The sequence below is a fragment of the Cyprinus carpio genome, chromosome A9 (assembly GCF_018340385.1).
Source record: "Cyprinus carpio isolate SPL01 chromosome A9, ASM1834038v1, whole genome shotgun sequence".
Taxonomy (NCBI): domain Eukaryota; kingdom Metazoa; phylum Chordata; class Actinopteri; order Cypriniformes; family Cyprinidae; genus Cyprinus; species Cyprinus carpio.
Window position 1 is genome coordinate 24609498 of NC_056580.1, and position 144179 is coordinate 24753676.

A 144179-nucleotide genomic window follows, 5' to 3' on the forward strand; every position below is an offset into this window, starting at 1 on the left:
CGAATTTGATTTCAAGGAAAATTCTACCCTTAATATTTATGTAGATGCCATTCTAATTTGTCCATATTTTAAGTCAAGCATTATGGCTTAGCCTACACAATGTGCAAAAACATAAACTCCAATTTTATTTATTATTTTTTTAACGTTTCTGTAGTGCCCTAATCAACACAGACAGATGTTGATTAGAGGTCTGCCTTTAAATTAACACCTCCTTATGTCCACAACTCTATGTACTATTTGACTTATTCAAGCAGCGCTTTTGTCTCGGTTAAAGTCGTTTACGGCAGCAATAAGTCAACAGTCTCGTGTTTGAGGGCGCAACAGGAGACTGGAGTGATGGAGGAGGAGGTGGGCTGCTTTATGTCCCCAGCCCACCTCCTCTTATTCCTCCTCCTCCAGCTGCTTCCAGTCTCTTTCTGTCAGCAGGAGCTGGAGGAGAGATCAGTTCACCAGCGCGCTCCTGAAGTGAGGAACCCGACGACCATTTCCAGGAGAGAAATTATTTTTTTCCCACCTTCCATTTGAGCGAGAATATAAAAAATATGAGCTTTCGTTCTCTGTTCATCTGATGCAATACTTCAGTATGGTGAAGTTAGTTTGAGGAAGTTTGTTTTGGGGAGCTTTTACGCGCAAGAGGCTCGAGCTCTCCAGAAGATCTCCGCATGCCCTTGGTGAATTATAAATAGCTTGATCTCTCAACTGTGTTTTTATCACCAATAATATGTTTCCCTGCGAGATGCTCATCTGCGTCCTGGCCATCGCCTGTCTCCTGGAGATCCCTCGAGGCACCGCGGGCGCGTCCTGCGAGCCCATCCGCATCCCCATGTGCAGGACCATGCCGTGGAACATGACCAAGATGCCCAACCACCTCCATCACAGCACGCAGGCCAACGCCGTGCTCGCCATCGAGCAGTTTGAGGAGCTCCTGGGCACTCAGTGCAGCCCGGACCTGCTGTTCTTCCTGTGCGCCATGTACGCGCCCATATGCACCATCGACTTCCAGCACGACCCCATCAAGCCCTGCAAGTCCGTGTGCGAGCGAGCCAAGCGCGGCTGCGAGCCGGTCATGAAGAAGTACAATCATACGTGGCCGGAGAGTCTGGCCTGCGAGGAGCTGCCCGTCTACGACCGAGGAGTCTGCATCTCACCCGAGGCGATAGTCAAGGCGGAGGGGCCAGGTTATTCATGCATTTTTCGTTATTTACTGTTAAATAATAAATAGGGAGAATTCAGGTAAATTGGGACTCTTTTGATAGTCAAATCAGTGTCAAAAAGTGACCCAATTTATGCAAATATAGCCTACTGTATTTATCAAATTTTTCTTATGTATTATAGATAGATACGTATTTTATTGTAGTCTATGCATATAGTGTGTAATAGATTTATATGTAAAGTGTGAGATAATTTTTAATATTATCATTGTCATCATTAACATTATATGGCATTAATTCAGGTAGATAATTAGACTTTTGATAATCTCAGTATCGAACAGTGGAACATTTTTTCTTACATGTATACACTGAAGTGATTAATTTTATATTATATTATATTATAATGAAAGTTGTCTTATGGGGCACTTTTGACAGTCATCTCAGTTTTCAAATATATAGCTAATTTGTATTCATACACTTTAGTTGTAACTTATATCATGTATATAGTGTTTACTTTATTATTATTTTTTTTTTTCTAATATCTGCAATCATTATCATCAATGGAATTTTGTTAAAATAATCCTGTTAAAATAATCCTAAAACATTTCTTCCCTAAAGATAATCCTTACTATCAAGACCCTTCAAAATGTAACCCTGGTGAGATCATTTTTGATTACTTTGTGAATTATTTGTTTAACATAGCAACATTTAAAGAGGGTATTTCTGGAATGCATAGATGAAATGCAGTTTGAACATGAAACTCTCTGGTTCTGGTTCTTGTGCAGAAGGAAATCCAGACTTCCCAATGGATTCACATAATACCAACTGCAAAAGAGAGAATGGTATGCTATTTGAGTATTAATATTTTTTTGTTTTATATTTATTATGTTTTTTTTTTTAGTTTTGTTAATGTGCATAATTCTTAAATATTATGTAATGTGCAGATATGTTATACATACATGGTATTTATGCAAAAATATAAAAATATTTATTTAAACATAACTTTACTGATTTATTATAGCTGTACCTAAAATTTCTGAAAATAAAATCCTTTGCTTTTTTTAGATCGGTGCAAATGCAAGCCTGTGAAACTTAGTAAAAAGACATATTCAAAGAACAATTACAATTATGGTAAGGCCTGAATGTTATTTTACAATTTACCTTGTGCAGACGACAGTGTTTTTGTATGTCTTACACATTCTCTTTTCTAAACAGCAGGTTAAAACTCAGGCTAATTTTTGTAATCCTTAAAACAGGACACGCTTTCATTGTTTCTCTTTGCAGTCATCAGGGCAAGAGTGAAAGAGATCAAGACTAGAAATCATGACCTGAGCGCTATCGTGGAAGTCAAAGACATCTTGAAGTCTTCTCTGGTCAACATCCCTCGAGACACTGTCACTCTTTATTATAATTCTGGGTGTCTGTGTCCTCCGCTAGCAGCTAATGAGGAATATATCATCATGGGTTATGAAAATGAGGAAAGGTCCAGGTAACGCCTGATTTATGTGATGAGGATATTCGTGGATTATATTCCTGTCCTTATAAATCATTTCTCTCACAGACTGCTGCTCATTGACGGATCCATTGCACAGAAGTGGAAAGAAAAAGTGGGACGGAAAGTGAAGGTATAAAAATAGCATTCACTACATTACAGTGGCCCCACAAAGTATTTAGATACTTTAGTCTTAAAATATCTAAATGTTACTTAAAATACCTAAATGTCAATGCATTAGATGCAAAATATCAAATCAAGCAGCAGCTGCAAACAAATGATGCTTTGATACTTTTATGAGTCAGTTTTGCTCAGTGACATTTAATCAATGGGTCTTAAGATGATTTTTCATGGAAGTATAAATTCAGTTCTCCTTAATTTCACACAGGTGCCATATAGCTAGCTAGATAGATAGATAGATAGATAGATAGATAGATAGATAGATAGATAGATAGATATAATATCTAGCAAGAAAATGTTTTTCTTCTGCAAACTTGCCATTGAATAAAGTCATACATTTCTGTGTTTTATGGCTTTGACCTGCTGACATAAAATCTAACACTGTAGAGCCTTTAAATGAGCATATGGAAAGAGGCCCCTGATGCAGAGGGCAATGGGAAGTGACTAATGTTTTTCCTGTGTGTGCCAGGACTGGGACAGGAATTTGCATAAGGAGAAAAGAGTAAACTCAGATAAGAGCAAAACAAGACGGAGACACTAACTGTCCTTAGAAAAACCACAAGGACAAGCCCAAGGAGGAGAAGAGGTTCAAAAAACTGAAAAATTGCACTATTGTACTTTTTTTTTTTTTTTTTTTCATTTTTGGCTGAGACTGTTTTTTAGTTGTTTGCTTTGTTTTATTGTCGTTATATATTCTCATAAACAAAATGTTGCCTTTGCACAAAGAAAATGTTGGTTTGACATTGCTGTGTATCCTTGCTGGGAAAGGGTGGTGTGAGTGTCGGGCAGCGTTTGTCCATCAAAGTGAGAAGGAATGAACGGGAGGGAGGAGTATTTTTCTAGCAGCGTGGAGGTAGAGAGCCACGGAGATGCCAGTGTGCTTTGACATGACGCAGCGCTCCATTGAGCTCTCTGTGTACAAATTCAACAAAAGCGCTCTCATCACAGACTGAATTTTCCCCTCAGGAGGTTTAAACATTCTTCTGAAGAACAATGAACAGCGCGGGGAGAGAGAGAGGATCCTTTGGCAGAAGCACAGTGATGTCAAGATGATCCAAGACTAGGAGTGTGTAACATTATTGTGACGAAAACAAGCTGTTGGGCTTTCTGAATGGTGTTCATTTAAAAAAGAAAAAAAGAAAAAAAGCTTCTTACATGATAATTTCTGTAGTTCTGTTCTCTTGTAGATATGCTTGATCTTAAATGTCATTCCTAGGAAGAAGTTGCATTTGTAAGTGTCATGCAGTTGAACTGGCTATTATTGTACAAACTGTACATAATGCTTCAGAATCCACCGTGAGACCATTATCAGTCTATAACTCGGTTTACATCTAGCTGATGACACAACCATGTTTGTATGTTAATGACATCAATTTCACAAATAGACATTTTGTCTTCCAAGACAAACAAGAATATTTCTGTACTTTCGGTTCAAGTAAAGATGTTTAATCTTATTCCACTCAGTGTGACGTGTATTTATTTTTATTTACACAGAAGTGGCATACTTAGAAGCAAGATGCATTCACTTGAGAAGCAAAATGGCTTAAGATCAAAACTGAAAATTTGCTTAAAATTGCAATGGATCCTCTGCAGTGAATGGGTGCCGTCAGAATGAGAGTCCAAACAGCTTATAAAAACATCATGATAATCAAAAACCAAAAAACTCAAGTCTATTAATTAATATATTGTGAAGCAGAAAGCTGCGTTTGTAATAAATTAATCCATCATTAAGACATTTTTAACTTAAATCTGTTGCTTCTGGCTAAAATACGAGTCCTCTATCTATAATATTGCTTTCTCCAGTGAAAAAGACTCATCTGAAACAGTAGAGAAATATGCACAGGTCAAGCAGTGTTTACAAGCAAAAAAATCCAAAACAGTTCTAAACAAATATGTTGGTGGATTTTGATGTGAGGGCAAAACAGGAAATAGATTTTTTTTTCATTGGATGAAATGTTATGGTTTGTAGACAGTTTACAGTTAAAACGCCTTGATGGACTTCTTACAAACACGTAGCTTTTCACTTCACGACACATTGATTCATGGACTGGAGTTACGTGGATTTGTGTGATGTTTTTATCAGCTGTTTGGACTGACGGCACCCATTCACTGCAGAGGATCCACTGGTGAGCAAGTGATGTAATGCTAAATTTCTCCAAATCTGTTGCAATGAAGAAATAAACTCATCTACATCTTGGATGGCCTGAGGGTGAGTACATTTCATAAAATTTTCATTTTTGGATGAACCATTCCTTTAAGTCTCATCTTTGTAATATTTATCAAAATAGTTTTTTTTTTTTCTTAAAACAAGAAAAAAAAAATCTGCTAATGGGTAAGAAAAATAATCTTGCTTTCCCATTGAATTACATTTATTTTTCTTACAAATTAGCAGATGTTTTTCGTGTTTTAGGCATAAACTAATTTTGATACATTTATCAGAAAACAAGACTTGATATAAGTCATTTTTGCTTCTCAAGAAAATGTATTTTGATTTAACAGTTTAAATATTTTTACTAGAAAAGACAAAAATAGTAAGAATATCATGTTTTGCAGTTCACCCACACTGCTCTGAAATCAAAAGTGACCATATTTACTTAACTTTAAGTCTAAATTATATAATTCCTGCAACACCAAATTTAGGAATGACAAACAATAATGACTGTTTTCAAGCAGGTTTCCTGACCTGAAAATTGCCCTCATCTTCCTTTGGCTACTGGACACTGGATAGAGAGCAATCCAAACTAGCATGCTGTTTTGTGAAGCATTCCTGCTGTCAGGAAAAGAGAGAGTCTCTGTTTGTACTTCTCAATATCGCAGGTCAGTACTGGGCCTGGCACTACAGTAATCTACAGTAATAGAGTCATACAGAGTTACTCTTTGTAAACAACCTGCTTTAGAGAGCTGTTGCAATGACAGCTGTAGACCCCATGTCCACCATTAGGCACAGACTGCAATACAAGAGCATGTTTAGTGCACACAAATTCTGCACTAACACATAAGAGAGTTTTAAAGTAACATGAAACCTTTGACATGAATGTTCCGTCTTATTGTTTATGAATCATTAGTGCATGTTGTTCCAAATAAAACATGTATATGTAGTCTTTACCATGTTAAAACCATAAAAAAACATATTCTTTTCTTGAAACTATATAAACGTTACTGAAATAAAATAAAATATAAAACCCTTAAACTTATTTTATTTCAGCTAGTTGCCAAGTCTACATTTCTCATTTTTGTTTAGTTTAGCTTGAAGTACTAAATAAACAAAAAATAAAAGTTAATAATTAATTAGAAAAAACTGACAAAAAACAGATTTCCTAAGACTTTGGCTAAAATTAAAGTGAAGATAGAACAAAAAATATTAACCAAAAGTACAAAAGGATATCAGTGATGCCAAAAAAACGGAATATTTCACACTTCAATTTACCCTCCATTCTGTTATACATATTTTCTAAATGCATGTTATTGATCCTATTGCCAATGATTAATCCATGCAAACTTTAAAATCCCTTAATATCCTATCCTATGTATAATTATATTATTAGTTGCATTTTATTGCTTACAAACAGCATTGCTCTTCTTTTCCTGCCATTCATGACTTTATCAGAACGGACCTGTGAACAGAGCCATCTATTCAATAAGTGCTGACCCATGTTATGTCATGCTGTCAGTTCCAACGGATGTTGTTGAAAAAGTACTCTGTGACAAATTTATGTATCTGAAGGGCTGGCGTAATCACAGGCATGGGGTTTATGGGAGAATTAACATGAAATGGATTGTTTATTGCGACATAAATTGACCAGCCTGTCTTGGCCTGGGGATCTTATTGTAAGAGCCGGGGCTAATAAATGTCTTCACAATCAGTCTGTCCTGCAGCCCTCATATTTTAACCTGTTGAAATTATGCGACATGTGGGAGCCATCAAACAACATAGCGGCAATGTAAATCTCCTGTTTCCGTTTCTCTAGAGCTGCCGGAGGAGGGGGGCACGTCTCTGCTCATTCAGCATCTGGCCCTGCATCAAACCAATGGCAGCCTCCCCAAAACATATCACTGACTTCACAAAACAGACCTGTAATGACTACCAGAGGAGCACTTCAGTGAGGCCTAACTACAGTTTCTCCATAGAAAATCAGCTTACGCTCCATCACCGGACTGGTTTGACATCCATTATGCATTAGAAGGGAACGAATGGCAGGCGATGCAATGATGTGTTCATTTTATGATGCTGAGCAGAAATGTTCCCTCTAAACTGATGTTTGATGTTTCTTCCATGCTGACAGAAAGATGTGAAAGCAGACAAAAATATGCAGATAATCAAGTTCTAAATAGATGTTTGGATTTTAAATTCCATAGAATTGCATTTTCATTCAATCTCAGTATGTAACTGAAGCTGTGAGAAGTCTTATGTGAAAACATGCATCACTTAAGGCCTAAAACTGCACTATTTAAGTAAAAGCAAACACTAGCTAATTTCATGGGTCCGATGTGTCTGTAAGCAATACACAACATAACGTAAGTGCACAATTTTAGTGTGCATTCAAGGGACCAAGTTTTCACATCTTCATTTGTGTAACTGATGTCAGGTATTGTTACTCAAGGGGGCAATAGAGCTACCTTCAAATATTTGAGCCATTAAAAATAAAGTGAAACAAAAAATAAACTTGCATTGAATTGTGGTCAAAATCATACTTCCATTTGCTTTCATGTACATCTTGGCCATATTCCCCCAAAGATATTGTTAAAAAAATCTTAAAATATTATACAAACATTAAAGAAATACATACTCTAAATATTATATATATATATATATATATATATATATATATATATATATATATATATATATATATATATATACATACATATATCACATTAATATCCAAAATATGTATGTATGTGTATATATTTATATGTATATGTATGTATGTATTTAGAAAATATTTACATGTATATATATATATTTATATTATATATGTATGTATGTAATATATTTTAATATATATATATACATACATATACATGTGTGTGTATTTATATATATAATAAATATATATATACATACATACTATTATGTAAACAAAACATGATAATATATATATATATATATATATATATATATATATATATATACATACATATATATATACATATATATATGCTTAATGTATTGTATGCTTAATGTGTACACATTAATAGAGAGGCGAAGGGAAGGAAAAGATGTGGTAGAAAAATGTGTACAAGCAATAGGGATAACCGCACCCTGGAGAGGATTGTGAAACAAAACCCATTCAAAAATGTGGGGGAGATTCACAAAGAGTGGACTGCAGCTGGAGTCAGTGCTTCAAGAACCACTACACAAAGAGGTATACAAGACATGGGTTTCAGCTGTCGCATTCCTTGTGTCAAGCCACTCTTGAACAACAGACAGCGTCAGAAGCATCTCGCTTCAAAAAGGACTGGACTGCTGCTGAGTGGTCCAAAGGTTATGTTCTCTGATGAAAGTAAATTTTGCATTTCCTTTGGAAATCAGGGTCCCAGAACCTGGAGGAAGAGAGGAGAGGCACACAATCCATGTTGCTTGAGGTCCAGTGTAATGTTTTCCACAGTCAGTGATGGTTTGCGGTGCCATGTCATCTGCTGGTGTTGGTCCACTGTGTTTTCTGAGGTCCAAGGTCAACGCAACCGTATACCAGGAAGTTTTAGAGCACTTCATGCTTCCTACTGCTGACCAACTTTATGGAGATGCAGATTTCATTTTCCAACAGGACTTGGCACCTGCACACAGTGCCAAAGCTACCAGTACTTGGTTTAAGGACCATGGTATCCCTGTTCTTAATTGGCCAGCAAACTTGACTGACCTTAACCCCAAAGAAAATCTATGGGGTATTGTGAAGAGGAAGATGTGATATGCCAGACCCAAGAATGCAGAAGAGCTGAAGGCCACTATCAGAGCAACCTGGGCTCTCATAACACCTGAGCAGTGCCACATACTGATCGACTCCATACCATGCCGCATTGCTGCAGTAATTCAGGCAAAAGGAGCCCCAACTAAGTATTGAGTGCTGAACATGCTCATACTTTTCATGTTCATACTTTTCAGTTGGCCAAGATTTCTAAAAATTCTTTCTTGGTCTTAAGTAATATTCTAATTTTCTGAGATACTGAATTTGGGATTTTCCTTAGTTGTCAGTTATAATCATCAAAATTAAAAGAAATAAACATTTGAAATATATCAGTCTGTGTGTAATGAATGAATATGATATACAAGTTTCACTTTTTGAATGGAATTAGTGAAATAAATCAACTTTTTGATGATATTCTGATTATATGACCAGCACCCGTATAGTAATAAAGTGTAATAGACTATAAAGTTTAAATATAAAGCATATATATGTGTATGTGTGTGTGTGTGTGTGTGTGTGTGTGTGTGTGTGTGTGTGTGTGTGTGTGTGTGTGTGTGTGTGTTTATATACAGTATATATATATAATTCTAATATAAACAGTAAATAATGAATAAAATATATTATTATATTTTAATATTATTATATTCAATTATATTTAATATAAGAATATGTACATATAACAATAACTTATAATTGACTGTAAAGTGTAAAATATAGACATATGTAACAATCTTGTAACAAAAGTTTTCGCTACAAAACTCTCCAAAAGTCTTTAGTTGGCACAGCACACACTGCTTGGTCTGGTGCTCAGAAGAGTACCAATAAAAATATGATTTGCTCAGCAAGAACAAAAATGAGAAAACTGCTGAGCAGAACAACTCTAACCTTATTTGATTTGGGCGATGCTATCCAGAACCGCTGACAATTAGAACTGTCCCTGGACCCTTGACAGGACCTCATTGCACTCCTGAACGCTGAGAAAGTATCAAAGACTTACTGACCTTCATAACTCACAGCATAAAGAACTGCTGACAAGAGAAACTGTCCTTTTGGGTCTCTTTTTCCCTTTTTAGACATTTCCTGTCACACCGTAGGGTCTGTGTTCATGAATATGAACGGTGATCAGAAACACATGTTGAAATGTTTGTGAAAAATCTGGGAAATGTTTCAGATTTGAGGTGTGCAGTGCAGGCCAAGCTGCAATTACATGCTGATAATATTTCAAGGTCATAGTCATTCATATTTAATGATAATTTTCCATTTAATCTACGTTTTTGGCAATGCAGGAATTAATTACTGCCTTACTAACTAAATAAAGATTTTTATTCTACATTAAACCAAATTGATTGACAAATAAACCCTTTCATTTAATGTGTCATTCTTTAAAACTGAATTATTATTATGATGCCCTCTGATACATCTGGAGTCATATCGCATTTGAGTGATCTTTATTATAATAATATCTGTTAATAGTAAATTATTAATTATTTGTTAATAGTATTATTATTTATGTGTAAAACATTTTAATGAGGAAAAAAGTACAGAGTGCACCTTTAAACTGCTTCTTGATATGAGGTTTTCTTTGGGTTTTTGTTTCTTCATGTTAACAGGGAAAAAGATATTCCAATGCTAATTAAGTTTTGCACGCAAAGGGAATGAAATGGGCATAGCAAAGCCAAGAGTCACTTAGCAATAACTCTTCCCAAACAAGGCAACAGTTATGCTTAATACATAATTTGGGCTTTTACAGGGGAGGAAACCCTTATTTTATATTTAACTCATTTAAGGAATCAGTATCCCCTCTGTATAGCCTAATATAATTAAAGTTGATGGGACAAAACATGTCCCTGCACTCTTACTTGCCATTAGTTGTGAAATGATCAACATTTCCACTTTGAGATGATCACAAGAATGTTATGACTATAACTCCTACTAATACATAAAAAAGCAGAAACATATAGGTATGTATTTTAAAAGAAAAAAAATATTGCTACAGTATGTCCTTACAGAAGGAAGAGGTTAATTTTAAAATTATACCCCCTTTAAAAAGTTCTTACTTTTGGTCAACTCAGCCAGATATTTCTGATGTTTGTTTCCTCCTAAAATATCAGGCAAAAGGCAAAGTCAGCCGTCATCCTAAAGGTCCTCTTATTTCACCTGCTGTACGTTCAGCAACAAAAACAGACACAGATTGGTGAGTTGTATATGTTTTAATTCACATGCTTTTATTTTCTGCCATGAACACTGAGTTCACAAAATGTTCGTATTTGGATTTTTTAAAGAAACTTTTATATAGAGAACTTAGGCTTGTAGCTAAAAAGCTGAGACCATTTTTTGAGTTCAACTTGAGTTGAGTTATATATATGGGTTCTAATATGCTGATTTATTATTAGAATTATCAATGTTGGCAACAGTTGTGCTGCCAACTTTTTTTTTTTGGAAACAGTGTTACTTTTTTCAGGATTCTTTGTTGAATAAAAAGTTAAAAAGAACAGCATTTATTCAAAATATAAATCTTTTCTAACAATATAAATCTTTGCTATCACTTCTTAACAATTGAACACATCCTTGCTGAATAAAAGCTATTTAAGGAATTTAAGGAATAGAAAGTTTATGAAGTTAATGATTTTAAACTTTTGTGTTTTTTTTTTTATTGTTTTTATAGATTTCTATTTAAATAAATGCTCTTCTTTTTACCTTTTTATTCATCAAAAAGTCCTGAAAAAAAAGTATCACAGGTTCCAAAAAAAGATTAAGCACCACAACAGTTTCCAGCACTGATAATAAATCAGCATATTAGAATGTTTTCTGAAGGATCATGTGACACTGAATGACGCTGAAAATTCAGCTTGGTTAAAGGAATAATTCCCCCAAAAATGTTTCTCACAAACACTTAGCTTTTCACATCACAAGATGTCAAATATGGACTGTGTGGATTACTTGTGGATTACTGTGATGTTTTTATCAGCTGTTTAAACTCTCATTCTGACGGCACCCACTCACAGCAGAGGATCCAGTGGTGAGCAAGTGATGTAATGCTACATTTCTGCAAATCTGTTCCAATGAAGAAACAAACTCATCTACATCTTGGATGGCCTGAGGGTGAGTACATTTTCAGCAAATTAAAATGTTTGAAAATTCCATTAACACGGGAAATAAAACTTTGGTTGTCAAGCCATTTTATGGGATATGTAATTTCAGGGTACTCCGATCAGGATTTTTGGAGCCGATCACTGATCGTCGATCACAGGAAGCAGTATCTGCCGATAGAATCACAGATACCAACATTTTAAAGCCTTCTTTTTATCATGTAGAATTATTTATAGTGATGCTCCAATCAGGATTTTTACAGACATTCATTCAGGGCTTTAATTTCATTTTCATCTTTGAAAATGGGGGGAATTCCCCTGATAGGTGACTCTTGTGGGGGGTATTTTTTGAATTTGAGGGGTGGAGGTGTTTTTTTTTTTTTTTTTTTTTTTTTTTTTACATTTTTCAAAAATATATAATTATCTCATATCTAAATGTTTGGCCATGCAGTGCTTTTTTGTTTTTACAGCGGGGCAGTTACACACAGCACAAGCCTGATTTCGTGAGCTGTATGTGAGGCGGTCTTATGTGTGTGTGCTTTGAGTCTCTAAGAGAACGCACGAGTGTTGAACGGTTTAAACACTGGCAAGACTTTAAAAGAAATGCAAATGATAAACTTTAGTTACGCTGCAACACTGTCTCGATAGAGACTGCCGATCAAACTTCCCAAAGCGATTCTTGGCCGATAGCGATCGGTAGCCGATCAATTGGTGCACCCCTAATTTAAATGCAAAGCTAAGAGGATTGTTAGCTGAATTCATGGTAAAATTAGCCAAAACCTCTAAAAAACAAACACACAACAAGATATGGGTTTTGCATGTGTAGAACTTTGTCAGGAATTCCAAAGCTTTGGAAATCTGTGGAACTTTCTGTGGAGTTCTGATTCCATGTGGCTGTTCAGATAACTGACTCTAAGCACTTTCGTATGTGGCTGGAGCTCTGCTGTGTGATCGGCCTCAGTCTGATCACCCTTATTGTGGAGACATGAATAGGTCTATTGCACAACGCAGTGCTGGACTATTTTGTTGAAAACAAGCCCGTCATTTCCAATTAAGCATCAAAAGAAATCTGTGTCGCCGAATAAGCAACACTTACTGTATGTTACCATTTCTATCACGCACCCACAGAGGGCCGTGCAGATATGCGTGAGTCTCCTCTCCAGGTGCGAAGTGGAGGATGATGAGGGTTTGTCTGGACTGTAGAGATCCAGCTCAAATGCATTGCAGATGTGTGATTTAGTCTGCCTAAGTGTTGCTGTTGCAGAACATTAAAACATCTGTACAGCTTGCATTTACAGCTTCTTTTCTTTGCCCTCTGCCACAGAAAAACAACTCTGCCTTTTAATGAGGCCAAAGACAAGTGGAGGCTTCCTGAACCCTGTGTGGACACTTATAGGAGGACGTCAAAACCTAAACAGCTGCTATCTGGTGTGCAAAGACGGCTGGTTAGTCTTAAACAGTTGGTTCATGCAAACATTTTTACTCACAAACTCACATTTTACTCACTCTCATGTTAATTTAAACTGCTATGATTATATGTATTCTTCAGAACACAAAAGGAAACATTTGAAAGCTTTAATTGACACAAGCTTTAAAATGGACACAAAAGCAGCAAAAGCACTTCTTCAAAATGTTTTCTTTTGTGTTCCACGGAAGAAAGACAACAGGTTTGGAACAGCAATAAAAATAAATAAATAAACAATAATAATAATAATAAAATTAAATAAAAAACAATTTTTAGCATATATATATATATATATATATATATATATATATATATATATATATATATATATATATATATATATATATATATAACATTTAATTCTATAGATAAAATATATTTAAATAAAATACATATATTAATTAATTACATATATTCTAATATAAATATGTATTTTTTATTAATTATACATAGAGAGAGATTTTAATTAATTGATTTGTACTGTCATGTTTAAAGACAGAATGCATTATATATAATGCATTCTATATTTATCTATCTATATATATCTATATACTGTATATATATATATATAATTTTTTAAATATACACTATTATATACTTATATATTTAAAGCCTTTTGAGCCTTAAAACCTTCTGAAGTCACATGACAGCTTTGTGTGAGAATTTAGATCAGTATTCACTGATAACCATCTCCTGCAGCTGGCAGATGTCATTTGAGGTCATATATATTGTAATTTTTGGGTGAACCATGACAGTCTGCAGCAGTGGACCAGGTGAGGGGTCGAAGGGATTTGTCATGGTTCCTGCAGCAGTGTTTCTCTTCACACTAGATTCCCTCTGAGCACCACATTCTCCAAGACTCCCACAATTCAGCTATTATGCTTTGTCTTGCATTTTTCCTATTAACGTTGTATACCAATTGATTCATTACCTGTAAACAAACCTGTTCCTCTGAAGGGAAAAGTCAACACTAATTGCTCAAATACAACCTGCCTTGAGGTTTTGAGGGCTGTGTTTGCTTGTAGACGAATCTGTTATGATAAGATCTCTGCAGTGATAAACAGCTGCAAGCTTTCGGATTTGTTTTTCGATTGTTCTGTAAAGCCTATCAGGCAGGACAGACGTACTTTAGAAAACCTGCTTACAAAACCCTAATTATCATGTTTACATTGTCTGGACAAATAGATGCTTTACCGGTTGGGTATCTTATTTACTTATTCATTAACACCAGAGACGTTACACATCTAAAAAAGTTGATTTGACTTAATGGGCTCGGAGTTCTTATTTAATTCAAAGTTGAAAATTCAGCTTTTAACACGTTTTATTATTATTTTGTGTAAAATGTTATTAAAAAAGGGCTAAATTTGGAAAAAAAAATTCAGTGACAAATAAGGATGTCGGGGAATTGTAAAAAAAAAAAAAAAAAAAAAACTCTTGTTGAAAACACAAGCTTTTTGTATTCATGTTAAACAGTTTTGAAAAATATTTATACAATTTTCAACAAATTATTAATTATTTTAACATTTTAATGAGTGGTTAAAGTCAAGTAAAATATTAAATATTAATAAAATATTTTCCTTAGACTTTGAATACTGAATGATGAGTTTTCACAACTTAATTGTTTTCAAGCATTTTAATGTAAAAAATATTTTTATAAACATTGAATTTTTAAATTATGACTATGATTACATTTTTATACTGGCAGAGCTAGCCGTTTTTCCTTTAAAAGGCCTGCATATACTACACAATATAACAGCTGATTTAATAATAATAATAATACATATTTAATAAAATATTTTAAGGTATAAAAAAACTACTTTCAAAGTTGAGGATTATTATTGTTATTGGTATTTTAAAAAGTTATGAAATGTTTGCTTTATTAAAAGCTCCACCTAGATTTTTTTTTACTTTAAATCTTACTAAATTATTAAAATCAATTTTAATTCAGATATTAAAAACATATTTACAATAAAATATTCTCTGTATGACTGTTTTATACATATAATATATTTTTAACATAATACATTAAATAATAATAATAATTCACAAAATATTTTTAAGGAATAACGTGAAACTACTTTCAAAGATGACTATTATTATTATTTTTAAAAAAGGTTATGAAATGGTTTGCTTTATCAAAATCTCTATAAAGCAAGAATTATTTTCTTTAAACCCCACTAAAAATATTACAATTAATTTTAATTCAGACATTAAAATCATTTTTACAATAAAAGATTCTGTGTATGAACGTAATAGATGAAAGATAATGTCATCAACCTGTCTACAGGTTTTTTTCCCCCTATAGTCAGTATGTGCATCTGAATTTAAAGTCATTAGGGAGCTCTGTAGTCATTTTAATTGAGTTGTGCACCTGATGGAGAAAAATCATAACGCGCGTCACATGGGCTTCATAAACCCTTTGCCCCGACTCCACAATGTGTGAGAACATCAACCGCAGCAAAAAAAAAAAAAGAAAGTTTTTAAATTGTATTATTTTGGTGTGCGATTTAATTTAAAAAAGTATAAAACTTTTATCATGGTATAAATTTCAAAACATTTTTATGATTGTCCAAAATGACGTTGGTTTTTAAAAGCATATAGTGTGTTTTTTTTCCGTGAACTCTAGAGTTCCTCTCATAAAAACCACATTGTGGTTACAAGGTGCTGCAACGTGCTGACGCCAGAACTGGGAAAAGCACTGCCAGCCGAGAGAGCCTGTCCAGCGGCCCCAGGTGGGATTTTTCCACCTCCGAATGAAAGAAAATAAATGTGCAGCGATACCGCAGGGTCGCCCAGTTCCCCAGGAATCACCAGGGCAACCGCAGCTCTGGGAACGCTGCCTCACCTGGGCAGAACGTTCACACGCTTCCCATGATTCCTTTCCAGTGTTCTCTAATGGTCAAAATGACCCTGAACAATTACTACTGAACCTTGCTTTAATTTGGGGTGTGCTGCTTTTTTATGGCCTTCTCCCCACCCTGCGTGTTACCCATGATTTCATAAGCACTGGATGGGACCTGGTGGTCAGGAGGGTACACTGGGGTCACATCGCTGAAGGATTTTCTTCCAGGGCCCGTATGCGAGAAGCCAAGGTAAGCAGCGTGTCCTCGTGTCCTCGGGTGTGAGCCCTGTTCCAGCGCACATGCCAGGACACACACTGAGCACTATGAAGGGAGCTCCTGACAGACTGACACAGGGAAGAAAAGGGTTTGATGTGCTGCCACAGTCCCTGGGCATTTCATCCTTCGAACATCTGCTCACGGGGCCGCCGAGCCCTTTGAACCCCTCCTTTCTCTTCTCTCTTGCTAAAATGGAGGAAGTGCAGATGAATTTGGACTGGAGGTGGCAATTCGGCCGCACAGGCCCCGATAGAGATGGAAGAACAAATAGAGAGGTGCAAGAGTTTTCAGGCTGAGGATCAAAACCTAAATAATACCTGGACAAAAATAACTATTAGCGTTCCCATTCATCTCAGTGCAGGACCTGCTTGATGCCATCTTTGCCCACGTTGATTTCACACAGCTTTCACTAGCAGCTGTCTTGAGCTAGGGTTAGGGATACAGGAAGTCCTCTAAACTTCAGAAATCAATCAAGTGAATGCAGAACATCTATAATATAATGAAAAATAGGCATCAAAAATTGAAAATAAAAATTGGTAAAAAGTAAGTTTTTTTGTTTTTAAAATGTTTATGCTCACTAAGGCTGAATTTATTTGATTAAACTTACAGTAAAAACAGTAATATTGTAAATTATTATTACAATTTATGTTTTCTATATAATTATATTTTTAAATGTAATGTATATCTTTGATGGGAAAGCTGAATTTTCAGCAGCTGTTACTCCAGTCTTCAGTGTCACATTATTCTTCAGAAATATTCTTCTACAGTTCAATTATTAATGATTATTAGTACTCAGTTATTCATGTTTTATTACTATAAATTTTAGCGGAAATCATTAAACATTTTTTTCTAAGTATGTTTGATGAATAGAAAAGAACAGCATTCATTTGAAATATAAATGTTAAATTACAAAAATTACATCAACAATTATAAATGTTTTAATGTTTCTGTAGATTAACTTAATGCATCCTTTCTGGAAATATAAAGTTCTTCTTCTACTTCTTCTTCTTCTTCTTCTTCTTCAAAAAAAAAAAATATTATTTTTATTTTTATATATATAGCGTCTATATATGGTAGTATGTCATGGTTTCCTCAAAAATATTAAGCAGCAAAAACTGTTTTCAACATTGATAATAAGGAATGTTTCTTGAGCACCAAATCAGCATATTAGAATGATTTCTGAAGGATTATGTGACACTGAAGACTGGAATAAGGGCCACTGAAATTCAGCTTTGCACCACAGGAATAAATTACATTTTTAAAATATATTCAAATAGAAAATAGTTCTTTTTAAATTGTGAATGGTATTTCACAATATTACTGTTTTAAATGCAGCTATGATGAGCAGAAAGATATGTTAGTTTACACAGGTACTTTTGAATGGCTGTGAGAGGAGAAAGGTGATTTTGGGCTGTGTTATGCTTTAGTAACATGTACCAGCGGATGCCAACTAAATTATGCTAACCAGCTGAAACTTGACCCCTTCGTGTGGGACATTTCAAATACAAATAAACCATTTACATAAATCTATAAAGTGATAAAGGGTCATAAACATTACATTCTTACTAATAACCCTACAAGCTGACCCACTTCACGTACAACCTAAAGTAATCCTTAGAACATTGTGACAGTATTTATCCTGTTTCCTCAGGAAATATTATAGAAATATAGTTAATGTGGGCTTTATAGGCCTTGCCTATAAAATTTCCATATTGTGACAAGTCAAACAAAGTTAGTAACACAATTTTAGAAAGCACTCTTCAGCATAAACAGGAATTGTGTCATGTTTAATAGCTGTTGCTTCTACAAAACTAGTGAATTTCCATCACAATGAATGGCAACATAATTTCACTGGCCTATGAGGACTTGAAGCCAATGATGTTAAATCACCGCCTCCTAGTGGCCACCTGGAGAACATTCACTCACCTTTAATACAGAAATATCAGTAATCAAAGCTAAAAAAAAAAAAAAACGAGACAAACAGTGTATTATACAATGAATCTCATAGAACAAACATAGCTGCTGGAAACTCAAACCAAACATAAAAACAACAGAAAACAAATTCAACTACAGATTTCATCTATAGCCAGTGTAGTTATATGCTTCTTCAATAATTTGGTTTGACAACAAACTCCATGATAGTTTTTAGTTTTGACAGAACTAAAATATTTTCTAGAAGCACATAAAAACAGAATTCTTAAAAAAAAATAATAATAATAATAATAATAATAATTCCCCAAATCCAACTTGAATTAAATTTTACCATACCAAGTAAAATACAATTCCTTTGTATTTAACGAGACCATTTAATCACAGAAATCCAATTCAAATGGAGCAGCTGTGAGAAAATACATCTATTATTACAGTCATAAATACAGTCTGTGTGAGGAAATGAAGACGCTACGTGACCATACATTCATAGATTACAGAAAGTCATAAATAATTGCACTGTGGTGACCTCTTCTGCATCAGTAACACATTGAGAGGTGTTCGTTGAGGCCTGATTCCATCCTCTTAACTAGCTGAGGTGAAGCTGCTCCTTTTTCTACAGTCCCTTTGGCAGTAAACAATACTCAAATCTCTCACGCTCATCAAATTGAGTTCATGAGTGTGCGTTTTCTCCCATCACTCTCACCGTTTCACATTACAACAGCTGCTGAGGATCGCAAGATGTGTCCTATAGTTCATCCTATAGGGAAGTAAACAAAAAAGATGCTGTTGATTCATTTTATTTCCAATTAGGATTCTGGCTTCCAATAATCAGGAAAACAAAATATTGCAAACGGTTTCACAATAATGCTCTTGTTTTTTCACATTAAACTCACAGCACATGCAAAGATCGAGATTGTTGTTGCATTTATTTGTAACCAAGCTGCTCTGAGCTGGATTTACAGTAAAGGCAGCAAATCAATAATATGTTAATGAATATTTACATTTATTTATATTTATTTTATATAAATTTATATTTAATTTTTATCTATATATATATATATATATATATATATATATAGATACATTATATAATAATAGTATGTACATTTAAGGAAATCCACTGTTAAAAAAAAAAAAAACAAAAAAAAAAGTTCAATAAAATGCAAGATATTTCCAAAGTCAACAAGTAAATACCAAAAAAAAAAAAAAAAAAATAGTCATAATAATAACCATTATTAATAAGTTACCAACAAAATTGAGCAGTAAATCAGCATATTAGAATGATTTCTGAAGGATCATGTGACACTGAAAACTGGAGTAGTGATGCTAAAAATTCACCTTTGCCATCCCAGAAATAAATTACATTTTATAAAAATAATAAAACAGAAAACAGTCATTTTAAAATAGCTTTTACTGTCATTTTAATAAATGCTGCCTTGGTAAGCATTAGAGACCTATTGTAACTTACTTTAGGTTTGGAGGACTTCCCCTGTAATGCTAGCTGCTGGAGTCGCTGTCTGAGAATGTCTGCGATGACTGTGGCGTCTCTGCTGTTGATATGCTCTCCTCCTTGATCTCGCTGAAACAGGTTGGGAACATAAAGGTATCGGTTAGAATATGTACAGAAATAACTCGGAGCAATATGATGGCCAGCAGTTGTGTCGTACCCGTGTGGTGCCCAGGTGGGGGTAGAATCGGACACTGGGGTAAGCCTTGATCCCGGCGCTCTGGCAGGTCTGGTGGTGTGCTTGACAGTCCACTTTGCCAGCTCGCACAGTTCCCTTCATCATCTGCGGGAGGAGGAACAGGTGACTGATGCTGCTGAATTATTCATGATCACAGCACCTGCACTGACTGAAGCTAGTCAAAAGCCATGTGTTGCTTTTTTTATTTTTTATTAATACAACTGCACTTTTTAAATTGCATTTTTAATTGCAAATGCACAGCAATAAGAGTGAAAAGTCTAACTGAATCGCTTTTTTTCTTTAATGACAGCAGTTCTGGAGCTGACGTGAACAAAACCTGATGATCATGTTCTCAGCATGATTTGAGAATGAGTCCAACAGTGCCCACCCACTTTTTCAGCAGCCTTGAGTCAGCCACAATCGTTTTTTTTGTAATTTTGACCATATAAAGCATGTAAATGAAACCGCATTCTTCAAGGACCATGATGCTACATAAAAGCAACACAGAACTACAAGACTGTATATGACAACACAAATGAAATTAGATTAAAAATGTAAATAAAAACAAGAACTAGCAGTAGCGAATTCAATTAGAACTAAGAGGAGGACAGATAAGATTACACAGATACACAGGACTACAAAAAGTGCATGTGTGCAAAACAAGTACAAACATGGTTCCAGAGTATTTTTTCTCCCCATTCTTTTTTTTTCCATTGTGATTTTAAAGATGTCTTAGTTGAAGCGCTATAAGCCAAAAACCAAATATTCCAGCTACGAGGTGAATCACAATATTACAAACATTTTCATGAATCAAACAAATGTGAAAACTGGACAAAAAGACATTGTACTTAACATAAAGCACTATATATTCTCTGTTATATATTCTTTTTTTTTTTTTTAGGTAGTGATATTAGGAATGATTATTATGTCATTTTATGAGTAGAAGGGTGCACAAGTGTTATTTTGGTCAGGATTTGCTTGCCACAGTCTCTATAATTGTTAAAATTTATTTGCAGAATCATAGGTATGTAGTTTTTCCACCAGAAAATTCTGCTGTTTAACTCTTTCCCGCCAGCATTTTTGAAGAAAAGTTGCCAGGCGATTTGATGAATAGTTTCACTAAAATTTTGATGGCCTAACAGTATATTTTTTTCTGTATGAATATGCAATACACCAAAATAAAGATTACGAGACTCTACTTTTAAACAAAAAAAATCTGTTTTATTCTAGCTTAAAGCATTCTTTTTTTAATCAACACTTGAATATAGGTAGGTTTCATAAAAATGTATAATTTTGAGCAAAAAGGTGATAATCCTAATATTTATCAAAAACTACATCTGGATAATATTTAGTCATGATTATCAAAGCTAAATCCAGTAAATCGCTTCCGTCAACACCTCCAATCTTGCACAGCCATATACCACTTCCTGGATCATCATTTTACTCTGTAACATTATGCAGTTTTCATTATATGGCTGTCCCTATTGCTGATGATCACATTATTTATCATATGCATCTGTTTACATACGAGATCGCTAGCTTTTCTGATCACTGTTCACATGTTTTGTCTGGAAGGTTTTGTACTCGTTTCAGAAGATGTGTAAATAGTGTCCCCAAGTGTATTACAGTGAAAACACAAAAAAGCTGTAAAAAACTCATTAATGGCGGGGAAGCGTCATCTTCTAAAAGACAAAGATAACTCGTCAGTGGCGGGGAAACAGTTTAACATGATTAATTTATAGCAGACTTTTGCCTCCACAGTACACATCGAAAAACTGCTTGGCAGCATTAAAAAGAAAAGAATGAATGTGATTGGCTGAAAACACTGTATCTTTACTTCCAGCTGTTAAAAAGATCATTTGCATCTATTATTGCATTTTTCCTGAAGGAAACGCCACTGCTTGCAAGGGCAGCAGAAATCTTTGAGAAAAAAGTTAGAAAAACATTGCAAACACCAGCTGATGTCGTCACAAATCGTCCTAATAAAAAAGTCTTACCCTGGCAAGAACTTCCAACTCAGGGGGCGGAATTGCTGGCATGGGCCACACCATGGGGCATAGAAATCCAACACCCAGTGATCCATTGCCTCCCAAAACCTTTCTCTTAAAGTCTCTGGGTGACAGATCCACTGAGGAACGAGGCAGAGAGCTATGGACAGATGAGTCCGATTGGTTAGAGGGTACAAAATGTAAAACAGCTCTGCCTACATAGACAGCATCCAAAATAAATGGAAACAAAATTGACTGATTTGTAACACTGCAGGTGGGGAGACTTTGACATTCGCATGTTGCCAAGTTAATGACGACTCTCAACTCTCAGTTAAAAACTGGCTACCCCATGTTTGAGTGTGGTGTTTTTTATTTTAAGCTTTTAGCCACAAGCTAAAACTACTAAAATCAGTCGAGTCAAGTCTATCGGTGTTGTTTGTGTGAAGGGAGCTAGCTGCATGATCGCAAATACTGCAAAACTATCAGTAAAAATAGTTCAAATTGTGAGAAATATTCCGACTTACCTCAAGGCCCAAGACTTGAGGGAAAAGGCATCCCGTGCCATCCATTGTAGATCCTGTTTAACAATGATAGGGGAGCACTGAAATTTGTCGTACCTGGTGTGTGTAATTGTGTTTGAGTTACAGAATTGTAGGAAACGCACTGTACTGGTAACTGCTCTCTCCGATTATGTTCTGATGGAAACAGGCGGGATCTCTGGGTAAGCGCGCACATCCTCACCCTGCAGAATGAGTTGTGTGTTTCTGGCATTTCGACCGTTCCCACGTGTACAATCCCACTCCGCATCTAGAACAGACACAGCAACAGGGCTGTCACCATCATGGACATTAAGTGTCAAAAAACTGACAATAAAATGATTTGTCTTCTTTTTTTTATCCTCATGTAAAGTGTAAGCTTATACAGAGACACAAAAAGTCATTTATATTCACCCAGACTTGGGAACATTTAAATTGAGTGTGTCTTTAATAGGCTTTGCAAAACAAATAGGGCATATTTAAAAATGATGAGTCACAGGGTTATATTGTTATTATAGTGCCAATGTACTAAACTAAACTAAAAGCTGAATAATATGAATAAAAATGTATAGGAACTTGTATTATTGAAATGTGAGCATTACTATGAGATTTAATCCAAATCATAATAATAAAAAAAAAAATACTATGATGGTAATTACAGCATACCCACATATACATATATATATATATATAAATATATATAATATATATATTTATATATAGATATATCATAAGATATATAGATATATATAAACACATTACATATACATATATATATATGTATGTAAAGATATTGTGTATATATAATATTGTATAGATATATATATATAGAATCATATATAGAATATATTCAAATAACTATAATAATAATGGACTTAATATTATGTTAGTGGGTAGGTAAAGCTGTATTTCATTTGAATATTCGGAATTTAAAACGGTTAAACCTTTGGATAATGATGATCTTTTAGATTTTTTGGCTTTTTTGCATTGCACTTTGTTACATGCACATTTTTCCCAATGTCATTTGTGTTCAACGGCATTTCTAGAATTTTGCAAAATTCGGAATTGAAAAGTTAAATTGAATTTAAAGGGCACAAGGACTCCCCGCATCATTATTAAATCAAACTTTTGTCGAACAGCCAGTTATAACCAAGTTTAAAAGCTGTAATAACAAAGGAAGAAAGGTGAAACCTAAACACTGAGATGGCGTGTCAGTTGACTATATGAGAGCAGATACCCGTGCCATTCTCCTACCACTCTGGCAGCAGAGCCTGGCAGGTGCCACACCACGGAGCGTAGAAAATCCACCATCCACGTCTCTGAAAGCCTTGCGTCTCTTTCACCAGCTCCTGGACTGACTCTGGGGTCAAAGTCACCAACCACAGGGTTCACCGGTCCTGCAGAACACAGCAATCATCTTATAACAGATAATGTGGCGTATACTGTGTGGAATTTGAATGAGGGTAGAATGAAATGTAACTAATCTGTGCCTCACCTCTATAAACTCCAGGATGCCGTCTGAAGAGTGCCATGGCCTTCATACTCATGGATGCTGGACTTGTATGAAGATTACAGTTGTTGGAATATGCATGAATGTTGTGTGAAGAAGAAGTGAAAGACGCAAGAGATGAGAAGCAGCTCTCCACCTGACCATTCACACTCGGGTAAAATCTGCTTATTTATGTCGAATCAAAAAGTCTAAAACTAATGCTAAGTTAAATATAAAACAGTCCAAAGGCCCCAGTGTGAGGCAGGATCTCTTTGTCAGTACAATGCAGAGTATTTATTCTTATTAGTTTTGCTGCAGTAAATGTCACGCTTTACTCGTAGCACATAAGTAAAACAACAAGTCACAAGCGTATCGGTTTGCTATGTTTGCAAAGGTTCAGGAAGCTTTTATGATACTTCTGTAAACAGATCTCTTACCAGTTAACATAAGTATTGCTAATAATAATAATAAATATGAAAATTTTAACAATATGATGAATTGGTGAATGAAATTAATGATAAAAGACAATAATAATTACCGATAATTTATTATTATTACATTAATTTAATTAATTGATAAACTATTATAATCGATTATTATAATCATTATATTATAAAAACAATTATTATTAAGTATTTAGTGCTGCAGAAATGACCCACTTCACCTTTAAAGCGATATGAAGAGAAGAAGAATAACTCACAAATGCTAATGGTTTCCTGTTCACTAAGATAACGATGCTTCTTGTAAACAGATCTGTACACTGGTTACATATAATTACGATAACAGTAAAAAAATAATCAATTAGTTTTAATAATATAGCTTCTTTACCATAATCATTATCAAAAATAGTAATAATTATTTTACTGTTACGAATCATTTATTATAAACATCAGTTATTCATGATTCATTGTGCTGTTAGTGGTGCAGAAATGACACCACTTTTAAGCGATATGAAGAGAAATGTAAGATACTAGTCCCAGATGCTGTGGCTTCCTGTGGGTTTACGAGGTTTTCTATTAACAGATCTGGTAATTAAGACAGGAAGCTAACGAGGATTGAAAGTCCCTATTAAGAACACCACTCAACAGGAAAAACCACATTAAAACTCTAGAGATGCAGAGCACATGATGCCATCAGCTTCAAATTGGAGTCCATCATGGCCAATCAACTGTCAATTCCTGCAACATGTTTGAGACGAGGGGATGAATATCTCAGTACCATAGGGCAGAGCCGTCTAGTGCACGGTACAGTCCAGAGTCCTCAAACTTGAAGCGTCCAAAGATGCTGGATGGAGGCTTTTCTCAGCTCAGGGAGAAGAGCTCGGCATGGTGGACACCACTGTAGAACAGAATAATTACCAATAATGACTTTTAATTTTAATGAAACAAAAATTTGAACACCGGATATTGCAAATGAAAATGAATTTCAAGTAATTTCACAGTGCTTGCCCTCCGCATATCATTTCTTACCCTTCTCAGCCTGAATGAATCAACCATCGGCAGGAAGTTACCATGGCAATGTAGAGTATGTGCTAAGCAGATAATCATTAGTTTTCAAACAGAGGCTTCACACAGAGGTTTAAAAGAGAAGTTTAGATGTAACAACTCCACAAGGAGCAAAGAAATCAACCAGCCAGGGCTCTTCTCATGGCTAAGGGAAGTTCTCCAGGCCTGCAGTGTGGTGACTATGGGCATTCACACTCTCTTTTTGCAAAGGCTGCAAACATTGTACAGGACGTCCTTACCTGGAGATTTAACACCAGAGTAACTGGCATCAGAACTTAGAACCAATACCAAACTAAATTTCATCAATTTAGATGCAAAGTTTACAGGTTGTAGTGTAACTGGCTGATCCAAAGTGTATTTTAACCCTCTGATGCTGGTTTCCTGCAGTGGAGAACTTTAAAAGCCATTTTTTTAGCCATTCAGGGTATGTGAGGGTCAAACCACACTTGGACCTTTACTTAATACACTACAGGCTGTCTGGGTCAGAAAGACATTTATTCAGAAAGGATGCATTAAAATGTGATCAAAAGTGATGTGAAAAGACATTTATAACGTAACCAACAATTCGATATTGAAACTTTCTTAAAAAAAATTTATGCACAGCTTCTATGGCAAAATAGTTAGCAGAACAACTGTTTTCAACAGTGATAAGAAGAAGATACTGTTTCTGAGCAGCAAATCAGCATATTAGAATGATTTCTGAAGTGATCATGTGACACTGAAGTACTGCAAGTAATGATGCTGAAAATTCAGCTTTTGATCCTAGAATAAATTAAGTATGTATTAAAATACGAAAACAGTGTATTGAAATTGTATACTTTTTTTTAAGAGATTACTGTTGTTTTATTGCATTTTGATCGATCAATAAATGCAGCTGCCTTCTTGAACAGGAAAGACAAAAATCTTACCAACCCCAAACTATTTGATATGGTAGCATGGTCTGATTTTTCCGTCTTCATTATGCAATATTTTTTTTTGAACGAGCACAAATTGTTTCTTATGCTTGTTTTGGAAGTAATAAATAAGCATTATAACATATTTAGGTTCAAGATATTCATGCAGATGGTTAAAAAGCACTGTTTTGGTATGTAACTGCAGAATATTTAGTATTACTAAAAGCTCCTCCCAGAATCACCATGGTGAATCTCAAAATCATGAACTTCCAACTCCTTTAAAAAACCGCCACACAGGGCTTCTGTATATATAAGAAGAAGCACACAGCTCTGAACTCTGTGATACAGGTCCCACCTTCCCCACCTGTGCAAAAAAATAAACGCAATTAATCCTAACACAAAAGCACCATATACCCAGAAGTTATATGACCTCTGCCTACTGTGTAAAACAATATTATATAAAGCAAAAGTTCTGTTGTTTTACTTGATCTCATGTTGGCCTCAAAAAAAAGAGCAAAAAAGCAGCATAAAAGTAAAAAAAAAAAACAAAAGTACTGAAACAGTCCCTACCTTCCAAAAGTTGTCTGAAGCCATACGAAAAACTTACAGACTTAAAAACACTTAGAATTTCATAAGTCATATGAACTATTTATAATAATTTATTAGTAATGATAATATAATCTAGCACCTGTATGTGAGAGTCCTTCAGAAGAGGCTTTGAGGTGTTTAATATATCATGTGATGCCAAATCAGTATTGTCCAAAGGAGAACAACTGATGAGCCATCGGTGATTAGCCCAATTTATGCTGTAAATGACAAAGTCAGAAAAAAACAAAAACATACATCATAAAATAAGAAGGATGTTACTTAATGACATTTTATGCCCCGTTATCATATTTTAATCCAGCATGGTCAGTTACTGTGTAAAACAGTGTTACTGCAGGTAGTGCTGGGTGTGGTACAGAACAAGGGCAAACATATTGATGTTCATGATAAAGTCACTGTGGCGGTCTTACTCAAAGCTGCTCTTTGTAAGAATCTTCCAGGTCAGGCAGATGCTGCAAACACTTTGTGCATATACTTTCTTTAGTATCCAAAACTCTTGGATAAACTGCAAGGTTCATCAAAATTAAAGTGAAAAACCATGGCAATGAGATTGGTGACAATTAAAAGAATGCTCACCCCAAAAATTTAAATTTGCTGGGAATATAACCCACCTGAGGATGGGTTTGTTTCTTCATCGAAACAAAGTATGAGGAAAATTAGCTTTACATCACTTGTCACCACTGATCCTCTGCCAGTGAGAGGGTGACAGGATTGAGCCAAACAGATGATTTGCTTGTAAAACAGTGTGTGATTTGTATATTCTTCAACCTGATTCAAATAAGACAACTTTTCACTGGAGGTAAGCAAATTATGGTAGAGGACTTGGATACTAGCCGTAGCCCTAGCCCGACCACACAGCTTTTCGCTTGTTTTTATTCAGCGTTTGACTCTCTCATTCTGGCGGCACGCATTCCCTGCGAGAGATGCATTGGTGGGCAAGTGATGTGATTACTAAATTTCTCCAAATCTGGTGCAATTAAGAAACAAACTCCTTGACATCTAGGATGACCTAAAAGGTTAGTACCTGTACATTTTCAGCAAATGGTTATTTTTTGGAGTGAACTCTTCATTCACAGAAACTAATACAAGTGGACAGGATGCATATTTAAAAGTAAGATCCCCACCAATAAACTGCCGTGCTGGTGAGAGAGGAAGCTGCCAGGGGGAAAGACAGCAGTCGTAGTGCTGAGTGGTGATCTCAAAGCTATCTACACAGATATGCCTGTTTGGAGCAATCCTAATCCACACACCATTGACCAGACCGTCCTGTAGAGGGAGAAACAGGGGAAGGGGAGGTTACAATGTTCATTTCATGCTCTAGAGACAATAACATCTGTTATGAAATGCTTTGTTTACGACACGTGACACTGGAATTGAATTTGGTGAAACATGATCAACTTAATGCTTACCAACAGTCCAGCAAGCTTCCGCCTTGTCTGCGATTAAAGACAATCTGTAAAAAAAAACAAGGGGGGGGGGAACAAGAGGCTAAAGCGATTGGATAAAGCAAGAGTGATTGTGGGTTTGCGTTTCCCAACATTAACCTTGAAGCGATGACGCACCCCCAGTGTCTGTGCAAGAAATTTATCAACCAACCGAGTCTTTCGGCAAACGCCGATCAATCCTACGCTGAAAGCGTTTCCTGAAAAGGAACATTCAGTTTACATACAGTTGTTCAACAATAAGAAAAGGCCAGTTACAATAGAAAATACTTATAACATTTAATGCTCGTTATAAATTTTACAAAAATAGATTGTTGGCATTACTTAAACTTTTATTAAAGTATTGCTTAAACTTTAATGAAAAAATGACAAAAATTGCAAAAAAAATAAAAAAATATATATAGGAATTAATTTACGGTATAATAACATATTTAAGAAATATATATATCTATATAGAATTCATATTTATATAGTACTTATTATTTATAAAATACAAATATAGATGACTTATATGTCTTAAATCTATACATGTATGTGTGTATATTTAAATATAATAATAATAATATACACAGTACACACACATATTATGTAAACACTAAACTTTTATTTTGGATGCAATTAATTGCGAAATAAATTACATTTGACAGCACTAATGTTACAGAAGAATCTAAAATGTTATCGATTACACCAAACAACAGAAAAAAAGGAAAAGTAGGCACAGACAAGTATTTCCCCACAATAAACACCTTTTTTCAATTTAACAGTTTAAGTGAAAAATTGGACTGGAAACAGTAGAATTAATTTATTATTTAGTACAGCTACCTTTTGCTTTTAATACTGACAGCATAAACTCAGAAAAAAATGTTTAATTTCTAGATTTAAAGAAAATGAAATGTAAATGGTCATACTAAAATTAAATACCTTGCCATGGTTCTGTCACTTCTGCTTTTCACAAACTGCATTGCAAGTTCTGGTGAGGCTTGATTTTTTGTCTCTGTAAGCCACAGTATTTCTCTCATTTCTAAGTTTGGCACAATTATATTTAGATTTTAGGATGTCTACAGACATTAAACGCCACATTACCCCTCTGCTCTCACAGACAGGAGCTTCAGCTCAGTCCTAGACTAAAATGCAAATCTGAGCTGTTCCAACTGCAGAATAAACTTGCACTGACTGATCCTAAAAACATGCCAGATGCCTTTGTTTCAATCTTAAAAGATGAACACTGGTGGCCGCATTTTTCTAAGGCATCATTTATAAAAATTACTTAAATGTCTAATTGAACTGGCTTAATCCTGGTTTAGGCCAAGCCCTGTCTATGAAACCAGACTATGTATTATATGCTGATAAAAGCATAATGCTCTCCAATCCCCATTCCTGCTCTGACACGACGAGGCTGGGGTAGCTGTTTTGTGCCCTTACTACGGCACAACATCCATTACTTCACCCGCAGTTCATCAGCCCGTCTGCGATCCGAATCAACCCGTCGCAATTTCCTTACGCCAAACTCCCGCCACTATGGGGGTGCAAATCACACGCTCAGGTCATATACCTACAGACAACGTTTACGATCCCTAGCATGTGCCAAGAGGAATGACCTAAGTAGAAATCGATGAACTAACATGTACGTCGTACGTAGATCTCACCCAACCGTTCGTGCACCAAGACTCTGTGCTGGGACTCGTTCGCCCGTGCGTTGCCTCAGCAGCGTGTTCTGTCGAAAGATAGAATCACAAACCGGGCCAAAGTACCTCGCCGAATTTACTCTGCAATCTGTGGAAAAAGACAACCACCGTGTCACCACATTCCCTCACATGGACACCTACAAAACCAAACAAGTTTAGGGCCTCTATTTTGAATACTACACAGATCAAGCTAGAAGAGGTGATTTGGTGCGGTTTAAAAGCCAACACCCTACTTCAATACATTCTTTTCTACAGTCGTGGCCCCCCCCCACCACCATGGGAAAACTAAACAAAAAAAACAAATCGAAATAATAAAGCATAAAATTTCTCTTTTCTTTAGTAGTAATAAAGCCCATTTTCTCCCTCCCAATTCTCATACCACTAATATTAATTAGATCTCGCCTAAATTCTAATTAAAGCCATGACTTATATAATATAATGTAGTTATCGATCCATAGGCATTGCGCTATATATATAATATATATGTATATATGTGTGTGATAAACTATATCCTCTACCAAGAAACCGTATAACAAAATTATTTTATTATTATCTCATTACTAATTAGTAAAATAAGTGAATATTTTATAAAAGCGCTATCTACTTGTATCAACTTTCGTTGTGAAAATGTCTCACATGTCAAAACATCGAAGATATTTACTTTATGCAAGCGGTTTAGACTCTGTTTGCGATCTTTTGATTTTGGGGTATAAAGTACGACCATGAACTGATTTATTGAGGTGGCCTGAGGGGCACTAGTCGACAACAAATCCAACATTCTAAATGCTTTTCATGTTTTGCGCGGATCCACAGACGATAACCCGAATGATAAAAAACTAAAAGGTGCACTAATCTCGGTATGATTTAAGAGTCATCACCAGACCCAGTTCCCCCTCGGTGCGTAGTGTAGGTAATCTCTTCATTTCCTCGGTCATAAATTCCTGAAAACACCATTGCATGGGTTTTCCCCTCCAGTATAAAGATAAGCCCCACACATCTTCCTGTTTATTTAGTGTTGTATTGTTACACAGAACATGACCACAGAGAACCGAATTCCCCCAAAATCATATCTGTAATAGTTTCCAGCTTTCATTCTTTCCTCCTTGCTGTTCATCCTGCAGGCCCTTCTCGCCATACTTGTCGTATTTTCTGCCTTCACTCAAGTCCTCGTCCCTTCAACACTCGAGAGCCCCACACCGATTGCGCTTCAAGCAAACCTTCTCGTGGGCCCGTCGCGTCATTCTAAAGAGACATGGAAAGCGTGCTCAGAGTGTCACAATGAAGGACACGCATAGCTTCTGGCGCTGCCGCCATACATGAAGCTACTCACTGGGTTTTATCCGGATGCATTTGTGAGAGCAAGCCTTTTTGAAAGCCTGCCGGATCTCACGAGTGCGGCCTCTTTTGAAATGCTAGCAGCTTGTAGTAATCTTCCATCAGAGGAAATGGTTAGGAAAAAGCCATGCTGGCGATGAAAGCAAACAGAACGATGTCCCTAGAGGTTCTCCGGTGAATTCTGGGACTCTCCATCGGTCGAAGGCTGGTGCTCGGGTGCAGGTCTTGAGCGATCCGAGGTGGGAAGAACTGCTCACAGGAGTGTGATGATCAATGGAAACACCTTGTGAGTATGATGACAAGAGAGTGAAAAAAAGAAAGGGAAGAGAGCTTCTCAAACCTGGTGCTATTGTGGGGAAATGAACACGTAGATGTTTACAGAGGGCGGAGCGACTTTCTCAGGCCATCTCTGATTCAAATTAACATCACTCTATTTATATCATCATATCATAAATAGCTTCATCATAATATTATAATATATATTTATATAGCATAAAGGCAGCTCAATTGACGTGGACGTTTACAAACAACTTAAACGTATTTTATATGTAACGTTACACCATACCCGTGCTTAGTTCTCATATGCACAATTATATGAAAACACAGATAACATGTATAATATCTTCTTCGCAAGTGTGCCCTGATGATGTCTGAACATGGTTTAGTAGTTGTGTGTAATGATATCAGCTCCGGTGGTGAACTAATACGAGACTCGTCGGTTTACTAAAACAGCTCAGTGTAGTCTTTGGATCCAAACCTTAATGATTTTAATCCATTCTTCGTTTGGTAGTGAACGTTAAATGTGAGATTGCAGAGTCACAAAACTGTTGGGTTTTCGACTAATATTGCATTCCAGTCATTAAACTTTTGCTCGAAGTCCACAAGCGAAATCGCAGAGATAAATGTAAGTAACATTAGAACATTTATTACGAGGACAGTGGTGTATAATGTCTCACCTATTTTTAAATATTCTTTCTTACTTTCCAGTCCTCATCTAATGCTTGAGCTTCTGAATCACCGGTGCGGTGTCTGCAGCAGCGTGAAGCAAGCGACGAGAGAACATTCAACTCCCGGAAGTTACGTGATTTTTCAAAATAAAAGTGTTAAATATAACTACTTTTGCTTTGGCAAAATGATTTCTGTTTCGAAGCGCCACTGGTGACGCCTTCTGGTGGGAACCGTGTAAATGCAAATGAAAACTGAGCTTAAACACATTTGCCAACCAGTTGCGAATGTTTTAGTTGAAAGTGCAATCTAATTAAATGCAATTAACAAGTCATCTAATATGACCAAGAAGCTCAAATCTAAGAGAACTTTAGTTTTTTCAGTTTTCATTGGTGATTGCCAACTCCCCAATCCCATACCTGCTATTTTTATAGTTTTGATGACTTTGTTATTAGTTTTAAATATAATAAATAAGGAAAAACAGTAATAATTAGGAATTGAAAAGAAGTTCCACTCGTTTGATTTGCAGTAGTTTATTCATATAAATTATCAAATATAGATATTCCTGGATAAACAATTCATTTAACTCAAGGCACTGTCACTGCATACAACTGTGAACAAAATCAAATGTTCTTTACATTTTATGTTGATCAATTTTAAATGGTCATAGGTCATGCTGCATAGTAGCTGTGGGCATTGTAAGGCATATCACAGATTAAAGATCTACCTGTTTACTTCATTTAATTCATTTACTTCAATGAATGCAATCATCTTTCATTTTCTTTGAGATTGAGAAAGAGTATTTCTCCATCAGTACTACACGTACATCACAGTTATGTTTAACAATTAACAGGACAGAGAATGCATGGTACCGTGAGCACCAGTCTGGATGTAAACACTCACAGTTAATGATGTTTGGCAGGCAGCTGGAAACAACCTTTAGGTCGTTTTTAAACAACCACACACTTGTGTAAGTCTGTAGGTGTGAGAGGAGGTCTATAAATGTTACACATTCATAAAACGTAATGAAACCAAAGTATAGGTTGTTCTCTCATTGGGACTGTATGCTCAATCAGCGTAATAGCTCATGAGTCTTCTGCTTCTCTGACCCCTGTGAGTATGCTCCGTGGGTCGTGGTGTAGAAGTTCACATGTGTAGCTTCACCAGCAAACAACAGCTGAAGGGGCTTCCAAAACAAAGAGACCAGAAAATCATTTAGTTATTACCTCAATCACTGCTTGATTTTGTCAAATGCAATCTGCTGATTATCTTTTACACTATGGCAATTTACAGGTCAGGATATGTGGATATCAGTGTTGTATATTGTAAAAAATAAAATGATAAAAAAAAAAACTGAAATAAAATAGAAAAGTTAAAGACAAACTTTTAGAAATGTTGCCTTGGCAGCTAACGGTTATAAATTAGTTGAAAGTACTAAAATTTACTAAAACTTAAACTTATATAACAATCAAAAAAATGAATCTAAATAGAATATATACAAATATAAAATAAAATATTAAATAAAAACTAACAATAAAACTATCAATATTACTAAATACAATATATATAATAAATAATATGTAAAAGAACACTGGCTTATACATACAGTTTGTTTGTAATAAGCATCAGTTCATGAATAACCAAATAGATATCCAATTCTACAAAAGATTCCATTTTGTACTATATAGATCAAATTAAATGCATATAAATATTCAAACAATTAAACTAGTTATTAGGAGGTTATATTACCTTCCTCCCTCTGCCTTTATCTTTAGGAGAGGAAGAGGTGATGCTAATGCCTTGTGTGCTTTCACGCCATCAACACCTTCAGGAATAAATGTGTAGGAGCCCTGGACTGAGAATCAGAGCCCCATCTGGAGACCAGCTTCTTTGAGGACCTCTGGCACTGACCAGCCTTTGAAAGACCTGAGCAAACCTTTAAAAGACCAGAACAAGTTTGTCACATTATTACTGCAATTTGCCTATAACCATATATTTTCGGCCAACACATGCATCTCACTCTTCTTTGCAAAACTGCCCACAGTGGCGTGATCACATAATATTATTAATAATATTGATAATCACAATGTTTGTTTTTACACTGTAGTCTACTCTAAATCTTATTAACCCCTATAATAATGTGATAATGGGTGTTCACTTATTATATATAATGCCTTGCATGGTCAAGGGGGATGAATAATTTTTGATTGCAACTGTGGTGTATGGCCAAATATTGCTAATTAATTGGTCGAGTCTATTAAAACAGCAATATGTGACTAAATTTCGATCAGATGTTTTCCATAACTCACTCAGATATCTCCTATTTTCACTGTCCTGGAATTCTCCATCTACAATGCTTCCCTCCCTGTGATCCAGCCACACAGAGCTGTTGATGACGGGCCAACTGTATCAAAACCGGTGTGATCTTCTTAAACCACGACTTTTTCCAGGCGTCTCCTTCAGACAGAGAGCCTCCATAAACATCTTATCTTCAGGCCCTCTTTCCACACCATCTGAACCCCGGCACAGTCATCGGGCCAGAAACTCTCTCTCAAAAAACAAGAAGATTTTGTTCCACTACCCCGAAAAGCCAAGGTCTCAATTGCAGACAGCTTTTTTTTCGGTAAGGGTGGATCGAACATTGCCGTGGCTTTGTCTTTTGAGGACCCCCATAGAAAACGGTGATAATCACATGGTCTGCCTCAAAGCTCGTGTCCATTGTCACAAACGACCTGAACAGAAATACCTTTGCTCTTCACAATGGCCTGTTTCGGATCAAGTCCCATCGGATGCTCTTGACAGGTGCACTACACTGGATGGTTCCTGAAGGTAGATCTTTCAGGAGAACATCTAAAGAATGCTCGATAGCCACCGGGTCCCAAAGTGTTAAAAAACCCTCCCTCTAAAGCAGTGTAATTGCTAATTTGGGATGCAGACACCTCGTAGAGGCTAGAGCAAGCCTCGTCTGTGCATTCAGTCCTCTTGCACCACTCAAAAACTTGCTGGCCGTCTTTCTGTCTGTCGCCGCTAGAGGATAGGAAATTCACCAAAGGCGTCTTCCAGATAAGCACCAAGAGTTAGTTTTCCTGTGCGTGCGCTCAAGTTCTCATCAAAAGCTTTGCCGGTGACTTGCTGAAGTGCAAACATACCTGAATCTACAGCCGTTTTGGCGACCTGCTTCCCATCTTCTTTGAAAAAAGTAATCTCGGGGGGTTACAGAACGGGGCAGGTCACATGTTTTTTTTGGAACGCAGAGGGGCCCTCTCTTAGCAGGTTCTCCTTCTTTCGCAATCTTGAACAGGGGTTTCCCTTTCTGTCCATGGATCCAGGTTCCATCCACCAACTTACTAGGACGTTCTCTGTGAAGGGATTAGTGGTGTTGCACTTCGACCCTCCAAATTCTTTCCGTCGCCTCAAGAAACCAGGAACATGTGCAAATCACTGCTTCACCAGCGTAGCTGCAGCGGCCCAACCCTGCAAAACATGAACCTACGATTACAACTTTGGCATCTCATGGTCCAGAGTACAAGAGTCCTCATTCGCGCTGGCTTTGTTGGACGGAACAACTCTCACATAAAGACGTACACAGGTGATAAGCGCGTAGGGCACTATGCTCTAAGAGAGGCTCCTTGATGGACCTGTGCTTAGAAACTTGTTGTAAGCCTGACCTTTGTAAGTCCATACAATATCTCATTATTTACAAATCAGGCGATCATGGGACATCCAATGGCAGATGACGAGTTACCTTCGATAGTAGCATACGCAGCATGACGTTCTCTCCGGTCGCACTTTAAAGATTGCATGGAGTGATCAAACGATTTAACCCACACGTTCTTTTTTTGATACTTCTTACCTCATATACATGAGCTGTGGACGACAGTGGACAGTATTTTTAATTTTTTTTGCAATCTGAACTTCAAAATAAATGTTCTGTTAACCATTAAAAATAAAAAATTAAAAAAATAACGCGACATCGATTTTAATTATTTAAGTGACAACTTTGTCCTCCCCCCCCAAACCAAACAACTAACTTACTACAATGAACTAAATACATAAATAAAAATACAAGTAAGATAACTAAGTATTCAAAACGAACAAAATAAATAGATAAAAATACACATATAAATAATATGCATACGTTTCATATTGTTTTTATGTGACTATGTACATTTCGCTGTGCTGTTAATTTCAGTAGTGGTAAAGTTTTTATGCATTGAAACATTATGGTAGTACCTGTTTGAGATTTTACACACATGCAATCTGCCACAGGACACTTCTTTTTTCAATGGAACATTCTAAAACTTAAGCCCATGTAAAGGACACTTGAAAAGAACAATACTTTTTAGCAAGCATACTATTAGTAGTTTTATTATTATTAGTATTATTTGGTGGATAAAATACAGATAACAACGAAAATACTTTTTAGTGAATTACGTACTGATGGCGTTAGATGGCGAGTAGTAAACTAAAGTTATACCTTTTTGGTCACCTGTGCGTCCTGCGGGTAAAGTGAATTTCGCCCTGAATTGCATGAACCGTTTATATATTTTTTATCTACTTCGAAAAAACCTCTAAACAACTATACACATCTCCAAACAGAGAAACCCGAAAACGACTATTAAACAAAAACAAAAAAAAAAAAAAAATTAATAGAAACTAAACACAACACGAAGGACCGCCACAAAACAGGAAAAATACACACCGTCTGTATTTACCTCATGAACGCCATCTGAAAGTTGTGCTGCACGCCATTACAACCTCCACAAAAAGCTTGTGGTTACCACCTGTTTCTAACGTATATTATTTCAATTCAATTCAATTCAATTCAAGTGTATTGTATAGCGCTTTTTATGATACAAATTCATTGCAAAGCAACTTTACCGAAAAGTAAGTTTCTACAATAGGTAGTATTATCTTATCAGTGGTGACTGTCAGTTATGTGTATACTGCAGAAAGTTTTCCGAAAAGATAATTAAAAGCTGTAGAAAAACAGACTATTAACTCTATTGACCAGCACTTATGAAATCGAAACTGTAGAGCAAAAATGTGGTATTTTCTGTATGTTGTCATCTGGGTTAGCATCATCTGCGGTCCTCTGAGGGGTAGCATCATCTCTTCTCAGGTGTTCTGGATCCCGACTGGAGCTTGTGTAAATCCTAGTTACAACTCCCGTGGCAAAACAGAGAAACAAATAGCGACATAATTAGCGTAGCTACTGTGTCCAGCCAAGGTAAAAATTAATTAGTTTAACCCAAGCTAAAGAAATAATAATGCGCCATTTGATCAGATATAACTGCAGTGCACATTAGAGATGCATTCTTTGAATGCTTGGTCCAAAAAGGTGTGTTTTTTAATCTAGATTTAAACAGAGGAGTATGTTTGAACCCCGAACATTTATCTCAGGAAGGCTATTCCAGAGTTTGGAGCCAAATGCGGAAAAAGCTCTACCTCCTTCGTGGACTTTGCTATCCTAGGTACTATCAAAAGTCCAGCGTTTTGTGACCTTAGCGGAGCGTGAATGGATTGTAGCGTGATAGAAAGACTAGTTTAGGTACGCAGGAGCTAAGCCCTTAAGGGCTTATAGTAAGTAATAATATTTTGTAACTGATACGGACTTAATAGGTAGCCAGTGCAGAGACCTGTAAATTGGGAGGAATATGCTTCCTTTTTCTTGACCTGGTAAGGACCGCTAGCACGCTGCATTTGGACTACCTGTAGCTTGTTTATTGAGGATGCAGGACAACCACCTAGAAGTGCATTACAATAGTCCAGTTCTAGATGGGTCATGAATGCAATGAACTAGCTTTCTGCATCAGGAACAGGTAACCCTGTTTTCGTAGCTTGGCAATGTTTCTAAGATGGAAGAATGTGTTTTTTGTAACATGGGGAAATATGATTTTCAAAAGCCAAGTTGCTGTCTAATATAACACCCAGATTTTTTACAGTAGAGGAAGTAACAGTACATCCAGCTAGTTGCCAATTGGAATCTACGAGATTCTGTGTAATGTTTTCTGGTCCAATTCGGTAATATCTCTGTCTTATCTGAATTTAATAGGAGAAAATTATTGGTCATCCAATATCTTTTACATTTTTTAACTCACTCTGTTAGCTTAGATAATTTAGAAGTTTCACCTGGTCTTGTTGAGATATATAGTTGAGTATCATCAGCATAACAGTGGAAACTATTAATCCCGTATTTTCTAATGATATTACAAGGGGCCAACATGTATATTGAAAATAGCAGAGGACCTAGGACAAGATCCTTGTGGCACTCCATATTTTACTGGTGATAAATGAGAGTACTCCCCATTTAAATAAACACAGTGGTAGCGTTCGGACAGGTATGATCTAAACCATCTTAAAGCCTGCCCTTGATACCTGTATAGTTTGGTAATCTATCTATGAGTATTGTCATGATCTATGATGTCGAACGCAGCACTCAAGAAACAAAGTAAACTAGCAATGAGATGCAGCCTTGGTCTGATGCAAGAAGCAAGTCATTTGTAATTTTAACAAGTGCAGTTTCTGTGCTATGATGGGGCCTGAAATTCTTCATAGAGATCATTTTTTTTGCAGGTAGGAGCACAGTTGAGCAGACACAACTTTTTCTAAAATTTTAGACATAAATGGAAGATTTGAAATGGGTCTGTAATTTGCCAGTTCACTAGGATCTAGTTGTAATATAATTATTTATGGCCCCCGATTAGACATATTCATATATTTAGTTCATCAAGGTGGCTAATTCCACCTCTTTTAAATTGACTGCTGTTTTTCAAAGGCTTTTCACAAGTTTGTCACCCCTCCCAGACTAAAATCAGCTTAAACAAGCCTAAATGTAGCTAGTCTCACAGGCCAGTCAGGTTGGTGTAGTTTGCTGCTTTTACAGAAATTTTGGAGACCAGCAAACTAGCCTAGACTGCTTTAAGGGCTTTTTCTCCTCCCAGCTGGATGGTGGTACACTACACATGTGACTTAAACATCTGATAGCTTTCCTAAGTAACTAGGCTGTCCTTATTTGACTATCACTCTCAAACTTTGGTCTCTATGCTATTTAAATAAAAACGTTTTGTAACACGTATAACGTTACTGTTTTGTTAGACTGAGATGCAAATGCTTTGCTTAGGGTCACAAAAAAGCGTTACAGTGCAATATTAAATTTGTGCATAAGTTAATGTATAATATTTGCATTAGCAAAAGAGGAAACAAAAGATTTTCCATACAATGAGTCTTTTTCCTGTTTATTGACTTTTCCATTAGACAGGTGGTGTGCCTCTTATGCAGTAAATGATTAATACCAATTGGAAATTACTCATTAGACAGTATACAGGAGTATCTTTTATAATTAATACTTATTAACCTTACAAACAAACAAACAAACAAAAACTTTTATCTTAGTTGAAATATATTAAAATTTATTGTAGCGCTTAAGCCACTTTTTAGTCAGTGCTTGAAGGTTTCCCCTTGAGGTGCATTAAGAAAAGATTATGTTGGAAGTTTACCATGCAGCTTTAATACAAAATCCTGGTGTAAAAAAGACAGATCTGCAATCCCATTTTCCCATATTGTCCATATATTCTGTTCAAAAATGATACTTTTAAAGTAATTAATTCTGCTTTATATAACATATGGCAATTTCAAATAAATCAATTTGCATTTGCTAAACAATACATTTAAATAAAGTAATTAAACATGAAAACGTGTAAATCTAAAAATGGAAATGATCCTGACTGTAGTGTTTTTGCATCGCAACCACTACTAGCATTCGTACAGTTTAGCATGAGAGGTCTGTTTCGTAGAACACAGGGGATGTATTTGTGCCCATGCCCTAAAACAGGCCCTTTCTTTCTTCAGATTCAGCTGCTTCCAGGACGGCAGGGCATAGAAATCCATCCGAGAAATCCCCATGATCAGTTAAAGTCATCGTTTGAGAGATAGTCCTGCATAGATGATAGAGGTGTGTGTTAGTTTTAACAATAGATAAATGTCACAAAAAAATATGTTCAGGTCACATTTGACCCCAAAAAGGAAAATTAAAGTGTGCTATTAAGATTTTTTTTAATTGTGATATGACTATGTATGTAAATTAGAAAAATTACACAAATATAAATTTTAAATATAAATAAATTCTATATGTATTTAGGCTTTGTGATTCTCCAAAAAGAAAATATATTTATAGTGTGTTTAGTCATTTTAGTTGAAATAAAATGTTACAAATGTAATTGTTTTAAGGAATGTTTCACTGCATTTTTTGCATTGTGTATGTTGGATTTGTGTACGAAGATCAGGAGTTTACTTCTTTTCTTGTGGCGTCGACTCCATCAGGCAGGTCTTCTGTCTGAATGTTCACCAGCTTCTCTGGAGGAAAGGTTTGTGTGACAGGAAGGGGTAGATTACCCCCTTGAGTTGAGCTACTTGAGTTGTTTTGGTTTGAGGTTGGTTGGGTAAGATCCTGTGTACAAGTTGTTAAGCCATTTTCACTTTCACTTGTTACTGAACATTATGTATTTAGAAGCTGCTTTTTGCCCCAAAACTTAAAGAGCATTCAAGTTGTACTATACATTTTCTCAGTTCATGCAACCTGAACCCATGACCTTGACATTGCTAGTGACATGCTACCATTTGAAGAATGAATAACCTACCACAGTAATTTTGATGAGATCAGTTGCATCTCCCAAGCTCTGCTTTAAGCTGCTAATAGGATTTCCCACCCTGAAAGAGAATAAAAAATATTTATCGCCTGTGCCGTAGTGCTTGTGGAAGTTGTCATGCTGAAAGAAGGTAAAACCATGTCATCTACTTACACTCCACTGTTGTGGTTCCCAGGCATGGAACCAGCCTGTAAAAAGTGGGCGGCTCAAACCCTTGCTTCACCACTAGGATAGGTCGTATCCAGGTCACGGCCTGCAGGATGGGACTTCAGATATTCCTGTGCTGGAACCAGTGCTTCATTCTTCTCCTTGTCATTGGCACCTTTTGCCGATCCACAGGTACACCTGACAGAACATATCTATGCTGTGATTTCGGGTGGTCCAGAAAGAATATGAACAATTGCGATGAGAAAACCACCCCGACATTCACCTGATCCCAGATGTCCAGCAAACATCACGTCATCCTCATCCAGGTCATCTTGGTTTAAGGTTGTACTCTCTGTCGCTATAAAGCGACCCGTGCTGGTTGGAGCACTCAACAACCGGGGTGTGATACTGGAGGTTCTCTTCCTGAAGTCTGAGGAAAATAAGAACCAAGAATGGGCTATATAGTATAGTCCTAAAACAAACCTATTTCTTCTGTTGAACACAAAATAAGATATTTTGAAGAATGCTGGTAACCAAACAGTTGCTGGTAGCCATTGACTTTCCTAGTATGAAAAAAAATACTATGGAAGTCAATGGTTTGGTTACTAACATTCTTAAAAATATCTCTTTTGTCTTTGATGAACTAGCCCTTTAAAGCAACTATAAGCCATGCAAACAAACCAACAAGATATGAGGTAAATTACAAACATCACAACCATTTACTATATATTATATTATATTATATTATATTATATTATATTAGATTATATTATTATTATTATATTATATTATATTATATTATATTATATTATATTATATTATATCATTTAACAACCTCAGAGCTCACAACAGGTCTTAGGTTTATAAAGTTTTTGTTAAAAAATCTATTTCCTTATGGAGAAAATTAATGGAATTTTTACTTCCAGAACATGACTGTTGCACTTTATTTGTATAATTTCATTAGTTACAGTATATACAGCATTTCAAAAATATTTATGATTTACTATTTGAGTTAGGATGTGGCATTAGAATGTAGCTGCCCTATGTAGACAACAAGGCAGCCAGAGGTTTTTTTTTTTTGTTTGTTTGTTTTTTTTTTTTTACAGTGTGCAAGTTTTACTGTACCTTTTGCTGCTGGCATACTGAGACTTTCCACCAAGGTTTACCCAGAAGTCAGCTGGTTCCTGACCCTCTGCAATAACATGCTGCTCCCTCTTAGAGATGATGTCAGCCAGCGTTTTGGGCCATCTCTCTCTCATCTCCACTGCAGCCCTGCACAATAATATTTAATGCAAGTAGTTAGGACAGACAGGTAAGAAAATGCAGAAACATCATCTGAAATATGGGCAGATATTGTCAGCATTTGAAATACCAACCTTGCCATACCACAGGTAGCAGCACTTATCTGTGCTGAGCACAAACACATCGTTGGAGTTCAGAGAAGATGAGCGCGGAGGCACCTCAGTGGCACGTGTGTTGAATTCATTTGTTCCATGCGACGTGAAACAGTCTTACTGACGGCTGAGAATGGGAGGAGCCTTCTCTGGAACTTCCTTCCTGTATTCAATCCCCAGTCCAACAAAACAAAGAAGGTGGGTGCATGCACTACAAGGCTAAAAAGGTTAAGTGTGTCATTTCTGCACTACTAGCGGCACCATAAACCCCTACTGCTTCTTGTTTGACAGTCCCACCTAATAGTTTTAAATGGCGCCACACATTTCACACTTTTCTTGTAGCTAACTTTAATTGTCCTTGCAAATTAAACTAAATGAAGGTATGTTTATAGCAAAAATAATATTTTAGCTTGTACTGAAGCAGTACCCTCAAAAGTACACCTTTGTATCTTAACTACTCTTAAAAGGTGCATGTTAGTATTGTTAAGGTACTAATATGCATCCTCCTAATTAGAACCCTCTATGAAGTGACTGAAAAACAAAGTTGTACCTTTGAAGGTACTGCCTCAGTGGCAAGCTGTTGCACTTTTTTCCGGTAGTTTTTGTTTTTAAAGAACCAGAAACAAAATCATTTTTAAAACAGGAAGTGTTTGTGTGTTTTTCGTTTCCGTTGTTATAACCAGGGCAGGACTTAGGGGCGGGGGCCCCTGGGCTTGAGGTTATGTTTTGGGGGCCCTATACCTACACTACAAACATCATTTTGGAGTAACACAAAATACACAAACATATGCTTTGAGGTTCATAAATAGTACAATTAATATGCAACACGTCTAGGCTATAGTCAGAGTTTAAATGTAATATTAAATATTCATTATAATATGATAAACAGGATGTGTTCTCTCAGTTGAGGGATCAAAACCCTGAAATAACTTTGAGAGAAAAAAAAAAAAGCCAGAGATGTTGGCTTATTAATATTAAGAAATGTATGTCATATCTGTGTCCTCTTATGTCAGGTTCTTAGTAAGTTAGCTTAAAAAAAGCCAACTTACTGAAATTCTATTTAAACTTGGTCTGCCTCGGGTTGCTATATCTTTTTTTATAACTGATGCGGCTTACAGTTTTTGTAAACCAGACTATCAAACCCACCTAAAATCCCATAGACGTTCATTGAGGGGTGAAAACTTTTAACAATAAGACTTGTGGTGTATTTAAGCTGTCTATTGTTATAGCAAAGCTTAACAAACTCCCTACTGAAAAAACCCAGCTAAAACCAGCCTAAGCTGATTGACTGCTTAAACTGGCCTCCCAAGCTGGTTTTAAAGTGGTTTTGGCCACTTTTTTAGCAGGTCAGGCTGTCTTAGCTGTGGGTTTTAGCTTTTTTTTTTTTTTTTTTTTTAATGAATCAACTGGTTTTAGCTGGATTAGCACATAAAACATGCTTACAACATGCTAGTAATGTGGTAATCATGCTAGAAACATGTTAACAAGATGTTTGTAACTTGCTAATCATGCTAACAACATGCTAATAACATGCTAATCATGCTAGAAACGTGCAAGTAACTTGCTAATCATGGTAAAAAGACTAATCATGATAGATACATGTTAACGTTACAAAATGCTAGTAACTTGTTTAATCATGCTAACAACATGCTAGTAACTTGTTAACCATGCTAAATAATATGCTAATCGTACTAGAATCATGCTAGCAACATGCTAGTAACTGGCTAATCATGCTAATACATGCGAGAAACTTGCTAATCATGCGAAAAAATGCTAAAAAAATGCTAGTAACTTGCTAATCATGCTAGAAACATGCTAACAAAATGCTAGTAACTTGCTAATCATGCTATCAACATGTTAATAACTTACCAATCATGCTAACAACATGTTTATAACTTGCTAATCATGTTTGAAAAAAGCTAACAACTTGTTAAACATGCTAGAATCATGCTAGTAACATGCTAATCATGTTAGAATCATGACAGTAACATGCTTATCATCCTAGCCACATACTAGTAAACTTGCTAATCATGTTAACAACATGCTAGTAATTTGCTAATCATGTTAACAACATGCTATTAACTTGTTAATCTTGTTAACAACATGCTATTGACGTTTAGATCTTGCATGTGCAGTGGAAATGCGGCTAATAATTTCTGAATTCTGACTGGCATATTACGAACAAATCAAACAAACGTAAACCGGCAAAGGCAGGGCCTCCTACAAGACGGGGCCCATGGGCTGCAGCCCAATTAAGCCCTAAGTCTGGCCGTGGTTATAACGGATGAAATGACCAAGTGCTGCTTATATAGAGAGGAACAGGCTGACAAACTTACCTCATAAACAATCATTTTACCCTTGAAAATGGCCATTAGGTGCAATAGGCTCCTTTCCCATAGGAACGCGGACCTGCACTGGTTCTTACTCCCGTTGTACTTCTGGTCCAGGATCACAGCCTGATATGCAGAGGCTGTCAGCTCCGCTGTGCTTGCATGGCGGCCCCTAAAATGCCATCAGTATTCAGAATTTTAACTGAGAAATGCCTTTTAAATAACAGTTAAATTCCTGACTTTGAATTGGAATTTAAACTGTAGGATGCAGAATTCCAAATTGAATGTAAGAAAGGTGGAATTAAAATTTGAAATTCAAAGAAGTTCATATCATATATTTGTAATTTTTTAACTATAAAAGCAATGTGACACTGAAGACTGGAGTAATGGCTGCTGAAAAATTCAGCTTTTGAAATCACAGAAATTAAATTAAATTTTAAAATATATTAAAATAGATAAGTTATTTTACCATATAATAATATCTCACAACTGTTTTTACTGTATTTTTTTTACTGTATTATTGATCAAATAATGCAGCCTTGGTGAGCAAGACTTATTTCAAAAACATTAAAAGAATCTTTGTAATAGAATTAAATTACAATGTAAAATGATTAAATCAGGATGGAAGAGATACTTACTTGCCACATGTAAAGAATGTAATGTAGTTTTGCTGTTGACTTCATATTTGTAGAGAATGAGGTAACAGTCCCCACCGTAGAAGTGGCCGAGCCACTTCCTCTCAACAGGGGCAAGCTCATTGTCCTCTGTCCTCCATACCTGAGGGATGAACACACTTATGTAATGAGTTATTTTTCACTGAAATGAATGAACAGGCTATTGTCATTTCATCAAAGGTCATTTCACTGACCTCGCCCGGCTTCGCCCCGACCATCATCCACCATTTTCGTCTGTGCAGCCAAGTCAGGGTCTGGCATGCATTGAGGTGGCATCAAACTTAACTTGCTCAACCTTGGCTACAGAAAGCAGAAATTATAACATAGTAGAGTCAGAATCATGGGTTTCTAAGGGGGCATTTATACACAATGCATTCTTGTGTTTTGTCGATGCTATTTTTATTTAATTGTTGTCCTGTGTACAGAGCAATGGATGTCAGTTTTTTCTATTAGAATTTCACCACAGCTGTTTTTAACACAAGAACGCATCCTGTATGAATGCTTCCTTATTCTTATAGATGATCTTTGCATTGTATTTCAGCAGTGTTGGGAAGATGCCAACTAAAATAACAACGCAACTAACATTTTTCAGTAGTGTGTGAATATTAACAACATTTTTTTTTTTAGATTTTTTCTGTTTTAATATTAAAGTATTAGTCATTTGTGTTTTTTGTCTATTTTTAGTTTTAGTGTTATTTTAGTAATGTTGCTTTGGCAACAAGCTGAAATGAAGTGATTTTATGTCATTATAATTATTCATTTTTATTATATTACTATTTATTATTTTATGTTCTTTTAATTAAGCTTTATTTTTATTTGGAGGTTATTTTATTTCAAGTAACAAAAATGTTTATTTAACTACAACTACTTTTCGCAAAAAAAACAAAGAGACTGTAAAGAGATCAGTATAAAAAACTTAAAAAAACTGTAAGAGATCAGTAATCAAAAGCTTTCTTTTACTACTTCTGTCCTCTCTCATATATTGGACTCAAAAGACTGATTGACTGACTAATCTAGTATACCATTTTGTTCGGAAGGTTCATGTAAAGGAACTGATTCAAGAAGTGATTCACTGATTCAAATCCTTGCATGGCAATTTAGGCTGCCATTGCCACTGTTCATGAGTGTGTTTTCAATTATATAAATTAGGATGTATTCTTTTTTTTTCCATCTCCTGGACTCTTGTTTTTACAAGTGCTTTCTTTACATTAGTAAACCATGTTCACCTATTTTTCCTGGACTGTGAGTGGAGCCCAATCCAGCTGTCTGTCCCTTGTCTGTCCACTTCTGAAAGAGTTGCTTGAACACGGATGATTCTGCTCCTTCGCTTACTGTCTCTACATAGGTGGATGCAGGATATCCTTTTGCCTTTATGTAGGCCTAGAACAATAAAACATGAAGTGAGATGATGAAGTGTTTCTTTAGCAAGAATTGATATGTGATTAAATTAAAGGGATACTCCACCCCAAAATTTAAATTTTGTCATTAATCACTTACTCCCATGTCGTTCCTAACCCATAAAAGCTTAGTTCGTCTTCAGAACACAATTTAAGATATTTTGGATGAAAACCTGGAGGCTTGAGACTGTCCCATAGACTGCCAAGTAAATAACAGTGTCAAGGTCCAGAAAAGGTATGAAAGTCGTCATCAGAATACTCCATCTGCCATCAGACCTGCAATCTGGGTTATATGATGCGATGGGAACACTTTTTTTTGCATGCTGTGTATGCTCTTCTGTCTCATCCACGCCACAAGGATGTGCTGTTTCTACATGTATTTAGCTTTGATTTGAAATAAAACAGTGCATCCTTGTGGCGCGGATGACACAAAAGAGCATACGCAGCATATGGTGATATGGAGAGACACATAGAAGACCGCTGACAAAGGAATTTTTGAATAAAGTCGTTATTTTTGTTTTCTTCGCTTACAGAAAGTGTTCCCGTCGCTTCATATAACCCAGATTGCACATCTGATGGCAGATGGAGTATTCTGACGACGACTTTCATGACCTTTTCTGGACCTTGACACTGCTATTTACTTGGCAGTATATGGGACAGTCTCAAGCCTCCAGGTTTTCATCCAAAATATCTTACAGTAAGTTGTGTTCTGAAGACGAACAGAGCTTTTACGGGTTTGGCACGACATGGGGTAAGTCATTAATGACAAAATTTTCATTTTAGGGTGGCATATCCCTTTAAAATTTGGTGCAATATACTTTGCTTAGAAATATTGGGCATTATTTCTTTGATAATTGTATACAAAAGTATTATGTTGCAGAAGTGGCTCTGATGCTATTTGATCCAGAATCTAACCAGATCATTTTTGTCCTCCGAAATAATAACTTAAAGACTTGACTTTTAAGGCCTTGTATGATCAATTATTTGATAATGAATTGTGATTCATTCACACGGGTTTTTTACCTCACAAATACTTGCAAATACACAGTTGGTGAATGAGGCCCCTTGTGAAAAGCACACCTTGATTAGTGCTTCATTGGTGTAAGACTCACCTCTGCTTTCTTCAGAGATTCTGCTCTTTCAGTTTTTGATGCCTTTTTCCCCTTCCAGATAAAGATCTTTATTCCACCTTGATCCAGCAGATAGCAGTCCTGTCACAGGAATCAGATGTCAATTGGAATACTTTCCTCCTTTAAAAGGGGCTGTTTTAGTTTCTCTCCTTTTTTTCAGCTAAGTAATGTTTGTGCAGAAGTGGTGAGTCCTTTTATAGACACTGTCTTTTTGTTTTTGAGAGTGTAATAACAGCCATTTCTCTTTTATATCACAATGAGAATCACACACTCGTTGAGCATTTGTATAGCTATCATGAATACAGCTTGCTTGCTTCCTTTCTGGGTGCCTTTTTTTGGTTCCACTTCTCCATTTCAAATCAACAATTTGTCATTTTCAAGACAAGATTTTTATTTAGTTTAAATATATGTTCATGGTCTTGGCGCACAATTCATTGACAGTTCATGAATGCATGCTAACAGTTTTTTAATTAACTTTAATCAAAATATATCTAAAACAACTTTCTTCTACAGTTAAAGTCACAAACTTCTCTTTCTTGTCAGATTATTTCCGCCAACTATTCAGCTCCATACATATTTAATTTAGCTTTCACAATTTCCTAATCAAGTCATTTCTCTCATCAAACTTACTTTTTATCTTGAACTTGTGTTCAACTACAGAAGCAGTTGGCCAACAGCATTTCATGAAGACTTTTTTATACAATATTCTGTCATATTTGCATCACATCCGCATGACCAGATCAAACTGTGTCATGAGCATGACTGTATTCCTTCTGTCTTATCTTAACAGGAATCCATTATGTAGGCGTAGAAATTATGCTGATCAGCTGATGCTGACTCCCAGCTGTGAAATGCACATGTGTGTAAAGGTGTCATTGGGAGCCTATGCTATAATCATGGCCTTTACACAGAATTGCTTTATACTGCAATGTTTATTTTTGGGTAGCGCTCATGGTTATCATACCTCAGTTTTCAGTAGGTCGTGTGTGAGAGGTTTCACTGCCACCTCCTGCACTACAAGGTTACCCTGAGCATCTGAAATACTTTTCACACAAGATACTTGTTTTAGCTGGAGCACGTCATTTTCAACACATGCTTTAATTTGTAGTTAAAACTATTACTCACTGAAAGAGTTTAATGGCAGTCTTGAGTTTTTCATCCACAATATTATCTGGAATGGCATCTTTGATGTGTTTTTTCTCCCCCAGTGCCTGAATCATTAATTTCATTGCTTCCTCGGAAGATTTCTCATCATCTCCTTCCACTACAGTTACTTGTGCTCTACCACCCCTCTCTCGATCACGAATGTCCTTAGCTAGGTTCATTCCCTATGAAAACAAAAGCCTTAGTGAACTTATGGTGCATATTTTGTAATATGCACCCTTAGCAACAAGAATGTGTTTTTGTCACTGAATAGGGGTATTTTTTGCATTGCAAATCAATTCTAATGGCTTACCCTTAACCTCTCCATTCGGTTACTCTTGGGGCCCATTCCACTGAATGAGCAGGCTCCCCAGGTCCAGCAGGAACACATCACCTTGATTAAAGCTGTTCCAGCTCATTTCCACCTACGTACAGAGGAATTGAACCTCATTATTTACACTTTTTTTTGGGGAACATCAGTTTACAAATAGCTCAATATCCATATTAATCTGGGACAAGACATATAGCCCCAGTTTCACAGGCAACGCTTAAACCTAGTCTCAGACTAAAATGCTTGTCTGTGCTGTTTTAACTGAAATAAACTTGCAATGACATATCTTAAAATATGTCAGTGTTATTTTTTCTAAGGTATGTTTATAAAATATGTCCTAATTGAACTGTGGCCTTAATCCTGGCTTAACCTAAGCCCTGTCTGTGAAACCAGACCCTAGTCTTTAAAGATAAGACCGTAGTTCACCCAATAATGAAAAAATTATGAAAACAATGAAAAATACTTAAAAAGACTTTATTAATCCTCGTTAATGTCAACTATTGTAGTTAACTAATGTTAATAAATGGTACCTTAAGAGTAATCACATCAGGCATTCAAAACCTTATTTAATAGCAATTTATTACATGCATGCATATTATATTAGTATTTATAAAGATCTTATTTTTTTTAATCATTTGGTATATTATTTAAATATTACTTTTTTGCTTACAGTATTCCTTTCTTCATCAACTTGAAATGTGATTTAGATGTTTAAATAACAAATAAATGCATGGCATGCAGAGTAGCTTAACATATGTTTAAAATGAATATGGACTGATGATTTTTAATCAGGCTTATTGTGGGTAGTTGGTTTTTGTGTTGTTGACGTGAATAAATGAGTAGTAAAATGTCTTAGGGGTTTTTACACCTCTGGTCTTGCTATAGTGGGTTGAATTTCTTTATTGTGCCTGGGGCTATTCTTACCTCTCCTGCAACCACATGCTTATTTCCCTTCACATGCAGCAGTCTGCGAATGTTGTATGTGTTTGTCTCCACTTGTTTCATCCCAGATGCGACTCCACCTTTTTTGTATCTGGAACAAAAAGATTAGCATTGTTATCAATTGTAACTCATGTTTACTCACTCAAAGTTGACCACTTCTTGTAAAATGAAATGAAGAAGTCCATTTTTGTAAACTTCCACATTTTTTACTCTTTGTGACTAAGAGACGCATTATAAGGTCATATGCTTCTCACAGCATCTTAAAATAAAGAGCCTCAGTGTTGGAAATTATGATTAAAGGAAAATATGTGCATTGTGAACTCCCCTTGAAATGTTATTTATTCATGTCAACATCAGGGTCATATTTCACCCAAAAAAAGCTAAATATACATATATATACATTATATATATATATATATAATATCTTTAGTAGTATCTTTTTATGCACATTTTTGTTTAGTATTATTTATTTATTTATTAGCAAAGAATCCTAATGGTCCTAAAATATGTGTGACACATATGTGACCTTTACATGTTTTGGTTAATTTGGTTTATAGATTCATACAAGGTGACTCTTAACATCAGTCAGGAGATGGCTTACATGATGCCCTGTTTGAAGTATCCTTGGAAAGTGGCGCTCTCGTGGCCCTGGGTTTCACGATGCTGTACAGCAGCACCCCCTAGGTGTTCATCCATCTGTGTGGTGTATATTGCTGCTGCTCCCTGCTCATCCTGGGAGGTGTCCTTACCCAGCCAATAATGGAGGTCATAGGTGTAGTTGTTGCTGGTCTTGTGAGTCTGAAAATAAAATGTTTTTCTTTAGCGGTTAGTTTTTGTCAGCTTAAATGTGTTTGAGTCGATTAGGACACTAAGTGCTGATACTTACGTAGAGTATTACATAGCTGTCTCCTTCAAAAAACTGTCCATATGTTTTGGGTGGACAAGGCACGAGCTCCATGTTCTGACCAGTAATTTAAAAAGACTGATTAGTGATTTGCTAAAGATGTCAGTATCTCAGATGCTGAATGTACTAATTTAAAGTACAAACCCGATTCCAAAAAAGTTGGGACACTGTACAAATTGTGAATAAAAACAGAATGCAATGATGTGGAAGTTTTAAATTTCAATATTTTATTCAGAATACAACAAATATGACATATCAAATGTTTAAACTGAGAAAATGTATAATTATAAGGGAAAAATAAGTTGATTTTAAATTTCATGGCATCAACACATCTCAAAAAAGTTGGGACAAGGCCATGTTTACCACTGTGTGGCATCCCTCTTCTTTTTATAACAGTCTGCAAACGTCTGGTGACTGAGGAGACAAGTTGCTCAAGTTTAGGAATAGGAATGTTGTCCCATTCTTGTCTAATACAGGCTTCTAGTTGCTCAACTGTCTTAGGTCTTTGTCGCATCTTCTTTATGATGCGCCAAATGTTTTCTATGGGTGAAAGATCTGGACTGCAGGCTGGCCATTTCAGTACCCGGATCCTTCTTCTACGCAGCCATGATGTTCTAATTGATGCAGTATGTGGTCTGGCATTGTCATGTTGTAAAAAAACAAAGAAAATGCAAGGTCTTCCCTGAGAGAGATGACATCTGGATGGGAGCATATGTTGTTCTAGAACTTGGATATACCTTTCACCATTGATGGTGCCTTTCCGGATGTGTAAGCTGCCCATGCCACACGCACTCATGCAACCCCATACCATCAGAGATGCAGGCTTCTGAACTGGAGCACTGATAACAACTTGGGTTGTCCTTGTCCTCTTTAGTCCAGATGACATGGCGTCCCACTTTTCCAAAAAGAACTTCAAATCTTGATTCGTCTGACCACAGAACAGTTTTCCATTTTGCCACAGTCCATTTTAAATGAGCCTTGGCCCAGAGAAAACGCCTGCGCTTCTGGATCATGTTTAGATATGGCTTCTTTTTTGACCTACAGAGTTTTAGCTGGCAACAGCGAATGGCACGGTGGATTGTGTTCACCGACAATGTTTTCTGGAAGTATTCCTGAGCCCATGTTGTGATTTCCATTACAGTAGCATTCCTGTATGTGATGCAGTGCCGTCTAAGGGCCCGAGGATCACGGGCATCCAGTATGGTTTTCTGGCCTTGACCCTTACGCACAGAGATTGTTCCAGATTCTCTGAATCTTTTGATGTTATAATGCACTGTAGATGATGATAACTTCAAACTCTTCGCAATTTTTTTTCTGAGAAACTCCTTTCTGATATTGCTCCACTATTTTTTTTTTCGCCGCAGCATTGGAGGAATTGGTGATCCTCTGCCCATCTTGACTTCTGAGAGACACTGCCACTCTGAGAGGCTCTTTTTTATACCCAATCATGTTGCCAATTGACCTAATAAGTTGCAAATTGGTCCTCCAGCTGTTCCTTATATGTACATTTAACTTTTTCGGCCACTTATGGCTACCTGTCCCAACTTTTTTGGAATGTGTAGCTCTCATGAAATCCAAAATGAGCCAATATTTGGCATGACATTTCAAAATGTCTCACTTTCAACATTTGATTTGTTATCTATATTCTATTGTGAATAAAATATAAGTTTATGAGATTTGTAAATTATTCCATTCCTTTCTTACTCACAATTTGTACAGTGTCCCAACTTTTTTGGAATCGGGTTTGTAGTATCCTTCCTACTTACCTCCACTCTCCACATCTGAAGTCCTGGTGTGGTTTTATCAAGGACTTTGGGAACATCGGTCTTGACATCCTGTGGCATGGTGCCAGCTTACGTCTCAGAAAGTACCTGGAAGAGAGAACAAAGGGAAGGTTGGATAGAAATAACTTGAGTTCAGTGATCCAGATTGTTTTCTTAGAATTACAAAGCACACATGTTGAGTGTATGAACAAATATTTGTATTGCTTTTTACAGACCCAGCTCACCTTCATGTTATCCTAAACCTAAAGGCAGTTATTTTTCTCTAAACGTGGCGTATTTGGTATCACAGTACATAATCTTAGAATTAAATGGAAGATTTCTGGTTCATCATTTTTTTAACTAGTAATGAAATCTGTTCATCCCATGAAGCTATTATATGGCTTCTGAAGACTTGTGTTTTTGTCCTTTTTTTGGACTTTGAAAGCCATGGTCACTATAAATGGTATAAAACTGTGCAGCATAAGACAGAGTGAACTTTTCCCTTAATATATTGTTTAATGATTTCTTTCCTGATAGGCTTCCTTAGTGTTGTTTAAGTGGAAAAGAGGGTGCAGCCTAAATAAGAGTCTGTGCACTTAAGTTCATGCATTAGCAAGCCCAGGCACTAAAGCTAAAGGAAGTGAAAGCCTCATGTCAAATATCTGTTGCAAATGTGTTGTAAAAATACTACGCCGCCATATCCAGAGCAGTTATCATTAAGTGTGGCTGAGATGTCAGGGCGTGATCAAGCCCCACAATCCTTCACTTTATCTACTGCAATGAGCACATAGTTCAAGCGGCATATAAATGTTTGCTTAACCAGTATGTCTGTATTATTTTCCTTAAAACATGATTAATTTACTTGAAAAGGAAAATCATGTAATGTGCCATTTCAGAGAATATGTTTTTCTTTCTTTCTTTCTTTCTTTCTTTCTTTCTTTCTTTCTTTCTTTCTTTCTTTTTCTAAATTGTTTAGTTAGATTTATGCATTTAATCTACAAGGAAAAAAGCTAAGTTCAAGATTTACTAAAAAGGTGCTTAATTGTTATGAAAATAATATAAAAATGTGAACATCTTCCTAAATATAAGCTTTATGTTCTTTATGCAAGATATTTATTTGTTTTTTTATCACTAATTCAAGATATAATATCTGAAAACAAGCCTAAATATATTATACAAGTTTGATTGTCAAATTATTAGATCTTGTGTAATGGGTGTTTAGATATTTTACTAAAAGACAAAATATTTAATATTTTTGCACTGAACGGTACAGAGTTAATTAAATAATTTAACCATAACTTTTATTGCATTACTGATCCACTTTTATAATAATTTATTACATGAATAATCTCTACATTTGCTCACGTAACAATCTATTATGTTCTGAAGGAAGTTGTACATGGTTTATGATGGTCAGGGGACTATAAAAATTTGATTATATTTTGTTAGCTTTGTCTTTGTTGTGTGTAAACCACCCATATGTTTAAATATGCTACAAATTATGTGGCTAGTGAGGAATAGTATCTCTTTTTCAAGACTTGCTTCTCACGTTAAAGTACCAACCACATCCTTTCTATCCTCACATCCACATCGCGGTTACACTGATTTAAGAAACTTGCCATTGCTTGGTTACTATCTATCATTTGTGGTGTTGTTTTTAACAAATTAAGCAGGAAGCTTCCATCAAATCATGTGGGGCCATCGCACCTGACAATAGCTTTTACATGCTACATTATGGTAATTTAATGACATTTTTCAGTCAATGTGAAATGCATTCATCCTTACGCTGTGGTTTATTTAATTTATTTTTATTAATTTTATTAATATGTGGTTTATTAATTTTATTTTAAAAGATCCCCTTGAGATATAATCTCTTCTTCCAGGGAGACCTGGTCAAGATGGCAGCACACAAAGTAAAAAAAAAAAAAAAAAAACGAGTTACTTAAAAGTAGCCAAGCAAAATGTCAGATCATGAAACAGCGATCAAATAATACACACACATACAGTATACACACCCTATTTATATATCTCCATACGCCCTAGAGGATCATTTTCTGTTTGCATATCCCAAATTTATGAGCTTCCTTATCAACATCTTTTTATGTTTGCCTGGTACCTTGCAGCATAGATGTTGATAAGGTGTGATAATAAGGATGACTCAGTCTCTCTTGTTTGATTGGATGGTTGGGTTTTATTAGGTGGTTGTACTGTCTCTAGTGTGAGCAGATTGCGCTGACCCTTAACTCACCAGTTAAGTCACCTTTGTAAGTGCAAAGGTTCATATTTCCTAACTAAATCCTAGAAGTTACGTTGTTAGTGCAATAATGTCTTAACAGCTTCACTCTGCTGTTACAGTTACAATGGCATATCACAAATGATCTGCCCTGCAGAATTACTAGATGCAGTGTGTCAGAGCAAACAGGAAAGTGTGCAGAGTTTTTTATTTAACCACCCTGTGTTTGATCAGGCCTGACAGTGCTGTGTATAGTACATGTCTCATCTCCACCTCCTTCCTAATAACCTTGATTAATATTCTTCCTGTAAACTGTCCACCATGACCAAATCCAACCTTCTGTTTCAGACCAAAGCATACGAGTAGATCAGATTATGAAATGCAAACATATAATGTACAATGCAATATAGAAAAAATAGCATGTTGTCAAGTCATTCAAACATAAAGCAACTAATGGGATGTTTTAGTCACCATTGAGATTCATTCAAAATGAATGACAGCAAGCCAGCTTAAACACCAAACAGATTTAGTTTTTGCTAGACACTGTATACCAACGATATATAGCTAAGCGTATTTTATCCAAGACGAGACAGTCAGAAATTAACTTTCTCATTAGGGAACCATATTTGCTTTAGTAATTGTTTCGGGGGAATATGTTATGTATAAATGTACATATAGGTGTTTTTCACTTATGTCAAACACTTCAAATGAATCAGTTAATTGATTCCATAAATATTCTGGAATATATTTAATGTTAGATAACAGATAAAAGGTGGAACAGGAACACTTTTGTCAACCCTAATTCTGATAGCTGGGGAATTTTTGTCATTTCTACCATTTTTTGCCGCAGATGATAGAAGTGTAATTAATAATAGTGATTCATGTTAAATATTTAGGAATAACCACTGAAATAAAAAGCACTGCTATATTAGGTACTAAATTTACAACTGGGTTTTCCTTTTTTCGTCTTTTACAGGGTCAACTTTTACAGTCTACTTGGCTAATGAATCACTTTAATGAGCATCTTCAATGTTAAAGGTCTTTTTCTGCAATGGAAAGAGCGAGAGTAAGAGGAGCTCACCTGCCACCGGTGGAATCGAGAAGGAAGCAGGCCAAGTAAAGGTTCTGCTGGTTCACATACAATGGTGGAGACTGTGCAACTCACTCTCGCTTTCTCTACTTTACAACCCTTGCACTTTTATCACTCTCTGTGTTCATTCACTCAGGGCCATATATGGGCAAGAGCAGGTGATATGCATACAGGTGTGTCATATCTGTGGTTACAGGCATAAGTCGTTCATCTCCGCCCCCCTCCACAGTAGATTGAGTGATAGAGTGAAACAAATATGTTTGTTTAGCCTCTCCACCCCCAGCCCATCTGGTGCCATGCGTACTTGTCCTTTGCATTTTACTGTAATGTGTTGAAATGACTGTATACTATACACTGACCTCCTATACCTCCTTCTGACCACTGAACTTCTATTCCATTTTATTTGACTCTGATAAAAATGAATTTTTATTTGTTGAAATATTTAATTACCATAAGAATAAAAAATATATGCACTATAGCAGTGCTTCTCAAATGGTTTGGCCCTAATATGCTCTAATCTGGACTGGAATGTATTACTGGTTAACTCTTACATACCAGTCAAAGGTCTGGACACACTTGACTGATTTTATATTTCTCATAATTTTAACACCTTTTTAACTTCTTATGCTGAAATGCTAACCCAGTTAGCAGTAAGTTCATAAAAAGCAACCCAGCATGGGTTGGTAGAGAATCTAGACAAAAAGTGTAGTAACTTAGACATGTAGAAGATACAATAAAAGACTGCATAGACAGCAATTATGGCTGGATAATTCCATTTGTGTTTTCATATTTTTTTTTTATTTTTTACTTTAATAATAATTATAATATATATAACATATAATATATAAAAAAATATTAATATGAAATAATGAGTAGGTGTGTCCAAACTTTTGACTGGTAGTGTATCTTAGTACAAGTCCAAAGTCCATGCATACTTACCGGATGAATCAACTATGCCATAACATGTGGATAAAGGTTTAAAAATAAATAGGTGCAGGTTATGTCGAATGTTTTCTGTTATGAGCTAGTTAAAGCCTCCCTTGGTGAACCTCATCTTATTCCCTCTATGCATTCATGTAGTCTATGGCATCAATGCAGACCATTTTTTTCTGAGGCACCATTGAGCTGGTCGGATCTTTTGAGAGTTAAACAGACCATCAAAAGTGGGTTGGTGATTAGTAGTGAGATGTACAATTCCCACTGTTAGCCTACTACAGTCACCCCTGTTTGTTGTGCTCTGTTTGACCCCTTGCAACCAACAGTAGAGCCTTTGTGAATGACATTGTGAAGGATGCATGAGAAACAGTGCAAACTGAGAATGAAATTGCTCTGGATTTACAAATGATTATGACTTACAAGACCCTCCCTTAACCTGCAACACACAGTCCACCATAAAATGGCACAACAATATATGTGAATTAAATGATTTGAACTCCATCAAAAGTCTCTGAAATCAGTAGTTGTTCTGTTTTTACAGTTCAAAACAATTTATTCCAAAGGAATGTTTCCTACCTTTTTTTAGGCAGTGTGTTTCTGTCCTTTTTTGCAGCAGAGTGTTTGGCTCTGCTCCTATCTTTTCACTTCCAGATTGCCTCTAGGTGAACTTCAGACTCCCAAATGCGGCCGCTCCCATATCCTTCCTCAAACTCATTAACCAGCCGCTGCTGAAAAGCAGTCAGCCACCAGTGCTTCAGTTCTAACTCAACCCCTTCTCTTACATAATCCAGGACACATGTTAATATGGTGTTAGTTCAGCTTCATGAACCTGCTTTTGTGAATGTGCTGCAGATTGTGTTAGGCTCCAGAGGAGGTTGGGCTTCAGCCATTCTATGTCAAATCTAAAAAATGCTGCCTTTACAGGTAAACCAATGTAGGAAGGCATCAAAGCAGATCAAAATTTTTGCATAACATTATGTCTACAAAGATGCCTTCATCTGGTCTTTTCTTTTCTTAAGGGCAGTGGAGATGTAGCCTAAAGGTCTGCTACTCAATATGAGCCCCATGGAATCCAGAAAACTGTTTGATTGGATATTTTTTTTTACTTTGGGTTCAAGTTTTGTTATCTCAGAATAAACTCTGACAGGGTGATCAGGATCAGTCTTGTATCAGCTTCGTTCGTCTTCAGAACACAATTTAAGATATTTTGGATGAAAACCGGGAGGCTTGAGACTGTCCCATAGACTGCCAAATAAATAACAGTGTCAAGGTCCAGGAAAGTATGAGAAGCATCTGCCATCAGTTGTTTAACCGTAATGTTATGAAGCGACGAGAATACTTTTTGTACATGAAGAAAACAAAAATAACGACTTTATTCAACAATTCCTCAACTCTGTGTCTCTCCAAATCAGCGTAGCACCATGACTTTTATTTGATAAAAAATAAAATTAAAATATTATTATTTTAAAATAATAGTGCATTATTTTAATCAATTTATAATGATATTTTATTTTAAAATGTTTAATTTATTCCTACATTGCAAAGCTGAATTTTCATCAGTCATTATTCCAGTCTTCACTGTGCCACATGTTTCTTCAGAAATCATTCTACTATGCTGATGTGCTGCTCAAGAAATATTTCTTATTTTCACAGTTAAAAACAGTTGTGCTGCATAGTATTTTGGTGGAAACCATAGTGCGTTTTTTGTCAGGATTCTTGTAACATTTTAAATGTTGTTACTGTCAGTTTTGATTGATTTGATTCATCCTCACTGAAAAAAAAAAAAAAAGTATTATTTTCTTTAAAACAAGTTGTAACAAACGGACTCAGGGACAGAAGGTTATATTTCAACAGGTTTATTATAAAAGCAGGTTTGTATGTGAAAATGGTGAGAAGCAGGTGAGAGAGTCCGGAGGAACTGTTAAGCAGGGTTTGGATGACTTGGTTGGATAAGGGCTTACTCCGTAAAGCAGGTGGGGTGAGCAGAATGGAGGATCCGTTGCACACACCTCGGGGTAACACTGGAGAGGAGATCTTGGAAGAGGATTCGCTGGAGGCACCCTGGAGAAACACAGGAGTCTAGGAGAATCAGGTTTGACAAAGAGGTAAGTAGCAAGGCTGGTAAGAGAGTCAATACAAGCAGCTAGATACTGGAGGGTTCCGTGTAGTAGCTACGAGATCAGACAATGAAGTGACTGAGGTGTGTGCTTATGTGGTGGTGAGCTGATGAGGTAATCGTGATGAGGTCCGAGGGTGCGTTGTGATTGGCTGGGTGGTGAGCCTGACCGACATGTGACACAAGTCTCACTGAACATATCAGTTGATGTTTTTTTGTTTTTTTTAACCTCTGCAGACATAGATGCTCACAACTGCCTATAATATCCAACTATTCTGTGCAAGAAAGAATAAAAATGTTGTTTGAAGGACTACATGTCAATGTTTCTTATGTATGATAATTCAGCTGGTTTTGTCTAAAACTTTTTCTTTTTTCTTTTTAGATCATGAGACATTATGGGACCTTGGAAGCCAATTTGAAGCCATGGATTGTACCTTCAAAGAAAAACATACTCAAAATGTACTCAATTACTCAAAATGACTTTCAATATAAAAATGTTACAATATCAAAAATATAAAATCAATTTATTCAATAATTTGCATAACTTTTATTTCAACTTTCTAAATGATGGAAATCAAAATATTATTTATTATTTACAGTTTTAAAATGGCTTTGTGCCATCTGAGAACTAAATGCATAGCCCAAATCCATAAAATCACAAGGCAGTTCCTGAAAAGTACAGTTGTAATTCCAGCTTTATTTATATTTAAGACATTTACAGAGCCGTCAAACACACATATTCTATAATCTATGTTGGATGTTATGAACAATTAAAGACCAATAGGCAGGTTACAATGTAAGTATTCAGGTTACAAGTCTATTATCTTAAAAATGTGAAGTCAAAGAAGAATTTGTGAAAGGCAGTACTGGGGCATTACATAGTAATTTCAGTTTTCAGGTATTTGCATCTGGACAGACATTGAAACATACAATATCAGTGTATTGAGAGTTTCTAAAACATAAATGCTTTTACAAATGCACCATTTTAGAGAAAAGTTTACTGCACTGGAATGGCCAAAACCTTTGTAAGAGTGACTCCACACATGTAGCTCAGAAATAGAAAACTTAATGATGCATTTATTTATAAATGACTTCCAGATGGGACTTTAGTAAAAGTAAAGTTTGGTGGCTAAATGTACATGTCATCAAAGCTCAGCAAGTACAACATTTGATTTTTCTTTATATATTTTTGTGTATACAAAAATGAAACTATTGTGACCAGTCTTTATACATTACACAAACAGAAAAAAAGCCTTTTGTTTAATGTTAAACTGTTAAATACATGTAATGTCATCAGAAATGTAAAATACAAACAAATAAATGTATAAATCTCAAAGAATATGCAAACATTCACGCCTCTCTAAAGTTTGCTAAAGATCTCACAGGACATTAGGAAAAGTTCAAGCTATTTTATTTTATTAAATGATCATGCATCAGACCAAAATATTCATTAATACACATCCACTCTGTACTTCAGCACCAACAAGTTCTCTCTCATGAATCTCCAGAAAATGTTGGGTTTTGAACTGTGGTCGTAGCATTCTGGAATAACGGGTTGGTACCCCTGTAAAAGGAGATGAAAAAAACATAATCTGCTTCATGAAAAAACAAGAATACTGAACAGCTTTAGGCAGTTTGGACCGAATATAAAGGGTAGGGGTTTTATGTATAAAGAAAACCGAACTTACAGATGTTTTTTCATGTTTTCTGTCTTTTTCAAATCTCTTCCATTCTCTAAGGTCGCTTGCATACAGAACTCCCTTGATGATGAGGAGAATCAGGAGACCAATCAGGGCCACAGCTGCTATAGATCCTCCTACGATGGCTGCTATGTTTGGACCCTCAGGACATTCTAACCCAAGAAACGTAAAGGTAGAAAGCTTTAACTTTTGCTGTGTCAAGCATGATGCTTTTTGTAACTGGAACATTTTGGAAAATTCTGACATTATTTCCTCACCCTCATGTTGTTGCCAACCTCTATACTGTTATTTAATGAAAATCATCATAAAAAGTCCATATGACTAAGTTTGAAGCTTTTTGTCACTATAAACTATTGTGTTATTGTATGGAAAATACATATAAAGTCAATAAAGATTCTTCAGAAATTCTCCTCCTCACAAAAAATTCCACACAAAAAATAACAGCAGGTTTCAGAATGACATGAACAATGTGAACAATGACAGAACTCAAGAATCTAGTTCATATTTTAGTATTTCAGATGATGTGTCTGGGTTTACCTCTGTCTTTGAGGACATTGACAATGTACTTGTCAAATCCAAGCTGTTCCGTCATTGTAAATAACATCCAGCATCCCTCTTTATCTTTGACTCGACAATCGTGCTTGATCAATTTTTCAACTATTACATGTTGCAGATGTTTACAGTTTTCAACGCAGCTCTTCTCAAACGGACCAGTCCCAAAGGCCAAACATTCAACACAACCTCCTGCAGTAGGTCAAGAATATTTTAGTCCACTTTTAAATCCATATGAAAATATTTAATTTAACATATATCATTTTATTTGTTTATATTATTTATATTACATTTATGTATATTATTTAAATATTGCTATAAGTAACAAATACATTTGCATTAAATATAATTAATAAAAATAGAAATACCCTAAATTTATATAGCTGAGAATATGTGAACTGTTTGTAATGGCTCATTGGAAAACTGTCCTTATGAACTGATTCCCATGATTTCTGTAGCTAAGTTAGTTAGTTGTAGTTAGTAATCCTCTGTTTGGACTTATGAAATGAATGACAAACATTTATTTTGTTATATTAATAATAGTTAAAAATGTCACTTGTTCTGAGGTTTTCTTACCCTGACTCTTGACACGGACGTTGGCAAGTAGGACACACTTTGCAGAGGGCCCATTGTATCCTCTCTGACATTCACACTGGTTACATACACATTTCCCACGTTCATGACAAACAATTCCATCGATCTTGCAATCCTCATCGGATTTTGCACATTGACAAGCTGCACCCTCGTAGCCTTCATTACACTCACATCTACCACATTTGCACTTGCCATGACCTGTTAAATGAAGCCACACTGCACTTAAGAACTTATTTTAAAAAAATAAACTACAAAGCACATGTTAAATATGAGCTTTTCTATACAAATCACCTGCACACTGTTTATTGGCATATTTTTCACAGTGCTCATCGTCGCATTCACAGAATTCCCCATAGAAGTTGTTACCACCCTCTGTAAGATGACACTGACACCGTCCGCACACACAATCTCCTTTGCCTTCGCATTCGGTCCCGTTGTCCTTCTGGCACTGTGCTTTCAATGATGCCACATCCTTTTGGCCTACTTGGCATTCACAGTGCTGTCCTAAGAAACCCGGATCACACCTGTGGACATGGGGAAGTTGCTTATGTCACTACACATATATACATATAGTCCTGCAATAGGTCAAGAATATTTTAATAATTTTTAAACACAGTAAAATCTAAAACATCTCATTAAATATATAGATTTTTATATTAAGATTTAGATTTTATATTATTCTTTTGATACATTTTGATATATCAATAAAATTATAAAGAGAAAAAGAATGATGTTATTTAAATTGTAAATTATTTATGCTGTATTATTATTACCACAATAATTTGTGATGAAAATCTAATGAGATTCAACATTCATTTAAGAAAAACGATACATTTTTTGAATGCAAAATTTTATTCCTCATTTTTAGTTATGTATTTTTAGGCATGACCCAGGCATGTTGTAAGAGTCACCCAGGGAATCTGAAATTTTAAGTCAGTAAAAAATGATGAAAAAGAAAGCAATTAAGAGTCAATTATATTTTTCTGTTACCTGCAGCTGCCACAGACAACTTTACCCTTTTCCTTACAGTGAGGATGAGGTTGATTGATATCATCACATTCACAGTCGCATCGAGTCCGAACGTTCACCTTCAGTTTTTCATTAAAGCCCAAAGGCCCGATGAGGAAGCTCTGACTGTTAATGCATCTGTCTACTGTTACTGTCACATCAAAAATCACCTGAAAGGATTGTGGTAAGAGTACGGTTATTTACTGTGTAAAGTCATATAATATTGCATTTGCGAACTTTGCTAAAATGATAAACCAAGATTTGCATCTGCATTTGCGTAAATGATATTTATGAATATTTGAACTAATCTTACTCACCTCCGTACCAATGTTCACATTATCACATTTCCCCCTGTCACTGGGTTTTTCTCCATCCTTACAGTCTGATGTGTATTTCACAGATATGAACTCTGGGAGGGCTTCATGAGCCATGATCACTTCAGAGGACAAGCTCTGTTCAGACCCCATAGGACATTAATAAGGGTGTTAAACTGAAAAGCTGTCACATTGCAATGTTTTACTTTAAAAAGGTTTGTGCAAAGTGGAAGTAGCACTCACGTTGTATGCATCCACAATTAGATTGACAACATTGCCTGAGTCTTCAGAGAGCACTCCTACTGCAGATTTAGGGATGAGTTTGCTCAGCTCCTGTTAAGGAAGCAAGTCAAGTACATCACAGTACTTCCACTATTAAGAATATTAATGTTGTGTGTAAATAAAATTGAGCAAAATGTGAAGTGTTGTAAATACACCAAATGTAACTACAAAGATAATGATTGTCAAACAGGTTTCCCAAACACTGGCAAACTGCCACTGGCAATGTTTTAAAGTGCCAGAGAGTCAGTTTACACTAGTTTACACTATCCAGGGCACTCAATCTATGATTTTCATTGCTTTTTTCCAGATAATATACTTGCTTATTTTAGCATGTTTTACTTACTGTGTACACAGTTTCCATTTTTTTAGTGACTGCAAAAATTGGTTGAATGTTTTGCTCCTCCAGCTTGCGAGCTACTTGTCCAACAGATGGGTAGTCCTGAAAACACAGATTGTATAGTTTTGATATTTTTACATAATATGATATCAAGGTACTAATAGCATCTAAAACATATACGTTTGTACAACTTTATAGACATAAATGGTAACAAATTCCTTGAGGCTTCAAAATATTGACTTAGTGGAATTCAAATTTTCATTTTTTTTCAATGCATTTGTAAATTAAATGAAATAAAACTTCCTAATTTATTATTATAAATTACATAATTTATCATTTTAACTGTGTACTGTATAATGCCTCTAAAATTGACTAATGCCAAAACGTATTATCATTAATATACTATTATAGTTTAATAATAAACTATACTAATAACAAACTATTATAGTTTAATAATATAGTAATTCAATATTCTGAATTATATTTTATTTATCATTTGAATTTTGTTGTGTTTTTTTTGTCATTTCTTTTTAATTTGTCTTTAATAAGTTTAAGTTGATTTTGTTGTAGTTATTGTAGTACTTTAAACAAAAAACGAGCAATGTTGCCTTGGCAACTAGCAGGAATAAATACTTTTTCTTTTCTTTTTTTCAGTTTATTGTTTATTGTATGTAAAGTACTGAAAATTATTTTTCATGGCTTTAATTTGTTAATGATAATAAGCCGGCCTTTGACATTCTTGTTGTAGTTCAAATGTTTTAAGATAAATATTATAAACATATGGTATTAATAATATTAAGATAAAAAGTATTAAATCGTACCCATAGTGTGCTCTTGCTGTACTTTCTGTCGACCAGCTGACAGGTTTCTCTGTTTGGTTCCAGAATGGCAGCAAGTTTTCCATCCCCTGCCATGTGGAAGCCGTCATCAGTGGCCAACACCAGCAATCGAGTGCTGTTTCCCCACCCGATCTCGTTCTGCATGGGTAACACATTTTGCTTTGTATTTATTTACATGATAAAGAACATCATGCATGAATCAGGCTTCATATAATCTCTTGCCTGTTTTATTTATAGTGTGGATGATGTAACCTGTTAATATATATGTATGTATAATGATTACAAATTTTGTTTTTTTTTTTTTTTTCTATTTGCTTTTTTTTTTTTGTGTGTGTGTGTGTGTGTGTATAATATATTTTTATGTGTGTTGTGTTTTGGTATATGTGAGTTTTCATTTGCACTTATATATTGTTGCTCTTTTGTTAGTTTTGATTGCTTCTATTGTCCTCATTTGTAAGTCGCTTTTGGATAAAAGTGTCTTCTAAATGACTAAATGTAAATGTAAATATGGCAGCCAAATAAATTTCTGCCACTTATGCATATAGTGTGATGTCTCACCACACAGACTGCAGCTTGCATGATGGCATCCAGGCTTCCTTCTGGGGGGTCCAGGTTTCCAGATATATGCTGTTCGGCTACCATAGATTTGAATTTGTCTCCATCTTTTGTTAGCGGAAGCACATGCTGAAAGCCAAATGCTGGCTGACATGGTTCATTTTTATCCGAGCATGGCCGTTTGAGCTTCGCTTCATTGGTGTCAGTGTATGGAAGAAGTGTTTTGTCGACAAACGAACCGAAGCCTGCATTAGGAAGGTTGGTTTATGAACTCTGAAACATGTATTATATTATAATATATATTTATGTAAATATATTTAAATACTTTTACCTATCCTGGCACTGCCAGTGATCTTATTAAGTTCTTTGAGTAAATCATTTCCCAGATTCTTCACATTCTCCAGATCATCTTTCATGGAGTATGAGAGATCCATTAAGTAGTAGAGATCTACTGGATAGCCTTGTGCCCTTTTAAAATGTAGTTGAAAAGTGTAGGGCATCCCTGAGAAAACAAAACATTCAGTCACCTCTATTCTCTTCTGAAAGTCAGGTTCAAACTTAAATTAAAAAGGAAAGTTGTTTTGGTTAAGCTATACAGTAGATGTGTAAGAATGGAACACACCTGGTCTAAGATCCAGCTGTATTTCTTGTGGTTGGATCTGCACTGGATTTTCACCAGCTTTCAGGGGCTTGTTTGATATTTTTATAAAATCGTTTTTAGGATTTATTATGTCTGTGGGTGGACATCCTTTTTCTTTAAGTACAGCAGGTGTGTCACAACGTGCTGCTTCCTGCTCCCCAGTCTTGGTGAAATTCTGTTGTTTAAATAGGACAGACAGCATTGTGTAAAGGAGATTTTTCTTTACTTGAAAAAGCTGTTGACTATTGAACAAACCAACATTGGATATTCCAATTTGACATTGGAATGTTAGAAATCAAATAGTTGATAATGAATAGTAAAACTTGCAAGCTCCAGTTAGATTGTCTGGCTGCAATGACATTTTTTTTAAAGGCTTTTTTTTTTTTTTTGCAATCAATAAAATTCCGTTTAAAAGGTACTTCTTGATAATTTGAGTGCTTGTGAGCAAGTAGTGATCTTTGGAGTTTGAGGCACTTAGTAGCAAGCGAGATATTCAAAAGCATAACTTTGTTTTTTATCTATGAAATTATCATCAGTTGTTACTAGTGAATTGTTGTGCCAAATTTATTATATTTTTCTTTGCTAGTGTGGTATTTTCCGAAAAACATGTACCTAAACAGCACGTAAAAACAAACTGGCCACTTTAAATATCCTCTAAATTCTTAGTCAGAATAAGCTGCAAAGTGGACCAGATTTTATGCCGCATGTCAAATTCTGGCAATATGAGGGATTAAAATATGATATACTTCATATTATATTAGCATGGAGTTCAGACAGTCAGATATTTTACTAAAGGCCAATTAAATGGTGTTTCACTGGTTCCCTACCACTGAAAATCATTTTCACTAATATTAACAAAAGAGCCATTAAGCAGCGCTTACCAAGTCTTTACACCAGGCACAGCCGGGCCCAGACTTGATGCAGTCTCCACATGTGTTTACTGAAGCTTTCAAACATTGTTCAGTGTAGACTGCAACAAAAAGTTTAAACTTCAGTTATGTCTTGAAACAGTCTATTTTGTTTGCATGATTCAGCATCTCTGTTATGATTAATGTAGTTAAAAGACATAAATACAAAATGCATTTATTTGTGAGACACAGGCTTTGTTCCAAAACCTAGTGTGTGTGTGTCTCTCTCTCTCTCTCTCTCTCTCTCTCTCTCTCTCTCTATATATATATATATATATATATGTGTGTGTGTGTGTGTGTGTGTGTGTGTGTTTTAGTTAGAACCAGGTTTTGGAACAGAGCCAAAATTCTTTAAACAAGGACTAGCTGTGTCCAAATCCAAAAAAAGCTGTGCTCTTCTGAAACTGGTTTCAAATTGGCTTCTAATCCACCATAACATTAGACATCATTTTGGTTTTTGGTATAAACTGCATGCACAGGATTGTGGAATATCATAGGCAGTAATGGAGGTTATTACCACCTCTGTATGTTACCTGCACAGGCAGTATTTCTCAGGTTTTGGACACAGCTGTAATTCCAGTTTAAGGACATCTGCACAAGGTGCATGCAGTGTACGTACCCTGTCTTCCCACCAACAACAGCAGAAGGCCCCTCAGACACACTGCCTGAAGCATTTCCTAGTGTGAAACAGTATTCTTTTTTTATATTTTAAGTTTTATTTTTTTTTTTTTGAAGGATATTTTATAGTATGCGATTTTATAATGAGGAGAATGGAAGCAATCAAAATCAGCAAAAGAGCAATGATATACAAGTGCTATAACAAGTCTCAGTTAGCTTAACGCAGTACACGTAAGGTTTTTTTTAATATAATAAATAAAAAGAAAACAGATAGAATAGAGCAAGCTAGAGGTCTTTTTTGCTTTTGTTAATTGTATAATAAATGAAAGGAAAACAGATAGAATACAAAAAGATTAGAAAGATTTTTTTAAAGAAAATAAGCAGCAAATGACTAGAGTGCAAGTCTAAAAGGGACAAGTGTTTTTTAAAGAATAGAATTAGAATAGAGAGTGCTAGAGTTAGAGGGTCAAATAAACATGGAAACTATGATTATCATAGTTCCTCATATTTCAGCTTCCTAAAAAAACTATTGAAAATGATGGAAATGAGCTTGCCATTGCTATCTGTTTAACAATGCAAACAAACCTTTCCTATATATGTGCGTGCAGTTTTGCAACAACTGTGAAAGGCGTTGAAGAGAAAAGTGTGAACTTGAAAAAAAGCAGATGGGGTTTTTTTTTTTTTAGCAGAAGTCAGTTTGATATGGCTGCCACATCTCAGAAAGTGATTGCCATAGATGGTCAAATGACCTGCATGACTGACATTTATTGGCTCAAAGTAGTTTTACCGAATTACCCACTGAAACATGGCTTAGTTTACCATGCGAAGAGCTATATTTTCACTGTCGATTCTAAAGTGAGGTGTGGGTGCTTTTCACCCCTTTTCGCAATGTCAAATGCTTACAGGAACATAAAGAAATGCTGGTTTTTTGACTTTGTTTTATATGTTTATTTACGCTGTCAAGCTCAAAACATTTTCATGTGTACTGTACAACTTCAGGCTACTTTTATCATGCTTTTTAACTGTATAAATCGCCATCCATTTTGTTGTATTATAAAAAGCAACTCAGACATTTTGGTTAACGTTTTATTTTGTGTTTCAAAGAAGAACTGAAATAATAATGTGTTGGAATTCCTTTAATATATTGCCTTTAGTTATGATGTAGTTATTTGTCTTCAACATCTACCATAATCCTCCATGAATTTAATAAATTCAGTTGATATTGCCATTTATACAAATCTTTATAATGAAATTATCCTTACTGTATGAAGTGAGAAAATAGTAAAGTCATCCTAGAGTTTACTGATAAATGTTAATCAGTATTAATATTTGATTCATCCTTGATAATACTCGGTTTGAGTGGATTAGTGAACTAACGGTTGAGCAGATAAAACCTATGAAACTGTTTCTTAAAGCTACAGTTACTGTTATTAATACTGCAACAGATAAGAATGAACAAAGAATTAGTCATGTACAAAATTCACAAAATCAAGTATCAAACAGGCCTTACTTACTGTTGTCGAAATGCAACGTCCTAGAGAGATACAGCCGTATCTATGTGGCTATGAGATGTTTCAAACAGAACACAGTTGCTTCAGAACTGAAAGTAAGTAACTGAAAGCAAACTGCTTCGAGGAAGTAGAGTGATGTAAGTCCTGTGAAAGAAAGGGCGTTGGGGTAACATGGGGATGAGACATTGCAAATCAAAACCATATGTTCAACTAGAGTTTGAACTAAACGAGTTTAGAAAAAAAAAAATCCTACAACAGGAAACTTTATGTTAGAAACTGTCATACTTTACTTTTTCATGACCATTTACCACCTTTTCTTTCGTCATTTACAGTTAAACTAACTGTTTCTTGCTGTTGTTCCTTGTAGACTTTCTACAAAAAAAAAAGAGAGGGAGAAAAAATTGTTTGCTCTTCACTCTTAATAAAGGTTCTTTATATATATGTACATTTTAAATCTCCTTTTGTGGTTCAAAAAAGAAATAACGGCATATGGCATTAGAACAACACAAGGGTGAGTAAATGATGATTTAAATCACATTTACACACACACACACACACACATTCAATGGATCCTCCAAGGTTCTTTGAAAAATGTTTCTTCAGATTTTTAAAATGTTCTTTACACTTTTAATTTAATGTTATTTGAGGAACCTAAAATGATTTTTCATAACCAGTGTACCTCTGCTTTAGCTTACTAGTAAAATGTATTGTGGTACTGCAAGAATTGTTGGCTTTTGTATGATAAACCTCTTCTGATGTTCTTTATTTCTAAGATGCTTTGAATAAAAGCATCTGCCAAGTCATTAGTCTGAAAACCTATGATAACACGTTGTTGGTGTGTAGGCTAACAATAGGTGCCACATGCAGTTTTTCTCAATCTGTGGTACGTGGAGTGCCCCCAGGTGGTATACAACTCTGGAAATTCATCATAATAAGAAATATACATTTGATTTGTCATGTTATGTTTTATTCCTAATGCTGATATATAGTTATATAATTTAATGACATTTTAATATAATTCAATAAAAGGCATATGAAATATGTTGCAACCATGAGACATAAAATGTTTTTACTATGATAAGCATGGTTAATTTTGGTAAGGGTTGTGATGTCCACATGTTTTTGTTGAAGAAATTATAGAGGCTGTAGCATTTACATCGCATCGCAAAAAGGTGGCTAAAAATTTTTAAATTAAGTGGATATTTGAATGAAATGTTTGGTCAGTATTACATTTACATTTAATCATTTAGCAGACGCTTTTATCCAAAGCAACTTACAAATAAGAACAACAGAAGCAATCAGACCAACAAGAGAACAACAACAGTATACAAGTGCCATGACAAGTCTCAGTTAGTCAAGTCTCAGTTAGTCAAGTTTTTTTTTTTTTTTTTTTTTTTTTTTAAAGAATATGCTAAACAAGAAAAGAAAAGGTAAGCGCTAGTATTAGTTGGTTAAGTGCTGGCGAAAAAGATGAGTCTTTAGATGTTTTTTGAAAATGAGTAAAGACTCCGCTGTTCGTATTTGTTTATTGAGGTCATTCCACTAGCTGGGCACAGTCCAGAAAAAGGTCCGTGAGAGCGATTTTGAACCTCTTTGGGATGGCACCACAAGGCATCGTTCACTTGCAGAGCGCAAACTTCTGGAGGGCACATAAGATTGAACTAGTGAGCTTAGGTATGTTGGTGCCGTGCCAGTGGTCGTCTTGTAGGCAAACATCAGTACCTTTAATTTGATGCGAGCGGCTACTGGTAGCCAGTGTAACCTGATGAGGAAAGGAGTAACGTGAGCTGTTTTTTGGCTCATTGAAGACAACCCTCGCTGCTGCATTCTGGATCAGTTGCAGAGGCTTGATAGTACATGCAGGAAGGCCCGCCAGGAGAGCATTACAATAGTCCAGTCTGGAGAGAACAAGAGCTTGGACAAGAAGTTGGGTGGCTTGCTCTGACAGGAAGGGTCTAATCTTCCTAATGTTGTATAAGGCAAATCTGCAGGACCGGGTCATTGTAGCAATGTTGTCTGTGAAGTTTATCTGATGATCCATCACAACTCCTAGGTTTTTGGCTGTCCTGGAAGGAGTTTTGGTTGACGAACCCAGCTGTATAGAGAAGTTGTGATGAAACGATGGGTTAGCTGGAACCACCAGAAGTTCTGTCTTAGTAAGGTTGAGCTGAAGGTGATGGTCATTCATCCAGCTAGAAATGTCACTCAGACAGGCTGAAATGCGAGCAACTACCGTCGGGTCATCTGGTTGGAATGAGAAGTAGAGTTGAGTGTCATCAGCATAGCAGTGATGGGAAAAGCCATGCTTCTGAATGACAGATCCTAATGAAGTCATGTAGATGGAGAAGAGAAGTGTTCCAAGTACTGAGCCTTGAGGAACCCCAGTAGCAAGTTGTTGTAACTTAGAAACTTCACCCCTCCAAGACACCCTTAAGGATCTATCAGAAAGGTAGGACTTAAACCACAGGAGTGCGGTCTCAGAGATGCCCATCTTTCTGAGGGTGGACAGGAGAATCTGGTGATTAACGGTGTCAAAAGCAGCAGACAGGTCCAGCAAGATGAGTACTGAGGATTTGGAAGCTGCTCTTGCCAGTCGCAGGGCTTCAGTAACCGAGAGCAGGGCAGTCTCAATTGAGTGGCCGCTTTTGAAGCCAGATTGGTTGCTGTCCAGGAGGTTGTTCTGTACAAAGAAAATAGAGAGCTGGTTGAACACAACTAGCTCAAGTGTCTTTGCAATGAATGGACGAAGGGATACCAGTCTGTAGTTTTCTAGAAGTGCTGGATTTAGAGATGACTTCAGCAGTGGGCTTAACCGAGCCTGCTTAAATGCTGAGGGAAATGTTCCAGAGTGAAGAGAGGAGTTGATAATGTAAGTGAAGGTATGACTGAAGAAGAAATCGCTTGAAGGAGGTGAGTGGGGATCAGATCAAGTGAACAAGTAGTAGGATGACTGGACAGGATAAGTTTGGAAACGTCCATCTCTGAGAGTGGAGAGAAGGAGGAGAGAGAGTGTGCATTAGTCGTTGTGAAGTTATCCTCAGTCTGCGGTGAGGAGAATTGGTCCCTGATGGTTCTTGTCTTATTTGTGAAGAAAACTGCAAAGTCGTCAGCTGTAAGAGTCGATGGAGGAGGAGGTGGAGGCGGATTAAGAAGAGAAGTGAAAGTTTTGAAGAGTGTGCGAGCATCACAACAGTTGTTAATTTTTGTTGGTGGTAGTATGATGTTTTAGCAGTGAAGACATTTGCAGAGAAGGAAGAGAGAAGAGACTGATACACACTGAGGTCGGTAGAGTTTCTTGATTTATGCTATTTCCTCTCTGCAGCCCTGTGTTTAGAGCGATGTTCACAGAGAACTTCGGACAGTCAGGGAGCAGATGGGGTGGTGCGTGCTGGTCTAGACGACAGTGGGCAAAAGTTGTCCAAGCAAGAGGTCAGAGTGGAGCAAAGAGTGTCAGCAGCACTGTTCGTGTCCAGAGCTGAAAACTGCGAGAGTGAAGGATGTGAGGATGAAACCACAGAGGATAGGCGAGATGGAGAGAGTGAGCGTAGGTTCCGTCGAAAGGTGACCTGCGTTGGAGTGTGTGCTACTTCATGAGTAAGTGCTAGGTTAGCAGTAATGAGGAAGTGGTCTGAGGTGTGCAGTGGAGCAACTAAAGAGTTGTTCATGGAGCAACAGCGTGTGTAGATGAGGTCCAGTTGGTTGCCTGATTTGTGAGTCGCTGTAATAGACACTCGCTTGAGATCAAATGAGGCAAGCAGAGTGTTGAAGTCAGCAGCCTGTGGTTTATCTAGGTTGATGTTGAAGTCACCAAGCAGTACCAGACAAGGATTTGTATTAAACAAGGATTTGATTGTCCTGTAAGTGTAACAACAGCAATTATTAGGCCTTTGGTGCCCTATGCAGGCATTTGTAATAACTTAAATAATTTATTTTGTATTACATTATGTAGCCTATTTTAAGTATAATTCAGTGAAACCATATGATTATTATTAATTAACCAATCGCCTCTTTGTTTTATATAATACATTTTAAGTCATGGAAATTAGATTATAAAGTCAAATGCGTTGTTGGTGGTGAAATTAATACTAGGTCAACAAAAAAGTTTCACAGGATTATGAACGTAACTACCTGAAAGTGATAGACAGGCTTCATCTCTGACTTTTTTCCTTTTCTTTTTTCTGTGCCGGACTGCGCTGATGTCTTTTCCCTGATTTAGCCTAGTTGTCCATTAATTATGATGATCATTATATTCAGCCGCAAACATGAAGTGAGAGTGAGCGCAGATGCGGGGAATGGTGCGTCACGTGTGCTTATACTCTCTCTACTGCGTTTATCATAAAATGCATTTTTTTATAATTATATATACACACTCACTGGCCACTTTATTAGGTACACCTTGCTAGAACCGGGTTGGGTCCCCTTTTGCCTTTAGAACTGCTTTAATTCTTTGTGGCATAGATTCAACAAGGTGTTGGAAACATTCCTCAGAGATTTTGGTCCATATTGACATGATAGCATCACGCAGTTGCTGCAGATTTGTCGGCTGCACATCCATGATGCGAATCTCCCGTTCCACCACATCCCAAAGCTGCTCTATTGGATTGAGATCTGGTGACTTTGGAGGCCATTTGAGTAAAGTGAACTCATTGTCATATTCAAGAAACCAGTCTGAGATGATTTGAGCATTGAGACATGGTGCACTATCCTGCTGGAAGTAGCCATCAGAAGATGGGTACACTGTAGTCATAAAGGGATGGACATGGTCATCAACTATACTCAGGTAGGCTGTGGCGTTTAAACAATGCTCAATTGGTACTAAGGGGCCCAAAGTGTGCCAAGAAAATATCCTCCACACCATTACACCACCACCAGCAGCCTGAACCGTTGAGACAAGGCATGATGGATCCATGCTTTTATGTTCTTTACACCAAATTCTGACCCTACCATCTGAATGTCGCAGCAGAAATCGAGTCACATCAGACCAGGCAACATTTTTCCAATCTTCTATTGTTGTATTAATTTTGGTGAGCCTGTGCAAATTGTAGCCTCCGTTTCCTGTTCTTAGCTAACAGGAGCGGCACCTGGTGTGGTCTTTTGCTGCTGTAGCCCATCTGCTTCAGGGTGTGATGTGTTGTGTGTTCAGAGATGGTATTCTGCATGCCTTGGTTGTAACAAGTGGTTATTTGAGTTACTGTTGCCTTCCTATCATCTATATATGTGAAACCTAAACCTATATATATGTATAAACATTACTATTTTTAATGTTTTTGAAAGAAGTCTCTTCTGCTCATCAAGCCTGCATTTATTTGATCAAAAATACAGAAAAAAACAGTAATATTGTGAATGTGAAATATTATTACAACTTAAAATAATAGTTTTCTATTTGAATATACTTTAAAAAAATAATTTATTCCTGTGATGCAGAGCTGAATTTTCAGCATCATTACTCCAGCCTTTAGTGTCACATGTAACATCCAGTCTATCACATGATCATTTAGAAATCAGTCTAATATTCTGATTTATTATGAGTGTTGGAAACAGTTCTGCTGTCTAATATATTTGATGAATAAAAGGTTAAAAAGAACTGCATTTATTCAAAATAAAAAAAATTCTTATAATATATATTCTAATAATGTATTTTCTTTACTATCACTTTTTTATCAATTTAACACATCCTTGCTGAATAAAAGTATTGATTTTATAAAAAAAAAGAAAGAAAAAAAATTACTGACCCCAAATTACTGACCAGTAGTGTTTATTGTTATTACAAAATATATATATTTTAAAAAGATAGCTTCTTTTTTTTTTTTTTTTTTTTTTTTACTTTTTATTCATCAAAGGTATCCTAAAAAAGTATCACATGTTCTGAAAAATATTAAGCAGCAGAACTGTTTCCAACTTTGATAATGAATCATCATATTAGAATGATTTCTAAAGGATCATGTGATAATGATCCTAAAAATTCAGCTTTGCATCACAGAAATAAATGATAATTTGTTGTTGTGTGTTAATGTTTAGATCTTTATTTTTGTATATGTATATGTTAATATTAATATAGAACATAAGTTTTTTTTTTTTTTTTTTGAGAGCAACTGGGATGGTGCCCCCCTGGGAGCTGGTGCAAAACTGTATACTCTGCGTGCTCTGCGTATAGGGAGCGGCGGCCCTGCTTCCACAGATCTGCAAAGGGACAGTATATGAACTCATGAGAGTCTTAGCTTTGGGATTTATCCTCGCTAGATGGATACTGTAAGAATGCTGGTGATAACCAAAATATAGTGTATTTTGTAAAATTTCATTAAGCTTATGCTCAGAGAGAAGGTTGTATTTTTTTTTTTTTTTTTTTTTTTTTTTTTTTTGGATTGGATTGAGAACCAATGTGTTAATTTATATTTGGAAGATGTGGAGGTTTGTAACCTGCCATTTTTGCAGCTTAGGCAAGGCAAGGCAAGTTTATTTATATAGCACATTGCGTACACAATGGTAATTCAAAGTGCTTTACATAAAATATGGTAAAATATTCATTCAAAAAATATAATAATAATAATAATAATAATAACAAAAATAAAATAAGAAATTTAAAAATGATGAAAATTATAGAAAATTGATTTAAAATGAATTTAAGACAGTGTAAGACAGTTAAAATACAGTGCAATACAGAAAATACAGTGCAATCAGTTCGGACATTGCACAGTGTTCATTCAATAAATGCACGGCTAAACTGATGAGTTTTGAGTCTAGATTTAAAAGTGGCTAATGTTTAGCACATCTGATCTCTTCTGGAAGCTGACTCCAACTGTGGGCGGCATAATAACTAAAAGCAGATTCCCCTTGTTTTGTGTGAACCCTTGGTATTTCTAACTGACTCGATCCTAATGATCTGAGTGCTCTGTTAGGCTTATATTCAGTGAGCATATCTGCAATTTATTTTGGTCCTAGGTCATTGAGTGATTTATAAACGAGTAAAAGTACTTTAAAATCAATCCTAAATGTAACTGGAAGCCAGTGTAAGGACTTGAGGACTGGTGTGATATGCTCAGATTTTCTGGTTCTAGTCAGAATTCTGGCAGCAGCGTTCTGGATGAGCTGCAGCTGTCTAATGGTCTTCTTGGGAAGGCCGGTGAGGAGACCATTACAGTAGTCCACCCTGCTGGTGATAAAGGCATGAACAAGTTTCTCCAAGTCTTGACTGGAAACAAAACAATTAGTTCTTGCAATGTTTTTTATGATGATAGTATGCTGATTTAGTTACTGATTTGACATGACTACTGAATGAATCTAAGCGAATATCATTTATTATCTTAATGAGCGATATCTCTGTGCTCTGATGCGGTCGGAAACCAGATTGAAAATTGTCCAGGTATCCATTTAAGTTTAAGTCAGCTGATTAAAAACTACTTTTTCTATAATTTTGCCTATAAAAGGAAGGTTTGATATTGGTCTATAATTGTTCAAAATGGTGTTATCAAGATTGCTCTTTTTCAGAAGGGGCTTAACAACTGCAGTATTCAGGAAGTTTGGAAAAGTTCCAAAAAGAAGTGAGGCATTCACCACTTCTAAGAGATCTGCCTCTAAACAGTTAAGCACACTTTTGAAAAAAGATTGAAAAGAAAGTGTGTCAAGATAGCAGATTGACGATTTTAGGTGCTGCACTGTTTCTTCCAAAATTTTGCTATCAATTTCTTCAAAAATAGACATAGTATCTTTGATATTGCGGTCGAATCTGTCCGACCACTGCATAACTTGACGATGTGCTAATCACCTTCCTGATATTAATGATCTTCTCAGAAAGGAAGGAAGTAAATTTATTGTATTTGCTGTCTGAGAAAATTTGACTCGCAATCTGACTTGGGGGGTTTGTCAGTCTCTCAACAGTGGCAAAAAGAGTGCAAGTGTTGTTTAAGTTACTGTTTATAAGGTTTGAGAAGAAACTCGGTCTAGCTGTGGCTAGTTCCACATTGAAAGCATGAAGCCTGTCTTTATAGATGCTATAGTGAATTTCAAGTTTCATGTTTTACCACATCCGCTCAGCTTTTCTGCATTGTCTTTTCATACTCTGTACTGCTGTTGAATTTCACAGCTTAGTTAAAAATCCTCAGCAAGCTAATACAAGATGAACATTCAACTTGACAAATGCTTACTTCCTGTGATGGGTCACACCCAGAACAGGACAACAGTTGTTAAAATTTGAATCATCCTACTCTACACAATTTCTGTCTGCTTGTGTGGTGGTTATAAAATGATGATTATCAGTTTCAGAAGAAGGAAGTTAAACCACAAATAGGGAAGTAGCTTGTGTTGCTCTTTTCTAAAAATATTTTTAACAGTGGGTGAAGGGCGATTGACACAGTCACCAGTCATATCTATTGCAATATTTTCTGTGAAATTAAACTTTAAGTTTATTTAAAAACGTTTTGACTAAACCATACAAGTGTGATTCGACATGAGTTACAAATTTGCATACACATAAAAAAATAAAAAATAAATAAGAATCCTGTTTTGACTTTGTGTTAAAGGGAAGTGTATAATTTCTGGGCTTCTTGTGGCACCAATCAGAACTGCAGTCTGTCTGGCGTGAACCAATGGTGTGAGTTTGACAAACAAGAGTAAACAGGAGAGTGTTTTAAAGAGAGTGTTTTATTTGTAATTCTGTTTGATATACAGAAATTTCACACTTCACAGTTTTAAAGTTATGTATTTATGCAGATCATTCACAATTGATTTTTTCCCCCCAGATTTTGTTACACTACCCTAATAAGCAAAACCCAAATATCACTTTGTAATAAGTGAGATTTGCACTGTTAATGACCTCAGATTCATTATCTGGAGTGCTGTAAAAAAGATGTTTTATTCCAGTGTATTAGGGCATACTTGTACATATATTGGCTGGGGATTTCACCAATGTCAAGAATAAAAGCCTATATAATTTAACAAAAATATACAAAATATACAAATATAAATCGGGGTTTATTGTGGTTTTAAAATATAAGCATTTTACAAAAACAAAATAAAAGTACTGAAACAGCCACATATGCTGTTTTGAGAAAAAAACAAATATAAATCAAACATTTTTGACGGGACATGCATGCTATTTTCACAGCACATTATGTTTTAGGGAGATTGAACTTTTGAATTAACAGTATTTCTGAATGTTTGTGGAAAATAGCACCATCTTCTGAGAGGTGTGGGCATGGTGGAGTAAGCCAAACTCACAAAGTGCATGTACTTAAAATAATAAAGTAGTTTTGCTAGTGTTTTCAACAACACTTAGACTGTATTAATGATATGTGACTTGCATGCTCAGCTATGTCCTGTTTTACAACAATGCAGTAGTGCCAGTTTATCTCTATACAAACAATCGGATTTTAAGTATATGTAAGGTATATTAATGAACTCTTGACGAGTAATTAATATAAGTACAGATTAAGTGATATAAAATAGAAAGTACTTGATGTTAGTTGTTCTAGATTGGTTTTAGGGAGCACCGATTGTCTTAAACTGTCTTTTTTTTACAGGTTATACATGATCTTAAAGGGCCTCAATTATTTTAAATGCTGTATAATCACCATAACCTTTTACAGAAGGTAAACTGTAAATGAAAAAAGCTATGAGTGCCTGTTTTGACAGAAATAAATCATTCATTCAAATGATTCATATCAATCAAAATTCTATTTTTAAATGTTTTGCTTTTGTAATGGAGTAAGGTCATACTGACCTTCATTTTATGCGATACCATGACAAGCAACTAAATGCAAAACAATCAATCTGTGAACAAATCAGAAAACACAATGACAAATTTTAAAACAAAATAACAAGTCATGGTAGAAAGTTCGGAGATGGTCTTAAAATAGCTCAGTTTAAATGTATTACATGAATTGTGCTTATTATGGAATAAAACATATGGAGTGTCTATTTATACTTTGTCCAAATAAACTGCCTTATTGGCATTTTGGCATTGGTGTTTCATCAGCTCCAGTGGTGCAGGTGATTAAGTGTGTATCCTTGACTTTTTGACGCAATTGACCCGTCTTCGATCTCACCTTTTGCCAAACTTTTTTTTTCTCCCTTTTCAAATCTCGTATCACATCATTAAAGCATTTATTTTCAATTAAAATTAAGGAAATAATCAAAAAGGTGAAAATAAAGTATAGGGTAGGGTTAGGGTATGATATGTTATGTGCAGTTTAGTATAAATATGTCAGATTGATAACTACAGTATGTTAGTTGTGATGGACGATGTATAATTATGAAAGATTAATTGTTCAGGCTGAATACAGCCTGCGGGAAAAAAACTGTTCTTGTGCCTGGCTGTTCTGGTGGCCAGTGCTCTAGCGCCGACCGGAAGGCAACAGTTTGAAGAGAGAGTGGGCTGGGTGTGAGGGGTCCAAGGTGATTTTTTTTGTCCTTTTCCTCACTCTGGAGATGGAAAGATCTTGGAGGCTGGGCACCAATAATCTTCTCAGCAGTCCTGACTGCCCTTTGTCGTCTCTTGATGTCTGAAGCAAACCAGTCAGTTATGGATGAACACAGGATGGACTCAATGACGGCAGAGTAAAACTGTTTTCTCCTAAATTCCACGATCATCCCCACAGTTTTGAGCATGTTAAGCTCCAGGTTAAGACCGCACCAGACAGCCAGCTCTTTAACATCCTGTCTGTAAGCAGACTCATCTCCGTCCTTGATGAGGCCGATGACTGTGTCGTCTGCAACTTCAGGAGCTTGACAGAGGGGTCCTTTCCTTTGAAGTGCAGTCATTCGTGTAGAGAGAGAAGAGCAGTGGGGAGAGCACACATCCCTGGGGGGCGCCAGTGCTGATCGAGATAGTCCTGGATGCGTGTTTATCCAGCCTCACTAGCTGCTGCCTGTCTGTCAGGAAGCTGGTGATCCACTGACAGATGGAGGTGGGCATGGAGATCTGTGTGAGTTTGTGAGAAGGTCAGGCATGATGGTATTAAAGGCCGAACTGAAGTCCACAAATAGGATCCTTGCATAATTCCCAGGTCTGTCGACTATCAAAATTTACTAATTCACAATAAATTTTAATATTGTGAGGAAGACTTTGAAAACTTTAATCAAGAAGTAAAGTGAACACAAGAGTATCATGTATAAGCTACTGTGTTTATAAAGAATATACCTCTCTCTCTCTCTCTCTCTCTCTCTCTATATATATATATATATATATAGCTATATATATATATAAATAAATCGCAAATCATCAATACCTTCAATCATGATAGCATAATATTATTGTCTGTCTCTTGTGATATGCACTGTTTATTTATTTTTCTATTTTATTTGCTTCTTTTTTTCTAAAGAATGGAGAAAAAAATAGAAGTCTGGAATTGACTTTCTCAGACTCTAATTGCCCTGCTCCCTACAAAGTGCTCATTTCAAATGCTCTGCCTGAAGTGAGTGGTGCATAACGATGGTCACCCCTTCACTATTTCCCATTAGTGCTAAGCAAAAAAGCTACCTACAGTACCTTTGTGAACAGAAGTATGAGAGAAACAGACAAATATTAAATTATCCAGCAATTCAATTCAACAACCAGTCAGTTCCTATACTAAAAATTCTGTCTATGCAGTTGGATGGAAAGAAGCAGTTTTTTTTTTTTTTTACGTATGATTCCCAGTCTCCCCTGTAATCACAAAAATTAGCTTTGTGCTCTTTAAAGCCCACTTGGATTTGTTGTAGATCATTTGACATGTTATGGTGCTTTGGAAGCCTGAATTGCCTTTATACACAAAACACTGCCATTGACTGACTGGGCTGCAAGGCAATTCCTTTGCATTTAAATGTAGCCACTGTATGTGGTTGTGCAGCTATCCTATCTAATGTATTATCGACCACTGAATTTTAATGGTTGCTTTTACGCATTTGCACATTTGTATGATACTAACAATACTATCAATACTAACACATTTTCCCACTTCAGTGTTGATTAACAGCATATGAAAATTTATGATACTTGTCTTGCAAAGTCTGTTTTATTTTTCAAACAATTCAATAGTGCCGATTTATCACTTTACAAACAATCATCTTAAGATATGTTTAAAGAAAATTAATGATCTGATTTATCAACTAAACAATTTAAAATAATTGATCAGATGCAGTTGTGCAGATGCAGTGATATTAAAGAGATTGCATGGGTTAATGTTTGTTGTTTGACTGTCTGCAAATCTCTCAGACGAAGTTGATAGGGATCATGCAATCATGCAGCAGGTCAAGCTGATTTGGATAAAAATTTTCACCAAATAATAATAATAAGAAGAAGGAAAAATACATGCATTCCCATGTCTACTAAACTGTCAGGTCAAGCCAATCATTGTCAAGCAAGCTAATTCTCTCCACCCACAATGTAGACTAATAAATAAGGCCTTAACTCAATCACTAACACTAAACTTTTGGCTGCCGTCCCTGGGAAGAGCAGTTCCTTGAGTTTTCAACACCTCAATAAAGGTTAATCTCTTAGCAGTCATTCCTGAAACTGAAAACACCTGATGATCCTTCAGCTAAAGAATGTGGTGGATTCTGCTTTTCTTAGAATGGCTTGTGGATTGGGCTCGTGGCACATACTGGTATCTGTTTGGCAGAAGAAGTGGATTGTGCAAGGGGACCATCAGTCCTCCAGGCCCACTAGTTGTAGACCAAAACAAAAAGGACAGATTTCTTCGGAAAGGTACGTAAGCTTTAGTTTGCAAGTAGTGTTGTGCAAGATGATGCTTCACAAACCTGTAATGGTGACCCCCAACCAGTGCACATTCTGTATGTCTCCCTTGTAGGCCGCACTCAGTTCATGTCTTGCAGTCTCTACTAATGAGCTGATGAGTTGAATCAGGTGCGTTAAATGAGGGAGACATACACAATATGCAGTGATTGGGTGTCCCCAGACAGATTTGAGATGCACTGGTGCAAGTGATAAATGTCTACTGCTAACTAATGTTACTTCATGGTTTATAGAGTTTGATGAATTTGAAGTACCCAAAAACTTGGACATCATTGTGATTGGCAGTGGTATCGGTGGTTTGACAGCAGTGGCAGTTTTAGCCAAACTAGGAAAGAATGTACTGGTGCTGGAGCAAGATAAACAGGCAGGAGGCCTATGTAAGACCTTCACTGAGAAGGGCTTTGAGTTTGACTGTGGTGAGATGCCCCCCAGTGATGTTTGAGCTGCGTAAATTATCAAAAGCGTAATTGACTTGGTACTCAATGAACATTTTTGTCAGGCTTTCATTATATTGGACAACTTCATGAAAATGGCTTCCTGAAAGTTGCATTGGATCTGATCACTGATGGCCAGGTGCATTTTGCTGAGCAGGGTTCCCATGTGGACACGGTTGTTATCGGTACAGGAAATCAGTGTAAAGAATATACCATATACAATGGTAAGAAGCAGATGGAAGCTCATCTAAAGAAGCAGTTTCCCAAGGACACTAAAGCAGTGGAGGAGCTCTTCAAAATCATGACGGTATTTGTTCAATGCTCTAAAGCTTTTAGCTATCCTACAGTACATCAGTGTATGGCCTTTTAATGTCCTGTAAACTGTGTCTTCCTTAGATCTGTTCCAAGAAGATCCATCTGCTGTGTATGCTGAAGATGGTTCCACTCTGGTTTGCTCGCTTCATACTGTGGAGTGGAATCGCTGATTTAATATCACCAATTTTCAGGTACTCCCGCACTAGTAAAACAGACATGGTCAAGTCTCTTACCAGCAACCAGGACCTCCTCACAGTGTTCTCTCAAATATTTTATGGTAACAGTAGAATGCCTGCTCCTGTTCCAAACTTATTTTGCATTCAATGTATTTGAGCATTTTAACTAGAACTTTTTCTCCAAGGTGTCCCACCCAAAAACTCCTGCTGCATGATGGACGCCCTCTTCCTGCAGCACTCCAAGCGTGGTGTACTATCCAAAGGGTGGTTCCAGTGAGATCCTGTACCACATCATCCAGGTTCTGGAGAAGCTTGGAGGGAAAGTCCTTGTAAATGCACCTGTGTCCAGCATTCTAGTTAATGTAAAACAAGGTGCATATGGTGAGCTACTGGTCTTGTCCAAATACACACACCAGTGGTCTTGGCCACTTGATTATGTGGACGCCACAGGAACTGTCCCAGGTCTTAAAAATCACCAAAGCGCAGTGCCCTTAATGCACACTAAATCCACACCCACTTAAACCACTTCAGGGCATGTTTTAAGGCTAAGTGTATCCCGTGTGTCTTGTTCTGGAAAAAAAAAATAGTTTTTGCCGATGTTATAACATAATTTGTTAGTAGAACGTGGTGCAAAGATGAGTATATTTTGTACAACATTTGCTACTGCTTATCACTTAATTAGAAGAATGACAATCTAAATTAAGTTGTCTCTTATAGGGACTACTGAACTAAAGTTTATTATAAAATGCAAACTATTGTAAGTCAAAAAGCTTTTTTTAAAGTGTTGTGATCTTTTTACAAATGTGTCCCGTCAGGAAATGAGAATATCTACACACTTGTGGTCTTCATGGTCACTTGAACACTTGTGCTGAATGCAGGAAATGCGTCATGTCAAGTGCAAGGACCACAAGTGTGGGTGTTTTGACAGGCCCACAGTATATGTGTTGGGTTCATGTTACAAGGTCACTTGTAAGTTTGCGGAGATTGTGGTGTCCATTACATATTGGGGCCTCAAGTACCTGCAGATGCATAAAACAAGGGTTATCACCTCTGTAATCTGACCGTGAAGGCCAGAGGTAAAGATGTTGAAATTCTGGCTCCTGTGACTATTTCTGATGCTGGCGTGTTCACCACCTTCAAGAAACTTCTGCTTCCAGAGGTTCAGGCAAATCTGGCTAAGTGGAAGAATGTCTTCAGTACCTTGTACTGCTAATTGCTAAAACTCTTATCATGATGTGCTGTATTACTGGGTAGATTTTTCTGGGGTAATGTGTACATCTGCTTTTCCCAGAGGTCCAAGACTATCTGCATACTCTGAAACCAGGCAAAGGATTTTTGCAGGCTTTAATGCAACTATGGGCATCTCTTCAACTAACATCCGACTTTATAAGAGCAACAGCATGGATGAGATATAGGTGCACAAGTCCATTAATCACTCCTTTTCTGCATTTAAAATGCATCTATTCTCTAGCAATTGAATTTTATTGCTTTAGGATGAAGGAGTACTTCGATTCAGACAAGGACATCGCACCTGACAACATCCCCATGATGTACGTTTCCTTCCCCTCTGCTAAGGATCCCACTTCATGCACTCCTTTCCCAGGTTAAATTTCTCACACTAATGTACATCCAAAACAATGCAAACAAACCTTGGGTGGCTTGTGTTTTAGGCCAGTCACGTATGGTGATCCACACTATGGTCAATCCAAAATGGTTTGAATGGTGGAACAAAGTCAATGAGCCTGAAAGGGGTGAAGAATATGAGAAATACAAGAAGAGGTTTGCTAATCATCTCTTTGACTGGGCTTGTGTCCACTTCCCCAAGCTGAAACAGAAGGTAAACTTTGGTTATGAGTGCTGTACTACCTGTCAGGTAATACTCCATTACAAGTTTCAAATGGTGTGGTCTGAATATAAAATTCCCTATATGACAATGTGGTGTTTCACCTCAGGGCAAGATGTTTTCTCTGGTGGTTGAGTGCTGTACTACCTGTCAGGTATTCTCTCTGTTGCTGGATCACTGTCTGTATATTGACCTCCTACTACCGCAAAAGAAACTGAAGAGGAAGGTGGTCAAGAAAGTAGAGTGAGAACGAGTGATATCACTGTCTGTATATTGACCTCCTACTACCGCAAAAGAAACTGAAGAGGAAGGGGGTCAAGAAAACAGACGTGTGAATATTGCACATGTGTGTTAGTGGTAATCGTATATGGTTGAATGTGTCTTCATGCTGCCATTACTAGTTATCTATAGTCAGACTTAACAACACAAGTGTTGTACTGGAAACTTCAATGTGTCCCAAGTGACTCGAGGCATCACTAACTTGGCAAACATTAGTGCATCCAGTGACTTGCAGCACTTTGAGATACCAGGTGGATGAACGCCATTAATTTTTCAGTTTGACTCTGACTTACTGGTTAACTATTCATGGCTTGTCACTAGATGGCAGCATTATAGTGCTCATTTATACACAAGGATTTTTAGGCCACAAGTACAAAGTTGCATTAACAAAATAGTTACTTTATACACAAAATATTAGCGTGATTAAACTGATGCGCAGAGACGTTTTGCATTCATCCCTTCATTTTCATCAGGAAATGTTTTCAAAACTGGTTTTCACATGAGGATTTTAGTTTACAACTGAGGAGCTAGAAGCTAGAGAATGTCACAGATGTGCTCTTTAAACCAAGTGGCCTGAAACTGCTGTGCGTAAAATGTTTGTTTTTGGAAGCAGTTTGCTCAAGCTAGAGGGAATCACACTGCTTTGACACACATTAGTCAGAGAAGGAATATCTGGGATTTGAGAGTGGTTTTGGACCAATAAATGGTCTTTATGTTTGGCCATGCTTTTTTCGGTTATGATTAACACCTGTGCTTGGTAGTTTTCCAAGTCAAACCATAGTCATTTGTCTCTGGCCCCTTTTGATTTAATTTGCTGTCAGTTAGTTTAAATAAACTATTTAAGGATATGTTTGTTTCAAGGAATATCCACGATCCTATCTGAAAGGAAACTGCTCTTCCTTTAGGTCTGGGGGCCCTAAAGACTTGTTCCTGAGTCTCTAATTCACAGTTACTGTCATGTGAACAGCACTGCAACTATAAAAGCCACACTTGCATAGAGTGTGGCTGTGCTGATAATCAAATACTAGTTTGCTACTTTTTAAATACTCTGCAGTGTACAAATTACAGTAAGGGATTTTTACTTCTGCCGATTGTGTTTAGGATTCAAAGTTGTTAATCTGTGAAGATTGTTATGAAAAACAACGTGTAAGAATCTAACTTTTGTTGGTCACAGAGCTTATTTTCTGCAATAATCCAATTCTTTTTTTTTTGGGGGGGGGGGGGGGGTTAAGGGGGGGTCGGGTCGGCCTTTCTTCATCCCTTGCCACCTTTGTTCCGTGTGCTGAGTACAGATCACTGCAGTAGTATGTATGAGTGCAGCAGCAGCAGGATGGTGTGAAGGTGTGAACAGAGCTATTAAAAGCTGCAGCTGCTGTATAAATAGCCCAAGTGTATAAACGGCAACTCTGACAGTATTAGATGCTGGGGCCAGCTCCCAGCAGAAAGCTGTTGATGTAAGCGAGCATGCAATCCATCTCAAACAGAGGTGAATGGAGCCTTCTGCATAAATCCAATTTTAATATTTAATAAAAATACTGCAGTATAACTGAACATTGTTATTCATGCTCTTTATTACCAGAATCGGCTTCCGCTTGTATATCAGAAGCCATGTGGATACCAGTTGTGAATATCCTGAGAAAATTTGGGCTCTGATTTTGCCTGCTCTATGCAGATGGTGGCTGTTCCCTGTAGCTACTGAAGGGGATATAAATAGCAGCAGTTTCTGCCTCATCCCTCAGTGTCTCTCTCTCCACACACACACACACACACACACACACACACACACACACACACACACACACACACACACACACACACACTCATGTACACATAATACAAACACACTTTGAGTGTGTCTCTCTGTCTCCTTCATACATATTCTCACCTCTTGCTCATCAGTTTGACTTCTAGCTTAAAATATCCTTTCTTCACTGCATCTCGCCCTCTCAATCACTTCCCATAGGAATGATGAATCACAACTGAGATTGTTTCTCTCATTTGTTTCTCCTAGGCAGATTTAAGAATAAATGGAGAGCCCAAGGCCACACAAGGTAATGCAGGTGTTTTTTATGTTAAATACTTTCTCTTATCCTAATTTATAAAAAATGATTTCACCCTACTAATAAACACTTTGTCTCTGTGGTGCTATCAACAGATTGCTCTGTTTGTCTGAACATCCCAAAAAGCCCAACACCGCATCATCATTGGTGAGTGTGGAAAAGGACGGTTTACCCAGCCTAAAGCAGTGTTTGGGAGACCTGTTTTATTATTTTAGCAATAATGTGAAAAATAAAGGATCTTTATTGGTGTCTGTGTTTCCATGAAGAAACTTTAACATCCATAGAACATTTTCATTGCACAAAAGATTCTATAAAGTGGAAAAAGTTCTTCAGATTATTAAAATTACCTTAATACTAAGAAACAAGTGGTTATTTTAAGAATGTTTCATCTAAAGATTCTTTGAAGAACGAAAAATGTGTGTGTGTGTAGCCCCACATTTTTTTTGTGATTTAGAATAGAAAAAAATAAAAAAAGAGAAAAAAATGAGAAAAATATATTTTTTTGGGTGCAGAAATCTTGACTCCCATAGATGTGGATCTCAGACATTGACCGGAAAAGCTACTTCAAAGTCGCTCTGTCAATACAACACACAGATGCTGGATTGATCTGTTGATATGTGCACAGGCACTACAGGATCTGGTCGAAATGCGTATAGTGCATCTTTAATCCTTTATTTAATTAGAATTGATGTGCAGTTTATGAACTTATTTTCCTCCATATTGGAGAATGCATAGATGCTTGACTTGCATCTTGGCGTGAGGCACAGTCTACTTCAAAAGCTTTCAGTTTGCTGTTTTGCCATTTAGAGAAATAATTTCACATCTGAAGGGGAGTCCTAATGTCTGAGTATCTAATGAAGATGCTTCTATTTTGCATTTTGACAAAGTCTTTTATAACAAATTATGCTATCAGTCAGAGGGTTTGAGTAAAAGGTTATCTGATTAGTGACATTGTTTCTTTAGTTTACTTATTTTCATTCTGTCTGTCTGTCTATCTATTGTTCTATCTTTCTTTCGTTCTATCATTCTTTTTTACAGAAAGCCTGTAACCTGTTCAGGCAAGGCTGTGTCAAGTAACTTATAGTTAGCTTACTAGCACATGATTTGAATTCAGCTCAAATCATATGTTGTATGAGGGCTGTGATTAAAACCTAACACTCACAGAGTGAAAATAAATTTTCTCAGCTGAAATTTGGATCCAACTGTTCTACATTTTGAGATAATTGACAACATTTCACTGTTCATTCCACCCCCTGCTGGGCTTATTATTCTCAGCTTCCAGAATGATTTAGCACAAGCCTGCCTACTTGTTTTGACTTGAACAAGAATAGACATGCATGTAGGATACTGGTGTGTGCAGCAATCATACTTTTTCTTTAACAATTAATCAAGACAATGAATTATATACCATTGTTTCTCTTTTAGTCTTTTTATGTCTCATATTAGGTTATTTTAAACGTAAAAGTATCAAGACAAACAAATTTCAGCATGTGAAAACTATTTCTTTATAAATGATAGTAATACATGTGCATTATAAACAGTTTAGAAGTTAATGTGTTTTAAATTCTTCATGCTTTTGAAACTTATTTACCATATTGTTGATGGTTTAGGATATTGCATTATGTACGGCATGTTTTTACTGCAGTGGCATATTTAGAATAGAATGTGATTTGATTCAAGTTCATTATATTTTTTCCTCATCGTTCATGTACAAACTGCAAAGAAAGGAAAATATAAAAATAAACTTTACATAAAGAAAAATGTAGAAAGAATTGATTCACATCTAATTACAGTATGCATGTTTATTTTGAACCAATTATTTCTATATATTCAATTTTATCTACAAATATTGTTAGTTCATTAATGTTAAAACTATTTTTTCCTCATGTTTTTTTGAGAAGTTCATATTAAAAGATTAGTTCACCCAAAAATGAAAATCTACTAACCCTCAGGCTGTCCAAGATGTAGATGAGTGTGTAGATGACAAGGCCTGTGTGCAGCCTAAGAGCTGTGTAATGAAATCTCCTTCTCACTGTGTCCATAACACACTAGTGTTTATCACCACATTGTTTTGAAATGAATCAGACAGGGTGATTCTGCATGGTACTTAGTAGTTTATTATCCAACTGTGCATACAACATGCCCCTTCTCGGAAATCTTTTGCATTTAGGGGGAGGAATAAGTCTTTTTCTCCATACACCACTGTGAAATGGTCTACACTCCATCACCGCCTGCTCATGATTGTTTTACCATTTTAATGGACTGCTCCAAACTTTACCTTGGAGAGTGTCCCCGCTGTGCTGGCGCAGCGCCGTTGTCTCTGGAACATTCTCTGGATAGACCATCCTGTCTGCAGGCAGTGTGCATGTTTGTGAGCAATTCATCTTTCTGAATTGACTCTATCCCATTATTCCCATTCCAATTCCCCACCCTGAGCGTCTCTCAGCAAACAATCACAACATTTAGCCAGGTGCATGCTTAACTTGGGAATTCACATTAAATTGCTCACGGGTCATTAACACACACAGGACTTCCTATAAATGATTAACCAGGATTAGTGTCATAGATTTATAGAAATGTGGAGGTTTTTCTCTCTTCAAATGCACAGTGAAGACAGATTTACTGGTTTATTCCCAGACAGCTTTATGAAAGTCTGTGTAATTTGATTGATGATGCTCCTGATGTGCAGTTACATTGAACTGACTTATGAAAAAAAAAAAAAACAGTGTACATAGTGTCCCCATCCTTGGGCTATATTGGTAAGACTCTGAGACACTGGTGCATTCAATACTAGCTGAGACATTGTGAACTGCATTGTGAGGACTTCATGTGCTGCTGACAGGGGCTGAGATGGATAGACCACGTGTGTGTGTGTGTGTGTGTGTGTGTGTATATATATATATATATATGTATAAATATCTACATGTATGTGTGTGCATTTATACATACACAGTAAACACACATAAACACCAAGTTTTATTTTGGATGTGATTAATCGTGAATAACCGATTTGACAGTGATACTTGTGGATTCTTGTGATGATTTAATCAGTTGTTTGGACTCTCATTCTGATGGCACCCATTCACTGCAGAGGATCCATTGGTGAGCAAGTGATGTTATGCTTAAGTTCTCAAAATCTGTTTCGATGAAGAAACACACTCATCTACATCTTGGATGGACTGAGTGATAGTAAATTTTCATTTTTGGATGAGCTATTCCTTTAATATGCTTCTAAGTGCCTCAAGCGATACTTAGTATCTTTCAAAAGCATTGGGAGTTCCTGTGATTCATTCTTTACAAAGTTAATACAACAAGCACTTTTGATAAACACTTTGTTTCCGGGAAGACTGATAAAATCCTGTCTGTCCTTACTCTCAGAAGTTGTGTTAGGCCAGCCAATCAGATTAGAGCTTGCCAGATGCACCAGACAGTCATTGAAGGACTGTAGCGGCTCTGCTGTCTAAGGCTGAGAGTAATATGACAGCATCCACGATGACAAACCAAATACTGTACACAAACATCACAGCTGACAGACAAAGAAAACAGACAAAGAAAAATCCTGTACAGAAATGACATCCACAAGTACTCATCAGGGCTGAAGCTTCTAAGCTCACCTGGAAAGTGGTGCTGCTAAACTAGGTCACACGCAAAGAAAAAAAAAAGTTTGAATTGGACTTTTTGGCAGAATAGGGAGGGAGGGAGAGGACAGAAACATACCATTCTCCTTTAGTACTCATGGTTAGGTGATCACACTTGAATTTGAACTTTGACACGTACAGACGGACTGTGACTGAAAAACAGCCCTGGCCTTATAGAAACCATTAGCTTCTGTACTATCCAGTAATTTGATATGTCTGAAATAACCTTTATTGCAACGACAGCACAATTAAATTGACAACATTATATATATAATAAATATATATTATTATTTTATTTGTATTTTTTTTCCATTGCCTATTAACCTTATGTGGTTAAACAATCATTTTGGACTTTAAAATTTTTTTTTTTTTTTTTTTTTTTTTTTTTGCATTTTGAAATATGTGAGAATTTCAAAACCTGGTAAATTCTTTAACTTTCAATTTCATATTACTTAAATTTCATGCTTAGTTGGGGGCGCAAAAGCACCCTGTGCTCTTAAAATGAAATGCCTGACAGAAAAAATAACCTGTTCCATTTTTTTTCCCCTTGTCTCTTGTTTCATGTACCTTGGGTGCTTGTTACTGGCGAAGAGATAAACTCCTATCAGAGAATTTTAATTGGATCAGTTTAATTACAAAGAGCAGCTTCATGTAATGCGCAGCATATTTATTCGCACTAAAGTACATTTGTACCTCAATGTATTTTTTTGCTCTTGCAGTGTTTGAGAAGAACAGTTGGAGATATCTTTAGCCCAGTGCTCCTCAGGTCTGTTTTTTCACTATTATATTATATATAGATATATTTTTATTATTATCAGCATGGCTTAATTTGTGCAACACCAAGTCAGAGATTTGGTTTTCCTATTCCATTTTAAATCTGATGGCACCTCAACTCATGTGGCATTATGGGATAGCAAATTGTCCACTTGCTGCGCACTTAAAAATTCTCAGTGGTTGCAGTAGATCATCCAGGTATTGTCCACCATTCCATAAGTACTGCACATTCATGCTTCACATTTGACATACTTTTTGCAGGGCTCGCAAAATCGCTAGCCTGACGTCCAGGGGTTATTGTGTTTTTTCCAGTTGAGCTACCACAATATATCATTGGGTAAATACAGTGTTCCCAGGGCCCTTAAAGTCTTACATTTTAATTTCAACTTACCAATAATGCCTGATAAAGTAGTGTTTATAAGCACAGCGCTGCTTTGTTTACAGATGTTACCGGGGAAACTGCTATATTCTGCCGGTCCAGAAGCACCTCCTGGCAGAGAATGAATTTGCATTTTCATTAAGTCCATCTGCTGATCCTTCAGACCAATGTGAAAATCTCATCTTTTGAATGACATCCTTTCACTCTCAAGAGGGACTCCAAACTCAGATGATAATGTGAGCAGGTAAAAATGGATTAAAACTCTTGATGGACAGCTTCGGCCCTGCTTTTATGCTGGAAAGCTATGCTGAAAAATCTATTTTCTGTATCAGTGCTCTTATTTCCTCTTGATGCACATCTGTCTCTTGCTGTTTTTCTCTCTTTTCTCAGGGTGTTTGCCATCCTGCTGTGATTGGCAGTGCAAGTGGGTGTGTAATCCCTCTTTATACTCATTTTTTAGTGCATGTTTTGATTTATGGAGAGGTCAACTGTAGTGTAACACAGGCCCTTTGTGTTTCCTCTTCCTGTAGTTTAGCCTGGGCCTGCAGTGCTTTGAATGGCATGAGGAGTAGGAGTGGCTGACAAAGCAGAAAGTGGCACCGCAGCCAAAGATCTGCATTAAATGGAATGAGTTTCTTTGAGATGGATCCAAGCAGTGTTTATAGTGTTTTTCTTTCATTGAAGTATGTTGCCTTTGGTTCAATTTTCTTGGTGGGAAAAGCTTCCAAACTCAGTTAATGAGGGTGTATTTAGGTGTTGATTAAGAAAACCGTTTACAAGCGGAAACAGTCCAAAACAGTTCTAAACGCATATGTAAGTGGATTTTGTGTGAGAAAAACAACAGGGGACTTCACTAGAATAAGCATTATTATGGACTAATTTAGTCAGAATCTGCTGTTTAAAGTTAAAATGCCTTGATGGATTTGTTTCTTAAACACACAGCTTTTTACCTCAAGACGTTAATTGATGGACTGGAGTCATGTGAATTAGTAATGTAATGCTAAATTTACATCTTGGAAGGCCTGAGGGTGAGTAGATTTTTAGCAGTTTTTCATTTTGGAGTGAACTATTCCTTTAAATTGTTTAATTATAAGCTGCATATACTAGAACTGATTCAGAAGGGGTTTAAAAATTTGAAAGAATTTCTGACATCAGCTGAAAGGAAAGTTAATTCAAAGGTGGAGCAAGTTATCCCATTTTTAATGCAAGATTACAAAGATTTTTTTTATATGAATAATATTCAATGTTTTATTGTACACAATAAGACCAGGAAAGTGCTTTACGAAACTAAATATGGTCAGTTTTGGTTCTGTCTTAAAATGAAATGTCTGCAATGACAATTTGCCAAACTGAACGGTGCGTCAGTGCGGCAAATGCCTTCTTGCTGCCTCAGCAGCATCCTTCCCTCACGGACACATGTGGGACCGGCTCCATGCGTGTAATTGCATCTGTTCAAGCACATCAGAATATTGCCAGTAAACGCACTTTTGTTAGTTTGGTGTTTACGATGCCACCGTATCGTTCTGAATAGAAGGATTTGAAATCTGTGGTGCATAACACATCTCAGGACAAAGCTGCTAGTAGTCAGCAGAGTCATGCATGTGTTAGTCGTCCATGCTGCATTTCATGCATGGACACTGCCCCAGTGCATCCCTCCCACCTCATTCATGCTGATTTCTTCTGACAGATGACATTTTGCTAGTGAAAGGAAAAGCATGTTTGTCTCATTATGAGCTCAGAAAAAAAGCTGTCTAGACAGTGTGAAAATCATTTCAGTCTAATACAGGTCACATCATTTGCCTTCTCAATGCACACCGCTCATCTGATTAACATGCATCTAAAAAGCTAATGTTTTGTTGGCACTGATGTCATCTGACAAGTGGTTGTTTGCAGAAGTTGTCTTGGTAGCACGACCAATAAGGACCAACTGCTATTTTAAATAATTACATAAACAGTTTTCTTTTTTTCGGTACTGTTCTAGAAGTTTGCTTAAGGCAGAAATACACTGCACGATTTGTAGTCTGGAAGTCAGAATTTGTCTGCAGATTTTGGTCAACTGGAGTTTGATGTATTTCACAGAAAATCACAGTGTATGATGGGCATACATTTCAAATTTTTTGCGTCACAGACTGATTCCATCCAGTCTAAGGAGAGCTGATTTAGGCCCGACTGGGGCGGTTGTGGCCTAATAGTTAGAGAGTCAGACTTGTAACCCAAAGGTCACTGGTTTGAGTTTCGGTAACGGCAGGGATTGTGTGGGTGGGTGGAGTGAATGTGCAGCGCCCTCCTCCACCTTCTGTTCCACGACTGAGGTGAGACCCTTGAGTGTTCACTGTGTGTGTGTTCATTACCCACCGCTGTCTGTGCACTTGGATGGGTCCCAAGCAGAGTTCAAATTCAGACAATGGGACACCATACTTGGCTATGCATCACTTTCATTTTAGAACACATGTTGCTTTTATTTGTCATGTCATGATTTGTAGGTTTGTATTGGGTTTGTGTGGCTTGCATAGTTTACTTGCAGTTTTAGCAGATAAATTTCCCTATTTCTTAACCCCTTTGTGGTCAAGGATCATCATTGGCCCCAGATTATTGTTGTTTCATGATAGTATATGGTTTGTATGTGATTTTCTTGAGATTTGGGGCATTTTTTATAACAATAATTATTATGCACATCTGTAATGCTAATTTGTGCAGCATATAAAAGGCTATAAATAGCATATTTTAACAACAGTAAATGACCAAATTCCACATTTGATCGCAAAAGGAAGTTATTACAAACACTTGTTGGTGGTTTAAAGTGAGTTTTGAGTAAAAGTGTACTAATAATTTCAGAAATTGTCTTATGTAGCTTGATGCTAATGTTAGTGCTAATGCAGCTACATAAGTGTGGTTCTTCTTCATAATGCATTTTGTCATAATAATTCACGTAAGGTCGTAAGAAAATGTTTTGTTGTATTTTTATAGTAAGACTTTTGATAATATTTGGGTAAATGGATACTGGGATTCAAGCGATGTGGCCTTGTAAACCTTGAAATACCACAACAAAGTCTAATAAAGACTGAATAAAAACAAAAGAATAATGATAAAAGAATAATGGGGATAATGTCTCATACCTGGCCGATGTGTGAAAGGCTTGTTTCATTAGAACAATAGAATCATGAATAAGGCAGTTTTAAGGCAGAAACCTTTTTATTTTGGGTATGTCATTTGTGTCTCCATGCCAGAAAATGGGGGGTGACCGGTAAGGCAACCTATGGCAACCCATGTGAACGTTGAGTCTGGGCAAGGAAGAACAACGCTTTCCAAAATGTTGAATTTTGATTTTGATAAAATTTTGAATTTTGAACCCATTTCAACTGCTAATTGTCTGCACCTTTAGCATTCATGCAAAACCAATGGCCTTGGCATTGCGAGTACCATGCTCTACTGTTGGAGCTACAGGAATGAATGCAAAACCTTTGAACTGCTCTGCCTAAAATCATTGTTTTGGAATTGTTAGATTTTTCAAACAAGCTTGTTTTGCTTGTCATGCTCCAGTTGATGTGCTTTATCCCCTAATTGCCTATATTATGGTTAGGAAATATCATATTGTCAGTTAAATTATTGAATTCCTAGGAGACCACTTAAAATTAACATTCAGCTTCTTCATAAGCAGTCCTCGAAGCTCAGTGCACATTTGCAATTAAAGTGGACAAACACAATACAGCCCACTGCCTCCCTCTGAGAATAATTGTGTTCAGTTAAACATGGCCTTTAAATATTAGTTTGACTGGTTTATATTGGGTTTGTGTGGCTTGTATATATTACTTTGCAGTTTTAACAAATACACTGATTTAAATCCATTGTTTATCTATTTAACCACCTCCAAATCTCAGGCCACTTCATGTACATGTGTAGTCCTATACATTTCACATTTTACATCTTTTAAAACACAAGGAACTAGGTTTATATTTGAATTTTATTTCATTATTGCAGTCTAAGATTCATTTTAGTCATAAATAGTCATATAAAAACACATTTGCCCCATTTCATACTGTAGGATAAGCTGTCTGCCACTAGGGGCAACAGTGTGCAAAGCTGTTAGAAATATACCAACCAAGAGTCAAGAGGCATTTATTTATCATTTGCATAGATAACACTGTGGAAAACTGGGCATTGAAAGGCTTGTGATGAGGCTCAGACATACAGTGACAATAACAGGACCATACATAAACAGATATAGACATACGTGGAGGGCACTGAGATATTGAGTGACTTCAGTGACCATAGGCAGAACAATAAACACAGACAGAGCATTAAATACAAATAAGTGGCAGTAACATATACAATAAGATGTATAAGTAGTCCTGAGGTACTGATATAAGTATATTGGAGTAGAGCAGTGTCCAAAATGTCATTGTAGAGTGTCACTGAACTACATGAAAGGATATTAAAAGTGGCAGTGCAAGTACAATAAATAATAAACTTAAGAGCAGCATGTATTCCGGTTCTAGATGAAGGATTGGTGGCTGTTAAGCAGTCTGATGGCTTGAAGATAGAAGCTGTTCTTCAGTTTGGTTGTCTGTGATCGGATGGATCGTAAGCGTCTGCCAGATGGCAGTGTGGCAAACAGGTGATGAGCAGGGTGAGTGCGATCCTTGATGATGCTGCGAGCCTTTCTCAAGCAGCAAGTCTGATAGATGTCCTGTAAGGCTGGGAGTTTATGTCCAGTGATGAGCTCTGCTGTTCTCACCACATTTGCGGAAGAGCTTTGCGGTCGAAAGAAGAGCAGTTGCCGTACCATACAGTGATCCAGCCAGTCAGAATGTTCTCTATAGTGCAGCGGTAGAAATTTGACGTAATGTTAGAGGAGATGCTAAACCTCTTCAGCCTCCGCAGGAAGTAGAGCCGCTGACGGGCTGTTCTCACTATGATCTCTGAGTGTAGGCTCCAGGAAATATCCTCGGAGATGTGAATGCCAAGGAACTCGAAGCTCTTAACTGTCTCTACTTTCTCTTCATTGAGGTGAATAGGAACGTGACCCTCTCTCTCTGACTTCCTGTAGTCCACGATCATCTCCTTGGTCTTGCTGACGTTTAGAGAGATTGTTATCAGCACAGCCATGCTGTGAGTGCATTAACCTCATCTCTGTAGGATGTCTCATCACCGTTAGCGATGAGTCCTAGGATAGAAGTACCGTCAGCAAATTTGAGGATGATGTTGGAGCTATGCTTAGCAGAGCAGTCGTAAGTGAACAGGGAGTACAAGAGAGGATTGAGTACATATCCCTGTGGGGCACCAGTGCTGAGTGTGAGTGAGGAGGATGTGTGATTGCCAGTTCTGACCACCTGGTGTCTGCCGGTCAGGAAGTCCAGGACCCAGTTACATAAGTGACTGTTAAGACCCAGATCTTTCAGTCTGGCTATAAGTTTGGTAGGGATGATGGTGTTAAATGCTGAGCTGTAATCAACAAACAGCATCCGCACATAGATGTCTCTTCCCTCCAAGCAGATGATCAGCTCACCATAGTGTGCCACACCAGTGTTGTTATTGTAAATGAAAAATCTGAAAAATTATTTTCATTAGAGGAAGCAGGTAGCAAAATGATTTGGAATGAAGCTAACTGAAAATGAAAAACTTAAACTAAGAATTAGAAATGTTGTCTTGGAACCTTATAGAAATAAATTTTAAAGTCTTGAAGTACTAAAATCACTAACACTAAAACTGAAATAAAAACAAATCTAAATATTATGAATAAATGAAGAAATATATGTAAAAAACTAAAAAAGACAAAAATAAATTAAAATTAAAAAATAAGCTAGGCCCAATTCAAGATAAAATAAATACTATATATATATTTGTGCTTGAAACAGGATGCTACAGGATGCTACCATACTACTCTTAATATTTCTGTGATATATATATATATATATATATATATATATATAGTAAAAGAATGTAAGAATAATATCCTGATTATGGGAGTATTATAAGCAATTCAAAACAAATAATTTTCTTGCACTGTAATTATAAGAATGAACCTTTCCTTAATGTTCTCATTATCTCCTCTTGACTCCAGGTTTCTCATTTTATGCCATGCCGGCCTGCTTGGACTTATGACAGACAGTCTGTGACAGGAAAAATAACAAATGGCTTCAAGCTAGAGGATGCAGGTCTGTAAATAAAGAACTATCATTTTTCGCAGTGTGCCGTGGGACAGACCCTCAGTGAGCGGAGGAATCGTGATCGAGGCAAACACCGGCCCACCTGCGATCCGGATCGGGTTCTGTGCTCTCCACTGGTGGCAGGGAGGTATGATAACAGCTTCGTCCTGATCCCTATCGCTCCTGATCTCCTCTACTATGGTGGTACAACAGATTTGTTGTCTGTACTGCGGTGGTATCAATTCATGTCAAGTCAAGTCAAGTCCGCTTTATTGTCAATTCTTCCACATGTACAGTACATACATAAGGGGGGAGGGTGGGGGGGGGGGCAACAAGGTGGGAGGGAGTTCAGCTTCCTAAAAGCCTGATGAATGAAGCTGTCCTTCAGTCTGCTGATCCTGGCCTGGAGACTCCGCAGTCTCCTCCCTGATGGCAGCAGGCTGAAGAAGCTGTGTGACGGGTGAGTGGGATCACCTGGGATGCAGAGGGCTTTACGGGTTAGATGGGTTCCATAAATGTCCTGGAGGGAGGGGAGGGAGACACCAACGATCTTCTCAGCTGCTCTCACTATGCGTTGGTCTCACTATGCGTTGTTTGTTTTGGTCCGAGTCCGGTTCTTGACTGGTCCCTGGGAACATGCCACCCTAAGCTGCCCTATTAGTGGTAGAGAAATCTACCTGCTTTAAATGACTAATTGAGTTTAGATAAAAAATAGAAAATGCACATGGAAGCCTAAAATTACATGACTAAAATATAGTCCATGGTCAATGTTCTTATTAACAGTTGAATTTGAATTTTACCGTTGAATTGCAAAAAAAATTTTTTTTATGGTTAAACTATTTCTTTAAAAACTCAATGTATTTGGAGAAATATAGTTTGTTGAATAAGTATTTTTAAGTAATTTCTATTCAACAAAGAGTCTTGAGGAAATGCATTACTGTAATTGTGCTTACGAATAGCACATATTCCCAGAGTTCTCTAACACTCTCCATGACATTTACATGTTTTCTTTGCTGGAGTCTCAACTGGGCGCTGACTTGCACCTGTCTGCAGCGGCAGCAGCTTGTTAAGGTCACAGCTGAGCAGAACACAGAGGTCTAACGGATGTCCAAACACTGTCTGTCCCTTCACCGAATGTGCCCGGCATATTCATTATTCAGTAGCTGCAGCCACGCTCCGACAGCTCCACTAGAATGATTACCCTGACTCCTCAACTGGACTATTAATTTGAAAAACCTCCGTGAGGAATTCCTGTTAGCTTTATTGAAATCTGTCGGCACAGCTACTTCCTTGCAATCTCCGCTGTTAACTGTTAGCCTCTCTCCCTCCGGGGCAGTAAATGCTCTCTAGACCCATATTTGATTCTTATTCCAGGTCGACGGAGTATAAACCCAAAATATTTTATTCCTAGTGAATTTAGAGGTGTCATAAAGTGATCACAAGTGTGATCACCTCTAAAATACAGTGTAATGAGATCAAATTTCCTTATATTTTCACAGCATGTTGTTTACTTGTTAATATTATCTTTTACTTTAGCATCAGTTTGGTTCCTTTAGGGTTGTATTTTTACTGTAAACAGTCTCTAAAGTCTTCAGGTGCATATATTTCAGTTTATTTGCCACTTAAAAAAGAAAAAAACTACATTTCATAACATTGCATAGGAGTGCCGCTCAGAAAATACTGCTGGCTGCAGTCTCTCCAGTACCAATAATAAAAGCAAAGTGTATTTTTTTTTTAATGAATTAGCCAATATAACTATAATAATATAATATAATATAATTACATGAAAAGAGATTATGGGTGAATATCATAAAACATGTCAAGAACATGTCCAGGTCACATTTCGTGCCTAAATCATCTTTATAATAAGAATAAAAAAGAATAAAAATAAATTATATTTAAATAAATGTTTTTTTTTTTTTTAAAGCTACTCTTTTTTTTTTAGGATGATCACTTTTTTGTTTACATTTTGAAATAGTTTCATAATTAAAATTTTATATTTTAAGTCACTATATTTGAATCAAATATAAACAATATGATAAATATCATTCTGTATGAATGTCTTTACATCTGAAATAAAATAAATAATAAAATGAACATTTTTGTGTATAATGAGATTTTTTTTTTCATCATTTTTTTTCATTGTTGTCTCTCTCTTAAACCCATTCATCACTCACTTTTTATTCCCAGTGTGTTTTTAAAACAGGCCCACAGAACAAGCTATTGATTGAAATGACCTCTGAGCATAATGAGAGCTCATATGCTAATGGTGCTTATCATTTCTGTTAGTACCCTGCAGACAGTTATAAATTAAGTACACAGTCAATGCTGTTTCCATTACAGGGAATGTTACTACTCCGCACAGTTATATAAACATTATGTAAATCTACACATCATCATTCAGATTGTCTCCCTTTCGTGAATTTCAGTCTAGGCTTCCATAATTACTGTTTATTTTGGAGTGTATATACAACTGATTTTGAGTTTATTTAACAAAATGAAATGAATTTCTGGACAGTTTTAAACTCAAACCTACTTTACGAATCAGAATTAGTTATTAACCCCTCTTAAGCACAAATAAAAATAATATACCCAAAAATGAAATTCCTGCAGCTTTTGAAGCCTTTGGTTCCTGGTCTCCTTTGAAAGCAGCTAAAAATTTTATTGTCACAGAGTTACTAGAAGTACAGGAACAGTTTAGGAGAAGCTTGAATAGTCTGAAAACTTTTTATTAAATAAAACATTTAAATAATTGAACACAAGGGAAGCTTTAAGCCAAAGATTTAAATCATTGCACATAATTATTATCATGTTGTGCCTGATATCCAAAAAATAGCTGGTATTAAAATTATATACTATTTTGTAAATAAATAAATACATACATAAATCTGTGTATTTAGGTTATTATAATATTCAATGCCTAAATACAAAATTATTACAGATAATTATAATGTAATGGATGGTATCTGATAAATGACTGTTATTAAAATTATATGCAATTTATATATATATATATATATATATATATATATATATATATATGTATGTATATGTGTATGTATGTGTGTATTATATTATATTTATTTGTTTGTTTATTTTTTCATTTATGTATGTATGTATGTATTTTTTTATTAATTTATTCATTTATTTATGTGTTTAATTATGTATTTATTTACAAACCCGATTCCAAAAAAGTTGGGACACTATACACATTGTGAGTAAAAAAGGAATGGAATAATTTACAAATCTAATAAACTTATATTTTATTCACAACAGAATATAGATAACATATCAAATGTTGAAAGTGAGATATTTTGAAAAGTCATGCCAAATATTGGCTCATTTTGGATTTCATGAGAGCTACACATTCCAAAAAAGTTGGGACAGGTAGCAATAAGAGGCCGGAAAAGTTAAATGTACATGTAAGTAACAGCTGGAGGACCAATTTGCAACTTATTAAGTCAATTGGCAACATGATTGGGTATAAAAAGAGCCTCTCAGAGTGGCAGTGTCTCTCAGAAGTCAAGATGGGCAGAGGATCACCAATTCCCCCAATGCTGTGGCTAAAAATAGTGGAGCAATATCAGAAAGGAGTTTCTCAGAGAAAAATTGCAAAGAGTTTGAAGTTATCATCATCTACAGTGCATTATAACATCAAAAGATTCAGAGAATCTGGAACAATCTCTGTGCGTAAGGGTCAAGGCCAGAAAACCATACTGGATGCCGTGATCTTCGGGCCCTTAGACGGCACTGCATCACATACAGGAATGTTACTGTAATGGAAATCACAACATGGGCTCAGGAATACTTCCAGAAAACATTGTCGGTGAACACAATCCACCGTGCCATTCGCCGCTGCCAGCTAAAACTCTATAGGTCAAAACAGAAGCCATATCTAAACATGATCCAGAAGCGCAGGCGTTTTCTCTGGGCCAAGGCTCATTTAAAATTGACTGTGGCAAAGTGGAAAACTGTTCTGTGGTCGGACGAATCAAAATTTGAAGTTCTTTTTGGAAAACTGGGATGCCATGTCATCCAGACTAAAGAGGACAAGCACAACTCAAGTTGTTATCAGTGCTCAGTTCAGAAGCCTGCATCTCTGATGGTATGGGGTTGCATGAGTGCGTGTGGCATGGGCAGCTTACACATCTGGAAAGTCACCATCAATGCTGAAAGGTATATCAAAGTTCTAGAACAACATATGCTCCCATCCAGACATCGTCTCTTTCAGGGAAGACCTTGCATTTTCCAACATGACATTGCCAGACCACATACTGCATCAATTACAACATCATGGCTGCGTAGAAGAAGTATCCGGGTACTGAAATGGCCAGTCTGCAGTCCAGGTCTTTCACCCATAAAAAACATTTGGCACATCATAAAGAGGAAGATGCGATAAAGAAGACCTAAGACAGTTGAGCAACTAGAAGCCTGTATTAGACAAGAATGGGACAACATTCCTAAACTTGAGCAAGTTGTCTCCTCAGTCCACAGACGTTTGCAGACTGTTATAAAGAAGAGGGGATGCCACACAGTGGTAAACATGGCCTTGTCCCAACTTTTATGAGATGTGTTGATGCCATGAAATTTTAAAATCAACTTATTTTTCCCTTAAAATTATACATTTTATCAGTTTAAACATTTGATATGTCATCTATGTTGTATTCTGAATAAAATATTGAAAATTGAAACTTCCACATCATTGCATTCTGTTTTTATTCACAATTTGTACAGTGTCCCAACTTTTTTGGAATCGGGTTTGTATTCATTCATTAATTTATTTCCTCCCTCCACATTTCATTTTCAGGGTTACGGTTGTGGGCACGTCACTCAGTGGGTGCCGTCACCTTTCAAACTCAACTTATTTGGTCTTTCTAATTTAGGCGCCTTTTTCTTGTTTTTTACATCACGAGCTATGGCTGAGGATGGTTACAGTTAAAGATCAAAATGTTGACTATGGCATAATTTTAATTCAGGTAGAACATATCCGGGAGTTGTTGGCTGAAATCAGTGCTGTCAACGATAGTAACATTGGCTCTACGCTCCTATTTCACACTGGATGCACAAGCAGTGCATAGACAGAGCAGAAGCAGCACATACTGGCAGCTTTTGTCGTGCGGAGCTGAACTGCAGCCTGTGTACTGCAAATACAGATGTGCATTTTCAATTCTGTCGTATTTTCCAGCGTTCTCCTCCGAACACTGTGTGCCATGTGCTTTGATGTATGATATGGCCAGCATACGTTACCACCCCCCCCCCCCACCCTGTCCCACACACATATGTAAATAACATGCAGCATATAGGTAGTTTACATGATAAAAAGTAATCTTAAAGTTAACAAATGCCTCTAGTTTTATTTATTTAACAGGCCCTTTGAAGTGATGTGTTTTCATGCATTTTATTTTTGCATATGGTGATTGTGAAACATGAATGTTTTTATTACTCTAAAAATTTTAATTTTTCATGTTAATCAGGTCTGTTTTGATCAAGAACAATACTGCCGCGCCGTCTCTGCATGCGGTGTGAATACTCTGAGGGTACTGAAAAAAATACGCACTGCTTACTCTTGGTTTACTCCTGCAGCCAACATCTCCCGGATATTTTCTACTTCTACTTCCTCTTTTAAAATTATGTCTAGTCAACGTTTTGATTGACAAACTTCATATGGCAAGAGTCACCAACACATCTTTTTACTGTACCATCCTCAGCCAATACCTTGTGATGCGAAAAAACAAGGAAAACAGGCGCCAAATTAGAAAGACCAAAGAAATCGAGTTTGAAAGGTGACACCACCCACTGAGTGACGTGCCCACAACCGTAACCCTGAAAATGAAATGTGGTGGGAGGAAATAAATGAATAAATAAATAAATGAACGAATAAATACATAAACAAATGAACAAATAAATAAATAAATGAATGAAAGAATAAATAAATAAATAAATACATGAATGAATGAATAAATAAATAAATGAATAAATAAATATTTATTTCTGCATTTCTGCATTTATTTCTGCATTTATTTATGTTTAAATATTTCATTATGTATTTAACTATTTATTTCTGCATTTATTTATGTGGTTAAATATTTCATATGCATTTAATGATTTATTTATTTATTTCAACATTTATTTAATTATTTAATTTTGAGTAATTTGGCCCTCCATATAGTTAGGCGTTAAAAGTACAAAAGTGAAAAAATATAAATATTAAATTTGCAAAAGACTTAACATTTAAAGTTGATTAATTATTTAACTACTTTAATCTTAACTGAAGTTGAGTGTTAGCAGTAAAGTATATATGATATATTGTCATATATATTTTTTCTAACATTTAGATTAGCAGTAAAGCTAATCTAAATGTTAGAAAAATATATTTATAAACATATATCATATATCAACATAATATCAATATCGTATAAGCATATATTCATATAGTATGAATAAAAAAAAAAAATCTAATTGCAGCCAATAATTGATATTGTACCGATATTGTGAATCATTAAGCATTATCATTGCATTTAAGCATTTCACTGCCTCTTTGATTTAATCCCACACTGCAGTCAGAATAAATTTTGGTTTGTTAGATGTCCGTTAGTTTTGACCCCCAGGTGCAAAGACCCCTATGATGCCTATTTCCCCCTTCTTCACTGTGTTTATCTATATGATCTTGTCTTTTCCTCACTCTTTATCTGTTATTTAATATGTTTTCTAATCAGTCCTTGAGGATGTAATATTCTGTTCTGTGCCTCAGTGAGAAGATTGAATTGCATTATGATTTGATTGTTTTTTTTTTTCTTCTTCTAAGTAGGCAGGATTTTGTTATTGAATAACCCTTATGCCAGCATTTCAGTGGAAGGAAGAAAGATCACACTGAATTTGTGTTATTTCTCACTCACATTCTCTCTCCCTCTGACTGTTTATATCTCTATTTGTTCCATCCATTTTGGTGTGCATGGGGTTTCCCCAAAAGCATAACTTGGAAGCTTTGAGGTCCATTGAGCGGCCAGTGTTACATAATCAATCAATGCAGCCCACGTCTCCCAAATGAGCGCTCTGATGTCACTGATGTGGAATGACAGGGTCTGAATTCACCATTAAGATTCCAGGGAGAAATGTGGTCGTCTTTACTGATGCTTATTTATACGAGAACACAGCAATCCATAATCACACCAGGATATGATGCTTAAAACATAACACTTTAATGAGGGACATACGACTCCCTCAAAGCGATAAAGATCCCCATAAAGCGATGCGATTATGCAGCACTAACTTATGCCCAAGCCCAGACATAATCTGTTGACTTTTATCGCATTTATCACACTGATTTTAGGGGGAAATCATGTCAAACTGAGCTGAGACCACTATACGCTTACTGACAGCTGAAATATTGAATAATACTTAATAAACATTCTGAATGTGGAGTGAAAGTCTTCTCAGTTTTGTGGAAATCTACAGGGCACACGTTTCATCTCATGATCAAGGTACTTGTGAGCTTGAACTTGTGGATGGAGAAAATAAGATCTGGATATCTATATTATTTCTTGTCCACTATACAGAAACCAGGGCTATCAGGAGAATCCCTTTGTTTTTGGTTTGAATGTTGTCTTTCTCCATCCTGGCTTTTGAATGCTTGTCTGTACGAGGCAGCTGGTTGTTCGGCTGGTGTCAATTACTGTCTGTGTACTCAGTGAAAATGGTATTTGTATTGACTGCAAAAGAGAATATGGTGACTCAGTGTGGGGGAAAATGGTTTGATGAAAATCATTTGATGAACATAGTCCATGTTCCATTTGTTTTAGAGTTTCATTTTAGGTGAAATGCATGCTGAAGAAACAATCAATTTCAGACTAATTTATCTTACACCCCAGTGTTTTTAAATATTCATCTGTGTGCATAACAGAAAAGAAACCACACTCCACATTTGTTCTGTAACAGATGCAGACAGACTTAGTCAGTGTTGCCATGTCTTCTTATTATAAGCTGCTTTAAGTTTGTTTTCTCACTAAGTTGCTTTTAAATATGGGTAGTTACAATATTTGAAATATTTATTTCCAGAATACAGTCTTATAATCTCTCTCCTTTGCACAATAAAGTGAGACCAACCACTGATGACAGCTATCTAGTCTTCCCACCTGATATACTGTCATTATTAATTGCTTTTCCTCCCCCGTCCCAATTTTCCTTGCAAGATCTGGCAACGCAGATTTTAGAGGCTGTGAAGGAGAGACAATGCAGAAGTCGTGTCCTGTCCCTGAGAGGGACATGTTTGTGCTGCCTCTGCATCCCATAAGAGTTTCCTGCTCTGAATTATTAAGAGGAAGACCTAGGCAATCCATCACAAGAGAGGATACATGAAGACGCCTGTCATAGCTGGTGGAAGGGGATGGGAGACGTATGAAGAGTCACCTCATTGCTCATCAACACGTTAATGAGAAACATCTTCACTCCCTTCTTTTGGAGGGGCCAGGAACCATCAAAATCGACCCCTCTGATGTAAGACTCGATCTATTCATAGATTCTCTATTGCTGGACTCCTTCACTAGGCAGACCAGTGGTTGAAAAACAACATAATATAAAGTACTTCAGTGCTTCTTTTGAGAAATAATTAGCCACACTACAAGCTACTAACAAAAAGTAGTCAATGACATTGAAGCTAACTCAGAATATTGCACTGACTAAAAAACAATAAGGGCTTTTGAATTAATGAATCTTTGTTGGGGAGATGGTGATGAACAACAGTGTTTTTAAACAAACATTTTGCTGTGGAAAAAAGTGCAAATTCCACACAATGCGCACCCAAAAATGACTTTTTGCTTATAATTTACTCACCCTCAGGACATCCAAGATGAAGATGAGTTGGTTGCTTTCTGAATCTATTCGTAGCAATGTAGCATTACAACAACATTGAACAGTTCTCAATAGATAGACTGGAGTTGTGTGGATTAATGTAATGTTTTTATCAGCTGTTTGGCCTCTCATTTTGACGGCACCCATTCACTGCAGAGGATCCATTGAGCAAGTGATATAAGGTTAAATTTCTCCAAATCTGTTTCAATGAAGAAACAAACTCATCCACATGTTGGATGGCCTGAGGATGAGTACATTTCCACACTATTTTAATTTGGGGTGAACCATTCCTTTAAAGTTGCGGATGCAGTACAGTTTTGATTAAATAGCAACAATTTAGCATTTTGGTTGCTACTTGTTTGAAAAAGTAGATTGTATATGAAAAAAAGTTCAGCTTTAATGGCAAAATCTGAACTACAGTACTTTTACACTACTGAAAACTGTAGCTAAATGATTAACTGCTTTTGAGTTACTTATTCTCCAGCACTGCGCAGCTTATTGTTTCCAAGCATTTGCAACTGAAGGTTGTGTTTGATTTTTATTTTAAGGCAGATTAATCTCCAAATTCAAATCCGACTTTCCATGGAAAAGATGCAATCATCCTTTCTGAAATTATTGTTTTCATACAAATCTTTTCCGGATGATATTTTCTGGGAATTGAGGACGAAGATTAATCTCAGCATTTTGTTTATTTGTGGATTGCATGCATCATTTGATTGCCCTCATCCGTCCTGGCAGAGCCAGACCTGGACACAGTAATGGAAGAGGTATGTTGTGGAAGAGCTTTGTAAAATCATGGACAGTATAAAACGAGAGGTACATCATAAATAATGTGCCCATTTCTTAATTTGTAGTCTTTCCATGTCTGCTTCCTCCATAAGATTTCAATTTGAAATAAATTGGGATACAGGATGTAGAGCAATCAGTGTTCCATTATGGCACCGACCAGTCCATCATACTATTATTTGGTCCATTATGCCATCAAACAGGATAATAAATAATACAAATCCACATACACATTACTGCTGTCAGTGTATGGCAGGCAGATCCCACAGTGTTCCTGAACTCAGGTCACAAGCTCTTATTTTGCTACTTTCTAAATACGCAGATTCTTTCTAAAGAGATTTGGAACATTCTGAATATAGAAAACAATATCATGTGTCATATAAAATAGGGCTGAACAGGAAGTTCACAGAATTACAATTTATTTTAGTAGAGTTTGGTGTTAGCGTGTTGCTAACCCTTACGAAAAAGAAGTTTATTCAAGTGTGCTATTAGTATACTTCTTTTAAACTAAAAATAGGAAAGGGCCACTCGGAGCAAGTACGAGGTGTGGCGGTTAGGACCCGGGAGAGAGGGGTTACAAGAAATATACTTAAAATGACATTTAAGTATACTTGACTTATACTTACAAAAAGTCTAAATAATACTTGAACTTTACTTAAGTATACTTAATAAAATAAACTTGAAGTATACTACTTTTTGGTAAGGGAAGCTAATAAAACAACACTTTAATACTGTAAGTAAAAATAAGTTTTCACATACTTTTCCACATGATACTTCATAAATCATTCTAATGTGCTGATTTGCCACTCAAAAAACAGTTCCTCTTATTATCATTGTTGAAATCGTTTGTGCGGCTTTATATTTTTGTCGAAACTTTTTTTCCCCCAAGATTCTTTGATGACTCAAAAGTTTTCTAGTTTTTCCTGAGCTTGTAGCAATGCAATCTATAGTTGTCTTCTCCGCAAAAGACACATGCCTTAGATTATGACCAAAATATTATATTAAAGTTAATATTATAATCTTAAAATGCAGCTGATGTAGATGGGTCAACTGATTTTGATAAAGAGCCACCATATTCTCACAATGGACTTTTTTTTTTTGCTTTTTTTTTCAACCTTTTGTCCTATACTGCAGATGAGCTATGCAGACGTAATGGGAATAATGGGAGTTATAATTCACAAATCAGTATGTCACTGCACCTTGGCTTTATTTTTCTTGCTTTAAATGGTTTCCGAATGAAGCACAAATGGTTTTGCACAAATGGTTCTTTATAGTGGAAAAAATATTCTTTAGATTACGAAATGTTCTTCATACTAACCCTTACGAAAAAGAAGTTTATTCAAGTGTGCTATTAGTATACTTCTTTTAAATTAAAAATAGGAAAGTATGCTTTTAGTTTACTTTTTATGTACTTCTCAGAAATGGGCTTTATGTACTTCTCAGAAATATACTTAAAATGACATTTAAGTATACTTGACTTATACTTGCAAAAAGTCTAAATATACTTGAACTTTACTTAAGTATACTTAATAAAATAAACTTGAAGTATACTACTTTTTGGTAAGGGAAGGAAAAAAAAAATATTTTAAGAACTGTTTGCCGAAAGGGTCTTTGGGAATCCAAAGATGCCAATAAAGACAATGTTATCTTTATATTTCAATGTCAATCTTAACCTAACCCAACCAGCGCTATTTGAGAAGCAGAAAATCCAACAAGTAAACTCATTTTGCTCTCCAGTGGATCATCTTTTGATTCAGCTCTGCATCATCACCAGTCTTGTTGCTAACTGCACAGATTCACATCTGCTCATATGTGAGCCAGTGCTGGTGTAACGTATAAGAGATGTTGCTGGCAATGCCATTGAAAGCTAATGACTAGCCTAGAGTATCTGCTCGTTTTGAAGTCATAATTAGGCTGTGAATGTGATGGAAGCTGATCCCACATGGAGGTGCTGGCATGCTAGTGTCCACACAGCTCGCTTTCTCTACAGTTCACAGAGCCAGACGTCCTGCTTTGCCCTCGCTACGCCAAAGGACAGATTGTGGCATCTGATGACAGATGCCTCTCAGTAAGTGCGTGATAGAGTTAAAGAGCTTACACAAGAGAAAGACTGTGTTACACTTGTGTATATGGTCAGTGAAAATAAAGTAATTTTATGTGATTTTCAGAATGGAAAGTTAGTTTACTACTTGCTGAATAAGTAATGAGTAGAAAAATATTTCAATAGTAGCCTACGCTTCATTGGTGTGAATTGAATGTCATCCAATTATCATGTTTGAAATAATAAAAAAAAAAAATTGCTTTGCATTTTTTAAATACATTATGTGAAAAAGTATTACAGGTAGTATTATACATTTCTGCATTAGTTGAGCATTTTATAAAGAATTAAGTGTATTTTGAATGATTGATAGCAAATATAAACATCTAATATTTATCATACTGTACTTACATGTTCTGATTCAGTGGAGCAATCTGGTCCAAATAAACTGTCCACTGAATTGATCCATCTTTCAAGAGCAAGCGTTTTGTGAATCTTGTGCTAAACTTCCCGAGATTTACAGAAGCAGTCGTCAGTAAAATAACGGGAACACAAAAAAGATTGAGATTGTACTGCTGTTCAACTAACAACTTTCAACTATTGTACTGCTGTTCAACTATTGCCCACACATACGTTGTATGTACCCTTCGAAATCCTTCATTCTGAAGGGCCCTTTGAAGTGGCCAGTTTTGAGTACTTCCGTTTGGAACGACCCTTCAATATGGCAGCCATGATTGTTTTCACTCTGAAGTACCCTTCGGAGGGCGATATATCCCGTTTGGAATGCACCGGAAGTGTCCAACATTCCACACTTTGGCCCTGTCCCAAACGGCACACTTCATTGATTCAGATTGACAGTGATCAGTGATTCAGAGTCAATTCTTTATTTTGGAGACAATAAGTTTATTTACCATGCACTGTCGGCTTCACAACTTTGCAGAAAGTTTATGAAAAACAATATTCGAAATGGCATATTAGGGGCACTTTAAAATATTTTTATACTTTTGCAAAAGTATTGCATTCCCCAAGAGACTTTGCATTCACTTGCAAAAGCACACAAATGTTTTGTGAATGAATGCAGTGTTTGCGATGCAATGCTCCGAAGAAATCAGATCAAATAATGCAAATAAATAAATACAAAATAATAAAAACAAATAAATAAATATATAAAAATCTCAGCTGTTAATACTTTATTTATTTTGTAATTGTTTTATTAATAATAATAGTTGCTTATTGAAAATTATTCAGTTAAAAAAGATTAAGTGAATAAAAAGAAAGAATATATGATGAATGAAAAAATTTAAAAAGAGAATAAGGAAAATGCATGTTACTAGGCCAAACAAGAGTTCAGCACAAGTGAATGCTGGTGAAGAGATTGTCTACTCAAATGTGGCTTGAAAGGGTCCTGAGCTTTATTGTACGGAAGAACCTCTTAAGGACTGTTTAATTTTTTTCTAGCTTTTATAAAAAAGAAGGCATCTCAAATCCATTGTGTAAAATTTGGAGGCCTAGGATCCGTCCACCTCAGTTAAAACAATAGTTTAGCTATAGCATGATAAAAGTAGGGTACAGATTTGTCAAGTTATATGAATCAGGAGTTATTCCAAAAATATCAGACTGGAAAATGCTGTTAATTCTATTTGTTTTTATCCACCTTTTTTTCTTCAACGTGGATGTGAGCCTATGGGTGAGACTTCCGGTTCATTGGCCATTATAGGTAAATAACGAGGAGAATAACAACGTGCAGTAAACGGTTAAACTGTACTACTGCACTACAAACCAGTGTGTTCATAATTAAGATAATACATTCAAACAATATAAGACACACCAACTTTCAATATCAAGCAGCAAAACAAACTGTTTTGTTCAGCTAAAAATAGCTGGATGGAGTGGACGCAGATGAGACCAGAAGCCAGACCCATAGAATTTACAAATGGCCGCGCCCATTTTTACATCAAGAAAAAGGTGGATAGCCCATAATCGCTGACTGATGAAAAGGTCAATGCAAAGATATAAACAACTTTTTTCATATTCAGATCACATTGTGTCAGATAGAACAGCAATGATGTCATATCCTCAGGTGTTCAGCCTCTTTTCATCACAGGACATTAGTATTCCTGCAGCAGCAAGCAGTGATTGTGATCGCTGTCGGGGTATTTCTGTTCGTCTCAATAAGAGAGTAGCACAGCGAAAGTGACTTCACCGAAGGGGAGCGGAGAAGGATGAAAATGCCATAAGGATCCTTGAGCGTGACTCTCAGCCACCCACACTGCCAGGTGTGGGAGGCAGAGGTAATTCTCCTGTGCCAGACACACGCAGAGAGCCGTGTTGATGGCATTATTGCTACAGAACACCAAATACCACTTTGCTTCTTTTTTGGATGTTCCCTGTACTTACAGTACTATAGAGTTTTTGGAGATAATATGCCCCTTGGTGCGAGTATTCTCTGGATTCTTTTTTCTTGTAGTGCTTTGTGTTTCCATAACGCAGATCTTGACTGAAGTGAAAACTGTATGGTTTAGTAAAACTTACACTAATTTCCAGAGGGAAATAAATAATTATGTTTAATCGCAACCTAATGAGTTTTTTTTCAAGAATCTATTAAAGTATATTGTTCAATAAGCACCTCACTCACACACGAAGCTTTTCGAAACTTTGAATCAATTGAACCAATTTGTTTCACAGTTTCGAAGCGTTCGGACAGAATGGTGTAAATGTAGCCTAACTAAATCTCAGCACAAACATGCATAAAAAACACCCTTTACAAACCAATTGCAGATGTTTTATTGAAAATGTAATCTGGTAAATGCAATTCATCTAATACCATTAAATATGAAGTATCTGTATAATAAGCGTTTTTATTAAATTATAGGCCTTTGCTTGTTTTACAGAGAGCTTGGTTATTCTGGCCAGTGAGATATTACCTACACCTCTTACTTTTTATTAAACAAATGTGTCATTAAAATGGTCTGAGATCAGGTGAAAACCATAGATACTGGTTCATGGGTTCACAGAGATCGCCTCCTAGTGGCAAAACATGGACCTTTTTCACATTTCCGGGTTTCTTAGCAGCGGAAGTCGTCATAGATGGCTAAACTTGAAGAGCATTGAATGAAGAGCATTCCCATTTGCTCAAATAGCAAAAGAAAAACTCCACTAAAGTGTTTTCATGACTTTCAATAAAAGTAAAAAATTGAGAGAGGGTGATAACGGCAGTCAGAAGAGACAACAATGAATTTACCGTCCCTCCCATAGATGCTGCATTAGAAACACCCTCGCAATTAACGCTAACTGCTTTTTTTGTAATTTGATGCAAAGGTAATATAATACAAAAAAATGTACATAAATTTAAAAAAAAATACAAATTTGAAAACTTTTGAGGATTTACGATGCTGATGACCATTAAACGCAATATATCACAGTCTTGTGAAAAGGGTCCATTGAAATTTCGAAACATTTTGAAACAGTTGCGACATAACGAAGTATCATTTAATGAAATCACGTGACTTCGGCGGTTTGATACACGCTACGAAGCACTGTTTTGAAACAAATGATTCTCAAAGTTTCGAAGCTTTACGAAACAGTCTTTCATAAGCGCTCATCATCACTTATGTTATTGTTATGTGTGTTATGAGCAGGTAAGTAAGCCTAGCTTGTGTAATGCCGCTGTTTGTTTTGTCTTGTTGAAACCAGTTGTTAAAAAATAATGTTACAGAAGTTTGGCAGTGTTGACATAACGTTTGCTGTTAGTATCAGATAACAGTGTAAACTGTAACTTGGCAAGGTTAGGCAAATATACCAAAGTAGTAACTAGTTTAGATAATTGACATTTTTACCAACATTAACGTTGTTTGTGAACCTATGCACAGCAAATGTGATCAAATATTTCCTCATGTGTCATGGTAGAATTGGACTCTTATTATAGAATTTGATTACAGAAGAACAGTTTTGAACATGGGAATGGATTAAAACATAAGTAACAGGTTGGATGTGCATTAACCTTACATGTTAACACCTTTTTTTTGTTACAAAGCAGATCATAGATCATATATTTTGTCTATAGCCTATAAAACAGCTTTGTAAATAGGAAGATTTCAATACATGAGTATTATGAATGGGATTTTTTCTAGTGAGCCATTAAATGACTTGAGACTTGACTTGGACTCATGACCAAGACTCGAGACTTGATTCAGACTCCAGCAGCAAAGACTTCAGACTTGACTTGGACTCCAGGTTAAAGATTTCAGACTTGACTCGGACTCCAGGTTAAAGACTTGTGAACATCTCTGGTGTGAGCTTTAAAAGGATGAAGGGTGTAGGGGACCAGTACACACATCTGCGTCATATTCCCAAGCCAATTACGGAGGGGCCATCTTTGCACAATTTAACCTGTGCAAAGATTCAGTGGGAGCTAAGTGTCCATCTGTTGTACCCTCAAAATTCTGAAGGGCCTTTTGAAGTGCCCAGTTTCCAGCACTTTGAAACGACCTTTTAATATGGCCCTTCAGAGGCGGATTTATCTCATGCAGCATATCATAATTTATAAGCTATATTGCTATGGAGACCCTTATATGGAGATGGTTTGGGCATGTCTTATGCTAATCACTAACAAGCTTACACACCCTCATTTAGAATAAACTGAATTCATTAAGAGAACAAAATTATGTGCGGACACACCTGTTGTGAATCTGGTAGGATTTTTGCATGAAAGGTAAAGAGGAACACTTGTAGCACTCTGCGAAAAGTAATTGTTGTTTAGATTGTCTTGTACCATTAACAAGCCCATGAATATCACCATGATGGCTGAATTCTCTTTTTCCCCTTATTATCTGTCATTGTTTAATACTCGGCTGATTTTCACACGACACAAGCATAAATCATTATAAGCATTCCTGGACACATTGCCCATAGTTAATCTAAAAAGGCAATTTGGCAATGTATTCAGGCGTATCTGTATCTGTATACTGTTATAGGATTATTCAGACCAGCCTCAGCATTTGGTCAATATCCACATGACAAATATCATCTTTCTTCTACAGCCTTAATTTACACCTTTTTTCATCTCGGATGAACATTTCCTTTGGTGTGCTGCTGGTCTGTTGAGGAGAACAAATTCTGGCTGTGCTGATGTCGGATGGCTTCTGCGGGATAGATATTACTGTGTGTGTCACAATCTGTAATTACTCATGGACAGGATCTGAATTGATCCGCTGGTTTAATTCCCGAGGGCTGTGACCGCCGTGTCGCTCGGGTGGGGTTCAATTCTATCTCTCAGAAATTCACTTGCTTTTGTCTAGACGCGCACGTTCCAGTGAGAATGAAAAGGGCAGAGGATGAGTTAAAAGAAAATCTGATTTGCTAGTTTATTAAACCATTCTCTACAAATCCACAGGGGAAAATGAGGACAGAAGAGGAAGTAAAAGAGGAAGGGGAGGGGCTAGTCTGAGTCCACTAAAAGAGCAGACAGATGCTCTAATCCCATTCACAAGGAATGATGACTTTGATAAACCCGTTAGCCTGTGGTGATCCTTTGAAATGAGGAGGCAAATCCCTGCTTTTGATTGGGTTTTATTTATTCCACTGTTTCAGTTCCATTTGGTGTTTTGGGATTAAAGGCATATGAAATACCATTTTACCTTATAATATGTGGTCTGCTAAATCATTTTGACTCACTTGACCCGCACTAAAGTAAAAAGTGTCATCATTCTGATTAATATGCTTCCACTTCAAACTGTTGCTGAGATGTTAACATTTCAATGTTGCTCTAGACTTTTCTTTTTATTCAGTGCAAAAAGATTTCAAAATGATTGAGCAAGTCACATATATCAACAAGCACCATTTAATTTGGTTGTCTAGTACTGGCTAAAGGTTTTAACCTGTTGAAGAGACTACAACTTGTCTTTTCCCACATACTTTGATCAATATCAAACCGTGTTTGCTCATTTAAACCAGAGGAGAACTGCCCACCTGACTGAGCCTGGTTTCTACCAAGGTTTTTTCTCTATAGCTGTCATTTGATTGAGTTTGGGTTTCCTGCCACTGTTGCCTATGTCTTGCTTTTGGGGGGGTTTAAAAGACACTAAATGTTCAGAGAACAAAACTTGAACTGAATTAAGCTAAATAATCACACTATTGTCTTCTGTATCGCATCTTCCAACGTCAACACTGTCATCCAACTGAACTGAATCAACATTGAACTGACTTGAACTGAATAATGTCATTGCTGGCTTCTGTAAAACTTCTTGTAGCTGAATTGAACTTGTTTCAAAATAGATTAGCTATTTTATAAAGCTGCTTTACAGCAGAATCTGAATGCCTCGAAAGTTTAGTTTCCATAACTGATTCTGCTATTTTCCTGTTTATTACTGTGAAGCAGTACTCATCTTTAGTCAACAAATCCTCGGTAAACACAGCAAATGAAATGATGTGTTTAATTTAACATAGCTGAGTGGTCACTAAAATCTGGTTCAAGGTCATTTAATCTGAGTGAGTTGTTTACTCTGTAATTATACTAAGTCCTCCTGGGAAGTTTCTACTTATGAGTTTGGAAATTCATAATTACAATGTTAGAATGAAATGGACTCAAAATTTCATCTTTTTTTTTACTGACTAAAACAAGAAGCATTTTAGTGATAGTGCAGTGAAATGAAAAGGAAAAAAACACATTGGATGTGTAGTTGATGCTGGATCTGTGTATTTTTAATTTCTTGTGATGCCACAGAGAATTAGGGGAAGTTTGATCATAATATAAAAAATTCTTCATGTACATTAAATGCGTACAGATTAAAAAACATCATATGATCAGTTATTTAACAGACATTTCCTCAGAAAGTCTGGCCTTAAAGAAAATCCAGTTTACCACTCAGAATTCCCCACTGTGTTAGAAAAATGTATTAATTTTGCTTTGGGTGTGTGTGTGTGTGTGTGTGTGTGTGTCCCGTCAATTATTTCATTTTCACCATTTTTTTGAGGATACACTGCTTACTTTCCATCTTCGAGAGAAAATGTGTGAAGGCTTATGCCACTGGACTTTTATCTTGCTTTTTTTTCTCATCTAATTTTTGTCCATAACTCACAATTCCGACTTTTTTCTCATAAACTCAAAATTGTTAAATGTTATCGCAGAACAGTGTACCATGTGAATTGAGCAAACTGAAGTTATGAAGTTTATTCTGTGAACTCACTCTTCTAGTTTGCTTTCTCACAAAATTAAACTTAATCATTTGCATTCAAACTATTCTAACCATGTCAAAATAAAAAATGTATCCTAACTTCCAGCTGCATATGGTGGCTTCTCGGTCAGCAGCACTCTCAATCATAAACCTAGCCATCTCATAGTATTTGTCAGGTCTGATTTCTTTGATATCAGCCACTTGCAATTTCTTCTCTTCCTTGACGTTATGTTCTTTGCTACCTTGTCTGTTAAAAATAGCATGTGCATCAATTATATATTGTGTAGGCTAGCATCTCTCCATTACATCCATCAGTTTTGTTGCTTTCGGGCATTTATCTGTGGGCATCTTCTGATAAACACTTTTCGTTTTATCTTCTGGTGCACACCCCTTTGAAAGCCCCATGTGGTGTTATTTTTGAGGGATTTGGGAAAAGTAGAGTGTGGGTTTAAGTGCTTCCTGCTTTGCAAATGCAAAATCTGTTGTTATACAACATGTTCTCCAACAGCTAGTGCAAAGTATTATCTAGAGACATCCTGACTCTATTTATAACCACTTTCACTGTCATCATGGACAGAATGTGTGTATCATGGATAGGGTTGGGTACCGAAACTATTTAACTGGTATGTACTAGAACCGAATCAGAACGCAGATTTCGGTGCCATTCCTGAGCGATCGATTGAAATATTTGTCCTTGAAACGGACGTAAGAAGCATCATCACTGGCACTGTACGTGACAAATAATTTTACCGACTGAGAAAATGCACATGAACTCAAGTCGGAAAGCTCTAATAATACAAATCCAACAACTCTTTGTAGTAAGGAGAGTGTCCATGTTGTTTTCACGTTCCAACTTTAAAGTACAACTCGGAAATGAAAGCATCCGAGGAGCGCATGAATGCACTAATCATACTTGCTCTGATGGCGGCAGGTAGCCTTCCATTAACTAAGCTAAACATTGCTTAAATTAAAATGCCTAAAGCTAAACTTCCCTTGTATTCACATTTCTAAACCTGTTTTGTCCAACAAAAGAGAACATGTAACATTTTTACTCCACACACCAATCAAATGCTTTCTTTTGTGATCTGATGTGGCTTCTTGTCACAGAATGATCAGAAAATATGTTCCATAGGCTACTTTAAAAGCAATGGATCGATTGAAATGGATTATAAATATACTTAATTATTATGAAAATAGCAGAGATGGCTTGAATAACACAGATTAAAAATATTTATCACAGTCAAGTGTTTATTGTCATTTTGTTTGTTTTATCATTCAAAACATTATGTTATATGTTATGTTATGTTATGTTATGTTTACTCAGTTACAGCTATAATATCGATGCCTTTGTCCATATAATGGATTTCCTGGAGGGTCATGAGTTCCGCTACTTCTGTGACTGGATATGTGGATTTTCTGTGCAAGGGCGCACTCTGGCATCCAGTATGAATGAAATATACATCATGCGTTTATAGTGCTAATGACCAATCCATTATTTTGGGGGGAATTTTTATTTATTTATTTATATATTTTTAATAAGTATGGGTTCAGGCACAGTTTAGGCACAGGAACCATTTTAAAATTATCGATTTGGCACCGGTATCGAAAAAAAAACAAAATGATACCCAACCCTAATCATGGCATTTTGCAGCAATGATTGAATTTTCGTAGACTTCTTTACAAAATCAACCAAATCTATTGATGAATTCTTCCTATAAAAGAGCTAATTTTGGTAGTCCGTTACTTGTAACTTTGTTTCCAGGCGGAAAAGTAACCCTTTGGCCCGTGATGAAGTATGTCTGACACACTGAATATTTCCTTGTTTGTTTGTTTGTTTGTAACAGCTGTTGTTGTTGTTATTTAATCACTCACCCATGGAGTCAGTCTAGGTCTGTTAATTGCAATAATTACAGCCACTGTTCACTTGTCTGTGTGATTACATGTGCTACAGGGTTCCTGCTCCTTTAGTCCTGCAATTAGCCTTTAATCGAGCAGGTTTGACCGCATTTTTGTATTTAAGTGAATCTCAACAGAATATATGCAAGTCACATTTTAAATTAGGAGGAAAACTTTAATAAAAAAATAAAAAAATTGTATAATAAAATGTACATCTATGTATATCTCTTCATAATTGCATTTATGTATGTATTTATTTATACAGAAATCATTTCAAACATTTGCTTTATTTTTCAAATTCTCATTACTGTAATGTAACCAGTTGTTTTTGATTGTACTTTTTACTGGCACTTTTAGTCTCAAAAGTAGAATGTGGCCAGTAGGTGGCAACAGTTGACTGTCTTTATGTGAACTCATTCTATCGATGGGTTCATTCAAATAAATACAATTAATTCAAACACTGATTAGTTAATTGATTGATAATATTTGTTATTTGTCGTTTTAATTATTTTTTGGGGTGTTTATTGTGGAAAGTATGCACATTGGGACACAGGGATTGTGATCAAATGAGTCACTGAATCATTCACTCATTCGATTCGTTCTAAAACACAATTTCATTCTGGAACAAAACATGTGACTTGCTATCTTTATATGAAAGAAACTGTAAGAGTAGTATCCCGAATTCACGGGGTGTTTACACAACACCGTTTTCAACTAAGCAGGAAATTAGTATGCATTTCATTTACACAACAACAGTGTTTTGGTTGCCTGGAAGTGGGTTTCTAAGTGCAAGTTTTTAAAAAAAATTGGTCTAAACGTAAACTATGAAAAGGCAAATTTGTAAAATAGTGACGTCATGCGCATACGTACTATGTGTTCAGTCTATAGGAATGACTTAATTTTAGTTAAGGTGGGAATTATGATCACACAATACTGATTGAATCATTTGTCTACGAGTCATCAATCCCTTAAAAGGTCAAAGCAGACAGTGGTTGAAGTTCATTCTCATCAGTTTGCTCAATTAATGGAAATTAATAGAAATGATGCTTCTATCAAAATAACATAAATGTGAATAGCAATACAGTCCAAATGGATGTTGAATAGCGAAGCCTTTTGTTCAGAAATAAATGGGAACAAACGTGACTGAATATGTACAGTCATATGTCTCGTTTTCTATTCAAAATATCAATAACTACCGACTGATTTTGCATGATCTTGTAGAAATTAAGAACATTATAACCAAGTTTTAGCTATCCAATCTCTTTATTTAAAGTTTCTCAAGATCAAATAATAATTCCTACTGTAACAGGTGGAGCATGTGTAAGGCTGGACGAGGCTGGGACTTGGGCCCTGCACAATTAAACTAAATCTATGATGGCTGTCACGAATAAAGTGAAAATGAAAAATGTCAATTGCGGCATTAAATTTAGATCTGCATCATGCATTTAGATGTTGCATTACATTTCTTTTTAATTGTTTCTACAGTGTACATTTTAAACCAATCACACACATTTCTATTGAGCTTATGGATGCAATGGCCAATCAGTAGCGTTCAGATAAGTAATTAGAGTTTATTTTAGTGCGTGCACTAGCTGACTGAATTCTGCTCTCTCACAAATTTTGTCATCATAAAAAACAAAGTGCAGTAGCCAGAGTTTTTTTTTTTTTAAGTTCTTAAAATCATGCTAGACAGAAATCAGTGATAAATTCTTTTATAATGTAGCCTAAATATTCTTTTGCCAAAAAAAAAAAAAAACTAAAATTCATCAGATTCAGCATCAGAATTTAATTCCATGGTAATTCTACTTCTTGAAATTCAAAATACAAATTCTACTTCAACTGGAATTCATATTCAGACATTCTCAATAGAATTCTGAAAGCAACACAACACTCTCTAAATGTTATGTGCAAAGCAGGAAGGCAGTTTGAGTTAAGTTTTATACTGTATTTCCTAGGTCATGGCTGAATGACCCATGAAAAGAGGAGCTGAGCGAGAACACCAGCTGGGTGTACCATCTGTCGCTGTGCAATGCAGCGGACGGGCTGGGCAGATGCCACCATTGAGCTGGATAGAAACCAAGCACAACAAACTGATACGAAACAAAAACAAGCCGGACTCTGGAAGTGGTGGCATGGTGGGGTTCAAACTGTGAAGTAGTGAAATTACAGCTATTAGACATGAAAGTAGGAAGGATTATTGCCATTACAGAGGTGACCTGTAATCTAAAAGACAAAGCATATGAAGAAATCACATCCAAGACTAGATGTGGTAAGCCATGGACATATTGGGATGAAATTAGCTTTACCATGATCAGTTTACCAGCATGAAATAAGATATTAGAGCAAATCCTTTTAATGAGATCACCAGGTTGCAGCAAGCCGTGGGGTCCACTAAGATGGCGGACAAACAATCACCACCACTGAAGTATAATGAATACTGACTGGTCGTTTGGTGCCAACTCTCCCCCTGTCATAGATGAAACAGTGAAGCAATTACAACAGCAAGTGCACTCCCTTAATTCTTCTTTTTAATTACTGCACCCTGTTCATCCTCGGGGACTGTAAACTTTTTTTTTTTTTTTTTTAATCCAACACAGCTCTCTCTGTGCTCATGACTTCAGTTTTTTTTTTAGTAAAGTGTGCCTACTGGCTGCTTTGGTCTCTAGCCCTCACACTAGGGCTTTTGGTGTGTTCAGTTTCATTTAGTTGGTGTGTAAAAACTAATGTGCACCAGCAAGTCAACTGAATAAACTGGATAACCTACATTTTGAAGTTCACATGTGGTGGACAGTTTATAATAAGTTCTTCATCAAATGTAGTAGCTTTTTTTACTCTGCCAGTACGAGATTTTTTCTGACACAGCGATTCTCTCTCAAAGAGCATTTGATTCATTTTAGTGAGTCAGTTCTTTTGAACCGTCCATTTCAATGAACTGGTTCTAAAAACGATCCACCCATTCATTTGAATCATCATTCAATTAATTTCTCGCAGCTTACTGCATGGCATTTACATCCTTTTTTCACAGTGAAACAAATATTTGATGCATTCACTGTAATATTATGAGCTGCTTAGACTGGCAAGTGTACCAAATATAAAAATGTAACAAATGCTTGAATAAAATTATGTTTCTTTTCCTAGAGACAGTTAGTATGTTAGCAGTGCTACATTAATGATGCAACTGTGATTTGGACCCAAAAGTGAAGAGATCTACAGGGGCAGGCGAGGGGGCTGAATCGAACGAACAGCTTTAATTGCCCGAAGTTCATGCCATAATCTAGGCTACTTTGATTTATGGAATGGGCCATGATGGCGCCCTTAGTCCCAGGAAGCCCAGCCTGTTTAATGAGAATACAGTGGATGAATGTGTCGAAGTCACACTCACAGCTTTGGAAAACTCTGTCCTTGTGCACGCATCCTCCCCATGTGCCACACCATCACAACGCTCTAACTATACTCGCGTACAATCTAATGTTTGTTAATGCAATTTCCATGCATTTGTGTGAAAATTCTATTTAGAGTCATTGTGAAGAGCACCTGCTAAAAGGCAGTGTTAGAGCATTTGGCATTTACCAGGAAAAAATGGTTGGTAATTAAGAAGTGGTTTAAAGTGGAACTGCCTACTTCAGAATGAGTCTTCTAGATCTCTGGCTAAATTATGAAATGATAATGGAATCTCGTTAGCATTACTGGAAGACTGAAAAAAAAATCAAATAAAAATTAAAAAAATGAAGAAAAGTTTATTCATCTTAGTACGGAGCCCTGCACATGACATGCAAGAAAAAAAAATAATTTGTGCGCGCACGATTTACTAATTCGTTCCCTCAATGTACTAAAACGTGCACACGATTACTATTGCGTTCCCTTGATTTACTATTGCATTCCCTCGATTTACTATCGCGTTCCCTCAAAAAATCGAGGGAACGAATTAGTAAATCATGGGCACAATTTATAAATCGAGTGAACGAAATAGTAAATCGAGGGAATGCAATAGTAATCATGTGCACGGTTTAGTACATTGAGGGAACGAATTAGTAAATCGTGCGCACGATTTAGCATACTATTTTTTCCTGCATGCCGTGTGCGGGGCTCCGTATCTTAGTGTTTTAATTCCTGAAAGTGTCTGCTCTTTTCAGGTGGGGCTCTTGCCCAACAAACTTTTTTTTTCCCAATTGCATTTCAGAGAATTATTGTCATTCAGGTTCTGAATTGAAAAGGAGTCCATTCTTTTTTCTGAAATTTCCCCAATCCCATTCTTAGCATAATCTAGAAAGGTGCTAACAGGGAAAACAGACCTCTTCCTCTGGAAAACAGACAGAAAAATCTCCCCAGCATGAAGCTGCTCCAGGTGTGTTGCTGTACTCCTGCAGGGCAGAGTGTGTTTTGTCTAGTACCTCCCTATAACCTCACACTTCCCCATTTGCCCCTCAGATTTAACAGCTCGATGAGAAAGCAGTTAGCAGCAAAAACATGCCTGGTGGAAATACCACAGTATGCACAGTCAAACCAGGAGTAGTAGGAGAAGTGGCCGGAGAAGGTCAGTTTTTTTTTTTTTTTTTTTTTTTTTTTTGTAATTAGTTGGAACATGACCTCAGAGTAAACCTCATGAGCTGAAGGCTTTAATGAACACTATTCATCACTGGCATCCATGCTTCATGGTACAGGTGGCAGCTTGTGGCAGGACTGAGATGAGTCTCATACTTCATATGTTTTGTGGGAGGAACAGTGGACTATTTCTGTATCAACTGTCATTATGTTACATAACACAAGGTGACTACCACCCCAAAAGCAGCCAATATTTACATGCTGCTGTCTGAGTTGTGAAAAGACTGACATTTCTGACTGAGCGTTTCCTAGCGGGTTTCATTATCATCAGTTCATCTGAAGCCTGAGACGATGATTGAATTATCAACAAGAACATCTGCATTTACACATTAGTCTGTCTAAATAAAAACACTTCCACCTTGTTGACCTTTTATATGTATTTTTAGTTTTTTTGATGTATGATGATTAATAATAAAAATAATAATGCAATTAATTTAATAATTTACATTTACAAAAACTTTTTTACAGATATATTGAATTTTATTGATATGATATTATCCCACCATGGTATAAATAATAACTTGTGTGTGAATAGTTCATTAATGAATAATTATAAGTTATATTAATATATCATATTCAGTGATTTCCAACATGAAAATAAAAAATAAAATAATAATAATAATAATAAAAAAACAATTGTGACTTAAAGTAAAAAATTTTAGAATTACAATTTTTAAGGTTAGACAGACTAAATCTTTGAAAAACAATTTTAGGAATTTGCTGTTTCAAGGTTCACGGTTTTTTCAGGGTTTTTAAGAATTAGCTGTTTCAACTTTTTTTTCAGCCTAGAAAATAAATAAAAATAAATAGAAAATAATAAATAATATATAGAGAGAGTGAGAGAGCGAGAGAAAGAGAGAGATCTCATGTTCACCAAGGCTGCATTTATTTGATGAAATAGGGAGAAATGTTATTACTGAGAATTTTTAATACTTGTTTGTATATATTTTAAAATGTAATTTATTCCTGTGATTCAAAGCTGAATTTTCAGCAGGCCATTACTCTAGTCTTCAGTGTCACATGATTTCTTAGAAATCAATCATAATATGCTTTTTTATCAATAATGCTTTGTTAACCATAACCAAGATGTAAAATGTAAAAAATAAATAAATAAATTTGAGAGGCAATATATTTTTATACTTTTCATAAAATTAACCCAATCAAACCGCAGAGTAACTGTTATCATGGAAAGTTTAAGACACACAACAGGGCAAGTGTTCTGAGCAGTAATCATCTTTACACATCAATGCTCTGGACTTTCTGGTGGCCTGTCTGGTGTGATTTCCACTGTCCCCATCTGCCTACCCCGTGAAAGATCTCCTGGAGGTGCCACTGAATTCACCAGCACACACCTCAGGACACTGTGTATGAGACCAGGACCCTTCAGGTGCAGCAGGCTGCCATGAAATAGAGAGAACAGATTGCTAACCAGTGGGGTGACATTTAGATCAGCTCTCCGAGTCTCATTAGCAGGGGGCGGAGCCAGGGGTGGGCAATGGCCACCACTGACTTAAGCTTGGCCACCCCCCACACACAGTAGTTTTTGTCCCTTTTTTTTTTCTTGACAAAATGCCTTTATTAAGGCGCGGAACCACTGTATCTCTTTATGAACAGATCAAAAATGGCAGACTTTTCAGATGCGTACTTCAGCTTCGCCTCAGCGCCAGGGCAAGTCAAATGAGCGCGGAAAGGCAGCATGTGCCAAATGAGCTCTTCAGTAGAACAACAGTTGTACTGCGGTTTGGTTGAGAGTGTTGTTAGGCTATATGTCAGTAAAAACAAACTTTCCTGTCCTGACAGCTGTTTTTACCGTGCTCACGGCGCACACTCTTCAACTTTACGCGAATATAAGGGCCAATATTTGCAATTCGAGATCACAATTTAAGGCACAAGCTGCTTTTTTTCCCTTTTCTTTTTTTGTAATTTAATGCCACAGTAAAATATGTACAAAGTTCACTTCTAATAGTAACCCATGCACTATTTATTTTTCTTTTTTTTTACAAACTAAAATGAAACAATTTAAATGCATAAAATAACTCATTTTACATTCTGGCGTTTATGTGGTGTTGACTGCCCCCGGCCTTTTTCTTTTGTTTCTGTCTTTTTTTATTAACCAATTTCTTATCACTATCTTGCATGTCTCATCCATGAGTATGGCAAATGGATCGAGAACAATCTTTAGGGGGTTTTGGGAGAACCAGAACCAAGGTGCACCTGGCATGTCTCATCAATTAGTATGCAATGATGGAGAACCAAACTTACTGAGGAATAATACACAAATTGGTATATTCACTCAGCATTTACTTTCTCACTAATCTCTTTTCTACTACTAATATCAGAAACTATCTCAAATTACAATTTAGTAGAAATTAAATTGTATTCAGCTGTGTTTAGTAGGCACTTTTTTAATATTGAAATAATGAAGATTTCTGTGCCACCCCAGACTGGTTGTTTGGCCCCTCCCTGGCCACCCCTATAAAAACATCTGGGCTCCGCCACTGCTCACTAGTAGGGGGGTGGAGGATGGGTTATCTTATATCTATATGCCTAAAGACATTTATTACAATCAGATTGCAGAAAGCCAAGGTTATTGATATTGTAAAACATACCATGGAATACTGTTAACGGTGATTCATCCACCGTACTCCACTCATCATAAGGAAAAATAATACCTAAAATACAAAAAAAAACCCATTATTTGTGAACTTTTGATAGTAGTATAAATAATTGTACACTACAGGTCCAAAAGTTTTGGAATGATTTTTTTAAATGATTTCTGAAGTCTTATGCTCACCAAGGCTGCATTATTTGATCAAAATGCTTTAAAACAGAGATATTGTGAAATATTACAATTTTAAAGGATTGTTCCCCCCCCCCCTCCCCTCCTTGCTTTGGAAAGAAATTTAAAAGTGTAGCGTAGGTAATGTAATGTTTCAAGTATTGATTAATAAAAGTCGTAGTTCCCAGCGGATGACAAGAAGTTTGATGAATGTTAGTGCTTTTGCACAGAGGCGACCTCAGGAATCTCTGTATGCGAGTTTGTGTGGTCTGTGCGCGCGGCCTCAATTAAGCCTCGACATTAATAGTAGAACGGTGGCTTAAACTGAACGGTTTTTATGCATTTTGCCGTGTCACACACACCACACACACCACACACACACACACCACCACAGTGGAGTTTCAGTACAGTCACACTGTATATCTGTAAGAAATTTATGAAAATTTAAAAAAACAATATATGAAAATCAGATAGGCACTCATTGTTTTAATTTGGTATCATTAAAAAATGTGTACAGTTATTTACTGTATAACTACAAAATGCATTAGAGGGGGGTGTTGGCAACTGTGGTTAACCCGAACATTCACTGAGCATAACAAAAACATCTGGCGCCGAAAGTTGCCAAAACCCCTGGCTTTAAAAGAAAGAAAGAACAACCTCTTGTTATTCAGCAATGGCACACATTAACGTGACAAGACATTTCTAGACATTTATAGTTGGTACAAAATATTTATTTCAAATAAATGTAAGTTGGTTTGAATTTCTATTTATCAAAGAATCCTGAAAAAAAAACACACTTTTTGAATTGATCGATTTTATTTTTATAAATAAAGTATCAAACATGTTTGTTGGTTGTTTTCTGTTTGCAAAAATTAGAAGTACTTTTTTAAACTGGTATGCAGCAGACTTTTTTTGGCTTCATCATTTTGGTCCTCCAGTGATGAATCAGGGGAAAAGCCTGTGAGCTGCAACCAAGACCCTCTGTGGCTTTTCCAGCACTGAGCCCCAAGAAATAATTCGGGACCAAAAACAAAAAAAAAAAAAAAAAAAAGGAAAAAAACACAAAAAAACAAACAAAAGCAATAGTCCTGTTTCTGCCTGACTGTTAATGCGTGCTTCAGAACACCATCATACTACAGGCGTCCAAAAACCCAAATAAACAACCAGACTTCCCCCAAAAATTGGGCCTAAGGCACATAAAAGATTTTTATTAGACCTCAATATTTTATTTTGTTTCAGGAAAATAACCAGAGGCCATGGCATTGTTCTGAGGTTAACCATGAAGATACGACCAGTAATTACCATCCCAGCTGGTTATCAACGTTACTGTCATTAATTATCTGAAAGTACTACTGCCTTTGTCCAGACATTCCTGAATATGTGGGTTAGATAGTGTGGAAAAACCCTGACCCACCCTCATTTGGTGGCAACAACCAAATTCACCATATTCTGTCTTTCCTTTCCGACTTAATAACTGGAAAGACTCGCAGCTCTTTTCTGATTTTAACAGCCTCTTCAGTTTCTTCTTCTCCAGGTGTATTTCATTTTTCTTAACAAGAAAGTGTGCTATTTTCTTCTACCAGTGGCAGAAAAATTTAATCACAGGTCTGTTGTACGATTTGATTTATGTGGATGTTTCAAAAAAACTGCCAATATCCTGACATCAATCATACAAATAATGCAATCATGCTAACCATCCAAACCTTCATTTGAGGACCCTGGCTGGCCGGGACCCACTATGGCTCAGCCAATGGAACTAATTTGGGCCCTGACTTGAGCCTGTTTTGGTCTAACGAATGGAGAGGGAGAAGGGTTTGAAATGTATTTTTTATTGATTCTGTTTGGTGGCTGCTATATTGGTGCAGAAAAGTGCACACTTCATCTTTAACATTAATATATGAGAACAGCTTCATTATTTTGACACAGAGAACACATTTTTAGTTTCAATGCACTTGAATGGAAAGTGGTCTGCTTTTGAGCTGATATGAATTATTATGTTTTCGGGTCTTGAAAATATTAACAATTCAATTTATGTATCATAATAAATTTGTTTTTGTAGAAGTGGCCTCTAAAGCTTCCAAAACAAACTTCAAATATTTTTGGCAGACTTAGGGTATTTATTAACCCTGTAACGCCTTGGATATGAGAAATACTTAGTCACAAAAATATATACATTTCTTAAATGAAAAAGTGTAGACAAAATATGTTCTATGTTCTTTAGTCCCCCGTTATCCTGAAATATTAACGAACAATACAAAAGCCACTTTAACATTTTGTTTTATAAACATCCAATAATGATTTTACAGCCATAGAAATTTTAAACTAATCAAATAGGGTACTTTTAGGCTTTTATGGGGTCAAATACATACATTAAATAATCAAGGCAATCAGTATCTAGGTTGAGATATTGATGTCTTAAATGTCAAAACAACACAAAAAATGCACTACATATATAATGTTGTGCATGTATTTACATTTACCCTTTAGGCAGCGGCTTTTATCCAAAGCGATTTTACAATGAAGGACAATGGAAGCAATCCAAAATCCTCAAAGAACAAATAGGTAATACTAGTTGCTATAACATTTTTTCGGTTAGCTTACTGCAGTACACATAAGCAAGGGCTTTTAAATAATATAATAAATAAAAAGGAAAACAGATAGAATACCATTTACACCATTTTTTTTAAATATTGTATTTAACAATATATTATGATTTTACAGAAGCATTGTTGTCTGTACACATAAATTACTATTTATTTTTGTTTTAATTAATATTTAGTTTTATTTTAGTATTTTTCAAAGTTACATGTAGGTGTTTTTGTTAGCATGTTTGAAACAAATGAGTCCTTTGTTCTAAAATATTTTTTTCATCCAATCTGCATTTGAGGCTAAAAACCAAACTCTGCTGGAAGCATTTTTGTAGCGGTAAAAGCTAGTGATTGATGTTGATTATTATTAAAACCCACAGTGGGCGGATCAAGTTTAGATGCTGAATAAGCATATAATTCCTGCTGTGGGGAACTGGGAAAAACCTTTTCTTAGTTTGTTTTTGTGAGGATGTCTTTCATTTCTTCTGGGTTTCGGGCTCTTCCTCCACTTCAGCTTGGAACTCAGGCCTAAAATCACACCTTAAAGCTGATGCACATGTCATAGCGTGACACTGCAGCATATCATGCCAACATACACAGAACAGTGCACTGAAAAACATCATGCAGGGTTGTTCCTCCATAAAAACTACTCATGAAAAGATCTTTTAGGTTTTTATCTAAAAACCGTATGGAGATCATGCTGAAGCAGAGGCTTATAACTATCTCAAATAATTAAGAACATATCTTTTGTAGCTTTGTTTATCCCTGCTACAAGCCTGAACAGTTGCACAGAGGAAGTATCACTTCATCTCTTCAGTCATTTGAGACCTTAGCGATTTTTGGCTAGAACAGATGCAATCTCAGAGCGGTTTGGAGAATATTTGGACTAATTGAAGAGGTAAAATGCAGGGCAGAGGATTCACCATCTGATCTGTAAGTGAAGCACGACAAAAAATAAAGCAGGGAGTTACCAAATCTAGCATGAAGATTCCTGTATTTCCTACTTCGCAACCGGGAGATTTGTCTCCTTCAGATCATTTTGTTGACGTCTGAGCACTTTGGGGCCGAAATGTCAGTACTAGTATGCTTTGGTCAGGGCATTGCGAGTCCTGTTGGTTCTTTTTGACCACTTAAATGCATTATTGAATTCCCAGCAATTAACATCGGAGGCTGTTGTTCAGGTATCTTATTTAGTTAAACTTACTCTCATCCATCTGTTTTTTCAACTCGTCTAATGAACAAGATAACAATCTTTGACATTGCTATCGTCAATAAATAACACATTTTCTCTTTCCATTTTTTAAGATTAGCTTGGCATAACTTAATCCATTTCCCCCTCGATTAGCTGTCATTTGAGGAATTGAGGTTGATTATACCTTTCATGTTACGGTACCAAAAAACCACATCGTCTGGTTATGAATAGTCGCAAATATGCGTTTTTCTAGAAACCGCCAGAAATATAAGGTTTCTTATCTCAGTGCAAAATCAATGAAATCTCATTTGCACCGTTTGATGTCAAAAATGGCAGAAAAGGGCATCTAGGTTTTTTGCATGAAACATAACGGAACACAACTTTCCCATGCAGAATGAAGGAATTTATATTTGAGGCCCCTATAATAATAAAATGCATTCTAACATTTTACGTTTTGTTATGAAAAACCGTAAAGTAAGCATTCCTTTTATCATTATTATCAAACATGCATTTTACCCAACATTATGGCCACTGTTACTAAAACAAGGGTCCAAACTAAAATGTTTCAGAAAGAAATGTTCCATATAAGTACACATTTTTTGTGCTAACATAAAGCACCAGATGACTCTGAACAAAACATTCTATTAATGTTTAAAAGTGTTCATCATTTCAAAAGAACCTTGCCAGAACAGTTTGAGAACTGTTCCTATTTAGTTCTTTCCAGTTGTTTTTTCCCTAAATTATGTGATGGTAAATATATGATGTGGGAGACAAAACAATGTTGTTAGTGCTTTTGAGAGCTATGCATGTTTATTTGGGGAAAAGCACAATAGTTTGAGAGATTGCAATGTTTTGTTAGAGAATGTAATACTGCCAAGGAACTGCATAAGCATTAAAAATATATTTTTCTTATATCTCTTTTTCTCCCATCACCACTTTCCTTCATGCTTTGTACTATGGTAACGCTACAATCATTGTTATGTTCAGAGTTATTGGGTTTGACAGACCCTTCTCTACACGAAAACTTGCCATTGTATGTGTCAACCACAGTTGTCAGTAGAAGAGCCTCATCATTTTGTTGTTTACCTCCTATGAGTATTGCTAACTATCAAACCAATCCATTGCTCCAGAACGCAGGTTTTAGAAGTTTGTTAATTGCTTATTGCAAACTACTTTCGGCCTACAGTGAATGGTTACCCTGTTTATTAATCAGCAGTAATGTCCTCGAAAACGCTTTGCCTCCACAACATGCGCTGGTAACCTTTCTCTTTAATTATATCTGCAGCAACCTGACTAGATGTATAAGAATGATATGTCCCAACCTTGGAGGAACATTCACAAATTTATTGTTTTTAATCTTTTAGCACACAACCGTGAGTGAAAAATGAGTCCCCCACTGAAGCCATCAATCAACGTAATGGATATGAGGCAGGACATCTCTAGAGATGCGGCAGTGAAAACTCTGCCCCTCTTATTCCATCACCACCGCTCTGAACGGCAGCCTAGGGAGACCAGGAGCAGGACAATACCAGCCTTTCACTCAAGCAAGGTGAATACTAACAGACCTTTTGGGCTTTTGATAAAACGAAGAGTTGACTGCTCTTAGCTGCTCGGTTTTTGAATAGAGAAGAATTGTGTGGGGAACAAGGTAACGTCCTTTCAGCTGATGAGGTTTCATGCACCCTGAATACCCAAAAGTGGCTGTCAATGACTCTGGCATGACTAATTACAAAAGCAATCCCATCAACATCCCAAAATAGGCTCACTAGAGCCCTGACACTTCATTTTACAAAGTCATGGAAATGCTGAGGTATTGATTCCCATTTGTCTTCCTCAAGACAAAAAGCAGACAGGCCTATGTTAGTTCCAGCAGGATTCTCTAAATCAGTCACTTTGAGCACATTTTTATTATTAATGTACTGTTTTCAGGTTGAAAAAGGAACAAGCATCCTAATGAATACTTTACATAATGATTTTTCACAAAAACTTTTTAGCATGTATGAGCAGAGATCCGACAAGATGTTTTGACAAGTAGAGCTAAACTTTTTTTGTTTGTTTGCTTGTTTTTTTTTTTTACTGCCAGCAATTCTTTTTGAATAGAACCAATAAATGTCCACAGTACCTGAAAGATGTTACCAAAATATGTGTAAATCACACCAGTCTCTGACAGCAATGGCCCTGTAAAACAGCAAAAAAAAAAAAAAAAAAAATTGTATAGCCTTCTCTCATTTCAGAGGACATGTCATAAAATGTAGACTGACATAATTGGTCATATTATACAGACGATAGCATGGTGGCATAGTTCCCATTTTTTGGTATGGCTTCCAGTACAAAAAGAAGACAAGAAAATTGCAAAAAAAAAATTTCCAGAAAATTAAAAGCAGGCCAGCCAAAATGGATGACACTGATTATCACACAAACATAATACAAGTTTAGAGGATACATATACTGTGGAACTGGAAACTGTTGAACATGAATAAATAATATGGTTTTCAGATATAAATGGAAAAGGATTAACTTATAATAACAAGCTTCAGAAGGTAATATAATTCACAAATACCCAGAATAAAAAATATCAGGCCCGGAGCAGGTAGGATGCTAACACATTGGCTTTATGCATAGGCTTTATTTAAAGCATCTAACTCATCCCTTGTAAGCTTAGACTCATTGAACATCACGCTCCAGTCCAGTAGGTGACAGTAAACACTTCTAAGTTACATTCTAACCAGTAACACCACTTAGAAAGAAGAATTGGGAGTGTGGTTCAAAACAGTTCCAATTTTCCAAACTCACGCTACTTTTTTCCAACTAAATGTGGGTAGAGATGGATTAAAGTATGGCCTACATGCAGATCAGCAATGACTAGAATTGTATGTTTTGTTTTTACTGTCTATTTTATTTTATGCAACCTGAAAAAAAAAAAAACTCAACAAAATACAATTAATTAAACCACAATCTCCAATTTATATATTAGGTGCTGGAAACATGCAAGTTAAGCATGTAAGAAAACACGTAAGCAAACGTGGCTGTGAAAATAAATCTGCATAGTTTATCCTTTCGATTTTCTTTCAAAAAATTCACCTGGATTCTAACCTATCATTGAAGTGAAAGTGGACATGTGGATTTCCACTGCTTTTAGTTCTTTTCTTACAGCAACTTTTCTACTATTTTGGTGAAGCTCACCAGTCTTGTTCTGCATTATAAGCACGATATTCGTTGGTTTTACTTCCAATGTGATGGATGATTAAGCATAATTTGGCCTTTGTGTTCCCTTTATATTTATAATCCTGTTGAACAGGAAGTCATGTATTGACACTCTCATGCTTCTATTCCCGCTGGAAAGCCAAAAATGTACCACATGAATGGTTCATATTTTCGATATATATTTTACCTATAATAATTTCTTTGGATGCTAATAAAACATTTTTTCAGAATGTCGTGTTTTTTTCTCCTTAATTTTCAATTGTTTTTACTTAATTGGAAAGTTTTAGAGTTTTAGTGAATTTTTTTTTTTTTTTTGAATGAAAGAGATGCCGATTCATTTTCATAGCCTACCTCGCTCGAACACACTAAGGGTGCCACATTAGTGGAGGGCACTTGTAAAATGGTGGGGAATTTGAATTGGGAAGACTTTATTCTGCAGGGCAGCAGGACAGAAACCAATCATACCAGGTAACCCAGCCATACCATTTGCCTACCTTGGATCTTGTGATTATGTTCGTGGTTTTTGCATGTTTGATGTAATGCATGCTCCTAAAATAAAATATAGTGAGCTTTATTGTATAAATAGTACTCAAGTTTTAGTTTGCAAAGCATTATAGGCACATTCTGTTTCTCACCCTCTTGCAGAAATGTAGTGCCTTTAATGGGGCGTTTTGTGAAGCATGTGTTAAACTCAGTCTTGATCAGTGTGTGGTCCAGAATACAATTTTTCCTTATTCAATCTTAATCTCTCCTTGTTTCCAAGATAGTACAATATATACACTACTGTTAAAATTGTGCATCTTTATTTAGATTTTCTGTAATATATGTTTATTTTTCTAAACAAAATAATATTTTCATTAGCAAGGACCCTTAAATTGATTGAGTGTCAGGAAAGACTTTAATTTAAAGATTTCAAAAAACATGCTGTTTCAAAAAATAATTTTTCTTTTGAAACTTTCTTTTTGTTCAAAGAATCCTGAAATCATATTGTAACACGTTTTTCGCCAATACAATTGATTGATGTGCTGTGATATAGATAGATGATAGATGGGATAAATGATTAGATAGATAGATCGATAGATAAATAGATAGATAGATAGATAGCTAGAATAGATAGATGATCAAAGTAATGGCACTTGCTTTTCTCTTTGCTTCCTCCTTGAGAGATGTTACCCTGCCCAAAAAGCAAGATCAATGAAAAGGCATCCTAAGGATTCAAGAACGTGTAGATTAGGGGTGATATCTCCTTTTTTTAGGCGGCTTTCCTTGACTTTAGAGAGAGGGCGAGATATGCCAATGAACTGTAACCTAGACATACATTTACTGCAGATTAGCTAGCTGAAATGAACACATCAGATTTCAGTGGCATGACAGCAACTTGTAATTCCTTTTTCCAAACGCAAATTATGCTTACAGGGGCCATATTCTGGATTCATGTAAAACGACTTGTTTTTAAGCATTTACTTGCACAATACTAATGTTCATGACCTCAAAACATTTCTTAAACCAGTGCATCGCTTTTGTAAAATGAAACCAGTTTGATATTTTTGTAAAATATCCAGCCTCCAGTTGTACCGGCATTTTTCTGACGTAGTTAACTTGCCTCAATAGCTCCACCTGCCGTACAGCCATGTAGGAATGCGGAATGCTTTGGCTACGCAGTCCCCTTGAACACAAGTCAACAAGCACAAGAGCTCAAAATTTTAATTAATGGCCCATGGTTGCCTTCAGGTTTTTGTCTCACGTTTTCCTTTTGTGTTGGTTAGTGTAATAACATTGTTTGCAGATTTGCAGTCATATGTTTTGGACTAAACTGAGATGTTTTTACTTTTACTACTGGACATTTCAGTTTGAGGAATGTCCATGGAATGGTTCAGAATTCAACATACATGATTTTGCAAAAAAAAAAAATTTGCTGCTTTTTGCTTTTAAGAAATGCTCCCTTTGCATTTGTAAATGAGAGCAGCATCATTGAATGTTTTCATTCAATTTTACTCACACACTGGCTTGGGGGCTTGCTATGATGTCAATAGTTAACCCACCCTTCTTCAAACAGTCACTTTGTGTTGTGACAGATTCACTAAAACATTCCGAAGGCCACATTGTGTAATACAATAAAGTTTTGCTATAACTCAGTTTCAATAAATGGCCTTTCTAGGGGAGGACGTTTGAACTTCTGAAACTTACAGATATGTTTTCATGGTACATCAAGCTCTTTATCTCGAAAGATCAAGGGAAATTTGATTCATCATGAAATGACCCTCTGTAACTGGCCAATCCGACAATAACAGGCTCTTTTAAAGCCTGTATTACATTGTGACAGGATCACAAAACGATTCGCCGCTGAAAATGTGCCACCCAGCACGGTGAAGGTCAGCCTCGAAAGGATCCAGGACCCTTGTTAAATGAAAGAATCACTGCCTAGCTAAATGTTTAAAACTTTCTCCAGGAAGATCTTCCCACAGGGAGTCTGGGAGATAGGGAGGCACAGAAGTGCAGAAGTTTTTTTAGTGTGCCTCAGAATATATGGTAAAATGTGCCAAGTCAAGATAGATAGAGATAGATAGATAGATAGATAGATAGGATAGATGATAGATGGGATTGCTCGCCAGGCAGGAGATGTCAAATTTTATATGGAATTTCCATTGCTGGACTTGATAGGAAGATACAATTGGGTATCATCAGCATAACAGTGATAGAGACATCATATTTCTGAAAAATAGAGCCAAGAGGAACCATGTATAGAGAGAAAAGTAGAGGACTCAGAATGGAGCCTTGTGGAACACCACATGTGATCAGTATTGAAGATGAGTTGTGCTTACCAATATTAAGTGAGAAATGTTCTTACCTTTGCAGTCATGAGGGAGAACCAACCCCCTGGATACCAAACCACTCTCTCCAAGCAATTTAATCACATGGAGTGATCTATTGTGTCAAATGCTGCGCACTGAGATCTAAAAGAATTAAAATTACCCCGTTTCTCTCAGAATCCAATGAGCACAAGATATCATGTGTCACTTCTTCGTTCAACGTTAGTCGCAGTACTATGAAATGCCTCATGCCTGATTGCAATTTATCGAGCATTTTACAGTCAGTCAGATAAAAGAAAGTTGTAATAAATGAACTTTTCCAAATTTTGGATATAAGGGAACTTTGAAATAGGCCCTAAAATTATTTAAAATATCAGGGTACAAATATTTTTTTTGTTTTGTTTGTTGTTTGTTTTGTCAGGAGGAGGCTGCACCACTGGCATGTTTGTGAAGCTTGTTTGGAACCCTCGGCTGAGTCAGAGAACTATTGTGTAGGGGCCAGTATGCTGGGGCAACAGAATTCAAAAAGGTCTTTAAAAAAAAGTGCTGGAATAACATCCCTAGAAAGAATTTATATAGAGTTTCCAATGAGGGAAACTATAATCTGACAGGTTGAGGAGCAAGACAGGGTGAAATGCGTGAAGAACTGATGGCAACACGGATTCAGTGAACACGACGGTGGCGATATCTAGGCGTCTAATATCCTGCTATTTTATGCAAAAAAAAAAAAATCACGGAACTTTTCACAATCTCAGTGTTGGCAATAGGGTAGCCGTACTTTAGTAGGTTTTCCGGATTAATCGATTAATTTTTAAAAATACCACTTTGGCCAATGGGCATTTTCAGCCAATTACTTCCCGAGAATAACAAATTTTGCTTTCTTGACAGCATTTGATAACGCTTTAGAATCCATAGACATCTCATATGAACCTAAATTTATCTTTCTTCCACTTTCGTGTTCTCATAAGTATGTGTCTTTTTTTTGCTTGTAGTCTGATCAAATATTTGAACTGTGTTATTGTTTTGTTAACCAGTTCCATTTTGCTTCTCTACCCATATTGAAAAGCCCTAGCGGATGATTGATAATACTTAAAGTACGTTTCATACTCTGTTTGCTCATAAACATAGTATGTGGCCTGATCAGTGTCTCTATCATGAAATAATTTAACATTCCTAACAACTGCTTTCATCAACGGACCTCTCATGTTCCCAAGCTGTGTATCTGTTCTCCTCTTTCACACCAATTCTTCTGCCCAGGAATATCTAAAATAAAGGAAATAAATAATAACATGCGATGGGAATGTACGTTCTCTCAGGGTTAATCAGCTTGTTTGCCCTGTGAAAGTGCTGGTTTCTCAAGAGACCATTCCCATCATCTGTTGGCGTTGTAGCTTAGAACTGAATTTGAATCAGATACACTATATGGTTTTTTATTGGTTTTTATTCATTTTATGGTACAAGCGCCTGATTCTTTTTATATATTTTTCAATTGGCCTTTCATAGATAATGTACGGTCCTTTATGTCTTTGAAATAAAATGGCTTCTGAAAACCCTCCTTGGTCTCCAGTACAATATACGTTTTGATGTGTATTTTTTTTCGTTTGCAGATTACGGAAGTTTGAGCAAAGAACATATGTTCGACGATCATTTATGATTTATATTTTAATTATTAATTATCCAATAAAATAAAATATAAACTACCAAATGTTTTACATTTATTTCTATATTTTATAAATATATATTGCTATATATTTTATTGTATTTCCCAATGAATTTAAAAATTTGAAAAAAAAAAAAAACGTTGGTTTCCTTATTTGATTTACAGTTTGTACAACATAACACATGTTTTCTATTGCTTTTAAGTATAATGTGTTATTGTTTGAAAACAATGTAACAATCTGCTGGATTTGCAGTCTTGTGGCCTGCACTTATAGGCATCGGTGAGTCTACGCGGCTATAGAGTGGCCATTTTGGTCATTTGATTTCAGAAGGGTGTTCACAGTTACTCTCTTTCCTGCGGTCATGTACTTGCAACACGCGCCCTTTGACTGAATTTTCATGTCAGAACAAAACAAACAGAGGAAGCTGTCGTGCCAAACTTTTCTTCAAGCATACACCAGGACTGGTGGCAAATATGTGGAAATCACAAGAACCCAATGGCCCTACTAGAAGAACAACAAAATTACTACGGTCCCAGGATTTTGGCAATGCTGTAACACGAGAGCAATATGGCGTAAATATAGGCCATATACTGCCGTGTCTTCCAACACCCAACCATCATATTGATAGAATGTCATCTGGGCCTGCATGGTAAGTTTTATGAGTCTCATTTGGGCACGCTGTTATAAGGCCGCAGTTCTAGGCAGCATCTGGTCATGATACGGGCTTGGATCACTGACATTATTTCCGCATTAAAAAGCCATGATTGAAAGCGCAGTTCAAACTTCTTGAGAGCCGTCCTAGTCAGTCCATCAACCGAGTGGTGTTTACAACTGAGTGGGCTGTATTCTTAGAAACGTGGTTAGATTGTTTCTATTCTTCAAGCAAAAGAATTGAATCTATCATTGTACAACTGGTAGGCTCTAATTCCCCGTACCTCGGAAGCGACACCGGCACGCCATAGTGTCAGCGTTCAGCTGACCAACAAGGGGCGTTTAACTCAAAGCAGAGGATTTAAATTCCCGCCTCATTATCCAGACAGGGGGCGATGCCACCACGCGACCTAAAGGATAAGAAACCACGATTACCCTTGTCAAAATTGTGGTGGGAGATTTTTTTAAAAAGGTGGCCCCTCTCGGAACAGATTGCTGTGATAGATGGATCTTTGGATGCACGAGAGCTGGCTATACCGTTTAGGACTGGTTTGATATTTCCCTTAGTGTGCCATTCACTAATCAGCAAGGTCAATGTTATTTTTCGCAGCGCTCCTAGTGATTAGGCAGCGGAGGCATTTAACAAGTTCCCAATTGAATCAACACCAGGAATTTCGCTACTGTTTTTGCAGAGCTGCCGGCCTCGTGCCGAGTAACTCCAATTTGGATGAATAGGAATGTGACATACAGACTTTCTTTTTACAGTTTATAATCTAGAACCCCAAAATGATATGCAGCAGAGAATTTTCAACTTTGCTATTACAGGTTTGAACAAAACAAAGACTCATACCTGTCTATATAGTTTAGCATTATTTTTATATATATTTTTTTAATAATACACCTGATTTTGGCTAAATTTCTAAGACAGCATTGGGTGTACTTTTTGGAGAACGCAAATCCGCAATGCAGGGTGAAAGAGGCTTGATTAGAAAGTCCATCTAAAATGTCTTAAGGTGAAATCTAAATATGCCACGTAATAATTAATCTCGCACGAAACAAAATTAGACAACGGATTTATCTTATAAAATTTTGATGCTGTACTGATTCGAGTAGTTATTAATATTTCATTAAATATTATTTTATTTCATAAAATTATTACATTTCATATTTATTTATTAGTGTTTTACATACGTTCTTTCTTTATGTAATAGGTAATTTTTTTTGTTGATTAGTATTTTATATTAATATTCGTGATGATTGTAGTATTCTAGTATATATTTATTGACTGGTTAGGAATTGATATCTTGAGTTGTGAAGTTTGTAATTACATTTCCTGGTTTTATTTTCATGTTTTAAGTCACATTTTTTATGAAGTTTATTAAATTTAGTTCTGTCCTTTTTTAACATGTCGATTTACTTTCAATTTATTTAAGCTTTTTAGTTTTTTGAATATTTGAAGTACTGTCAACTTATTTAGTTTCCTTAAGTTGCCATGGTCAGTATTTTTCTAATTTCTCTTAAGTTAAGTTGTAGATTTTTATATATTTTAAGTAAAAAACGGTTATTAGTTAAACAATAATGTAAACTGAATATCATATATTTTATCCAAGGTTTTGGTTGTGTGTTGTTTTTGCATCTTTAGCTTAGAAACCTCGAATACCACAGTATTGTTGCGCCTATGAGATGGTCTAAAATCTACACCCAGGAGGTTAGATATTTAAGCATACATAGAAGGGAGCTACAGGAGGTGGCTCACTATGCTGTTTTGGACCAATTCAAATGACACTTATTTCACTGATAAGTCAAACTTATTTCATACTAAAAAAAAATAACCCAGTCGCATAGATAATGCCTCAGTGATCTGTCATGCAGCGTATTCTCCTCAATCTGCGGCTGAAAACAAAAAGTACTCATACCTCTGTTGTTTTGCCATGCTCATTGAGAAGTCTCTCTTGTCAGCCATGGTTGTTTTGGTAAACATAAAATCCGCCTTGTTAGGTAAGAGGGCATCTTTTTGTCAGGTCCGTGTCACTTGTATTCCTAGTCCTGCGTAGCGGTAGTCCTTGGTGCATGACCACATTTATTCTCCCTTTACTGCAGCTGACGTGTTGCAGGAAAAACCTCGAGCAGAACTGGTCAACTCGTGGTGCGCCTGACGCGATTCTCGGGGCCTATTAGTGACTTTTAGTTACAATTGGCCAGGTACACTGTTAGCGTTATCATTGTTCTTGGGAACCCCTGGGATCTAATTAGTCTCTTCCGGTAAAACCGTTTCAACGTGGCTGAAGACACAGGCCCATATTCAAGCGCAGTCCTTTTTCGCTGCCAAGCGGGACTCCGGCAGAATGCATCGTTTTCTCATGCCATCAATTTTTAAGAAGTCCAAATAAACGGTGAAGATAATTTGCAAGCGAGACTTAGAAGTTTTAATTAAAGCGGACTGCACTTTAAGATGTAGATCATGTGTTTCCACAGAACACCCCTCGCTTCTATTTCTAGCATGTGTTGGGTCCCTGTGAGTCAACTTTCTAGCATAGCCTGAACAATTATGTAACCGGCTGCATTTTTTTAATTACGATGCCGGTCCCCAACCCAAATCCCAGCCAAAAACGACTCTTTTGTAACAAATAGCCTGGATTTGTTCGAGATCATTACTTGTCCTCGCAGACAAACAAAAGGCTGTATTCCAGATGAGCCGATATTTGTGTTCATAATAAAATGGAAAGTTTCCACTGCCTCACGCGTGGAAGATTTTATCTCTGTTGAGCTCAGTGGTCCTTTAATTCTTACTTCACTGGCTGTAAACGCATCTGGGTTGTTTGCAAGTTTGTTAAGAGCCCGATCTTTTTTACTCTTGGTAGTGGCCTATAATGAATTACAACATTATTTATATATAAAATTATATCAACTATATGATATGAAATGTATATTTATGTATTGATTGATTTATTGATTGATCTGGAAGAGTCATATAAATTGTCATGTAAATTCAATGTAAATAAAATCTTAAAATCTACATTTCTATAGTGAATAAATTTGTCTAGTTATTTCAGAGGAAGATATTTAAAGATAATTCTGCTAAATTAGAGATGATTCCTTTCAAAAGTGTACTTTGCTGCACAGTTCATCAAAAATGTTTTTGAATGATTTACTTGATAAACTATTTTTGCGGTATTTTGTATATAAGACATGCGCCCAACATTAGTCCTGACACAATATTTATGTAAAATTCCTTACTGAAAATATATATTATATTATAAACAACCTATAACAAGCTGAAATATTTCGTTGAATAGTATAAATATCATAGTTGTTTTGTTGGTTTGTTATTAGTTTCGTTAGTTGTATAGGTTTGTTAGTCACTTGGTTCTTTCGATTGATATCCATTGTCTAGCCAGAAGTCAATGCAAATTAATAAAAACCCTAGAAATGCATTGGAAGTTTTTTGTACTGAACTACGTTTTTTTCTAAGTCTGCTTTCCATAATACTGTACGTGTCACAAACGGTCTGATAAGTCACTAAGCAAACGTTTTGATATTTATTTATTTATTTTCTTTATTTCCAAAATTGTTACTGTACAACATTATTACTGAAATTATACTGAACAATTATAGTAATTAATTTGTAACTTTCTTTCAAACTTCCAATTACAGCAGGTAGAAATATTAGATTTCATATTATTTAAGCTCTTGCTTTTGCAATCTCCCTGCTTTGCTATACCTCAGTAAATGCATTCCCTGAAAAAATCGAAGGCGGTGGATGAACATTGAGGGTGCGGTAGAGATGGCAAATTTGCCTTCATAAACGTCCCCTTTAATTCTCAGGTAATTTACCGCACTATGAGTCCCAAGCTGTACTGAACACCTAAATCCCCGCAGAGCGCACTTCCAAGCTGTGCACTAATGGCGAACTGCCCACTGTCTCCTCTACTTTTCTATATCTAAACTTTCCAGAGACAAACAAACAATCTTTCTACAACTGTCCCCCTAGTCGGGATAGATACTCGGGGTCGAGCTCTGGAAACTTCTGAGACGCCAACATAAAGAATCCCTCAAAGCAGGGTGAAGTTCTGGGGACAGCTTGCCTGCTGACTGCGGTTTGCATTGTCTTACATCAATTACCTGTCGGTAAACACACACACACACACACACACGACACACTACAAGCCGCAGCGATGACCTGACTGTGTTCCTCTTTGGCGTTCAGATGTTAATTTCTGGAAAATATTGTCCTCTGGCGTTTAAAGCACACTTCTTCCCCTCAAAAAATGTAAAATGTCTGTCATTATGTACGTTGGCCCTCATGTTGTTGCACACCTTCTTTCCTGCGGCAAACACAAGGAAAAAAAGCTTTAATCTACTGGGTCCACTCCTTTTCATTTAACTATACACGGATCTGGAATGACGATTTCACAGTCGCAATAAACTTTGTGAAACTTCTTGGGTCCCTCTAAGTCATGAAATGCCTAGTTTAATTGCTGTTACTATAAAAAAAGACGAAGTATGATATACTGCATTTCACAGATATTTTCCTGTAATTACTGAAATGTCCCCGCTATTACGTTTTTCACCATATATCAGAAAGGGAAACTGTACCAGCAACCAATTTACAGGTTGTTACTGTAGCAGTTAGTACAGACTTGTCCAGTAACATGTAGTTGAGACTACGTGCGGAATGAATGAATCTTGTTGGGGTGCTGACTTTTAAGGAACAAAAGTGTTGGTTTTGTGTGGGTGGTGTCAATTCACAGTAAGAAACATATTTTATGATACTCTTAATGGTGTGCTTTTATGTCATTTTGTAGTTTGGCAGTCTTAGTCTTCATTTACTCTCATTATACTGAAAAGTGTGTCCAGGATATTCGTGATAAACGGTTTTGTGTTTTTTTTCATGACAAGAAAGTCATACAAGTTTGGAAATGACCTGAGGGTAAGTAAATGATGACATTTTGCTATTTTTGGGTGACATTATTCCCTTCAACTAATATGCACCCCTTGAGCAAAAGAGGTGTAAAATAAAGAAATATTGTGGAGTGGGGTGTAAAGAAGTACCGGCGTCTAGAAATAATTTGACATGCACGTACACAAGCTACGTAATTGCAGAAACTGCCACACATATCAACGTGGCTGTCAGTCCCTTCCTTTTGCATGGTTGCATGCACCTCATTAAACAACACTGTGGAACATGGAACAACCTCCAGCCTCGGAAAGAAAAGGTCAGAATTTCAGTCTCTCAGGCGAATAGCAACAAATTATCAGATGGCTGCAGAAAGACCTTTAGTGCTGCACACTGGAGGGCTGACAGAGGAAGGTGTAGAGCCAGAGACGAAACTGCCACATATTCGTATATAGAAGCTCCAGACAGCTGGCTATGTGCCAGAAAGGCCTGATGCCTTGTGATTGTGAAGCGCGTTAGCTTTTTAAAGGCAAAAAGGCTTTTATAGCTCACCTGCCCTATAATAGACACACTTGTTGTGGGTGATCCTCACAGTGAAATTCAACATCACTGACGGCAATATGCTTTAGTACAGTCTTTAGGGAGAGACTTTCAGCACACCCCACCATTTTTGTGAGGACAACCAGTCCGTATCACTGTTGAAAACGATAACTGACACAACTTTCATTTGGTCCCTGGTTGTAATTTGTAAAATAAAGTTACCATATGCCATCCGTAGAATACCGACACATGCTCCAGGATCTCTT

The 144179-nt window shown here is 36.3% G+C and overlaps 3 protein-coding genes, 3 long non-coding RNA genes and 3 pseudogenes across 8 annotated transcripts; 4 read left to right on the top strand and 5 right to left on the bottom strand.

Annotated features, from left to right (window-relative positions):
• Positions 1–398: 398 nt before the first annotated feature.
• On the top strand, positions 399–4277 carry LOC109099701 (secreted frizzled-related protein 3-like). Of its 2 annotated transcripts, XM_019113232.2 has the most exons (8): positions 399–1178; positions 1770–1808; positions 1937–1993; positions 2217–2282; positions 2436–2640; positions 2713–2776; positions 3293–3409; positions 3790–4277. In XM_019113232.2, the coding sequence occupies exons 1-7, from the start codon at positions 722–724 to the stop codon at positions 3362–3364; spliced, it is 960 nt and encodes a 319-aa protein (XP_018968777.2). In that variant the 5' UTR covers positions 399–721; the 3' UTR covers positions 3365–3409; positions 3790–4277. The 2 variants fall into 2 exon arrangements, with proteins under 2 accessions (XP_018968777.2, XP_042620153.1); XM_042764219.1 differs by having other exon boundaries at positions 3293–4277.
• Positions 4278–19052: 14775 nt separating this feature from the next.
• Positions 19053–22121, bottom strand: LOC122146159 (dnaJ homolog subfamily C member 10-like). Its single transcript, XM_042764221.1, has 4 exons — positions 22017–22121; positions 20002–20124; positions 19803–19913; positions 19053–19091 (listed from the first exon to the last, which is right to left on the bottom strand). The coding sequence occupies exons 1-4, from the start codon at positions 22068–22070 to the stop codon at positions 19080–19082; spliced, it is 300 nt and encodes a 99-aa protein (XP_042620155.1). The 5' UTR covers positions 22071–22121; the 3' UTR covers positions 19053–19079.
• An 11328-nt stretch (positions 22122–33449) lies between these two features.
• LOC122146199 lies at positions 33450–36246 on the bottom strand (annotated as a pseudogene).
• Positions 36247–40333: 4087 nt separating this feature from the next.
• Positions 40334–41170, bottom strand: LOC122146160. The gene is made up of 3 exons (XR_006160860.1): positions 41083–41170; positions 40737–40892; positions 40334–40380 (listed from the first exon to the last, which is right to left on the bottom strand). It is a non-coding gene; the product is annotated as an uncharacterized LOC122146160 (long non-coding RNA).
• Positions 41171–41297: 127 nt separating this feature from the next.
• Positions 41298–56689, bottom strand: LOC122146200 (annotated as a pseudogene).
• A 4420-nt stretch (positions 56690–61109) lies between these two features.
• On the bottom strand, positions 61110–69623 carry itgb2 (integrin, beta 2). The gene is made up of 16 exons (XM_042764216.1): positions 69483–69623; positions 67970–68027; positions 67324–67412; positions 66425–66617; positions 66134–66304; positions 65806–66047; positions 65230–65385; positions 64415–64510; positions 64033–64122; positions 63793–63927; positions 63458–63645; positions 62759–62991; positions 62450–62665; positions 61859–62065; positions 61310–61473; positions 61110–61184 (listed from the first exon to the last, which is right to left on the bottom strand). The coding sequence occupies exons 2-16, from the start codon at positions 68022–68024 to the stop codon at positions 61116–61118; spliced, it is 2304 nt and encodes a 767-aa protein (XP_042620150.1). The 5' UTR covers positions 68025–68027; positions 69483–69623; the 3' UTR covers positions 61110–61115.
• Positions 69624–81897: 12274 nt separating this feature from the next.
• LOC109053048 lies at positions 81898–84541 on the top strand (annotated as a pseudogene).
• Positions 84542–85144: 603 nt separating this feature from the next.
• LOC109053034 lies at positions 85145–98535 on the top strand. Of its 2 annotated transcripts, XR_002011625.2 has the most exons (4): positions 85145–85217; positions 87265–87304; positions 87409–87460; positions 98292–98535. It is a non-coding gene; the product is annotated as an uncharacterized LOC109053034 (long non-coding RNA). The 2 variants fall into 2 exon arrangements; XR_006160861.1 differs by lacking the exon at positions 85145–85217 and having other exon boundaries at positions 87067–87304.
• Positions 91672–93082, top strand: LOC109053035. The gene is made up of 5 exons (XR_002011627.2): positions 91672–91717; positions 91987–92062; positions 92170–92348; positions 92495–92532; positions 92635–93082. It is a non-coding gene; the product is annotated as an uncharacterized LOC109053035 (long non-coding RNA).
• Positions 98536–144179: the final 45644 nt, after the last annotated feature.

What these genes read in the sequence shown, in the direction of transcription:
- itgb2 (XM_042764216.1), bottom strand. Translation starts at nt 68,024, where the DNA reads ATGCTTCAGGCAGTGTGTCTGAGGGGCCTTCTGCTGTTGTTGGTGGGA. An exon ending in TAATTGTGGATGCATACAAC is followed by an intron (nt 63,928 to 64,032) that starts GTGAGTGCTACT and finishes GGGTCTGAACAG; the next exon opens with AGCTTGTCCTCTGAAGTGAT. An exon ending in GTTGTCTGTGGCAGCTGCAG is followed by an intron (nt 62,992 to 63,457) that starts GTAACAGAAAAA and finishes CCATGTCCACAG; the next exon opens with GTGTGATCCGGGTTTCTTAG.
- LOC109099701 (XM_042764219.1), top strand. Translation starts at nt 722, where the DNA reads ATGTTTCCCTGCGAGATGCTCATCTGCGTCCTGGCCATCGCCTGTCTC. An exon ending in CAACTGCAAAAGAGAGAATG is followed by an intron (nt 1,994 to 2,216) that starts GTATGCTATTTG and finishes TGCTTTTTTTAG; the next exon opens with ATCGGTGCAAATGCAAGCCT. An exon ending in GAAAATGAGGAAAGGTCCAG is followed by an intron (nt 2,641 to 2,712) that starts GTAACGCCTGAT and finishes TTTCTCTCACAG; the next exon opens with ACTGCTGCTCATTGACGGAT.
- LOC122146159 (XM_042764221.1), bottom strand. Translation starts at nt 22,070, where the DNA reads ATGGTGTGGCCCATGCCAGCAATTCCGCCCCCTGAGTTGGAAGTTCTT. An exon ending in AGTTGGAAGTTCTTGCCAGG is followed by an intron (nt 20,125 to 22,016) that starts GTAAGACTTTTT and finishes CTCCTCCCGCAG; the next exon opens with ATGATGAAGGGAACTGTGCG. An exon ending in CCCACCTGGGCACCACACGG is followed by an intron (nt 19,914 to 20,001) that starts GTACGACACAAC and finishes AACCTGTTTCAG; the next exon opens with CGAGATCAAGGAGGAGAGCA.